The 121,896-nt window shown below is 40.9% G+C and overlaps 4 protein-coding genes and 12 non-coding genes across 19 annotated transcripts in view; 15 read left to right on the forward strand and 1 right to left on the reverse strand.

Annotated features, from left to right (window-relative positions):
- The window catches only part of LOC101482516 (protein tyrosine phosphatase non-receptor type 7), a 17,811-nt gene extending 15,707 nt beyond the window's left edge, over nt 1-2,104 (forward strand). For all 3 annotated transcript variants that reach the window (XM_004573250.3, XM_076878396.1, XM_004573249.5), the window contains 3 exons: nt 212-325; nt 411-495; nt 1,389-2,104. In XM_004573250.3, the coding sequence (XP_004573307.1) occupies nt 212-325; nt 411-495; nt 1,389-1,496 (307 nt within the window). In that variant the 3' untranslated portion in view covers nt 1,497-2,104. The remainder of the gene's footprint in view (nt 1-211; nt 326-410; nt 496-1,388) is intronic.
- Nucleotides 2,105-4,187: 2,083 nt separating this feature from the next.
- On the forward strand, nt 4,188-15,040 carry LOC101481818 (ADP-ribosylation factor-like protein 8A). Of its 2 annotated transcripts, none has more exons than XM_076878001.1 (7): nt 4,188-4,607; nt 5,947-6,027; nt 6,787-6,860; nt 7,738-7,831; nt 8,179-8,246; nt 8,572-8,642; nt 10,115-15,040. In XM_076878001.1, the coding sequence occupies exons 1-7, from the start codon at nt 4,485-4,487 to the stop codon at nt 10,204-10,206; spliced, it is 603 nt and encodes a 200-aa protein (XP_076734116.1). In that variant the 5' UTR covers nt 4,188-4,484; the 3' UTR covers nt 10,207-15,040. The 2 variants fall into 2 exon arrangements, with proteins under 2 accessions (XP_076734116.1, XP_004573304.1); XM_004573247.6 differs by having other exon boundaries at nt 4,189-4,607; nt 10,154-15,040.
- Nucleotides 15,041-23,221: 8,181 nt separating this feature from the next.
- On the reverse strand, nt 23,222-31,959 carry LOC101481538 (G-protein coupled receptor 37-like 1). Its single transcript, XM_004573244.4, has 4 exons — nt 30,619-31,959; nt 28,123-28,431; nt 27,223-27,591; nt 23,222-27,000 (listed from the first exon to the last, which is right to left on the reverse strand). Exons 1-4 carry the CDS (start codon nt 31,321-31,323, stop codon nt 26,827-26,829), a joined length of 1,557 nt encoding a protein of 518 aa, XP_004573301.2. The 5' UTR covers nt 31,324-31,959; the 3' UTR covers nt 23,222-26,826.
- Nucleotides 31,960-43,008: 11,049 nt separating this feature from the next.
- Nucleotides 43,009-121,631, forward strand: itpr3 (inositol 1,4,5-trisphosphate receptor, type 3). The gene is made up of 61 exons (XM_012925316.3): nt 43,009-43,145; nt 43,226-43,565; nt 64,198-64,268; nt 66,843-66,964; nt 67,244-67,330; nt 70,533-70,691; nt 70,859-70,957; nt 71,908-71,991; nt 72,516-72,662; nt 72,751-72,846; nt 73,110-73,154; nt 73,515-73,657; nt 74,329-74,428; nt 74,874-75,034; nt 75,120-75,261; nt 75,447-75,611; nt 75,881-76,053; nt 76,418-76,537; nt 76,826-76,907; nt 77,789-77,904; nt 78,033-78,284; nt 90,316-90,460; nt 90,552-90,696; nt 91,565-91,779; nt 92,036-92,156; nt 94,742-94,796; nt 94,883-95,048; nt 95,498-95,665; nt 97,829-97,903; nt 100,163-100,282; nt 100,694-100,816; nt 103,494-103,694; nt 103,789-103,904; nt 104,845-104,980; nt 105,066-105,191; nt 106,594-106,719; nt 106,802-106,922; nt 107,030-107,211; nt 107,306-107,454; nt 107,536-107,644; nt 108,109-108,202; nt 108,976-109,151; nt 109,580-109,736; nt 110,788-111,002; nt 111,261-111,461; nt 112,099-112,209; nt 112,572-112,667; nt 112,761-112,868; nt 112,965-113,048; nt 113,127-113,237; nt 113,750-113,942; nt 114,076-114,195; nt 114,341-114,510; nt 115,049-115,213; nt 115,301-115,490; nt 115,564-115,656; nt 117,315-117,433; nt 117,714-117,879; nt 117,971-118,131; nt 118,214-118,375; nt 119,003-121,631. The coding sequence occupies exons 2-61, from the start codon at nt 43,474-43,476 to the stop codon at nt 119,117-119,119; spliced, it is 8,064 nt and encodes a 2,687-aa protein (XP_012780770.1). The 5' UTR covers nt 43,009-43,145; nt 43,226-43,473; the 3' UTR covers nt 119,120-121,631.
- Nucleotides 79,807-79,879, forward strand: trnak-uuu (transfer RNA lysine (anticodon UUU)). Its single transcript has one exon. It is a non-coding gene; the product is annotated as a tRNA-Lys (tRNA).
- Nucleotides 80,563-80,635, forward strand: trnak-uuu (transfer RNA lysine (anticodon UUU)). The gene has a single exon. It is a non-coding gene; the product is annotated as a tRNA-Lys (tRNA).
- On the forward strand, nt 81,308-81,380 carry trnak-uuu (transfer RNA lysine (anticodon UUU)). The gene has a single exon. It is a non-coding gene; the product is annotated as a tRNA-Lys (tRNA).
- On the forward strand, nt 82,792-82,864 carry trnak-uuu (transfer RNA lysine (anticodon UUU)). The gene has a single exon. It is a non-coding gene; the product is annotated as a tRNA-Lys (tRNA).
- Nucleotides 83,507-83,579, forward strand: trnak-uuu (transfer RNA lysine (anticodon UUU)). Its single transcript has one exon. It is a non-coding gene; the product is annotated as a tRNA-Lys (tRNA).
- trnak-uuu (transfer RNA lysine (anticodon UUU)) lies at nt 84,234-84,307 on the forward strand. Its single transcript has one exon. It is a non-coding gene; the product is annotated as a tRNA-Lys (tRNA).
- Nucleotides 84,995-85,067, forward strand: trnak-uuu (transfer RNA lysine (anticodon UUU)). Its single transcript has one exon. It is a non-coding gene; the product is annotated as a tRNA-Lys (tRNA).
- trnak-uuu (transfer RNA lysine (anticodon UUU)) lies at nt 85,751-85,823 on the forward strand. The gene has a single exon. It is a non-coding gene; the product is annotated as a tRNA-Lys (tRNA).
- trnak-uuu (transfer RNA lysine (anticodon UUU)) lies at nt 86,510-86,582 on the forward strand. The gene has a single exon. It is a non-coding gene; the product is annotated as a tRNA-Lys (tRNA).
- Nucleotides 87,238-87,310, forward strand: trnak-uuu (transfer RNA lysine (anticodon UUU)). Its single transcript has one exon. It is a non-coding gene; the product is annotated as a tRNA-Lys (tRNA).
- On the forward strand, nt 88,722-88,794 carry trnak-uuu (transfer RNA lysine (anticodon UUU)). The gene has a single exon. It is a non-coding gene; the product is annotated as a tRNA-Lys (tRNA).
- Nucleotides 89,478-89,550, forward strand: trnak-uuu (transfer RNA lysine (anticodon UUU)). Its single transcript has one exon. It is a non-coding gene; the product is annotated as a tRNA-Lys (tRNA).
- Nucleotides 121,632-121,896: the final 265 nt, after the last annotated feature.

The following is a 121,896-nucleotide window of genomic DNA, read 5'->3' on the forward strand; positions in this document are numbered from 1 at the left end:
GACTGTCACAAGACAATCTTTGTAATTGTTCCTGTTCTCAAGTAAGAACTGCATCCAAAGGTGGAGCTCTAAAAACTTTGATTATTATTTGATTGATCAAGATTTTGTTCTTTGTGTTGATGAGACAGATGGATGAGTCGGATGAATACAATACTCATCCTAAATCTACACTGCTGTTCTCCTAACATCTCCCCTGTCCTCCCCTCTACAGTGCAGGTATCGGGCGGACAGGCTGTTTTATAGCCAGCACTATCGGCTGTCAGCAGCTCAGAGAAACCGGGCAAGCTGATGTCCTGGAGACAGTTTGTCAGCTTCGACTCGACAGGTGGGTGTTTTCCTCTCTCTTTCCTTTGCAGTCCGTCTTTAACATGCAGTTGCATGTTTAAAACCTGTGGTCTGCTCATTTGCAGGGGCGGTATGATCCAGACCTCAGAGCAGTACCAGTTCTTGTACTCCACACTGGCCCAGTACAGCTCCCAGCTGCAGCAGAAACAGGTACACAGCAGCACCCTGCCGAGACTGCTGCCTGTGGCCTTCAGCTCTGAGCCCAGTGGTTTATACAAATGTCTAAAAACAACAAACAGATCATTCAAAAAGTCTAGTTTTCTGATTTTCCTTCTTCAAATGTGTTTGTAGATTTATTGCACATTGAGTGGCAGCAACTATAAAAACAGTTTTTGGGGGTCCTGGTGTTGTTGTCGGGTATGTGCCCTATGCGACAATTCATAGACTGTATATAAAAGATGGAGTCAATCGTGGCGGTGTGACCCACTAGTTGGGGCACAGTTTTTTAAACTAGACCTGGGGAGTGTGCCTGAATCTAAGCATGATACTGAGGGACACTATAGGCTCACAGGCTTGTCCATCACAAGCCTGTGAGCATACCCTACTTTAGCCTGTTTTTTAAGTGTATTTGCTACCACAAATGACATGATAAGTTGTACTGAGCTGTATTGAGTAAGTGCAACGGGAGCCACAGTCTTGTAAACAACCAGAAATGCAGCTTTAAGGCACTTCCACACTGACTCTGTTCATACAGTCTGTGGGGACTGTTAGAGCCTCGAGTGGCCATTATTGGCGCTGCAGCCACAGATTGCTGCCTAGTGTTAATATATGCAGTCATTGCTGCACAGCGCTTTGCACCAAAATAGTTAGAACTTGGTGGGAACTGTTTTCATCAACAGTTGGTGCGGTGGTGCATGTCTGTGGTGGCAGGATGATGTGGTTGGAACTGAATCCAAATAAACAACAGTTTGTGTGTTAGCAATGAAACATGTAACATCAGCCGCACCTTAATCACCTGAACCACAGCAGCCATCAGAGGACAGCTGCGTCTGTAATTTTTGGTTTGAGGTTGTAAACAGTGTACCAATTCTGAATATTTACAGAACCAGCCTGGCACACTGCCTCAGAGCCAGCAGAACCCAGAGGACCAGGTCAGCATACAGCTGCAGAACCTCGAGCTACACAGCAAACAGAACAGGAAGATCTCATAGAACCTGGATAACCAGCAGTGTCTTCAGAGAAGTCCAGGAGAAGCGAGGAGAAAGACGCCAGCAGCAGCAGAACTGATGCACCAGCAGGGGGACGAGGAGGATCCTACAGGGGCCCCAAAGAACTGGTGTTTGGCTCCAATTTGACTGAACAAGCAGAGAATAGGAATAATTAGAAGATCAAAAGCATCATGTTCATGACAGACTAAGACTGAATCAGACTAATTAAATAAAATAAGGCAGGAATATTCATTGGCTTGGCTGTGGTGTTTTTCGAGCAGCTATTTACCACACACATTCATTTGTTTAACTCTAAATATGGCCTGCTAAGTATGAAGACATGTTTTAATAGTCAGAACATTTGAGGGTATCAAAACAAATCACATAGATCTCTTCATGAAATGCGACCAGGACAGTTTGTCACATCAGCAGTGGCATGTTTGACAATCACAAATCATTGGATCACCATGTTTCTCTCTTATTATTTGACCCATTCTGTTAATTTATGAAACAAAAACACCTCTTGAGCCTTGTTGAAATCTGCTGTTTTTTGATCTCCTTTAGAGACTAATGTGTATAAAACAATCAGATCAATAAATTATGAATATAAATACTTTTTCACTCAGCAATTTTTAAAGGACACATTCAGCCGACCAGCTCTGCATTAAATTTTTTTCAGAAAGTTTAAATATTTTAATTCTATGTTTTAAGCTTCCAATAAAGTCCTGTGAATAAGTAAGTACACCCTATGGAAATATCTGGACAGCAGGTAAACATGTAAGGACCCTTGTGTGCAGAGATGAGGGTGGTATGCTGAAGAAAAATGCTTCTTCAGCCCTTCGAGCAAAAATATTAAAAGATGTAACATTCTTCTGTTCAAACAGCGCACCTCCTGACATCAGAAATGATTTTTCGTTGGTGTTGCTGTGCATTCAAAATTCCTTCAGCTGCCAGCTGTTCAAAGTGAATCATCAGAAAGCAGATCAAACATTCAGGGCGCTGGTGCTTGTTTCTGGTCCTCTGTGTCATGGACATGAAACTGGGGCAGCTTTGCCTGGAAACAATGATCTGTGCCGTGACCGATGTTCAAAGTTTGTTATAGAAAAAATGGTCTTTTAACAAAATGTGATTCTGGTTTCAGATTCTGCCACGTGTACTATTTGTCCAATTATTTTAATTAAAAGCCTTAAGTCCTGCACTTGACATAATCAAGGCAAAACATGACCCATCCCATCTACTTTCAGTGCCTGTAAATGGGAAACACTTTATTAAAATTATGACTAATTCATTTTTACATTATGACTTGAATCACGGGTCCATTCCAGGTTCATGTTGAACTCTAAGATGAATGGCTTCATATTACTGGAATTATAACTAAGAGCCTACGATTTCACATGCAAGAAAGGAAACATACAATCATTTCAACAGTAAATGTGCAAAAGATGAATGTTTAAAGTGTTACTAATAATGCATTTATTGCACAATCAATTATCAATAGCGTGAATATTGCAAAGAAAATTGCTAATAATGCAGACATGCACAGTGAGTAAGTGCTTCATATTAGCTTTAATTATTCCAGAAACAAAAACATTTATTTCATAGTGGTGACTGTCCTCGCACATAATGTGCAATAACTTGTACATTGTGTGAAAGTTATTGCACAAAACACATTAAATCATATTTATATGATTTAACACAGAGCAATGAGAGAGCGAGATGGACGAGAGAAGCTGACAGAGAGGTAGGTCAGAAGAAGAGAGAGACACGGATCATCGATGTCTGCTGAGGCCCATCATTGTTATACATCTTAGATTTAAAAAAATTGTTGAAACCTGTTGTCCTTAATTAGATGGCCCCGTAGCAGCTGCCAGAGGGCAAGAGATGAAACAGGTTAAATCGAGGATGCGAGGGGTCCTTCTAAACATTTTTGGCCTTCGTGAGGCAGCAAAGGTGTACAAGCCCTGCTGGGAGGGCAGAGAGCAGCCGACAGTCTTCTTTGTAGAGGGGATGTAAAAGGTCAAAATACATATATCTGGTTTGCAGAACGTCATTTCTAGAGATGTGCCTTAAAATTTGATCTGAAATGACTCGTTATTCGTCATTGATAAGATATTACAATATTTACTTCCCTTTACTGCCAAATGTGTTTCACGAATGACGCACCTCACGGTGTCCCCTAGTGGTGGCCCTGGTGCCATTCCCGAGTCAGTCCTTTATGAATTCATTTAAAGAAAGTGCTCCAAGTTAAATAATTATATAGCAAAGCAAACTTTTTAAAAATGAGAATGTGTGTTTTTCTAACGTGATAAACTTCTATTATTATGAAGTTTAAACCAGAAAAAAGGAAAAAAAACTTTGTATTTTTTTTAGCGTGAAAAGCCGAAGGAGGGCAGTGTTTCACTCATACATACGTCTGACTCCTCTTTGCTTTGCTTTCTTCTTCATGTATCAGCCCCACCCAAACAGGAAGTAGCCCCTAAACCCCCCCCCCCCCTCCCCAACACGTTAACTAACAATTTAAACGTACCTAATGAAAATTAAAACTGTAGACTAAAACAGCTTTAATTTTATTTACTGTAGAGACCTTCTTGTATACATGTATACGTGCCCACGCTAAACGTTTGTTTAATATAAGGTTTGAACATACGTTTTTTGTGTACTGTTTTATTTTGAAGGGTGCCACACCGGATGTGATGAGCTGCGTTACTTTCGTATTTGACATAGCCGTGAGTAAAAGGCGTAGCTAGTAAACACCACAGCAGACGTCCGAGGCTGAAAACACCGATTGATTAAACCCGTGCCCCGGTACATGCTAAGCCTACCGGTGTGTTTGGTTCTCCCGGTGCCGTCCGCGGTTGTCATAGTGACTGTCAGCCTCCAAAACACCAGAACTGTCGGGGCGTTAGCCAGCCAGCTAACAAGCTAGCATAGCCATCAAGACGTAGCAGCATCAGTCGCAGCTAGCATTAGCATTAGGAGCAGAAGACAAAGATGATAGCCCTTATCAACAAGCTGCTGGACTGGTTCAAGGCGCTCTTCTGGAAGGAGGAGATGGAACTGACCCTAGTTGGGCTGCAGTACTCGGGGAAGACGACCTTCGTTAATGTGATAGCGGTAAGGCTCATTTTTAACTGCTAGCAGATATGCCAGCTGTCAGTTAGCATCTGGTTGCATCCATTGTTGTCCTGCAGCGGTGAGGTCAGCGTGTCTCCAACAGGAGTCGATAAGGTGGTTGTTAAATCAGTTTCTGCACAGAGCTGCAGCCCGACTTCATGCCCCCCCGGTGATAGAAGCTGCTAAGGCTTCGCATGAAGCCCATGATCGAGCGATAATTTATGACAACTGCTTTTACATTTGCACCGGTGGGCTTTGGACAGAAGTGAAGGCCACCCTTTGGGACTGGACTGTCATGCTTAGCCCTGTTATCAGGGCCGCTGTTGAGACTTTCATGTCTAGTGATGATGGGCGCGCCCCCCCCCCCCCCAACAGCCCAACCCGACCCTGCCCAGCTCATGTCACTGACCTACCCTATCACACACTAGTCACCCCCCTGTCATACCTCATTAGCCTCCTGTGCTGCCCAGTAACATAGTTAATGATTGAGTGACCCACTAACATATATTGTCCTTAACTCAGTGAGGTTTCCTTGGTTGTCTTTTATTGATTTTGACACCATTATTGATTATTCTTATGGCTCATATTCTTTTATTGATTCACCATCAGTTTTCTGTGTGACCGATATTAGATCTGCACATGTTTTCACTTCTATTATCTTTAAGTCTGAAGATGCTTTATAAAATATGCTTTTTTCCCATAAATGCTCGTCTTTCCCTTAAAAAAACTAGGAGAACAATGTTCTGTTAAGTTTATATTTACAATTTATAGATGTTCTATGTAGTTTCACTGTAGTTTTTGTTTAGGTTTAGTGTTAGCTAAGCTTGTTTGTTTGGGGGCGGGGGGTTCAACTTTTTGGAAGCCAACTTTTTGGCCTTCATGATTTCAGACTTTTCTGTGACCTGCTGATATTTTGCAGATTCAGATTTTCTTTCTACGAAACTATAACTGAAAACATATCAAAACAAAAATCAAGCTTCAATGGTGTTTTCATAACAATGAAAATGATTAAACTTTATAATGGCCATGCTGCTGTAGCTGGCTCTGAGCTGTGGATATCCTTATTTTTCATATATATAGGTTCAAAGTAAGTGTTAAAATACAAAAGTAACACTTAGGATACTTCCTGTATGTTTTATTTTAGTGAGAACTCAATATTGTTTTTGTCTTTTCCAAAAGTCTTATTTATATTGTGGTTATCTGAACGGTTGATTCACACAAAGTGAGTAGCTAAACTTTCCAAATGAACTTTACCAGCCAGTGGATGATGTCAGAGTTACTCTCTGCACCTTTTATGATATAGTCTTTGTATAACTGTACGTTTCTTTGTGTTTTTCAGTCTGGTCAGTTCAGTGAAGACATGATTCCCACAGTCGGATTCAACATGAGGAAGATCACTAAAGGCAACGTCACCATCAAGGTCGATAGCTCCGTTTGCTGCCTTTGTCATGTGTGCTTTGTGGATTCTTTTTTTTTTTTTTTTTTCAAATTAATTTGAAACAATAATCCATAAAACATGTATTTAGCATTATAAGGGATACAAAACAGCTGGGGGTTTTTGTTGTTTGTGTTGGGGGGGGGTAGGGGTGGGCGATAGAAACTATATACGATAGAAACAATACAAATTTGGCCAACGATAGAGATTTTGACTATATCGCTCTATTGCGATAGCACATGTTGATGATGTCATCAAGCTGCGCCTGTTTTGGTCGAAAGCATCGCAACGGCTACAACCATTATCATCTGCAAATTATGGTGGGCGACAGTCATAGCAAAGAGATGAAGCACTTTTGAAATATGGGGAAAGCCAAAAACTGCGCTTCCTCCACTTCCGTAGCATTGATTCATTAATGTTGAATTCTCTCGCAGCTGCTCTGTTCCCATATTGTTGCAGTATATTAATAACTAACCTGGATGAATGATCTCAGTTGTTCTCCTGACTGAAGTTTGGACTGAAGTCCTCAATTTATAAATCATAGCAATCATTCTGGTACTTAGCATTATACACTATATGTGTCTCAGCTATTTCAGTAACCCTTTAAAAACAGCAATTTTAACAAAAATAATGATATTGGTATTATTTTTACTTTTTTATCAATATTATTTCTTTTGCCTTTTAATTTGTAGTTTATATTAAATTTGTAGTTCTCACTTAGTTTCTTCTTCCTTGTGTTTGTAGCTGTGGGATATTGGCGGTCAGCCTCGGTTCAGGAGCATGTGGGAGCGTTACTGTCGAGGAGTCAGCGCTATCGTGTAAGTCCTGGTTTCATTAACTGAGATATTCCTGACTATAGAACCTAAATGTAAAAATAAAAAGTGCAAGCCCTGAGCTGTAAAACTGCTGTGGGTATGAGTGGTCAGATTAATGAACACATGTTAGAAAAACCCTTGAAACTGATCTTTAGAAATGCAGGATTCTCATATTAACCCAGTTGTGTTGTTGAGATGTGACAGGAGCGCTGCAGTGAATGTGGGTCAGATTTATGTAACAAGAAGCACCAACGTTGGTTTGCAAATGCAGCTGAGATGCAGTAACAGTGATACTGAAAGGCTCCCAAACATTTTCATCAACCTTGATATCTTAAAATGTGAAGTTAAGCAAATTTTATTTGTCAAGTTGATGACTTTTTACACAGGTTTTCCATATACTGTATATTAACCATGGACAGTCTTAGCAATTAGTCCTTTGTCATTTTGGAGTGTTTTAGTGACCGTGTTTAGATGAGACGATGGAGTTCTTAGTTAACAGCTAATGCAAGCAATACATAAACTGTCACATTTAACACAAAGATACCTGAGATGCCCGCTGTCCTGTATTATTAGCAGATCATTGAAATAATAGAATTACTGCTGAACAGATTTTTAGACTCTTAACTTCACATAAAGTCATGATATATGTCAAATAATTTCATTAAGGGCTGCTATAGGCACAAACAACAAAACATGGTCAAGAGGCTCATTTCAGACATTGGAATCAGTTGAAGCTCCTAATTATTCTTTCTGGACCTTGATTTTCCTCTAGTGGACCTTAGAGGAACAAGAATTTTTCTCCCACTATTGTGTTGACTATTTTTCAGCCCTCGACCTTCCCACTTAATTTTTTCTTGCTTTTTGTTTTTTCCTGTTGCAGTTACATGGTGGATGCAGCAGACCCAGAGAAGATTGAAGCCTCCAAGAATGAACTCCACAACCTGCTGGACAAACCGCAGCTGCAGGGGATTCCTGTAAGAACAACAACCCAACTGACCCAAGCAGAGCCGAGCTTTCCCACTGAGCCCGACTTACACAAACACAAAGCTGATAGCGACACATGACATTGATGCACAACATGAAATGGGAACCAGCTGAACCTAGCAGAAGCTAAACAGACAGAAGAGCAGTTATCAAGCCACTAGAGGAAATGAGGGGAGAGCACATTTAAGAAATAACCAGAGTTAACTGTTTGACTTAGATCAAGCTCAGGCCTTTTCCTTATTTACGCAGGTAGTCTGCTGTTTACAGCTGCCATTTAACAAGTAAAATTAAATATTGCAATATGTTCAGCTGATTTTTGTTTCACCTGCATCTCCAGGTTTTGGTTCTGGGGAATAAGAGAGACCTACCAGGAGCTTTGGATGAGAAGGAGCTCATAGAGAGGATGTAAGTCCACGCCAACACGCTGAGTCTCACTTCTGACTCAGACCTGATGTTCCCCTGTGGAGTCGTTTGGTGCATTGGCTGTAGTATCATCACACTCAGTGTCCAAAATTAACTTTTTCACTGAATGCCTAAAAAACATCCAGTGAGCAAACATTTTTTTCTCAAGGCAAAACAACCTTTTGACGTCACATATTTTTTTCTATTTCTGTACACTTCCATACATCAATATTTGATGAATTCTAGCTCGAAAAACGAAGTTAAATTCAAAATCCTTCTGAGTGGAATACATTTTTCTTTGACCTTGTGTGTGTTTGTTTCTTATCAGGAACCTGTCGGCAATCCAGGACAGAGAGATCTGCTGCTACTCCATCTCCTGCAAAGAGAAAGACAACATTGGTACAACACAAACACACACACATGCTCATAAATTTAAAAAAACGTATGTTCTTTGTGCATTAGCCCTAAAGTTATGTTCAGAACAGTTTTGTTATTTTGTGGAAACAAAGCAAACACATCATTACATTTCCATGCCAAATTGAAGTTTCTGGCAAAAACCTAAAGGTCAACCAGCAAAACACTCAGTGTCTGTTAAATTGCACAAACATGTGTACGTGTGTTTGGCTGATAACTTTTGTCTCTGGACGCAGTGAAATCCCTGAGAAACATTAATGAGACCACAGAGACAAGAGGTTTGTTCAGAACACAGTGCAGATAGCCGATCCTTAACTTTGGTTTCCATTAAGACACGTGCTATGCATGCGTAAACCACAGAAACAATAGGTTGTGATGGTAAGCTGTTAAAAAATGGTTTGATTTTGTCACTTTAAATGAACGAGTAAATTTCATTCATCATTTAACAAGAATTTATGTGGACATCAAAGGATGTTGCAGTTGCTTTCATAGTGCTGTCGGGCTATTGAAAAAAAGCACTATGAAAGAGTTTGTATAGACAATTATTACCAAAAAAGAATAGAAAAACTGTCAGTATTAATGAATATAATATATTAATTATAGATCTTCATATTTATTTTATCCATCCATCAATCCCTTCTCTCACGTTTATCCAGTTCAGGGTCGCGGGGCCACTGGAGCCCATCTCAACTGTGTGAATGTGAGAAAAAGAAAGCTTTGACTTCTTATGAAAGCACATTGGGGACCTTATTTCTCACAGTCCCATTAGCATCCCTGTAATATGTCTGACACAAGTTTTTACATCTCAGTTATTAACTACGAAACATCAAGTGCTGAGAAGTATCATGAAACCAATTATTTCTTACTCGTTTTGTAAATGATATAGTAGTTGATGATGAGTCTGTTTATCAGGCTAAGGTGGAGTCAGAACAACAAAAGAAAACACATGTAGGAAGAAAGCGACTGGTGACTTCAGGCTGTAGGCGTTCAAAGACTCCAATATATTATAATCAAATATAATATATATTTGCACATTACCATATTCAGTACAAAGTTTGCCCCCTTTAACTTCAGATTAAACACCATTATAATCAAAAGAAGGTTGATGGTCCCATCCACAGTCATTTATTTTTACCAGTATGGCTCATTTATGGGGCATCCACACCCTTTCTGGCAACGGCCTGAATGGAGGAACTGGGGATGTAAAGTGGCTTGCAGATGAGCAGCTGTGGGCCGGCTGGAGCAGCTTAACCAGCTCACTCTGTATATGAGATGTGTCAGCTTAGAAGAGCTGAGCCATCAACAGTCTGAGCTTACATCATGGCCAGCCTGAAGGGTACACGGTTTTCAATTAGTGTTTACACATATAAAACTTGTTAAAGAAACGAGCTTCAAGCCAAGAGCTAAAACTGAAAGTTGCTCTTTACTTTTCTTTTCTTCTCTGATTTCTGTTCAAGCGCCTCTATGCAATGCTGACATCACATCTCTCTCTGCAGACATCACTCTTCAGTGGTTGATCCAACACTCCAGGACTAAGAGGAGTTCCTGAGAAATGACACATTCCCAACAGTACAGGCCAAGCCCACCTACCCCAATACCCCCCAGCTATCCTCTCTGTCATCTACCCCTCTTAATACCGCCTAGCCCCAGTTACCTGATCCCTCTACACCTTTGGATGCACTGATACCTCTTTGTTTTTTGATGAAGTATCACAGCAGGTTGAACACATAAGAAACCAAAGCAAAGCCACGGCTACAGAATTTCCCCGTGTGCACTGATGCAGCCAAAATCAGCACAAGCCCAAAATGGCCCAAACAAACAACCATTTTGTTTCAATAAGCAAACTTTGGGCTGCTTGCCTGCATCTGCAGAAGGATCTAGATGGTCCATTTCTGGTTCTTCAAAGCATTATTCAAAGAAGCATTATGTAGAGAACCGACCTGTATTGTTCATGTATGAAGGCAGACACATTAAAACCTGTAAGTACTGTGCATGATTGCATGGTAAAAGACGACTGACAGCAGGAAAAGTGGTATCTGTGCATCTTTACAGATTCGCACAACAGCCGCCATCATTACCTGATTTTAAACGATCAAATGTTTTTCAGCCATTTTTAGTCTTAATGATCAGGAGAAGCTGTTATTTTCGATTAATGGCCACAAAGACACATGTTAAGCATTATTAGCTGGTTAATGAGCGGCTGTTTTGTGCATCTTTCCTAAAGATTTCCCATGAGCCTTTTCAGCCCCCTCCAAATGCCATCACCACAAATCATTTATTTCTTCTCGTCTTTCTCCCATTTTCCCGTTCTACCTCCATATCTTCCATCCTTCGTATAATCCTGAGAACCTCCTCTTCTTCCTCCTCCGTCTGTTGCAAACTGCTCCTCCACTGTATTCCCTCTCTGTTCCCTTTCTTTTCTTTTGGATGTTACCTTCGTTCTGTCCTTCCTTGTCACCAAGCCCCGCCCCTCGCCGTCTCCTCTCTCTCTCTTGCGGAGTGAGGAGTTAAATACCTTTTTATTGCACTGTTAATTTTGTTTTTTGTAAGATATTAATAATGAGAATAATGTTAATAATCTTATTGTGACATAACCTGATCTGTCCAGACTTAAGGAAATGGTACTTTAACTGAAGAAGTGTTTATGTTCATATCTCTGTAATAAGCTTTTTATTTTCTATTTGTTTTTTTGCTTCTTTCTTTTTTTTATTGTCGTTTTTTTTTTTTTTTTTTACTTCATAAGTCGAATATGGTTGTCTAACTAGACTAGTGTTTACTGCTCTGAAATGTCTGCTGATTGGACAGCGGGGGTCATGTGATTACATGCAGCTATCACATCATGTTGGCCAAAATGAAACCGTGTAGTTTGCTTGACTTGGAGAAACCCTCACGTATCAGATTTTTATTTTGAAGCTGATCAATTTACAAGTTTTTATACACATATTTATTCACCTTATTAATACCTCACATCAGATTTGACAACGTGTTATTTATAATCACCACAAGATGGCATCATAAGTATCGCCCATATTTGTTCATCTGACTGCAAATATGGATTAAAAATTATTTGTCATTTTGTGCACAGAAAGGTCTGAAAATGATCAAATTCCATCGAATGAACATAAACAGAATTGAACTGAAATTGGAAAGAACTAAAGTTTTCACCAGAAACTGGACATAATTGCCAGTTTTTATTATTTTAAAATCCAAACAATATTCCTGTTCACTTTTTTAATATCCTGTTCATAATTAGAATTAAGTCATTATACAAATGAACTAAAATCAGGACCTGGTTAAGAAAGTTAAAAATTCAGTTTACTCTTTATTTCCAAGATTGGATCACACGTTTTGGAAATGAGTCTTTCACATTTACTTGCATAGTTATATTTGTGTCTTTTTGGTCATAGTTTTGCATATTAAGTCTTGAAATGGATGCGTTTTCTACAAATCATGCACACATAAATGCACACATCGTTTCTTTTGACACTTGGGAGCCGTGAGCGTCTACATAAACTCTCTACAGCAAACGTTTGTGTATATATTGAAAACAACAAGAGGACTTTCTTTTGGGTGTTGCTGGTATCAAAATGATGCTACACAGATATCACTTTACTCTTATTTGTATAATTTATATTTATATGTTCAGTTGGTGCTCAGTTAGCTGGACTTGACCTGCAGGCTAATGTTGAACCTTTAGGTGTCGAGGAAGAGTTTTGACAAGTTATCATATAATTATGTCAGGTCACAGAAGGTGGTTGAAGGTCTCTCTCCCAAAATGGTTTCCATAACGTAGCACTGGAACACGCTTAACATTAACATTGTTTAGGCATGCCACGTCACCCGTTTGTCTCATTTGGATTTCATTTTGGTCAACTCCTGTTGGATCACATGACATCCTGGTCCTGACAGCAGCCAATCAGACAGGAAAAGGAAGAAGCATTACGTGTTTGTTCTGTAATTTGGTTGCTTTGCTTAAATGTGGTCAGACTGCTTTACACTGTCGCGACGAATAAGGTTAGTCTGCCTTAAGATTTTAGGTAAAGCCTGTGTTCCTGTGACACAAACATATAGATCGGTAAATATTGTTGAAATTGGGGGAAAAAAACAGGATTCAAACAGCCCACTTTGCTAACATTTTCTTGGAAATCCAGCCAAACCTTTTTTTTAGATACCCTGCTAACAACCAGCAACACAAACTAATCTCAACACCTCTTGTAGCAGTGCAGTCACAGGAGGTCAAGTGGTTCTCTTAAAAGTGCTTGATTCGTCGAAAACATCAGTTTTAATTCAAAATATTCAATTTACAGTCTTAAATATCACCTTAAATGGTGATTGTTAAGAATGCTGTTGGCCCAGCTGAAAATCTCTAGAATGGAAGTTCCAACAATAAAAGATTGTGCTTCCAAGGAACTCCACAGATCACGGATCATGTATGCTTCCGAGAGGTTTGCTTGGTAGACGTATGACACTGAACTCTTAAAAATGCCGACTCAGGAAATCGAGATTGAATGTCAGAGGGTGCAAGATGCATGCTCCCACGCCAAAAAACTACGACTGAACTCTAGTTTTTAGCAACTCTGTTCAAAAGCCCTGAGAAAATTAGCTAAGCGCTCCGCACTGGAGGCTTGAGACAGTGCAGCCCTTTGAAGTTGAAATCCGAGCAACTCCGTGCAAAACTTAGAAGAATGTGAGGTTAAAGTTATACAGATATTATTATCAGTGGTATCGCTAAATCTGCAGTTTGGCCTTCTTTATCCCGACAGTGAAAAGCTGCTTATTTCTTAACAACCGCCCAGAGCCAGCGATCTGAAGGAGCTGTGTTCGTGAGCTGGCAGCCCCAGTAGGTGCAGCATTTTCATAACCAACCAATAGTAAGCACAACCAGCGCTAGAAAAGAGAAAACTGAATCTCCCTCAGCCTCAGAAAGCTCTGTTTGCTCTCCAGCTGCTCCAGGTTTCAGGTTCTGGTGTTTTCTGAACCAGACAACAGTTTCTGACTTTGTCCACTCGAGATCTATCAAGCCAGCAAAGTCTTTTCTTCTTTTTTTTCGGTTTAGTTATTGGAGCCATCAGACAGACTTATCTGCAGAGGGGAATTTACAGTAGAGTCTCTCCGTCTTTTACTTTTTATTTGGGAAAATGGACAGTCTATACCTGAACAGTGGAGATTCATAGTTTCAGTTCCACCTCGGCTCGTAAACTCTGACATTCACCAGCCACTTTGACTAGTTTACCAGCCTGCCAAGAGTCCATTAAGACAGATCAGCACCATTCAACAACAGCTGTTGGTTCTTTTTTGTCCTTGTTATTCTGAATGTGTGAAACTTGAAATCCCCCTGCAGGTCTGCTCTGATTGGCTCTGGCCTCTTCTGTTTGCATGCTAAGGACAGGAATTATATATCTGTGGGACCTGATGATGTAAATGCATATTCTGGTGTAACTTTACCATAAAATGGCCTTAATCCAGTGTGTCAACTTGAGTATTACCGTCAGAAAAGTAATGCAAGTGCACAAGGGGAGATGAAGGTAAAACAGTGCAATAAAGTATTGACATGTGCTTAAATATTGTGTTTTTATGACTGAGGAGAATCACACAAAGCTTGCAGTGCTTTTCCTACAGGTGAATACACTGGAATATGGTCACTGGGATAGAAAGTTTGACCTGATTTTTGCTTTTTTGGGTTTTTTTTATATATGGCAGATAATCTAGTGAAGACCAGTGATCCTGCATGTGCAAAACAATTGTGCAGGATGTGTTGTAAAATGTTTCATGGTCATCCTGTGCGCTTGCGTTCAGAAAGCTGTCAAGATTTTTGCATAAATCAGCAGCAAAAACCTGAAAAATCCACACCCTAAAACATGTAAATAGTAACAGTGTTGCACTTTTCAAACCAAGCTTTTTGTTAATCTTTCAAAAATTACTGCAGATACGTGTGCACCCAGTACTGCAAATCCTCTTCATCAGGTTTATAATTTTACTTTTTTTTTGCAACTTATTGATTTATTATAAGTGAAACAGCTTTCACACCACTTCAACCACTTTAAGAGTTAACATTGCAACCTTCAAGAAAGAGAAACGTACCAAAACAAAGTAAACTAAAATTCAGCGATGCCCTAAGGTTTTGGTTTTTGGTTTTAAGTGAAGCCGACTCTAAAGAACAAAACGCGAAGCGTCTCTGCTCTGATGCTGACTGGATTCTTTGTGCTCATGCTGCTGATTCTGTTGTTTTGTGTGTCAGAGTTTGCACATGCAGGATGATCACAGTGAGACAGCCTGTCATTTTGAACCTGTTTGTACATTATTGGTTAATTAAGTTGATATAATGTGTTTTAATAGAAACATGCTTGTGTATGATACTAATTAAAAACTATGGCGAAAAGTGATACATTACTTTTTTTTTTTAACCACATTTTATTATATTTGTTTGTAGATAGATAGATCCAACTATAAATAAGTATCCATAGAGTAAGTAATCCTCTAGGTCTGCCTTGAGTTTGCTCACGGTACAATCAGACATTGTCTGAGCGAAGGTAATTAAATATCGAGCTTTAAGGGGAGCATTACTTTTTTCTTTATTTTGTAATTATTTATTAGCCTAAACAGGTACAAAATACGGCGTAACTGTAAAATTAAAAAACTTTTACTACACAGTTGACTGAGAGCTTCAGACTGTAAACAAACTGTCAAATTCAGAACTGACTGAGCCAATCAGGGAGCAGTATTGTCTGTGACATGTTGGAAGAAACCAGTATATCTGATGGAAAATCGATGTGAAATTGAGCTGCAGTATTACTGATGAGACAGCAGGGGGCAGTGTGTCATGTCAGTTAGTGTGTGTGTGTGTGTGTGTGTGTGTGTGTGTGTGTGTTAGGTCAGCTTTCGGGTCAAATTCAGACTAATTTGTCACTTGAGCAGCTGAGCTCAGCTGCTCTATGACAAGCATGATTGCAGTGAGACTGAAGGCTGTGAGCTGCTCTGACGCTGCAGACCACAGAGAAACAACCGAAAACAGCAGTCAGACAGCAGATGTTGGCACAACTGATGTGAAATGTATCTGCTGCTGTATTTGTACACTGAGACAGTTCCCACGATAAAATAAATGACTTGTGGTCAACACTCATTATAATTCCCAACACATTACAGGGCTGACATACTGGAGGTATCGGAGATTTATTGCAGTTAAGGTGATTAATGATTAAAAAGACATTAATGATTAATCCAGAGGAAAAATGTGAGATGGTGTAACTGCCAGAAGATGTTTTGTAGGTTTGCTGTAGTACCCTCTACTGCCACTAGGTGACGCCACTTACTGTTTAATAAGAGGGCAATAAAGGGAATTTTACTGGTAAATAGCTGCTGTCAATGGCAAACTAAGAAGTTAAACATCTTTATTTTTCTCTCTTTTTTACTTTAGTTTTGAATGATCGAAACTAACTGAAAGTCACTCACTTGACTTTCAGTGGACTAATGACAGCTAACGCTAGCTTTCCCATTAGAGCAGATACATTCCTAAATATCTTATGTAGAAAATTCCTGTGTTAAGAGCGCAGACAACATAAAACATCTGGGTTGGAAAAATGAAGCCAACGAGGAAGTGCCTTAAACTTGCTTTCTATCCTTAACCCTGCATTCTCTGTGATGGCCAGCAGAGGGCGACTCCCCTGGTTGCAGACAGTTTTATAGACGTCTATGCTCATTGTCCTAAATAAACACTTTCCTTGCGAGATTATGGGTTCCAGCTCTAGTTTGAACATGAAGTTCATTTTATAAATTATTGTATGATGGATGGACATTCAACAAAGCTCTTAGTTTGAAGCATGTCGAATCCCTCCAGCACGGCCTCCCGAGGAATGTATGGTTGCATCACGCCAGCAACTCTCTTTCCATTCAGGGTTTTATTTTGGTGGGTAAGTGACAGTTTAGAGGAGAGAAAAAGCAGTGTGGAGCTCCGTTTTCTCAGCGATTCAAAAGCAGACGGACAAAAAAAGCAGAAGAAAAGAAGCTGAAAGGGAAAAAAGGAAAACGCTGGTCATTTGGTCATTTGGTTGTGACGTGATCGCACTGATAAAAACTCCCAACTAAGTCTAACCTTATCCTCATTTCTCCTTCTCTGCATCCATCCATTCCTCTCTCCGCAGACCCTCCCTCCATTTTTTTCTCTGAGCTACTTGTCGACAAGTGGGCAAAACTTCTCTTTCATAGTGTGAAGTGTGTGTGTGTGTGTGTGTGTGTGTGTGTGTGTGTGCGCAACTACTTTTATACCAATCGACAAAGAAGCAGGCCTCACAGTTTCCTGTCTGCAGTACAAGGTGGTCCCACCAGTGTGTGTGTGTGCATGTATTTGTTTCCAGTGAGAGTCAACCCAGCTCTCCATCGGGGACCCCGTCCTTGTAGCCATGGCAACGGTATTCCCCTCCTCCTCTTAACTCCTTTCCTCATCAGTTTTCCCACAGAACAAAACCAACATTGTGCTCCTGGTTTTGTGTGTGTGTGTGTGTGTGTGTGTGTGTGCATGCATGAGACATTCAGGTCAGATTAGTTTGTGTTCATTGAGCTTGGACTCGAAGACACACAAATGAACGCACACATCCTCACACATACACACTTGTTGCTCTTCATTCACTCGGCCTCATCTTGGCGATAAGAGGGCCAAGATTCACACACACTTTTCCAGAGAAGTTCTCCATATCAGTGGATTTCACACGGGGAGCGCGAGGTTGCCTTTTCAGATGCAAAGTAATGAGGACGACAGAGAAACCTTTTTATGTTGCATGCACCAAACCGATCGAGCATTTTTTATGTTTGTTTCCAAAACTCTAAATTTATGAGTCAGCTCAATACCTGAGAGTGATTAGTGACCAATAATGAACTGCAGGACATTTGTCCTATCATGTGGAGCTTCTGAATTCTGCTGCAAACACTTATGTTTATGCTGTTTAAAAGGTCCACTGTGAGGGCTCAGAGCTTTATCATAAGCCGTATACACTGCTGGGCCAGAAAAAAAAGCATTGATATTTTATTGGCATGCATTCATGTTGGCATTGTTTAAATAAGCTCATGCAATGTCACAATATTTAATTCTGTCCAGTGTTTCTTTCATTTTTCACTGAGAGCTTGTATTGATAATAGCAGGGGTCAGATCACTGCTTCAAGCTTCTGCAGCGCGTCTGAAAGATTGTCAGCAGGGTTACGGTTACTCTGTCGACTGGTGGCCAGTCACTGTGTAAAAAAACTGATATATTACTAGCTGTGATAGATGCATCACTTCATCAGTGTTTCTTCTTCTTATCCAAGGATGCCCATCACTCTGGAAGAGAGTAAATCATCAGACCTGGTGACCCTTCTGAATTACTCCAGAGTTCAGTCTTTCTGACAAGTCGAAGCCATCTTTTTTTATCATTAGCCATTCTTTGTCACATTATGTGTGAAAATGCTTTTGTTTTCACTTTGAGACAGAGCTGTGAGTTCTACTGTTGATTTGTTATCGTCTGATTTTCCTCAAACGTTTACTGAAGATTCTGGCATGTGATGGTTCACTGCATCCTTCCAGGTTTTAAAAATGCTTTGGACCATTTTTAACCCTGCGTTACTAGTGTCAAACATCTGCTTAGGTTTTTACTTTGTAAATAATTTTATGCTCACGAAACACAGTAGCATCTTTTCTGACACCACAAGATTAGACGCCTTCAATGGACTGATGAATTTTGTTGTTTTGGTTTGGATTCATTTAAAGTAAATGTGGCCAAGCTAATGGGAGCCTTTGTTTTTGGATTAGAAGACTAAACATTAAGATATAAAGTACCAGGTGTGTGTGTGTGTGTGTGTGTGTGTGTGTGTGTGTGTGTGTGTGTGTGTGTGTGTGTGTGTGTGTGTGTGTGTGTGTGTGTGTGTGTGTGTGTGTGTGTGTGTGTGTGTGTGTGTGTGTGTGCAAAAGGCCCCAACAGTGCTAGCACAGTTGAGAGGTCCAGTTTGGTGGAGCTGAGCCCAGCAGACACTGATCTGCTAAAACTCTGCATCTCAACATCTGGCAACCAAAGAGAAGTAATTCCCAACGCTATCATCCAGATGAGTGCGATACAGGAAACCTCCCACAGCTGTTATAAAGAAGGAAACTAGCCATAGTTTTTTAACACTGTACAGTTGGGTGTGTTGACATGATTTGTGGGGTCAAGGTCTCCCGATGAGTTTTATCCTTAGGATCTGTGTTTAAAGCAGTTTGAATTTGAATTTATTTATTTTAAAGGGACAGTGCAGTTTAACATAGTCCAAGTACAAAACATGAAACTGATGTAACACACATACGTTTATAGCTATTGCTAATTTTCAACAATTGTCCTTTGTTGGGCTTACAATCAAAACAGATACATTTTATTTTATCCATTATTTTTAAAGATTGGTTATATAAGGACACCACAGGCTGAAGTGTAGATGGTGCTGCTTGGGTCCAAACTGTCATACAGTATGAAAAATGACAGAGAAACTTAATTCAATACAAGATGATTATGTTCCAGCCATTGTTAGACATCATTTAGATGTGCCGTTAAGGCAGGGGTAGGCAACTCCAGGCCTCGAGGGCCGGTGTCCTGCAGGTTTCAGATCGCACCCTGGGTTAACACACCTGAATCAAATGATTAGTTCATTACCAGGCCTCTGGAGAACTTCAAGAAATGCTGAGGAGCCATTTAGCCCTTTAAATCAGCTGTGATGGATCATGGACACATCTAAAACCTCCAGGACACCGGCACTCGAGGCCTGGAGTTGCCTACCCCTGCGTTAAGGTGTCTGCTGCCTCGCCAGGTGACTTAGCTGGTACGTGTATAACTGCATCATCTGCACAAATTTGGCAGTTAGCTTTTGGACAACTGGCAGGCAAATCATTTATAAACAAACTAAACAGCAATGGGACAAGAACAGATCCTTGGGGAAAACCCATTCTGTTTTCCAACATGGACGACTTTTCTTTATCAACCCTCACACACTGCTCTCTTTTGTGAAGATGAGACTCAAACCAATCAACTGCCTGCTTTGAAAAGTCAAATTTTATCAACTCGGAAAGAAGTATGTCATGGCTGACAGTGTCAAAAGCCTTTTTTAGGTCAAGGAACACTGCACCCACAACATTACCATTATCCAGATTACACTTAATATTTTCAACGAAATAGCAATTTGCCATTTCTGTGGAAAATTTTGGTCTAAAACCGAACTGCATTGGATGAATGAGCTGATTAGTCTCTAAGTAATCAATTAACTGTGCTGCCACAACCTTCTCAAGCACCTTGGAAATAATAAATGATCATAGTAATTGTTAGCATTACTATTATGACACATAATACAAACAGAAAATAAGCATTGGCAAAAAAGATAATAATTTATGATCAAAAACCAGATTACCTCATGAAGATGTGCAGAAATCGGTATTTGTCCCTGGTGGTCGGATGGGTGCTAATGTCATTAAATGTTTAAAAAAAACGTAAAAGTCTTAGATATTCTTTTCCACTCGTATTTATTTACTTATGTTTTGTGTTAATTCTTCCAAAACCCAAAGATGTATTATTTATAATGACATAATCTTTACATTTTACTGCTAATCTTAGTTTGTTTGTTTTTCTGTGCTTTCTTTGAAAAATACTAACAGTTATTAAACTGATGGCAGGCTAATCATAATACACATGTAAGAGTATTATTGTCTCGGCTTGTCCACCATTGTGCTGCTAAAACAATAGAAAAGTTTTTACATTACAACTAAAACTGTAAACATGAGGTTACAGTCATGAAATCCCAAACTTTAGTTTAATCATATAAAAGAAAAAGAGGCTATAAACTGCATTTAGAAATGTAGCAGTAAAGACGCACCAACCTCGACTACCGATGTGGGGCTCGAACCTGTGACCTTCCTGTTATGCAACTGCAGCCAGTAGTTGGTTCCCATCCAGTCTGTCCCAGTGACACTTTCGCATGACCAATGGAGGTCTAGTCGCCCCTGTGTGTGCGTTCATTAGTGAACAGAGGCGGTTTGTTCACCAGTTTGGATCACAGGGGCGAGCTCTCATCACTGCTAATGAGAACAACATCTCCAGCCTCCTGAAACACTCTGTTCCTCCAACTCTGACTCAGTCTCTCTCTCACTCTCCCTGTTTCTCCACCTCGTTCCACTCTTTCATCCACGATTCATAAGCAGATTTTAGAGGCGCTCAAATTACATAAACGTACCAAATTACATAAAGTTCAGCACCTCAAGTCTCCTTTTTATTGGATCAGATATTGGTCCAGTCCTGACTCAGAAAGCTGGATTGGGTGCTTACGATCCTAATCGACAGTTTTGTAATTTACACATACATGTGATGAACTCTTATTTTTTTAGAAGCATTCCCCCTTTACATATTAAATAGAGTTCACAGCCAATATTTAATCCAACTTTAAGAAGCCTTGAAAAAACAAAATATATTTTAAAAATTACAGCTTCTTTTGTAATGAAAATTATTAATTGGTGGTGATAATCCATCAGTTGGGTTGATTAGATCACTATGGATGATGTGTGTCCTTACATATAGCCTATTTTGGTGGGGTTTTATCCTCCGTCTTTGTGTCCGTTTGTCCGTCTACAGGACGTTTACATTTTTAAATAACCTTCATTGGTTGCTCGGAGTAACCAGGCAAAGACAGGGCAGGAAAGACGCTCACACAGATTACAAAAGTTTGAGTTTCGAGATTAACAGAACTGTGTGTGTGTGTGTGTGTGTGTGTGTGTGTGTGTGTGTGTGTGTGTGTGAGGGAGAATTTGGGCTTGTATCCCATGGAGACAGGACAGTAGTGAGGTCATTGACATGCAGAGCAGCAGCGGCTCTGCTGAAGGAAAATCCTCCTCACTATTAGACTCTTCTCAGAGAGAGGATCCCTGTACTCCATTTAAAACAGCATGTTGGACAAATGCTTTAAAAGCTTTAATGAGATCCTCAAACCAAGAACTCAGAGAGGAACCAAGAAGCTACAATTAGGACCTTTAAATTCTCCACAGAGTGAAATTCATACCTGTTTCATTCATTTATATTTACCAAAATACGAAGATTTTCTATGAAAACCAATCAAAGAATGCATAAATGATTTGACACATACATAAATGTATTACTAATTTGAGCTAAAGTGATGAGTCATTTCACTTTTTACTTGATTATTTGGCTGTTCCAGCGCATATATGGGATTTGTTGCTTTTATTTGCTTCACATTGTATAAATTTTAATGTTTAGTTAAAAGAAAATCCTAAACTTAGAAGGACTTGAGTTTTTTTCAGTGTTGAAATTTTAAAACAGCTGTTGAATCCCAACAAGAATGAAAAACAGGTTCACTGACTGAACGCTAAATTTAAGAATTCTACAGCCGTGATCTTCAACAGACCTGTGAATATTACATGTAAGTTGATGTTTCTGAAATTTAGCATCACAAAAAAACACCTCGACCAGTCAGGGTCTGTGGAACCAACAGCATGTTGCAACAAAAAGGACACGGTTAAAAAGGGAAGTGAGAAGGACCTCAAACAGGCTTTCTGACAACTGTGGAAACAACAAGATGGATTTTCAGCTGCTGGACGAGGCTCTGGAAACCACCTCTCTCTTTTTAATCTTCTCAGGACCTTATAGTTGTAGTTCTCAGGACCTTCTCAGGAAGGTCCTGCAACATACAGCAGGGGAAGAACAGTACATTTGTATTTTGTAAAGTCCTGTTTTAAAAGCTTTGTTGCCCTGTCAGCAGTAATGTTGTCTTTCCACTTGTTCCCAGATCTTACAGTTTCTCCAGTGTGTTCACACTTATTTAATTGCTCTATGCCTCATCTTATTGAGTTTACGGGACAGCAAACCTTGTATAATATAAAGCAGCGGTCTCCAACCTTTTTTGCGCCACGGACCGGTTTATGCCCGATAATATTTTCACGGACCGGCCTTTAAGGTGTCGCGGATAAATACAACAAAATAAAACTAGTACCGGTACCGAAAAAAAGAAAATTTATTCATAGCACACGTGAAAAGACCCAGGAAAACCGAGTTAACGATAAAAACGATAACAAAATAACGCTGGAAACAGATAAAAACCCTGAAAACTATACATTTCACACCTGAGCCTCAACTCTCGCGGCCCGGTACCAAACGACTCACGGACCGGTACCGGTCCGAGGCCCGGAGGTTGGGGACCGCTGATATAAAACACAATCTACAGCAGTTTAAAGTTTACGTTTTTGTGGTTTTGGTTAGATATATTATGTCAAATGAAGAGAAGTCAATATGGAAAATCACATTTATTTTTGCAACATGAAGAATGAGTCTATGAAAGAACAAGTGGTGGTGCTGTCACTCCAAAAAGAAACCTGCAGCACCCACCAGGTGGTGTTTTAGTCTGTTTCCTATAGTGTGACATATTTAAAAAGCACTGGCTAAATTACCAGACTTTGCTTTCCAGCTGCACGGATTCAAAAGTTCAAACAAACTGTGAGAGATAAACTCTTGTAGCATAACTGTTGTTCCACCTGCTGTTGGTAAAGTTGTATTTTACAGATTCATGAAACAGACTTGAGGAATTTTTCAATTCAGTTTTATTTATATAACACCAAATCACGACAACAGTCACCTCAAGGAGCTTTATATTGTAAGTTAAAGACCCTGCAATGATACAGAGAAATTTCCAGAAGAAATTCTAATTTACATGCAGGTGGCTGCAGGAAGCAAACCTGTGAGTTTCTATTGGTAAAGTTGCTTATTGTGAAAGGATTCCAGTCTCCATTTCATGGCATCACAAGAACAAACTAAGTGTAGATTTAGATTCTCTCTAACAAACATAAAGTACAACTCAAATAATTTCTTGCAACGACCACGGTAACGTTTAAACTCCTGGATGCAGCTGAATTTCATCATCCTCTCGTTGCTTAGCCAACCCTTGGTGAATCCAAAACTTTCTTTTTCATTTATCAAAACAACACGACTCCAACAACTGCTCATCAGTAGCACAACGACACGGAAAAGACCAAAAAGAAGTATAAATGGTATTTAATCTTTCACTTTATCTAACTTTATCATTTCAATTTTTGATGTGGTGCAACAGTTTCTACCTTTGTTTCTAATGTTCATCCACATTTCTCTTCTGTTCTAACAGATAACACAAAATTATGGCACCAAATATCAAATTCCAGAGCTTGGACCGAGGTATTGAAACAAGCTGTCAGCTTTTAGCAATTTAAATGTTGAGTTCGAAACTCTCTGTAACATAGTTTTGGTACCAATCCAATAGCAGTCATACTACTGAGGAGTCAAAACATTATCACCACCTGCCTAGCTGCACTCCACAGATGGAGTTATACTCTGTTACAGACATGGACACATGAGTCCATGAAATCACAGACAAAAAGTGGCATGTAGAGCTTCTCCCACTCTGTATCTGAAGACAACTTTACGTCATTTAGACCCAAGCAGAGTGTAGTATACTTCTTTATACTTCTTCCTACAAGGTTTCAATGACTCTCCAACTCATCTGTGCGGCCATGGTAATTTCTTCCATATCAAATGTGTAGTAACATCTTTTTACCACATATTAGACCTTGTTACCACAAAGTCAACTTGATTAACATCATCGGTGTCAACAATTGTGAGTTGTAGCAGAGCAGATCTTTTTTTCCCCCTCCAGGTTTAATTTGCAGATTTGAAATAGTGACTAAAAAGCACTTGTTTAAAGGCTGTTCTGCAAATCTTAAAATAAGGCAGTCAACATTTTGCAAAGTTAGTATGACTAGTTTTTACTGGCACTTAGAGCCCTTTTCCACTAGTATGGATCTGCTCGGTTCAGTTTCACTCGGTGTTTAGGGTTTCCCCTGGCGTGTGGTATTAACAGGTACCAGGTATTTTTTAGTATCTACTTGGCTGCCGTTCCAAGTCCAATCCAAAAAACGTGATGTCAACAGACTGTACCCCACCAATTGGCTAGTCAATGCCATCACTCAGTGAGTCACGAGAGTGAAACCCAGCCATTTTTGAAACCCAGCAACGAGGGAAACGGCTCCACAGAAAACAACACCGTGGTCCCGGAGTCTGACAACAACTTTTAAACTGAGCAGCAGGTATACCATCGCCCCAACACCCTGTTTGTTTCACATCCAAGTGTCATCACGGGACTGCATTGCTATACAGACCCTACGCACACTAGGGAGTACCCAATTGTAATGGAAAATAACCAAAAACCGAGTCGAGTCGACTGGGTATTAGTGGAAAAGGGCTTTTACAGTCAGGGCTCTGGGCAGGGAAACAATAAGGCACCATCTGCTGAGCCAATGGTCAGAAATTCATCATGGTGACATCAGATATTACAAATGCATTCTTGTGACATACAAAAAACTAATAACTCATTTCCTGCCATACAAATATGTAATTAGTTACACATCTAGCATTAAAAATAAGCTACATTCATGGTTCTCTTTCTTCTTTTGTTCTAGTTGTTTGAGATTGACGGTCTGAGTGAAAGCACTGTGTTAAATACAGATTACATCTCTTAAAACTACACAGCAGAACCTCCTGTACAAACAGAGCACCTCAGTATTGAGAGGGTGAGAGTCCTGTTCAAAAACTCTTCAGATATCCTCCTCGTTTCACCACTTTCTTCATCTTATTGCTTCAGGATGGGTTTGTGGCCTCACGAAGCACCACATCCTTTCCCAAAACAGAACCCATAGAAATAACTTTAAACACATCCTGATTTTCCTTCCACAAGTGCATATTATGCATATATGAGCTGCACAGTTCAATAAAATTCTTCCCTGGTTGTTGCTGAACAGATGCTGCAAACATTGCTGAAAGGCAGCACTGCACTAGAGGCAGAAATAATCTAACCTGAACCCTTTCTTTAAATTGTAGATGATGCAAAAATGTAGAAGCAAAAACTCTCAAGATAAATGGTAAATGTTTGTTGTCAACTTTTAGGAATTTCCATTGATTTCCATCAAAGTTCTTGGAATTTTCTGGTTTTCAAAGAAAAATAGTTTTAAGGTCTAAACTTATTTACTTTTGGTTGAAACGTTCAAACATTTCTAAAAGCATTTTTAAACACTTACTCTGTACACAAAGAGCAAAGTTATGTGAATATGAGCCGCTCATCATCCCACCCATAAACGAACTGTTCCAAAGTTTGTTTGGGACCAGGATAAAACCACCTGTAAAGGTCCTTGTTGTGTTTGTTCATCACTGTAGTCACACCCAGATAATTCATATTGAGAATCAGATTTAACTGCATTAAAAAGTGCAGGTGTGAGTGCACTCTAAATTAAATTTGGGAAGCTAAAGTTAACCCTCTGTACATTAGCATTATTTTTCCACTGGAGAAACTAACATGCAAACACAAACTAGTTCATAGCCAGAAACTGTTGTTAAAGAAAAAGTAAAATGCAGTGACCAGGATAACTTGTATCCCATTTTACAGGAAAGGATTTCACAGGATTATTTCTGCCTCAACAGCTACATTTGTTTAACTAATGTGAAGCTGTTTCAGGCTGGTCTGTGTCAATGAAATGTTTCAGTTCAATCAGTTCCAGAAGTTTTTCATTTTATATTTAAGCAGATCAAATGTTTATATTAAAATGTCATACTAATTTCAAATTTATGCTCAGCCCAGTTCACCTCTTATGACAGCAAGAAACTTCTATGCTTTGCACCAAACTAATGTTGCATATAAATGAGTTTAAATTAATGTTCCAAAAAAACACAACGAACTCGAGCCTCACAGCATCGATCTAAGGAGCGTAACCAAGGAAGACTTTCAAGACATTTCCATATATTGTGCAGCAGGAGGCCAGAGAGATGAGTTCTTTCAGAGTCCTGAAACAGGCTCCTGCATTTATAACAACTGGTTGTGCAAGTACACCATCTTCTTCTAATCTTGCTACAGATTAAACATTACTTCCTGCACTGACAGGAAGCTGAAGGGGGTAACTCTGAGTCCACATGGGAGTATCATACAAACGATATTCCGGTAGAAGAGAAGAGAACAGACAGAAAGTTGAAAAATATTTTCAAAATAGGGAAAAATGGAAAGAACGTGTAGAAGGAGACGATGGGTATACAGGTAATGTTGTAGAAAGGAGCAAAGGAGGAAAGACTAAGAGAAGAAGAGATGATCTACAATCAGAGACAGACTTGTTGCTCTAGCTAGAGATGGACAAAATGGCTGACGTGTCTTTAGCCTTATCAAAGAAGATGGACGTCTCATTGGCCCCCTTGAGTTTGACCTGGGGAGGTTCTGGAGAGCCTTGGGCTCCGGTTGGCTGACACTCCTGACAGCAGCAGCAGCAGCAGTCCATGAAGGCTTGGCCAAGAGCCTGAAATGCAGACGATGCACAGCTTTGGTAAGTGACAACTAAACGCACAAAATCAAACACAATACTCCAGAGGACCAATATGCAAGGAATTCAACCTTTTCAACCATCTGCCATTTCTCTAAATGGGTAGTGGACAGCAGGTGGTGAATTCTCTGCTTGGAAAAAGGCTTCAGTTGTACAGACGTCTTTGAGAAAACACCTTGTAGCTCGGTGGCAACCTACCTTACACAGGCACAGCAGCAGCACCGGCGTCACTGATGACTTGAAGAACAACAGGAAGTGATGTAACAGCACCAGCATGGTGGCAGTGTCTTCGGAGATGGTGATGTGCGTGTAGGCCAGCGTGATGTTGCAGACATGCTCGGGGAGAGCACACACGCCATACACAACAGCTAGAGCTAGTAGAGTGCAGTTCAGCTGTCGCTCCAAGGTTTGGTGTTGTTGACGCTTCTGGTTGGAGCGTTCGTCGAGGTTACGCTGCTTTTGGGTGGCGCTGGAGTCGCTGTTGACATTCCGGGTGGCCATTTGGCAAAGGATGGTGAAGAGGACAGGGAGGCAGAAGTAGCAGCCAAAACACCACCACATACGACCCTGAAGCACAGAGGTTAAAACAGTAAGAGCTGAAGGAGGAGAACTTTGGGAACATTCTGCTTTTGTCTGGGCAAAAAAAAGCCACAACAGCTTTTCTCCACAGCTAAATTGCCCTTTCAGGAACTCAGATCTTTCTGCTTTTACCTAAAATGTTCTGGACAGAAAACTAAATGTGGTTTCATTTATGACCTCTGAGCCAACCTGTGTGATGAAGCTGCTCCTCTGAGACAAACCCGTGATATCTCTGTCCTTACTAAATCCTTACTCATTAATTCAATAAACCAGAAAACAAACAGAAATGCTTCATTTTTTTTACTTTCATTTGAGCTCCTACTGGTGCTCTTTTGACGGTGTCCAACTGGTGTCCATTTCTTCAGTGCTAGTGTACACAACATGTGGACGGCCACCAGTTAAAGAGAGAAGCACCATTATATACGCTCTAGGTCCAGATTTACATGTTCCGTGTCACCTAATCAACACACGGATACTATGTGTTGGTCAGTTCAGTGCGTACGTCTGCTTTGGTCTCACCTGGTGATACCTGAGCAGCAGGGAGTGAAGGGAATCAGGCAGGTAGAGGGACAGAGGAGAGGAGGGCGTGATGGTGCAAGAGTCGACCAGCCGGCCGGTGGATGGAGACACGGCCTGGCTGAGCTGCCATAGGAAGATTTCAGGGCTGGACAGCAGCAGAGCTGAGAGCCACACCAGCACCATCTTCATCAGCACTGAGCGACAGCGCTCCACCCGCCGAGCCTTTGGCTGGGAGGACGAGGTGGCGGCGTGGAAACGATCGATACCCAGAGCACACAAAGTGAAGGAGGTGATGCCCAGAGACACAACCTGCAGGGAAGAGGAGGGTAACAACAGCAGTAAGTCAATGTGGCCATTCTCATCAGAGAAGGTAACTGTGCCAAAAAGTTAAACAGTTTACAGTAAAACTGCTAAATCCTCTTTTATTGAGTTCATGTTGCTATTTCTGAAATCAGTCTATTACCTTATCTCACGTAGCTCACCTGATGAAAAAGATTCAGTATGTCACATGTTCAAGTCCATATCATAAATATATATGATGAGAGGCATGGTTACTATGACATCACCAATAGGCTATGAAGCCTCAAGCTGAGCGTTTTGATTGTCTCCATCCTGGTGCTTTGCAAACAAGCTAACTGGGCCTAATGTTGAAACAGAGGACAATGCATGCTCAGTGGCTAATGACTTCTCGTGGAGCATAACCAACAGATCATCTCTTTTAAATCTAACACTGATCATAATGAACAGCATCAGTATTCTGTTTTATTTAGTCACCCTGGAATTGTCAATAGACCCCATTAAGTCATATGGAAAATGTTTACTGAGGTCAAAGTGTAAGACAGCTGAGGATTGTTTTCCCATATGCTTCTATACAAAATAGTCTTTTTGTTAATGTTATACTGTTAATATATCATAATGTATTAACAGTTCATATATCTGTGTGTAGTTTGCATGTTCTCCCCATGTTTGCGGTGGTTCTCTTCGGGTACTCTGGCTTCCTCCCACAGTCCAAAGACATGCAGTTATTGGGGTCAATTGGTGATGTTAAACTGCCCATAGATGTAAATGTGAGTGTCAGATGGAAACACAATGGCATCTCTGTGCCTCTGTGATGTGAGTAGCATAGATTTGAACAATGAGTATACCTACAACAGCAATCAGTACCTCCAAAGCTGCTTGATTCTATAGACGATGGACAGAGAGCCGGCAGTGTCGGCCATAGGAAGGCACTTAATCATACAAACACATTTTCATCTCCAAGTTTTTTTTTGTTTAACTGCAAGCTGTAGCAGGAAGTTGTAGAGCAAATCTTAACCACACTGTTTCCTATGACCATTCCAACCATTTTCTGTGTGATGGACCAAAAAACTGATACTCTAGTAGTGTAATATATGTAATATGCAGTTGTTTGGGTATTTCAAAGAGCCAGCGAGCACATTTCAGTGTGGCTGTCCTGCAGCACCATCTTTAATTAGTTTACTAATAAAGCTGCCAGTAAACTAATCTAGTAACAGACTTACATTTTGGACAATCAGTAACAAAATAACATAAAAACATGAATCACATACAAGGTCTTAAATAATCAGGCCCCATCTTATCTTAATGACCTTGTAGTACCATATCACCCTATTACAACACTTCGCTCTCGCTCTGCAGGCCTACTTGTTGTTCCTAGAGTATTTAAAAGTAGAATGGGAGGCAGAGCCTTCAGTTTTCAGGCCCCTCTTCTATGGAACCAGCTTCCAGTTTGGATTCGGGAGACAGACACTATCTCTACTTTCAAGATTAGGCTTCAAACTTTCCTTTTTGCTAAAGCATATAGTTAGGGCTGGACCAGGTGACCCTGAATCCTCCTTTAGTTATGCTGCAATAGGTGTAGGCTGCCGGGGATTCCCATGATGCATTGAGTGTTTTCTTGAGTCTGGTTCTGGTGGAGGTTTCTTCCTGTTTAAAGGGAGTTTTTCCTTCCCACTGTCGCCAAAGTGCTCATAGGGGCTCATATGATTGTTGTTTTTTTTTCTCTGTATGCATTATTGTAGGCTCTACCTTACAATATAAAGCACCTTGAGGTGACTGTTGTTGTGATTTGGCGCTATATCAATTAAATTGAATTGAATTAATCATCATTTCTTCTTTAATACTATCTACAGCTGTTAGTCTCATTAAGATTAGAAATGTAAAACAATAAAATTGAGGTCAGTTGCCGCTATTATATTGATTATTACAGAACTAGCACATGCCTGTAATTTTGGAAAGTTTTTTTTATATTTGTTGTCATTTTACACAAGTAGTTGTAAAGGAAATCTTAATCTTTGGATCTGCTGATGTTTTCTACATCAGCAGTTTGGGTAAAATTTCTGCTTCACATTTGTATTTGTACAGTCAGCTGTCCAACAGCAGATGTATACTCCTTTAAGACTTCATAGGACAAAAAAAAGAAAAACAAATTATGTTGTTACACTGACTTCCTGCTTTTTTAACATAAGCCACACCCACCTCCATATAAGGCACCATGCGACAGGTGATGTCACCCAGGATCCTCCTATGGGATAGCTGGTTGAGGACCACCACTGGAAGGCACAGAACCAGAACTAGGAAGTCCCAAAATGCCATGCTGGCCAGTAGGTAGTTCCAGGCTGACCTCATGTAATAGTTGTTCCAGACAATGCACATGACTGCCATGTTTCCTACTACGCCCACTGCCAGCACCAGGCCGGCCAGGAAGAGGATGGCGTAGGCTGCATATGAGCCCTCCATCAGGGGGTAAAAGGGGTTGAAAAGTCCTGGAGCATCATGGTCAGTGTTGGAGCTGTTTGTGTGGAGGTTATCATCTTCATGAACCTTTCCTGCCACTGTAGTCGTTTTATTGCTGAACTCAGTAACTTGAGGCGCTGTAACCCATTCATTTTCAAAGGAATCACCAAAGGTGGACTGTTGCTCCTCCTCATCCGCACCACGGGCTTGGCGGCGGTTACGGTCAAGGTCCAGGTCCAGCACCTCGGTTTGGGGGAGGCTCTTGTCAAGGACGTAAGATTCATCCTGGGTTTTGACCGGTTTGCCAATCCAAAGGGGCTTTGGTTCGACAGGGGAGGAAGGTTTATCATTATTGCTGTGCTGCCCGTCATGTTGCCCAACACTCTTTGCATCAGTAAGCAGCAGCAGCAGATACAGACACAGCCACAGACCGACTGACAGAGCCATGATGCAAAACTTAATATGACAGTTTCCTTTTAAACTCAAACCAGAAGAGTTCAGGACTACCTGTTGCTACGAAATCTGTAAATAATTCAGTAAAAATCCAGAAATGTTCCCAGAAATTTCCAATCCACTGAAAACAACAATTTGTATGTTGGCAAAGTTTCCAATAAATTTCAATTAGATTGAGCAAGTCCAGAAATCCATAAAATTGCGTGTGGGGGGACGGGGGTCAAAAATCAACTAAAAAGGAATGCTAAGATTACTTTGAAATTGTTTCATAAAACTCTGCCCAGTTTAAAAATATTTCCAGTTATAGAAAAAGCCTGTTTCTGAAGATAGCCAGTCAGTTTTTCTACAAGTTTGAGGTCCAGGATAGAGGGGTCCTCTGTTATCTCTTCTCTTCAAACTGCAAACACCCCCACTTTACTCACTTTAAAACTTCCCTCTGTTTTTCCCATCCATTAATAATCCAAACAGGTGTTGAGGCTCCAGGAGAAGCGGGATGGTGGGGGCAGCAGCAGGGTGTGTGTCCGTGTCTGGGCTGCTGTGTCTTGGCTGCAGGCAGCGCAGAGACTGGGCGTCCTGGAGCTCTGAGGATCTCTGGGAACGAGCAGCCCTCTGCAGCACGGCTGGATGGAGCCTTTGTCGGGACACACAAGCATACAAACAAGGCTGGCACACACACAAATACACACATTTGTCTGCACGATCATGCACGCATACTTTCTTTTGCTGTTTTTGTCTCTCACCTTCTCTCACACACGCATTTTTAACAAATTCTCAGTTCTGCTGCCCCCTGGTGGTGGTGGGTGTACTTGGGAAGCAGGTGAGTTGACTGAGAAAGAGTGTTGATGAAACTGCTTCTCTTTTTGAGTTTGTACTTGTCTAAACTTAGCAATATCATCAAAGACTGACTGTATGATTCTATAATGACACTTTCTATCCTGCTAAAGCGTTTTTTTCTTCTTCTCTCTTTTACCTGGTAGAGTTACAGTTACAGTTACACCAGTTAATACATCCATTATTTCATCTAGACTAGCAGCTATCATCTAGTAGCTATTTTAAAACATTTCAGGATATGTGTTTGTTCAGTCCTTCTGCAGCATTGTCTAAGTTGGTCATCTGATAGAAAACGTCTTTAAAAATTGACTTTTAAGTTTTCTAAACATTTTTTTCTACTGGAAGTTGTACTTCTACTGCTATCATTGATTTCAATGTAAAATTCTTTCTCTGCCATGTTTTTATGGAGGGCTATACTCTCGTGTCACCTGTGCACACCTATAAACAGTGACTTAGCTGTGAGTGATCTCCCCAATGACAGCCATTGTACGTACAACATACAAGTGCATCTGTCCATGCACATATTAACTTAACTGGATGAAAAAGGTATTCTCTAATAAGACTAAATATCTTATGATGCTTTATTTTATTTTCAGTTATTATATATTTATTAATTGTAAGCCCTGCATTTTCCCATTTGATTTGATCACTGAAAGAGTAAACTGTGTGTCCTGTAAGAAATGACAAAACCAAAACTAAAGTTACAACTTCAGCACTCAGTAGGTGTAGGTAGGCAAAACTATGTTCTTGTTTTCAGTTTAAAAAAACATTATCTAAAAAAAATCAATAGAAAGCATAAATGTATGCAAGCAGGACAGACATCCATCCATCCATTTTCTTCCACTTATTCGGGGCCGGGTCGTGGGGGCAGCAGCCCAAGCAGAGAAGCCCAGACCTCTCTCTCCCCAGCCCTCCTCCAGCTTATCCGGGGGAACACTAAGGCGTTCCAAGGCCAGCCAAGAGATATAATCTCTCCAGCATGTCCTGCGTCTGCCCCGGGGCCTCTTCCTAGTGGGACATGCCCAGGAAACCTCTCCCAGGAGGCATCCTTGTCAGATGCCCGAACCACCTCAGCTGGCTCCTTTTGATGTGGAGGAGCAGCTGCTCTACTCTGAGCCCCTCCCGGATGGCTGAATTTCTCACCCTATCTCTAAGGGAGAGGCCAGACACCCTTCAGAGGAAGCCCATTTCTGCCGCTTGTATTCGCAATCTCGTTCTTTCGGTCACTACGCACAGCTCGTGACGATAGGTGATGGTAGGGGCGTAGATCGACCGGTAAATTGAGAGCTTTGCTTTTACACTCTTCACCACAACAGACCGGTACCAATCCATCTGTCGATCTCCCGCTCCCTTCTCCCATCACTTATGAACAAGACCCTGAGATACTTAAACTCGAGAAACAGGTGTCCACTGTGGTAAAAAACAGCTTTTACCAGTTGCGTCAGATTTCCAAAGCAAAGCCGTTCCTTCCTTTAAAGGACCTTGAAAAGCTTATCCACGCATTTATTACATCCAGATTGGACTACTGTAACTCCCTCTACTCGGGCCTCCAACACTCCTCTCTTTGCCGGCTCCAGTTAATTCAAAATGCAGCTGCGCGTCTTTTAACAGGTACGAGAATTCATGAACACATAACTCCAATTTTAGCCAAATTACATTGGCTCCCTGTTAAATATTGTATAGATTTTAAAATGCTTTTGTTCACTTTTAATATTTTGAACAATTTAGCACCCAGTTATCTTTCTGATTTACTCCATTCATACAATCCCAACAGAGCACTTAGATCGTCCAACCACAGGCTCCTAGCACAACCTAGGACTCGAATGAAGTCGAGAGGCGACCGGGCCTTTGCATCCGTGGCACCCAGACTCTGGAACAACCTCCCTGTTTATATTCGCACTGCCGAGTCTATCCAGTCTTTTAAATCACGTCTTAAAACTTATTTTTTTACTTTGGCTTTTGATTCTGTCTAGTTGTCTGTTTTAGCTTGTTGCGTTGTTACCTATTGTTTGTTGTCCTCTTTTATTGTTTGTTTTAACTGTCTTGTGTTTTTATTGACTGTGAAGCACTATGGTCAACACTGTTGTTTTAATATGTGCTATATAAATAAATTTTGATTTGATTTGATTAAACTCCTCCACTTGGCGCAGGATCTCGTCCCTGACCCGGAGTGGGCACTCCACCCTTTTCCGGCTGGCCGGGCCTTAGTTCATGGGGCCCGGCTGGGCACAGCCCAAAAGAGGGATATGGGCCCATCTTCCTGCAGGCCCACCACCCACAGGAGGCACCGTAGGGGTCGGGTGCAATGTGAGTCAGGCAGCGGTCAGGAGTGGAGGTCCTGGCGGACCGATTCCTCCAGTTGGTTGGAAATCAGTTACTGGCTTTTGGGCTCATGTGGTATTGATCTGTGGTAATAACTGCTCAGCTGAGGTTTGATACATAGATTCTGTGCATTCATTTGAACAGATTTCTTTTTCATTGCGATGCAGAATCAGAATAGTCCACTGCATCAGATTCTAGGTATGGAAATCTTATTTGTGATCGTGAGATGTTTCATTGTTTATCCACAACCTGCAGTTCAGCTTTCTTCTATCAGAGGTCGATATTGCTCCGTCTTAGCTAAGTCAACTAACACACACCTCCTCCAGTTCTTGGAGTGCTGATCAACATTCAGTCTGCACCTATGATAGAGCCTCCTGCAGTTCTCACTGATTCCCTCTAATGAAGATAAATAACATTTACGACCGTTTAAACTCTGACTGTGAGTCAGTGCAGGTGTGAACAACCAGGGAAAGAATTTGGATTAATTAAGCAAGGATGGTTGAAAGACGACGCCTGAAAGAGTTTACTCCTGTGCTATTGGTTTTCTACCGATTCATTTCACTGAAAATCATCTTGGATTTTGTTTCACTGGTTTCACTGGGGATATGGGGCATTACATTGTTTAAACTTTTGATATGAACCGTGCCAGTAAATGTTTGAGCACCACTGCCCGCGAGTTTTAGGAGTACATGGGAATTTGATTAGATGCCAAATGATGATAAAGAAAAATGAAACTTGATTCTCCCACAGAAGCTTGTTTCTCTGAAGAAGTCTGTTCATAGGTCAAACCCAGCACTGCGAGTTATACACAAAGATTGGAAGGTCTTCGTTCTCATCCAGGAGGCCTTGTGGTCTTTATTTATTTAACCCCTTTAGATTAATGTGCGTATTAGGAGGAATTTGTCTTGCTTTATGATTTAGAATATAAAGTTTCTGATTAGTGGATTAAATAAACTCTTTGTGTGTGAGTGTGACTCACTCTGTCTCTATAAAATGGTAATCCATGGAAATAAATAGAATTAAGCCATATTGTCCTAGATTATGATTGTGCAGTGACATGTTCTCATTATGTTATTGATATACATATTTGATCTTCTGAGGCCTTCCGCACTAACCTAAATCTAACCACAACCCTGAAACCGAGTGTGAACCCTCAAACTGTGACGATGTGATTAAGGGCAATGCAGGAACATCTTCAGTGTGATGGATTGTGAAAAGACACACCTACCATCTCTGATTGCTTTTGAAAGGAGCGCGGCAGTAATAGTAATAATTAGTAATAATAAAGCATTTCATACTGACCATCTGGTTGCTCCAGTTCAACCAGCTACAGGCGGAGTCAGCACTGTGACAGGCTGTAGGTGCCGTAGGTCCTCACAGAGACAGCCATCAGGTGAGTCCAGGAGCTGCATGTGGACTCGCTGTCCTACTTTGTCCTCTCTGCTCCTGCAGCTCTATATAAGGCTGTCAGTCTCTCCAGTGGAAAGACATGGAGGGCAGCACGGGTCAGCGGACACACACACATGCAAACCTTATATGGGAGAGAAAGTCGGTGGAAAATGTTGGTGTGAAATAACGGAGCATGAAATTCCTCCTTTCCCTTAAATCCCATTTAAATCTCCCAGGCTGACAGTCATGTTTGGCTTGGAGTGAAGCATCCTGCAGCTGACCTCAAATATTAAAAAAACATACAATCTGTCCTAATTAATACACTGTCCCTGTCCACCAGCACCGCCAGCACCATATGTTCTGTCCATCCTCAGGGGGAGAGACCACATTCATCATGAAGATGCACGACGCCGGCTGATTGTCACGCACTGAAACATTCTGGAGAATCTTAAAGCCCAGATGTTTGTTCCCCAAGTCCTGATGGGAATGATACCGTATCCATCTGCCCAGTCCATGCTCCTCTGGCAGCCTCAGGATTCTGTGGAAGCCCAACTTTTTCCACCTGTGTTCAAAATCCCAATGTGCTTTTGGGATTTTAACTTAAATTTAAAGATTCATATTCAGTTACTGTTGTTTCTTTGTTCTTTGTTTCCATAAACTAAGTGCAGCTCATCATTGCTTCAGTGCATCATTCAGGTTTTGATTTCTGTGGTCTGTCAACTACAGCTCAATGTTTTGTACAGAAGACAAAGAGTGTACTGATATTGTGTCTGATTTACTTCATTCGCAATCTCTTTATTTGGAAATGAGCCATTGTTTCACACCTCTGCTGTTTGGTCCATCAGCTGTGCTAAGACCCTTTGGAGGAGGTGACTCGACACCCACGTGAACACTGCCAGTTAGAGCTAAATTCCTTCGGACTGCCAGGTATACTTTGTATTCTTTGATGCAACCGAGTACCACAGGAGGAGTACATTATTAACATCATGCACTGGTCCAAACACAGCACCTTCTTCCTGTCTGGCTCCTGCCCCGAACACACCTGACTTGTATGAGGACTGAATGTTCTCACATGGTTTGCAGTAACATCTTTTGGTTCACCTGGAGTTTGTTTGGAGCTTTATCTGTGAAAAGAAACCAAACGGGGGGAAAACTACAAGTTTACTAACTCATCAGCAGATTATAGCCACAGTAAATTAACTAGAGGTGTAGGAAACGCCCTAAATTACAGCTAGAGAACTCAGTTTGACCCCCGGCTCCTTCAGTCTGCATGCTCCAGTGTTCATGGTTGAAAAGTACTTAACAGCACAGAAGAAAGTGCTGCATGGACTCACTCTTACAACAGAGTAAAGTGGTTAGTGATGCAGAACTATAAAAATATCAGCTGTTCACCAGAATAACTACCCTTAATGTGCTTTATGAAACAAACCTCACACATGACACATCTGGCCACATTTCAACCAAAAAACTGAAACACAATTCAAAGTCATGCTTAATCATATCATCAACTACAATATTCGGAGTTTATTCGTCATGTAAACAGCTATTAATCTAATTGGCGCCGTTAAACCACTGCAAAGAGGTTTAATGGACACAAAGAAAGTTCTCCACCCAGCTCATGTTTTTCTTGACTCTTTTTCTCCCTGTTTGGGGTGAAGTCATGTGATTCCTGTCCACGTATTCTCGGTATCTAATCTTTTTCACTCAGTTTTTCTTTTAAGCCTTACCAGCATCCAAATGGATGAACTATTTTTAATTCACTCCCCATACAGTGAATATGAAGGGGGTAATTAGCTATAGAGACCAAAGGTTTCGCAGCTGAGTGTTTTAACATGTGAGTCTGTGGTGATTCGCTCATGTTTGGAGTGTCCATTAGAAGAATTGTGGGTTTTAGCGCTTCTGCACAGGCTTCATTTTTACGCCCTGGGGATTATCGCCTGTTTCACTTCATCCTTTCCTGTGATTGAAACTGTTTCTGACAGAAGTCTTTGTGTGCTGACGAGCTTGCCTTTTCAGTCTTATGAGAATAAAGATTAAACACCTTTTGCTATTTACTACTTTTTTCAAACTTTAACACATAATTGTTGTTTTGTCTTTTCTTTCCTTTGCTTTACCAAAAGTGGCTCAGACTCTGACCCCAAAACTGAGAATTTTGTGCACCGAAATACACTGGCTCTAAACTGCAACGAGGCTTTTCTGAACTTTTACTTCATCTTCTTCTGGAGTTTTTCAGTTCTCCTCCCTCCCTTTGCCCCAGATAAGCACCCACGTCTGGGTTCATAACCTCCAGAGAGGAGAGTGGCGTGTTTTCAGGTTCAGATGGAAAGTTTTTTTTCTCTATTTAAACAGATGCCATTTTCTAAATCTGTCCACCCTACATCACTTTAAATTGTCAACACAACTATGTCACACACACACACACACACACACACACACACACACACACACACACACACACACACACACACACACACACACACACACAGAGAGAGAAAGCTCATTTTGGGGGGCATCCACAAATCGGGAGGTTGTTGGCTTGGATGTTTGCTTCTCCCTAATGGCTGACATTTGAAAACAAAGGAGCTAAAAACAGGATTCAGTCATTGTAGACATTTGGACATAGTGGGGAGGACCTGCTCAAACGACCGAACACCACAGTTTGACTGAATTGTGTCTCTGTGAGGTGAGATTTTGTCTCTCTGAGAGAACCTTAGTTTTATTTAAGGACGACAGACGCTGCCAGGTGTCACAAACACACCCGGCATCTTTTGTTTTCTTTACTTCATTGATTTCCTTTCATCACAATGTGACCTTAAACCAAACTTTGAATCGAAACCAGGATTTTACCCTGAAACCAAAAGATTCTCGAGGACTTGCTGTTTGCCCCTAAACGTAGTCTAGATGTGTTCCAATGGGAGAAGAAAGAAAAGCATAGTTGGCCTTATTTTTTCAGTCACCACAGAGACCACGTGACCACGGAAACTCACATGTTGTTATAAATCTGTAAATGGAGAGGAAGAGGTGGCGTGAGTGGATTACTGATTACTATTATTGTGTTCAGCTGCGGTTTCCCTTGCATTTACGTACAGCACATGGAGGGATAACTGCCTCTGAAACTACAACTATTAATCAATCCAAAAAGCCTTTAAACAAAACACAAAAAGAACAAAACATGTTGAGTAAAGCAACAACACCTATGGAAGTGACAACCATCAATGCTGCATTTTCAGGGAAAGTCCTGCACATTTGAGCTGAACGATGCTAAACTGCATCTATTACAACATCATGGTTTCACAAAAGATGGGACCAGTTCCTCAGCTGGCCTGCCTCCATTCCAGACTTCTCACCAAACATTTGGTCCATCATGAAATGAAAAACACACCAAAGAAAACTCAGAACTGCTGATCAACTAAAATATTCTATCAGACCAGAATGTGACAACAAAACGCAGCAGCTGCTCTCCTCTGCTCCTGCACCTTTACAGTCTGCTGTTAAAGGAAGATTAGATGCTGCACAGCGGGGAACATGGCCCTGTCACAACTTTTTTGAGACATAAAGAAGCTAATATTTTTCTTAAAATGGAGATTTGTCTTCGTTTAAACATTTGATATATTTTCTGTTTTCAATTGTGAATAAAATATGAGTTATGAGGTTTCTCTCTTTTTATTTAAGCTGTCTCGACTTTTTTGGGACACACATGCGTCACCATCTTTTTTTTAATTTTTAATATAGCAAACTTTGCATGGGAGTGGAGCCTTTGCAGCTGCAGCAATTTGCAAATAATCACTTGTGAGTCTATGCTAGATTTTTGCCATTAAAGTGGACCAAAGCAGTCATACTGGAGGCCTAAAATGTGCCTAATTAACTGTTAGCAGTTGTTGTCGTGGATGTACAGGCAAAAGCTGAAAACATGACGCCTCAGTTGATCCACTGATCCTCTGAAATGAGCCATTCGGGCTCCTGTCTCTTTAAGGCCCCCTGGCTTAAAGTCCATTTTATTCTGACTGGCCGGCTTCCAGATGCCAGTAGAGGGGTGGGACACAGTGCTGCTCGTGCCTCCTTGTTTGTGTTGTGCCTATAACACGTGGCTGTATAAAAACAAATATAAAAAGTTTTTGGTAGCAGAGTCTAAAGCTTTTTGTTCACATGGATTAAATATATAAATCTGTTGAGCAATAATGCATGAAAACAGCTCTCTTTGACCTAGTGGTCATTTGTGGTATTGCATCCCAATGACCAACCTGTCGGGATGCGAGTCAGTGTGTGTGTGTGTGTGTGTGTGTGTGTGTGTGTGTGTGTGTGTGTGTGTGTGTGTGTGTGTGTGTGTGTTTAACACAAATACACAGGATTAAGTTGCAGATCATAAATCATCACCTGTGTGACGTTTATCCAGGTCCAGTGAAGATAAACTGGAGGCAAAAGGTAAAAACGACCCTAACAGTCCACATAAAAAAAAACACCAGTCAGTTCATTGCGATTAGATTTTCTTAAATTACAACCACAGACATGAGGCATGTATTTTAATCCTGGATGCATTTTAAGGGCTAATATTAAAGTTTGTTTTTTAAAGCATTGTTCATTAGAGTTCTTCACTCATGTTTTCATGTGTTATTTACGCTTCCAGGTATGACACTGTGCACTTCTATATTACTCAACAGAATCATTGAAATCCCTGAAACTCAGATGTGGGCACCAGTTCAATGGTTTGGAACCAATATTTGTGCCGCCTCAGTGTAGCGTGTCACACCTTCCAGCCAATCAGGAACAAGACTGTGTTTCGCCCTGCTTGTTTCCTCTTTTCTTTACAGTGCTAGACTGAGTCAAGCCTACAGACAGCTGTCATTTGATATCACTTTGGTCTGTTTTCTTTATGTAAATACTTGAGGTGTTCCACAGAGCTTCATGAACCGTCGGGCGAATAAGACGTCTGTGATGTTTACTGGAGCATAGCTGAAGTGCATCAGACAGCTTACCTGCTCATTTAACAGTTAAAAGAAGAACTCCGCTCAGCAGGACTCCACAGACACACTCAGCCTGCACATCTGTGGGGTAAAAACACGGCTTCTGGGTGTTTCTGTCTTGTGACGGAAAATTGTGGTTTACAATAGCAAACCACAAACTTCTGCATTTCACATCTTTGAGAGAAACAAGTTGTCATGGTTTAAATTTCAGTCGCATAACAATGATGGTGAAATCAAGTTCTGTTTGACAAAAGAAAAAACATTTTAGTAATTTCGCAGATGCTGGAAAACTTCAGGATGATTGAAAGAAGTGTTCCAGGGATGATTTGAAAGGAATTTAAAAAGATCCCTGTAAATATTTAGAAGTCTATAAAACAGCAGTGGGCTCCAGAGAAACATGGCTGGTTAGAATTAAGTGAGCAGGAAAATTTGGAGACTGAGGATTGAAAACTGCAATGTCTCTAATGTCCACTTGAGGAACTCTGAAACCCAGAAATAAGTTTGCACTTCATGCATGTTCTTGCTTGGATACCAGAAATTATACCTGCAGTTGACATTTTCGCATTTTCTTCTACAATATATGAAAAATCAGAAATTCATGGATTTCGTTGCTTTTACAAAGACTTTTTTCTAACAGGTGATTAAAATTGTCCAGAACATCGAGCATCATCATAACCCGACTTCTGGTTGCTGGTGATGACGTTTGTTTATTGCCAACATTTTTTTTTAAATATAGTAACTTCTTTTACACTTTAAAAAACATAAAACATAACTGAATTTGTAAAAATTATATTGTGGAACAAAATGTGAATCGTGCCATTTTTGTATCCTCAGATTCTTTCCTGTTGATGCTCAAGCCTGGGAAAAGCGGTTAATGCTAAACACATCTAAGACCCACCCCATGCTACTTTACATTATATGATTTATACAGCACCAAATCACAATAACAGTCCCCTAAAGGCGCTTTATAATGTAAGGTAAACCCTACGATAATACATACAGACAGTGGGAAGGAAAAACTCCCTTTTAACAGGAAGAAACCTCCGTCAGAACCAGGCTGTGTTAGAGACCCAGAGATGAATAATAACAAGTATGATTAAATGCAGAGAGATGTATAAGCACATAGTGAGTGAGAAAGGTGACTGAAGAAGAAACACCCAGTGCATCATGGGAATCCTCCAGCAGCCTATGCTTATTGCAGCATAACTAAGGGAGGATTCAGGGTCACCTGGTCCAGCCCTAACTATATGCTTTAGCAAAAAGGAAAGTTTGAAGCCTGATCTTGAAAGTAGAGATAGTGTCTGTCTCCAGTTTGAGATGATCTGAGCTTCGTGACACGGTGCTTTATCCTGCTGGAAGCAGCCATCAAGACCAACCTAGTCGTCAACAATGGTCATAGGCTGTGCTATTTAAATGAGGCTCATTTGTTGCTAAGAGACTAAAAGTGTAGGCCTTTTGTCAGTTCAGGCCCCTGTGAAGTGTAGCCTCAGTTTCCTGTTCTTAGCTGACAGGAGTGGCAGATGCTGTGGTCTTCTGTTGTAGCCCATCTGCGTGGAGATCTAATGCACTGTGCTCTTCTGCAAATTTTGTGTTCATAAAAGGCTGAACTGGTGTACCTAATGAAGTGGCGGGTGAATTCTAAATGTATTATAAAGCTTTACTTATTTGTTCAAATGTGAGCCTGTACTATACTAGATATGTTAGATAAGATTCTGAATTTTACTTGCATTTACAGTTTAAATAAAAAATTAACATCTGAACTCTGTGCAGCCTTTTTACATGCAGCGGCTGCACCGAGTTACACAAGAGGTCCAGTTTATCTGTGTCTTTTTTCCTCGCTGTATTTATGATCAAATATTCTGACCGATTTTTGATTTGAACCGTTTCTGGCTACATGTCACTAAACTCGGGAGCGCACGGACACGTCCTGCAGGCTGCCAGTGCACGCGTCACACCGGCCTCCGAGCTCGCGTTGCGTTCACTACACCCGTGTGTGTGTGTGTGTGTGTGTGTGTGTGTGTGTGTGTGTGTGTGTGTGTGTGTGTGTGTGTGTGTGTGCGTGCATTTTTTATTTCTTGAAGCCGTCTGTCAGTCTTATCAACGCCTTAACTCACTTCCTGGTTTTTAGTACCCGAGTCTTCGGCGTGAGCGCGCGAGCGTGCACACCCCCACCACCACACACACACACTGAGAGGGAGGGACGGAGCAGGTCGCGTTGCGTGTCTGCGCCTCTGTGTGAACACTTTAACCTGCGGCAAGATCTCCACACAGATGTTTCCTCCGGTGCTCCGCACGGCCTCTCAGCAGACTCAGGTACGGATCAGCGGTGGGCCCCCGTTGCGCTCCTGTTGTAAAAAGTTTGCGAGCTCCTTCAGAGTGTTTTTCTTCCACAGTTCGCTGTCATGCAGCAGCAGCCGCCGGTGAGTCCTTGAAGGCGGCAGGACTGAAGCGGGGTGAATGTAAAGAGGTTCTCCTGAACTCTCAGGACTCCAGCCGCTGCATGCGAGGAGGAAACTTTGACTTTCTTCGCTGCTTCTGAACTTCCACACACGGAGAGGAGAGGACAGGAGGGGGGAGAAAGTTCCTCTCTCTCGGCTCTACCTGCGGGTTCCTCTCGCTGTTGAAATAAATCAGCTGCAGAATGTCTGACTCTGCATCCAGCTTCCTCCACATCGGGGACATTGTATCCCTGTATGCCGAGGGCACGGTGAACGGCTTCATCAGCACGCTGGGGTGAGTGTACCGTCACTGTCATGTGCTCTGTGTGCACTTGTGCGCTGTGGAAATGACTGTGAACACCTCCGTTGTACTTCTGTGTGCACACATCCGTTAACAGCCTGAGCGAAGCCCCCAGCTTCATTAAAACCTGAAGATGAGGAGTTTAAACTGGGTTCTGTAGATCGACACGTGGCTTCAGGTGTCAGTGCTCAGCGCTGAGTCGACACAGTGTTGAATGATTAGTTGTTGACTATCCGTCCCTGTGAGGAAGAGACTGGGAAGCATTCTTCCATCAAACAACATCAGACTCCACTTTAATCTTGTTTTCTTAACTTTGTAAAATAAAACATAACAAACAAACACATGGAAGTAAAATAAAATTAAAGGGTTTATATTTACTGGCACAACAACCCAAAACAGGAAAAAGATAAATAACAATGGATTGCATTTATATGCGCTTTTTGAGACTCTTAAAGCGCTTTACAATTCCACTATTAATTCACACACTGGTGGAGGCAGCTACAGTTGTAGCCACAGCTGCCCTGGGGCAGGTTGACAGAAGCGAGGCTGCCATATCGCGCCATCGGGCAGTAGGTGAAGTGTCTTGCCCAAGGACACAACGACCGAGATTGTCCGAGCCGGGGCTCGAACCGGCAACCTTCCGATTACAAGACGAACACCCAACTCTTTGAGCCACGATCGAATATTGTTAAAATAATGAAGAAATATTCTTTCTTTCTTTTTCTTTTCTTTTGAGCGGATTTATGTGCACTAGTCTCATCTCAGTTCAGTCTGATAATATAACCGGAGCTGACAGCAGCAGTAGCCTCCTTACAAGCTTTAAACCAAACAGAGAGGGTTGTATTGTGAGTGGAGCATTTCAGTGCTCACTCGCCTGACCATAATTTGGCACTTATGTTTTTAAAAAAAAAAAGGATGCAATACCAGACATGAAATAAGTCCAAACTAACTCTCCTGATAGCAACAGGTGCACTGCTGCTGATGCATGTAAAAACACAGAGCACCATGCAACACAATTCAATGGAATTAAATAATATAACTTGTTGGCCACTTGTCACCATAACCATTACAGCTTTTTAAGAGAGGACTGGACTGATATCTGATACACTGTTTCTTAGTTGTGTGTACCTGGCTTTTAGGATGTGTAGTTCAACCTTGTCTAATATAGTAATAACAGTTTACTGTTTGCAGTAAGGGCTGTTATATAGAAACGCTGACCTGGAAGACTGAGCATGTATCAAGACAACACTATGATGTCATTGTGTAAATATGCAGTCATTGCTAGTACATGTATGTTTCACAAAGTATTGTGTTTTTGATATTTGCCCTGTTGAAGTGAATTAGTTGTGGATTATTAAATAGTGTGATTAAACTGTGAGTATGCTGTCAGCGCCGGTTTCCTCTTCAGATCCACATCAATGCTTCTGACTATCATGAATTTAACCTCTTGTTTGTCTCTTCGCTGTAGTGGAACTATTTGTCATATTATGGTTAAAATATGACTGATATATATGATATACTGCCCACCACTGATTGTGAATAATATCCATAAAGAGACATTAAAAAAGCCTGAAACAGAGGAGTTATTATAGGTCTACGTGCATCAGGAGCAGCTGCTTTAATGCAGAAAGCCTGCAGTTAAAGAAAAAAGAGCAAAGACAATATTTGCATTTGCAAAGTTTCACAGGTGATGGAAAAATAGTCCGTGCAATGAACTGCTTTATCCAGAACTCCAGAGACGATAGACTGACTCTGAGGTGAAGAAGTGTACAGGCTCGTCAGTGTTTTGAAAGAAGGAAGGTGACATATGCGCATTTTTTGTTTTTGTGGAGAAGCTTCTGTGTGTGTGCTTTTCCCTGCAAACAAAGTGTGTTTTTGTGAAAACATACCAGACTTTGTCCTGTGCTGAGAGAACTTGTTGAACATATTTTTTAAATGAAGGCTTTGAAGCTTTTGGTTTTAGATTGATTTGGGCAGTGTGAGAATGAGTGACACCCACTGAAAGCAGGTGGTGCAGGTCAACAGTGGTGCATTGTGCACCCACTGAGTGTATGTTATGGATGGACATTGCTTTCAGGTCTGAATAGTGAAGCCAGTTTAGAAGTTTTTAGAAACTTTCTAATGGCCAGCATCAGTGGCCTTAATGTCTGCTTTGATGGAGGTTAATATGAAAGCAGCCCTCCTGCTCTGGGACTTGTGTAGCGTTAGCATCACCACTACAGCAGTAACAGTACACTTTATTATAAAGTGCCATAATCACATCACTGAATCTAAATGTATCAAACTGGACCCTTTTTCACCTTATTTCAGGGGGAAGGAAATCCCCACGGTCACTCAGTGATACCTTACATCTGTAAGGCGACACATGAACAAAACAGTCTGGATGAGAGACCCCGTTAAGATCCCTATCACCAGGGCACCGTGAGATCCCACCTACTCAAAAGTCAGATGGTTAATAATGTTCTTACAAGAGTAAATTTGTTACTGATGTTGCCGAACCTGTTTTAAAACTTTAACTCACATACTTGATCAAATTTGATGCAACAGTAATGCTGGCTCATTTAAGTCCTAATGATGCTCTAGAAATGCGTAAAAATTCAGCAGCCACCATTGGACCTGTGGGACACTCCAGCAGGACCACCTTCAGTATCTCTGCCTGACCTGACAAGTCTGTCTTTCTGTTGCTTTAGCAAGCAAGTTGATGACTAGACATTTGCTAGAAGTCATTATTCAGCTGCAAGAGTTAGTTGTCCTGGTGTGAGGCCCCTTGAGGGGCGGCGGTTTTAGGCTTTTGGACAGACTGAAATAAATAAATACATGCTATTATGAAGAAGAGATGCAGCTATAGTATTTTGCAGAAGTCTTGAGCAACCTACTATTTAGTAAGTTCATAATTCCATCAGTTTTGAAAAAGATCTCCAACACCACTGGTTGACACGTAGCCCCAAACCATAGCAGAGCCTACATTGTTTTACAGATGGTTGCGGATGGTGGTTGTACTTTCCTGTTGACGTCCTCCATACATATCGATGACAATTTGAAAAAATTCAAATTTAGATTCACGAGTCCTTAAAAGGTGTTGTTACCGATGTTCAGTTTAGTTGTTGTCACAGTAACTGGCATACCTCAGCCTTGGTTTGCTTCCTTAAGAATGGCTTCCTGACAGCCAGCCTTCGCCCGAGACCACTTGAAGAGGCTTCGGCAAACAGTAGGTAGAACTGGATCAACTCTAGGGCCAGAAGCAAACACGCACCACTGTGTTTTTATTGTGTTGAGAACTACCCTAAGTATCAGGCTCGGTGACATCCCTACCCTCACCTCCTGTGTGATCAGCTATAGATAGATCTTCAGTCCTGCCACTTCTTTGGTCCTCCACTTGTCCACTTTCCAGCTAATAGCTCTGTGGGAATTTCCTCGTTGGTGCAAAAATACTATTTTAATCACTGTCAAACAGTTCTTCTCAGTTCTTGAATCTACAAAAACTTTTTTCACCGTACTGAAAATGAGTGAAATTAATCAGAAAAACAAATAAACCCCCAAATGACATTAACCATATATTTCAATAAGCGATTTCAACAATCAGTGCGTTCCTGTTATGAACCAAAATGTTTCTGCAGCATATCACAGAGTATTGACTGTGAAGTGTGTCAAGCATCTTGTCTTTGCCAAAAGGGTTTCAGAAATCAGCTAGAGTCCACTAAAGCCCTTTGTAGGTCGAAAGTCTTAATAAGTTACAGGGAGAATGGTCGTGCATGAAGGCTGCTTCAGAGTTAATGCACTCATTACACACCTTCCAGCTTTTCTGCTTGTATGTTACATTTGTTATCGACGAGATCAGAAGAGGAGTGCAACCGAGAAAACATTACTTTATGTTTTAGTGGTTTCTGATTTTTACTAACTTTCTCTTACATGTGTTATTTCAATAAAATTCAAAAATTACAGAAGATTGAAGTAAAGAAACTAGAACAAGTGCAACATATCATCTTTTTCCTAATATTGTCCAGAGTCTTCTGGAATTGCTGATGTTTCACTATCTCCAGCACAACCTTTAACACAAACATGCTGCATAGGGTAGCGGCAGTGCTGTCTGATTGCTTGGCAGGAAAAGGAAGTGATACTCGGCATGTCCAAGAGAGATTTCCATTGCCAGTTTGTGCATTTGTCCCTGCTGTTGTTAATGTTCGCTTTATGAGGACTTTGTGTCTGGTCAAAACTTTCTTTAGGTTCAGATTTGTTTTTCAGGTTAAGATTAGAATCAGTATTCAGTAACAATAGGGAGGCTTTCACTGTTGCGTTATGGTCTTGAGAATGTGTTATGTCACAGAGTCCTCACAAAGATATATGTACCAGCGTTTGTGTGTGTTTCCTGTACCATGGTCTTACACGCACTCCTTTGAATGTGACTCAGTCTTGACCTTTACAGCTTTATTCATTGACTGCCACACTGATCTGAACAAATACAATAAAAACTATAGGTCAACCTTTAATAATTATGGTGACGTCACAGGCAAGAGTCATGTTTTGCCCACCGATTCGCAAGGGGAGCTAGACAAAATTAGGCAGGTAGTTTGAACATTGTAAGGGGTCTACCTCTAATCTTCAGGGCTGAAAGGAAGCCAAGTAGGAAGTGCAACAGAAAAAACTTCACTTTCTTCAATGGTAGTTGAGGCAGGGTGTAAAAAAGAAAATCCCCATATAGTCCCAGATGAAAACGTCCAGCTTTACAGTGTTAAAAAGAACGTTTATAACCTGGTACAACATACTGTTTTGGTGTTATCTGTATCTATATCCCTCAACTGTACAGGATTTTTTTTAACTGACAGGTTTTTCAGCACAGGCAGTTGTAACTGCTTATTATCTGATGGCTTTACCTTTCCAGGAGAGAGTCAGATAACATATTTGTGTTGCTGGTGCCTTTTGAAGCATTTGAAGCATTCAGGTAAAGTTCTCTGGAAATAAACATGGCCTGCTGTGAAGTACAGTTTGTCTACAAATTCAGTTTAGGTGAGCAAAATTCTTAAATTTTATTAGTACTCTACAGTTTCAGTGTTAACATTATGGGCTGGCAGCAGTCTATTCTCTCATTCAAATATGGTCATTTCTGGCTTGAAATAGTCAACACAACAGCAGTCAACACTGAGACTTCAGAATGGGACTTCACCAACCAACACATATGGTCCATATAGTCTAAGCATGAACCCGGGGACTCTAGTAAACTCTGCACCTTTCCTTTCATACAGGTCCAAATTCACATTCTATCATTTAATAGCTAGCAGGGGGTGGCTGTAGCTCAGGGGGGTAGAGTATAGGGGTGCAACGATACACAACATTCACGGTTCGGTTCGATACTTTGGTGTCACAGTTCGATATTTTTTCGATACAAAAAAAACGTTCATGCCTTTTTAATTTGTCATTTATTAAAATTATAAATATATATTATAACTCAAAAGTACAGTTTATAAATTTAATGTTGCTGAAACAACAATATAATAAAAATAAACAAATCTATCTGATCGAGAAATCACTCATGTTTGGAAAAGAGAGTTTATTACAGAGAAATGTCTCTTTCTAAAATAAAAGCTCTACTATACGCTTCTTCTGGGCTATATTCTCAGCAGCATATTAAACATATCAGGTCCCCATAAGGAGAATCCTGTGCTAACGGCTGTCTAAATGACTCGGTTAAAGTTTGTAGCATGCGTGCTTGTTGTTTTTGTCTGCTTCCACTTGTCTTTGCACTAGGATGCTGTCGGAGTAAATGTGCAGTCATATTCATTGTGTTCCCACTAGTGCTGTCAGCGTTAATCTCGTTAAAATGACTCTAATGCCATAACGCGGCAAATGCGGAGTAGTCGAGCGCAGATCCACTGAGCGCTCAACACAGACAGCATCGTCAGAAGAAAAGTTGATAAAATAAATTGAAAATGTTGTATTGTTCGATACATATGCGTACCGAACCAAAAGCACTGTATCGAACGGTTCAATACTGATACATGTATTGTTGCACCCCTAGAAGAGGAGGTCATCTACTGATCAAAAGGTTAGTGGTTTGATCCCTGGCTCCTCCAGTCTGCATGCCAAGTATCCTTGGACAAGATGCAAACCCTAAGTTGCTCTCCGATTCATCCAGTATGAATGTTAGCTAGGAAGCTAAAAGCTTAGAGGGAAGTGTTGGTGTGACTGGGTGAATGTGGCATGTTGTGTAGAGTGCTTTGCGTACTTCGGGAGAGTAGAAAGGCGCTATATAAGAATCAGTCCATTTACCAGAAGGCTTCATTAACTCGGATTTTAAAATGTCCACATCAGGAATTCCAGACATTTCATGCAAGTCACCATATTCAGACTTATACACAATGGAAAACATTTATGAAAAAATGCCTTCAACTATCTGTATTCAAGACCCCCAACATATTTAGTTTATTGCATTATAAAACAACCAAAGTCAACAAATGTTCAGATTTGTGCAGGTGGAAGATGAGAGTGTTGGGACTTTATTTTATCACCAATGAAGGTGACTCTAGTATAAATTCAAAAAGTTTGAATTTTACTGACACTCTAATTTTCCACAATAATGTGAAATTCCCTTTATTGCCCCTTATCCTAGTGTCCACTTATAGTACTGTAACAAAGAAATCTCCTGGGCCCAAATAAAACATTTTTAGTATAGTCCCACACTATAAAATATACATCTGTAAAAATGTAACCACAACAATTATCCATATTTTCATTCTATGTAACCTTCATATCAAAACAGTATCAATGATGTCAAGTCCCCAAACGTCTGTGGTTTGGATAAGCATTACACACTAATGTCGACATGCTAACTGCTCAGTAGTTTGCCCATGCTAGCATCTGCACTTCCTCCACCCTTTAATCAAACAAAAGGAACCTGACCTACCTCAAAGTCTTGCAGTGAAAGAGAACAAAAACACGGTCAGAGTTGAACATTTATCCGTTTGATGGAGGGTTTAACACACAGTTGTTTTCACATTTTATTGAACTATCACTTAAACAAGAACTCCTTTAAGATTAAAATCTCTCTCCGGGGAGACGTGGCCTGGAAAGCACAGAAGGAAAATGATAGAAATTGACCAGAACAAAACCAGACATGGGACAATAAAACAAAACAAAAAATACAAAAAATACAAAAAATAACCAAATAGAGAAATATGAGCATGTAATACAAAATCCCTTATTACAATAACAGTTGCACTTTACAGAACCAGTTTCTGAGCAATTTGTGGCAGCAGTTTTTTCTCTACACTCCATTTGTTTCTGTATTTCTGATATCAACTTTATGTCACCAATCTGTTTTGTTCCAGTGTGTGGAACAACTTGAGTGGGCTTCAGTGAGCACCAACTTTATACCCATCTTTATGATAAAATAAAGGGCCACCTGGTTCCCATCCACTAAGGTGAATGTAGTCACCATGGTGCCAACCATTCATTACTGAGGTCCCATTATGAAGCTGTTGTCATATACATATACTAAGGGAATCAATCAAAAGCAGGATTATTTTCCCCATGAACTGAGATGGGGATGGTGCTGTTTTGTTTTCTGCAAGTATTTGCATGAAAATGACAACACACTCTTGAAGAGCACAAAGGCCTAATCTAATCTCCTTTCATGCCACTCATAAGCCAAATGTGGCACAGTTGTTGATTTCTTTGTTTTATATACCTTAAGGGCCACATTTTGATGTTTTGGCATGTGTGTGGCTTCTGTTCACTCTTTACTTTGAGACATTTGAATAGGGAGTTCCTGCCAGGTGAGACAGTGAGTGAAGTATGAGTGGATGAACCTACTGGTTTCCCTACAGTCAAATTCAGCTGGATCAACACAAACAGGATTCAAACAGAAGCACTGAGCTGCTGAGGTAGTAAAGTACAACTACTAACAACACACTGCAGACACATGCCATCTTCGCTTTCTCAGAGAGATTAGTTAGTTGTCTCCTTCCCAGAAAAAAGATCTACTAAATAAACATTGTGAGAGCAACGTGTCAGCCTGCGATCATGTGATGGTCACAGGGGAACGCTACGTAAATGTTGAAACATCTCCGGCTCTCCTCCCTGCACACTAATTCAAAGCAGGTGGTGAGTAATGAGAACAATGAGCTGAAACATCATGAAAAAACTAGAATTTTTCTGGTATGCAAAACAACAATGGAAATTACAGGGACACTCCCTACTACAAGAATAGTTGAAGGACATATGCAGAGATGCTTCAGGCTGTTTTTGAGTGTTTTAGACCATTTTTTGGTAAAATACCCGTTCTTACCTTTTACAGAAGCAAAAACTGCAGTTTCATCGTAGTTACATTTTAATTTCAGTTATGGGTTCCAGCAAAAATAAAAAAATGGAATAAAAGATGATTTTGAATTGAATCCCATTTTATTTACATATCGCCAAATCACAGTAACAGTCACCTTAAGGCCCTTTATATTGGAAGTTAAAGACCCTTCGAAAATAGAGAGAAAACCCAACAATCAGACAGCCTCTTTTGAGCAAGCATGTGCGGACAGTGGGAAGGAAAAACTTTCAGCATGACGCAGCCTGCAACTGTTGTGACCGTCCTGTTCAGTACCATTTAGTCCTCCTGTGAACTTCCATTGACTTTTTCACCACTGTTTTTGAATTTATCAGTGAGAGAATAACAATCATCTTCTCAATATAAGAAAAATAATCATGAGGACAAATCATCAAAATCCTGGAAGGAGAATGGATCAAGGCCTATTTAACACCACATACAGTTTACAAGAGACAATTTTATTTATATATGAATGTTTTGTATTTTAACTGTCATAAACAGGGTGTGAGAAGTGATACTAATAACAACTGTACTGCATTAAAACATTCACAACAGGTGGGATTTCCAATCTTTAAGTGATGACCTGATGAAACCTGCTTCCGGGTCCAAACTACTCTGAATTTATTAAGGCTGTTATGTTTTTAACGTGTTTTAATGCTTTGTATTCTGTTCTATTTAATCTGAACAAGCCCCTAAAAAGTCAGTGATCGCTGTCGGCCTCTCTCGATTTTTATCATCATTATTCATTTTAAATCTTAGTTTTTAAAACCTTACAATGTAACTACAGCCCAGCCCATGCAGCAGTATATTAATGACTAACCTCGTATTGCAGTTGTTCTTCTCACTGAAGTTTGGTCTGTTAACAGCATCCTGCCATGCAGTTACATTTGTTCCTAACCATCGGGAACCCTCATCAAGTGGAAAAAAGTTAGCGTTCATCCTCCAGCTTCACTGTGTTTATATTATCCTAACCATAGCTGTGTAGCTAGCCACCAAGCAGCACATCATTATATACCAGCTAGCCCAACTTCAGTAACCCTACAAACGCCTCTGCTGTTTAGTTTCCGGTCTTCATTTATGTGGTAAGTGATAGGAAATACGCTGCTCTCAAGGCGCTGCTACTGCGGCCCTGCTACCTTTCCGATGCAGAGCGGCCCAAGAAACTCGTCTCTCTAGGGGCTGGCTGATGGTGCCGCTCTCGAGCTCACAGAGTGCACGCTGACCTTGCTAGGAACGGATAACGGCGGATTCCTCTTCACTCACGTCTTCCTTCGACAGTTGCCGGTGCGAGCTGGCCTCACCAACTCCCCGCTGCCACGACCACTGGCGATAAGGAAAGGCTGCTCTTCATAGAGGATTCACGCTTGGGGAGACTTTTCTGTTTGGCTCCCAGAAGAGCCTCGGGAACTCTTGCGTCGTCTTTGCATACCTCCACAATGGTATATTATTTAATCTTAAAAAAAAAAAAAATTGGAGATTTCCCGCGTACCACCAGAGAGAGCCCAAGTATCACTAGTGGTACGCCTACCACACTTTGAGAAAGGCTGCCATAGACCACTTAGCATTCATCCACATGTTGACTGTTATATTGCTCTAATAAGTCCCATGATGGCTAGGTGACTTTCAGGGTGCTAATGACACCACAAATGATGCCACTTGAGATTCAGCACTTTGGACTACTCAGCAGTTTCACCTCCTGGTTGCCAGAGTAGAGCCGCTGCTCCTCCGCATTGAAAGGAGCCAGTTGAGCTGTTTCGGGCATTTGACAAGGATGCCTCCTGGGCGCCTCCTGGATGAGGTGTTCTGAGCATGTCCCATTGAGAAGAGGTCCCGGGCCAGAGTGATTATATCTCTCGACTGGCTTGGGAACGCCTTGGTGGAAATGTGAACATATGGAAAATAAACAGTTCACATAAACAAATTGAAAACCATGGGTCAGTGACCCATGAACCCTGACAATTACTGTGTTTTGTGTTCACTTGCTGCACTTTACTCTTCTGTCTGCAGCTGAGTTTACTAAAGTCACTTTGGAAAAGGATCTGGTCTCCAAGGAGATTTGAGTTGTCACTCAGCATCTTTGAAATCTGTGGCCTGCCAGTTCATTTGCTGTTTTCTGGGAGGGAAACATGGAAAACATCTGTGTTTATTCAAACACCTGGATCCATATTTAAATGTCTCTCCTCCTGCAGCAGAAGAAGGAGGGACAGAAAAACGAAACAAAAAACAACTATTGCCTTGGCATAAATACTGTTAAAACTACTGCAATTAAAATTTTCTCCATGTCAAAGAAGCAAAGTTAAAAAGGACTTTTCTCTATCAATCAAACCATCTCCACGCCTGACTGGGTGCAGTCAAAGCAGAACCACCCAGAGCTCCATCCGGCCGCTGCCTCCAGTTGTGCTGGTGTTCCAAAGCCAGTCAAGGGGAAATCTCTGGGATGGAAGGAAGCCTGAAATGAATTCAGTTTTATGAAGTATTATGATAGTGAGCTGTATTTAGGTCAGTGAATAGTTTTCGTGGAGTCTTTGTTTTCTTTGTTTTCTTTGTTTTTTTGTTTTTTTTTCATGTTTCATATTTTGATGGAGTTTGACATATGGGCTGGTGAAAACAGGCATATGGATGCTGTTTTTTTCTTTTATTTTGGTTAAAAAAAAGAGCTGAGCTTGAAAATAAAGCCCCCAATTTCTGTTCCTACTCTGACCTATGGCTGTGAGTGTGACTGATGAAATAAGATTGACACAAACAGGAGAAATGCAGTACTCAGCATTAGATTGGCAGAGGGCCTTGGTCATTAATAAGAGCTCAGAATAGAGATGCAGTTGTGGTGGTTCAAGCACCAGGATGTGTGCTGGGTGCCCTCTAGATGAGGTGTTTCAGACATATCCAACTGGGAAAAGGCCTCATGGCTCTTGCGAGATGGGGTCTAGGCCTCTCCGCTTAGACTGCTGCTCCTTTAAATAAATAGCTCTTATTTCAGTTTCAGATCAATGCACTTCATTAATCAACATCTCTGATCTACTGCTGTTGGGCGCACCTGCAGATTTCTGACTTTCTACCATCATTATATACAATTTATACCCATTTTATCCTATTTACACTGTAAGCAAATTAAAAGTGAATCTCTTAATAGCAGCAAGCTAACGAAATTGGAGGTTCAGGGATTGGATTTATTTAGATAGACTGTGTGAAGGCCTTTGTATGTCAGTCCTGAAATCGTTGTTTCTTAAAATGTGGTCACTTGTAGGGGTGCAGAGCATTTCAGTGGCTAAGTCAACACACCTGAGTTTGTGTGAATGGAGCAATCAAGAGCACAAACGTCCTGAAAGACATGCACACACCTGACAGGCAGACAAAGGGACTCACCGTTCCTCTTCCCTGCTGCTTTTCTTTCCCTCCCTCTTTTTCACCATTTCCCTTCCCCCAGTCATGTCTGTCCCGTATGTAACAACTGAAAATAAAATAAAATAAACAATAAAAACAAAGGTCAATCAAATGGACCAGTAAGGCAAGGCCGGGATGGTGCACTTGGTAAAGTACATCCGCTGGGCATCTTTCTCGGCCTTTAGACAACAATTATGATGACAAAACAACCAAACAGGACAGGCGGGCAAAAAAAAAAAGACAAAGGGACTGATTGGCTGTTTTTGTAGCTACGCTGGTATCACTGGGGGGGAAGAAAATCCCACCTCAAGAGTAGAAAGAAACATAAAGAGGATGTCTGGAAATCACAGCAAGTAGATGCGGCAGAAGGAAAAAAGGGAGAAAAGAAAACAAAAAGGGAGGCAAGGGAGGACTTTTTCAAAACTAGGGACAGTTTTTTTTAAAGAAAGACAAGAAGAGAGGATTGGAAAATGCCAGCAGAAAGAGAGGTGGAAAGAAAAGACAAAGGAAAGGAAGGAAAAATGCAAAATGCAAAGGAAGAGGACAATGATAAAACAGAGGAAGGAAAGACAGAAGCAGGAAAACCGAATTTACTAAGAAAAACTAAGAAAAGTTTTTGTTTCTTTCTGCTTCACCTCTGGCTTTGTCAGGTAAGGGTGAATAAACTTTTGCTAGAGTGAACTAAACCTGATTTGTGTACCTACCCACTGGCATTCAGCCGAGTAAACAAATGAATGAACGAACATGACAGTAGCCTCTGCACACCATCCATCCTTCCTCAGTTTGATTGTTTGTTTGAAGTGAGCTTATAAAAGCAGCTTTGTGACTGATGAGCCACAAATACGTGGACGTTGGAGCTTTTCACAGCCATTTTGCGGACACCTGATTTGTCTACAGGTTGTGGTTTAGTTTGCACCACAATGCAAAATATTATTCAGATAATGATGGTCGCTATGAGAGAGCTTCAAAACAAGCTTCTTTTATACACTCAGTATAATAATGCACAACAATGATGAGTGTGTCATTTTATACAGTCATGATAAAGGTGAGATCACCTTTTCAAGATTTTCCTTCAGATCAAAGACAAGCAGATGGAGAATCAGTGAGTCAGTGTGTTACACGTGTAGACATGTTTCCATCACTGCAGGGGACATTTCCTGGAGACTTAACTTAAAATGAACCTTAAACCAGGTATTCATTCTTAAATGGAATGATTACATTAACGGGAATTGCTTTTAATCTCCACAAAGGAGTCAAGCCCCTACAATAGGATGTGTGACACACTGGTATCCTGCTGAAAGTAGTTAAAGTGCAAAAGTAATCCCGCTGTGCGCAGCCTCAGTGCATGAATGTGTGTGTGTGTCTGTGTGTGTGTTTTGTAGTCACATAAATCTGTTTACACAGATTAAATGAAGCAATTTTCATAAAGTAAATTCAAAGATTTCATTGTTAAGAATTTATAATTGAAGGTGAAGATAATTATATTTTATAAGCTGAAATGAAGTTTTGGAAATACAAGTGTGTATTTGCATGTGCATGTGTGTGTGTCAGACTGCCAGAGGTCTTTGTACGTCTGTCTCCTGGTGTTTCCTAAGCAGCAATAATAACAGGGATTTACTCTAATGAGCACACGCAGAGTCATGCTCTGCATAGTCAGCTGTCAGCGGCAGATCCTTAAATAGTCATATTTAACACAAAAATCACCAAAAACAGAGAAGGCAGACCCAACGGATGAAGCTGTATTTGGTTATGGAAAGTTAGAGCTCCATCACCTTACTTAGTGAGGTTTTGTAATCTGCTGAAACTTCAAGGAAGGTTGAAATATGTTGCAGAGGGTTTTTTGTTTTGGTACGTATGCAAGATGGATGTCACGACACCATGACATCCATCTTGGATTTGGTTGTGAGTACTGCTCTTACTGAAATTCACTGCCAGAGTAAATGAGTCAAAGTAATTTCATGTATTATAAAACTTAACGGTGGAGATATATTAGGGAGTAAGTCAATATTTTGTAACTGGGTCAGAGCAGCTACACACCTGCAGCCCTTGTGGGGTGTTCCCAGTCTGCAGTGGGAAGAAATAGTGTTGAATCAGTGACACGGTCACGGATGACCAAGGCTCACTGATGCACATGGGGAGCAAAGACAGGCCCGTGTGGGCCTATAGTAGCTCAAATACTCAAGAAGTTAATGTTGGTTCTGATAGAACGGTGTCTGAATACACAGTGCAGCACACTCTGTTGTGCAGGGGGCTGTATAGCTACAGACCAGTCAGGGTGCCCGTGCTGACTAGGGCTGCCACAAACGATTATTTTGATAGTCGACTAGTCACCGATTATTTTTGCGATTAGTCGACTAATCAGATCATGCATCCATTGGACGTACAGCGTACAGCTTATTGCACCAGCAGCATCTGCTCTTATATAACTATCATTAGCTTACAGCTTTAAGTGTTTAAGGTACGTGCTAACTAAAGACAAGATGATAGTTTATTAAATTTTAATGAAGTTTGCAGATTGTTTCAGTGGAGTTTAATAAACTCAGCCGTCTGCTCCTTGCTATCTAAAATATAACAGCACACCGGAGTAAATTCTCGCGCATCTCACACTTTTAACATTTATTCAGCTGTGTAAAAACTGTAACTTTAATCTCAGCCAAACCGATTCACTCACTTTTCAAGGCACCCAAAGCCCTTTACAATTCCACTGTTCATTCACTCTCACTCACTGGTGGAGGCAGCTACAGTTGTAGCCACAGCTGCCCTGGGGCAGACTGACAGAAGCGAGGCTGCCATATCGCACCCTCTGGCCAACACCAGTAGGCGACAGGTGAAGTGTCTTGCCCAAGGACACAACAACCGAGACTGTCGGAGCCGGGGCTCGAACCGGCAACCTTCCGGTTACAAGACGAACTGCCAACTCTTTGAGCCACGATCGCCCTGATCGCCCAGTGGAAGAAAGTGGCCTGGTCTGATGAATCATGTTTTATTTTTCATCACGTGGATGGTCAAGTGTGTGCATTACCACGTGTTGGGTGCTGGGAAACTTTGGGTCCTGCCATTCATGTGGATGTCACTTTGACACACAGCTTCTACCAATGTATTGTAGACCACGCACATCCTTTTGCCTTCCCTGGTGGGTGTGGCGTTTTTCAGTGGGACAATGCGTACTGCAACAAAACAAACATGGTTCCAGAATGCTTTGAGGAAGAAAAATCTGCATTTCAGGTGTTGACTTGTCCTCCATATTCTACAGATTTCAGTCCAAATAAGCGTCTGTGGAATGCGCTGGACAAACAAGTCCAGTCCATGGATGCCCCACCTCCCAACTTACAGGATTCAAAGGATCTGTTGCTAACATGTTGGTGACAGGTAACACAGCACACCTTAGGGATCTAGTGGAGTTGATGCCTCGATAAGTCAGGCCTGTTTTGGCAGCAAATACACACAGACACAGTGTTAAATGTCGCTAGACTAATGGGCAGCACGCGCTGACATTGTTGCCCTGCACTTTGGTCTTCGCATGTTAACATTGTGGTGCGTTTATGCTCATTATCTTGTTGCAATTTGAATCCCTCACCACAAAGATGCAAACCAGAGGGTGGAGCATGTCTCTGAAGAAATCAGTGCTGCCTTTTAATGGATAGGGTGAACTCCATTCACTGCAAGTTTCCAGCTCCATAGCTACAACTCCCAAGGCTTAAATACCCACCCCCCACCCCACTTCTCTTTCTGTTCTGCATGTCTTAGCCTATCCAAGTATTTCATCTTGTATTCTTTCTTTAGTCATCTAGTTCTTTTTTGTCTCTCAGTGAGGAAACCTCTTGGTCCATTTTGAGGACCAACTGATCCACTTTTTCTTTGTGGGTTTGTGGACTTACTTCCTTAGGAACCTGTAATCTAATCATGGCTGTGACTCTGTGGAAGCCCCTTACTGGGACTAATTTTCTTTTAGTTCTTCCACTATCACAATGCTACTAATCATAGTGTTTAAAAAGTGCCTTAAACATCCTTTATCTTTAATGGCCACCAGTAGCTTTTATGGTTGCAGACGTAGTCCATAGACTGTGTTGCATTATATGGGAAAACGGCTCCTTTCACCCCAGAAAACATTTGAACATGAAGTTTATTTAGTAAATTATGCTAATGCTTGGGTTCAAAAGGAGAACTAGCTAACTTGGCATAAGTTAATCACAAGATGTTAGCCACTGTGTGTGCCGTGTCCTCGCTTTCACTCAGATCAGCTGGTGAAAACTGGTATAATAACACCTCTTAATGTGCCTGCACAGACCAGTGAGTGTGTCACAGCGGTTAACTAAAGGAAGGCGCCGAACACTCCTAAATAAGAAAACAAAGATGAAATATATATCGTTGCTACATAAATAGTTGCTTCACAAGTCCATCTACACCTCACTGATAATAACCTTTACGAACAGTTCCAGTCTGGTTTCCGTCCTCTGCATAGCACCGAAACTGCTCTTATAAAAATAACAAACGATCTTCTTATGGCAGCTGATTCTGGTCTCCTCTCCATCCTTTTCTCCTTGATCTGAGTGCAGCCTTTGACACCGTCTCTCACCCCATTCTTCTTAGCAGATTAGCTTCTATTGGCCTCTCTCATACTCCCTTAGCCTGGTCTAAATCATACCTGTCTGACCGCACTCAGTTTATTCAATTAAAATCCTTCACTTCTCAGCCTTCTCCTCTGTCTACTGGGGTGCCCCAGGGATCTGTCCTCGGGCCCCTGCTTTTCATCATTTACCTTCTTCCGCTCGGACACATTTTTCGTAAATATAACATTCAGTTCCACTGCTATGCCGATGACACCCAGCTTTACCTCTCTACCAAACCCGATTCTACTCTTCCTCCACTCTTCTGCTTGGCTGAACTCAATTCCTGGTTCTCCTCCAACTTCCTTAAACTCAACAGCAATAAATCAGAACTTGTCCTGGTTGGCACTAAACTATCACTATCCAGAATTAATGATTTTTTCTCTCACTATCAGTAATTCGTCTGTTCCTATCTCTCCCTCTGTGAAAAGCTTTGGGTGTCATTCTCAACAGTATCAATAATGTCACACGTGCAGCATACTTTCAACTCCGTAACATCAATCGCCTCCGCCTCTTCCTCACTCCTCATGCCACTGCCATTCTCGTCCATAATCTTGTTATCTCTCGAATTGATTACTGTAATTCACTATTATTTTGCCTTACACAAAAATCCATTAACAAGCTCCAACATGTCCAGAACTCTGCTGCCCGTATTATTACTAGGACTTCCTCTACCCACCACATCTCCCCAATCCTGAAGCAGCTTCACTGGCTCCCGGTTAAAGTTCTCATTCATTTTAAAATAATCCTTTATACATTAAGGCTATTCATTCTCTCTTTCCACCATATCTCTCTGATTTAGTACAGATGAACTTCCCATCCCGGTGCCTCACATCTTCATCTTCTCTTTCTCTCTGTTCCTTCCGCTCGTCTGATTACAGTGGGGGGCGGGGCTTTTAGTTGCTCTGCCTTGACTTTGGAATATCTTACCCCCTGACCTCAGAAACATTACTTCATTCCCTCTTTTTAAGTCCACCCTCAAAACTCACCTGTTTAAAATTGCTTATGTTTAAACCTCTGCATGCTCTTAACTTTTATCTGTTACTCTTATTATTGTGGATATATTTTTATTTTTTTTATTTGTTGTACAACGTCCTTGGGGGTGCTCTGAAAGGCGCTATTTTTAAATAAAATGTATTATTATTATTATTATTATATTCCAAAACTTAAATCGCTTCCACTGTGTGTTAGAAAGATTTTAAAAGCGAAGTGAATAAAATAGATAAAGGGACATCATTTCTACCATAACAAAACGTGGTAGAAGTTAATTTTTCTGGTGCACAAATAAATACCAGCTAGTTCAGATTGATAGTTGTTTCACACATACAAAAGGAATATTGATGATATGGCCTGTTTCTCTGGAACAAATGAATCCTCTAATACTTGTATAGAAATGTTCTCACACTGCACAAAAAACAGTGTGCAGGTAAAATTACCGTTGGAGCACCATTCTATGTTGTTCTTACCACTGTGCATACGCTAATCTAAACCAACATGCTTGCCCATTCTGCATCAGCATACTGTTTAAACATACAGAAAGTGCAACTGAAGAAACTGAAACAACAGCGTCAGAGAGGAGGAGAAAGCAGACTCCTTTTCATTTAGTATTTTTTTCTTTACCTGCAAGTTAATCTTTTGTTTTTATTTTTTGTATTTTAATTCTTACCGCTTTTTAGAAAATTGCAGTTAAGAATTAAAAATCACTCCTGTGTATTCCTACATATTCTAAATGTGAGGCATCTGTCCAAACGCTAAATCTTGGCACAAAGTGAGTGATGAAGCAGAATAATGATCTCAAGCACAGCAGCTGAAAATAAAAAGAATGAAGGTGTTGCAGTGGCCCAGTCAGATGTCCAGACCTCAACCTTAAGAGAGCTGTGTTTAACACTGGGATTGCCAGGCTTCTACCGTTCTACCTTTAAAAGCCGGAGAGCAGTCAAATGCTGGAAGTGGAAGCTAAATTGGCTAGTCATTCATATGTATATTAGGTTGTTACCTAGGAATTCTGGAGGGAGGGGAGTGGGGGTGAGTGATTGAGGGGGTTTGGGAGTGGAGTGTTTCAGTTTGCCATCTTAGGGAGAAATCAACACATGTCCTTTGTATGTCCTTTGTTGCTGACATTTATTGATGAAAACAGTACAAAAAACCAACCATTTGTACACATATTTACAAATAATGATAAAAAGTGAGTGAGTACATTTCAACATTTTCAGCAATCACTCACAATCCTGGCACTGCCACGGTATCTGTCGTCTGCATTTACCACATGTGTACCTGTAGCAGTGAACACATCGCACAGTGGCCTGATTTTTTTTGCATCTGTGTTTGACCTGACTCGTGGCCCTTTTTCCGCGGGGGTCTAAGGTAGAAAACCAAAATGACTGCTCTCCGGGGGTCTAAGTTTAAACAACTGCCCACAAACATCAAGAGATCTTTGTAAAGGAGAGCGGATTAAAGTTCTTCCACAACACTACGAGAGACTGTCAAACAGAAAAAGAGAACTTCTTGCTAAAGGTGCTGAGCGCTGAATCATCGTTCTTATTCACAAAACTGCACTGCTGAACTCCTATGAAACCTTTCTGTTTCACACCACTGTAGACACATATAAGAAGTGTGACTGTTAGCGTGGTCAGTCCCAGTATTGTTATTCTTCTGTTTGGTTCTAAATCATCTAAGCTGCCTATTATTTCTAGGTTAATGTCAGGAACAGAAAACAATGCAGGGCTATAAAGTGCTCTCAGATGTTTTGAGCTGAACATGCTGTCGATCAGTTTAATCTGTACCGATGGGGGCAGAGTCACCGCTCACAGCTTGTGTCTTGGCAGCACTGGTTGAAAACCTCCAACCCGTTTAATGAGAAAAGTTGTCTAAAAATAGATGCAGAGTTACCACAAACGTCTTCACGAGACTGCAGAGTGTTGCTTCCTGTCACCTCTTAAAATGACTGTGCTTCTGCTGCTATCAACAAGACATTTCTCACCCTACTTACAACTTTCCAAATTAGACCATCTGTGGGAGAAGAAGCTTTAATCAGTGACCTGTCACCAAACGCTACCGGCTGTTTTGTCAGATTTCACTGGAAATCAGTTTATCGGCATTGATCTCTGCGTAGCTTCACTGACAAGTGTTATATTTATTTCATTTATTTAGTTCCATTGTATTTCTAAGGTTTCGTTAACAGGATTGTATTGGAGTGTTTTTTTTTAACATTTTTAAGATACAAAGTAAATGCCACGTATAGTTAGTCAATTATTATAATTAATTTTAATTATTTTTTCCAAGTTTGTTTGTAATTAATTATTTAAATAAGATATAACTTAGAAAAGCATTACAACAAAAGTACTATTCTTCAACCCGACTGTCATTTCAGCTTGTTAGGTCATGTGTCTCTCTACAGTATCTACAATGTTGTCTCTACAACCTTCAAACTACAGAGCTGCATATTTCTGAAACCAAAAAAACCTACAGCCTCAGTCACACAGGTCAGCGACGCCCTCAGAAACCTCTGGTCACCAGGAAAGAAAAGGATGTGTATTCATTAACTGGAAAAAGTGCCAGAAACTGAAAGCAGGCGAGTGTTTGGGAGTGGGCACCTCCCATGGCAGGGGGGTACAGGTGATTGTGGCAAACTTCTAGTGACCAATCACAAGAAGGTTTTTGGTGCAGGACTGCATGCCTCTTTATGGCCAGCAACCTTCTGCCACCCCCAGTTAACCAGTTAGAGAATACAGTTTTTTCCCTACTGACTTGGGCAATTCACAGCAACAGACATCAAACTCACTTTCTTGGGGATTTTTTCCATAACAAGCAGCGGTCACCTGGCTGCTGCTGACTGGTCTCTAAGCCTGTCTAAGACCCTGACTTTTTGCCTTGTCATCAGGTTCCTGACATGAATTTTAAAGGGTGATTTTTCATCAGCAGAGCACCTGAGCGCCTAAAACATGAGATTTTAGTTCATGTTTTTTTCTTTTTGAGTCCCACTTAATGTCATGTCTTAATACGTGGTGATTTTTTTTATGTGGGATCTGGTGAAAACTCAGGTATTTAGTCTTACCTGGATGGTAAGAAAGGTTAATGTGCTTGTTTCAGACAAAGGATGAACTGAAGGGCCTCATCGAAGCCTGGTGTAAGATAAAGGATTTTTCTGAACTGTGAATCACACAAAACTACTTTAATTGCTTTACATGTATATAATTGCTGTATAACATAGAGCTAGAAATAAGCATAAGAAAAGTATGTAATGTTTACTTGTTGTGATGTTGTTGGGCTCTCCCTCTGGGTGACGCCACTGTTGACGGCATGTTTCCTGTTCTTTGTCTGTCTGCAGGTTGGTAGATGACCGATGTGTGGTTGAGCCAGCTGCTGGAGATTTGGACAACCCCCCAAAGAAATTCAGGGGTAAGAATGACTGTTGCTGTGTTGCTGTGTTTTGGATCAGTAATAGTATTCTGGTATTTATTTAATTTGGTATAAATGTCTGCTGCTCTATTTAAGTGATAAACAGATTCATGACGATGAATGAAACCTCCAGTGTGTTGTATGAAATATAAATGGAGTGTGTGTGATGTTAGTCCAGCTATGATCATCAGAGACCATTGGAGGAGAAGTTTTCCACCAGCTTCTCTCTGATGATTTCTCTCTCTTATAAACTTACTTCACCATCTGCTCTCACTGAGCAGCTGAACCAGTTTATAAGTGGACCACAAACAGTGACTGACAGCAAAAGGTTAAAAAAGTAAAAATCCAGAACAGACAGCAGCTCCAGTGTCTGATGATCAAACTTATGAAATTGTTAAATTGCATTTAAACATCTCACACATTTCCTCAGCATTACTGGTGGCTGATAAGAGTCCACATGGAAAAACAAAACCATCTGATAGCAAAACAAAGAAGCCATAAGAGCAGTGTATAGACTTAACAGGTAGACTGATGGACTGAAGTTCACTGTGCTGACTGTTTAAACTAATTTTACAAATAAATAATCTCTCTCTTTATCATAAGTCTTTGCCCTCGTGAACTATGTTCCTTTTTTATTTAAAATTTGAAATCTTGGCATTAAGTAGGTCACACTGTTAGCAGCTCTGACACATAAAAACTATGTCAAAAATGTATGAGAAAGTTCATAAAAGCCAATACGGCACAAAGGAGTGTGGACGCACTGTTAAAGGTGCAGGAACACAACAATGGTGGGTAAATGCATTAATTTATTAAGAAATACATGCATTATTTGAAGTAAGAACACAGTAATGATAATATATAATAATGAATATAATTTGAATTATTAGATCAAATAAATAAAGCCATGTTCTGAAATATAAAGGTTGAAGCTGTTTCTCCAAATGTTTTTAACGCAATTTTTATATCAACTAAAAAAATCAACGGCCGTCCAAAAGTCATCATTGTTCCTTCAATTACACCCTAATTAAATACTATATGATTTCTCTATGGTTGTTTCAAAGCTTAGTACTCTATGTTAAGCTGATTTTTACAACATTCATATCTTAGTAATGTTACACAGAGCAATTACACACAGGCAAATTCTGTTTGCTGTACAAACACACAGTTGGAACAGCGTGAAAACATACAGGATCTGCTGGAGGAGAGTCAATATTTGCCCGTCTTTTGTGCTCTTGCATCACTTCGCTCCAACTGTATTAGTTTTACTGAATGCTGCTCTCTCCAGCATTCTTTTAATTGCTTATTTATCTTGTCTAATTAAACAAAGTCTGTCTGTCTTCTGTGCACTCATTCATCGTGCCCACATGATGAATCCTAACAGTCATGGCGATGCCTCACATTTTCATTGTGCACAAATGTCTGCTGCTTCCGCTTCCATAGCACACAAACAAGTGGCTTGAAGTCACTTATCACTCAATTCTTTTTGGCTTGTGTTTAAATAGCAGCATAATTGGTCGATTTCTGGAAGCCTACCAAAAGGAAACACTCAGTGCAAAATAATATTTTTGTTACTGATTAACCTTTTCAATATTTTTATTAACCCTTACATATCATAAAACAAGACAAATGTCCATCAGATTTTATCTCAGTATGTTATTAAATCCTTTGGGATTTAATAATGATGATCTTCCAGGGTTTTATAATATACTGGGGCGATCGTGGCTCAAGAGTTGGGAGTTCGCCTTGTAATCGGAAGGTTGCCGGTTCGAGCCCCGGCTCCAACAGTCTCGGTCGTTGTGTCCTTGGGCAAGACACTTCACCCGTTGCCTACTGGTGGTGGTCAGAGCGGCCGGTGGCGCCAGTGTCCGGCAGCCTCGCCTCTGTCAGTGCGCCTCAGGGTGGCTGTGGCTACAATGTAGCTGCCATCACCAGTGTGTGGATGACTGGATGTGTAAGGGTCCTTAGGGGCTAGTAAAGTGCTATACAAATACAGGCCATTTGCCATTTTACATCAAAGGAAGTCACTTATTACTCTGCTTAAATATGACCTAAAAAATAATAACAAAATGTTTCAAAAAAAAGTCATCAGCATAACACAGATTGAGACCAGCATCTTGGTGAAACTGGTAAATAGTAGTGACATATAGACAGTAAGAAGTGAAGCTCTCCCCTGGTGGGCAGGCAGTGCATGTGCAGGGGGCTGAGTTTGAGTTGACCCCAAACCCTTTCATTCTGAGCATATCTTGTATATATTAAAGACTCAAAGTCAATCTTCCTAAAAAAACATTTTGGGTCCTAAAATTAATCATTGGGAAATACCACATGTTGTTTTAGCTTTGTGGCCATTTTAAGCCCATAAACAGGCAGCACCCAGCATAAGGATTAGTTTACATTATTTTCAGTACTGATTCACAATCCATCAGATATTCCTGCTTAAATATGACATTACGTTTTTTTGTTATGTGTGTTGACTATACGGTGCATCTCTATATATAATTCCATCCCATTCTGCAGGCGGTCTTGTGATGTAATAACAAAGAAAGTGCCTTCTTCTTGTTCTTCTTCATCTTGCAGACTGCCTGTTTAAGGTTTGTCCTATGAGTCGGTACTCGGCTCAGAAGCAGTTCTGGAAAGCAAAACAAGCCAAACATGAGAAGGACAAGATTGGTGATGTGGTTCTGCTACAAAAACTACAGGTAACACACACATTTCAGCAGAAGCATGAGCGCATGGATGAAGCTAGGCTAGCTAACCTACGAGGACATCATTACTAAATCCCTCAGTTTTTGTGCGAAGCGAAACATATCTTAGATATTCTTGGGCACCATTGCACATCAGCAGAGAAATATGACTACAGACTTGCTGTTGGTGGTTTGTTATTTGTCAAATTATACATCAGCCTGAGAGAGGGCTCATTGGCAGACGTTTAATTAGATTGAGCTGTGTTTAATTGGATTGAGCTGTGTCTGTTGCAGCATGCATCAAATCTGGAGCAGAAGCAGAACGAGACAGAAAACAAGAAAGTCCATGGAGACGTGGTCAAATATGGAACTGTCATACAGGTAAACGAATTATTTCTCATTCAAATGAAGTGGAGCACAAAGATTTGTAGACTATTTATGTGATTATAGACCAAACACAGACAATTATGAACATTTAGTATGATTGATCGGTCACAGTCTTTCATGAATAAGCAGATATTCTCCAATACACTGCTTGTTCTCATTTTCATTGATTAATGGAGTCATCCAGTTCATTTATATGTATTTTGACTAAATGACTCCAGGAGGAAACCCTCCACAGAGAAATGCAAAACCACAAAACAAAGGTGGCAAAAAAAGGCCAGAAACATGTGCCCAAACACCAAAATGATTTAAAAAAGACAAGAGAGAAAACTGCCACATACAAATATGTAATCAATAAAGAAGGAAATGGCACAGGGAAAGACTGTAGCAGGCCTTTCAAGGAAGGATGCAAGGAGCCCAGAATCATGTTGCCTCATGATTCGCTCATGACTGAAGGTAAACAACGTTTGCACTTGTTTCCTTTACCTGCGTCTGACTCATCGATTTCTTTTCACTGTTAATGTTTTTTCATTGCAACCAACCCAAAGACGAAACATATCAGACTGTCAGTCAACATCATGCGCCCTCTGGATGTATTTACTTTGCCCAGTAAGCTTCCTTCTATGAGCACATGCTGTGTCAGTGAAGTTCACACATTTCCTTTTTCACTTTTTGCATAAACTATTCAGCTACAATTTGAGACAGGAATGTTCAATGACGAGGACTACCATAAAGATGTCGTTGTCTGACACGACCTGACAGCAGCTTGACTGATATGGGCACAAAAATGTAGAAACAACTGCAAGCTTTCTTTTTTGCACGTCAATCCTCTCATTTTATGCTCTTGTATTTAGATATGACTCAAAAAGCAGTCTTGATGTGTCAACTTGCCTCAGCTTTATGGAACTTTAGGTTGAAGTGCAGTGGAAATAACAAAAGCTGGAAAATGTTTTAGTTATTGTACGAGTTCTTGTAACTTGAAAGAAGCCCTAATGGCTCAATCAAAGAGAGCGAATCTTAGGTTTCCCTTCATTAGGTAGGCCCAACCATGATTTTAAAAAAATGGATTCACCAATGCTGAAAATTCCCTTTGCAACATGCATGATATAAATCCCTTGATCCAGAAGAATATCTGAACTTTTTATTTTTCTTATTTTGAGTGAGCACATGACAGAATGTCAGATAGATTTGCCCTTTTTGTCATAAAGACCGGTAACCAACCAGCCACATAAACTCTTTGTTGAAAGTAATAATGCTGCCATAAGGGCCCGTGCCCACTCGCAGTATTGTTAACAGGAAGCGTGCATGACCTCGTTTTCATGGCGCTCCTAAGAGCCCCCTGTTAGTAGGTCATACTGTTGTTTTCTTCAATTTCAGATGGTTGGTGAGAGAGAAGTGACATTTAACTGACACTGGAAAAATGGAAAAGTGAGATTTTAGCCAATGACTGAACACCATCAAAAGATTGTTATAGCAAAAACTTTCAGTGGTAGCTTCTAAGTTAGCCAACAGTTTGCTTCCCTCCCAGAACATCTCTGATGGCCCAGTCATGAATTTAAATTTTATTTAACACATTGCTAAAAACTCTTTTGCTACTTTGTCTATCAGTTGGTCTGATTGAGTTAATGTGTTATGCTATTTTTTTTCCCGTTCGGTGTTTTTATCCCTTTTCAGTTTAGCTAAACGCACCACATCGGCTGAATATTGATACTAATAAAATAAAAGACATTTGCCAGTATCCATGCTTGAAATTCATTTTCACGCATATTTTGTAATAAAGGTTTTTTCATCCCTTGTAGGGAAAGAATTACAATAAAAATAAGCACATAACAAACAATTTAACAGATGGTGTGTCTGTAATGTAATGTTAATGTCCTTTGTGTGCAGCAGCTGCAGTTTAAAGAAATCTTAACACATTATCTATAACAATTTTTTTCCCACCACCCAGCAGAGGCCAAAATCCAACTTACTGCACATTTAAAAGTTCAAAAGAATCAAAGTTCCAGGTCAATGCAGATGTGTTTTTAAATCTCACTGTGGTGACGTTAGACAGCACTCACAGGCTACACATCTGAACACGTCTGCATATAAGAACACGCCTGCAGAGTTGCATTGTCTATCAGGACTTCCTGCTCTGAAGCCAACCAGTGTCTGCACTGTGACCGCTACTCTTTGCTAGCAGGGCGACATCAGTTGCCATGATAACCAGGTGATTCACACGCCTCCGCTCCCCTTTTTATAGCTGTAATCGACCCTGCTGGTGTTTGTATGATCATTTACACACAGACACACACACACACACACACACACACACACACACACACACACACACACACACACACACAGCAGCACTGCTTTAGTGAGTATGTACATGCTGTTATCTGTTAGTGTCAATATTAACTTCCTTTCAAGGTTGAAGACCTCTTGTCATTACTCTCTCCCTCGCTCTCTCTCTCTCTCACACACACACACACACACACACACACACACACACACACACACACACACACACACACACATTTCCCACAGAACAATCTGAATAAGATTCAGTCAGACGATACCACACCCAATGTGTGTGTGTGTGTTTGTTTTTAAGGTGTAGAACGTATGACTGTGTCACTAACCTGAAGAGCAAAAGATTAGTGAAGATACTTTTTCACAGGTTTAAAAACATTCAGCCATGAAATGAAAAATTAAAAGTGTGTCTATTAAGTTTATTAACTAAACAACACAGAAGCAAAAATTCACTCCAATCATTTCTGTTGTTTATTTGTCTTCAGATCTGCAGTCTGTGACACCACGAGTGCAGTGAGTTTCTAGGTTGATGACTAACTCGGTGTTAGTGAACTACAAACAAACAAAACAAAAAATGTACAAAACTCTTTCTTAAACATAAAAGTAATTTTAGTTACACTGATCTAATCCTAATGAAGAAGTGAAGAAGTCAGTGTTTTCCTTCAAGTGTAATCAAATGTACAGTAGTGTCTCTTTTAAATACCAGAGCAGCAAAAAATCTGTGAGGTTTTTTTGATTTGTGTTCACTTTTTCACAGTATGTTAAAAAAAAAAAAAGACAAAGTAAAGATCTTGTTTCCAGAACAGTTGCTATTTTAGTGGCATTTGGTTATATAATGCCCTAGTGACATATTTTAAATGCTGTCTACGTGACATACGGTGCAATGATGTACATGTGTCTGCAGCTGCTCCACATGAAGAGTAATAAATACCTGACGGTGAACAAACGGCTGCCGGCTCTGCTGGAGAAGAACGCCATGCGAGTCACTCTGGACGGGACGGGAAACGAAGGCTCCTGGCACTTCATCCAGCCGTTTTGGAAGCTGCGTGCCAACGGAGACAATGTAAATGCACATTACGCCACACATCTGTGAAACACTGTTGCACATTACAGGAAAATCTGCGCTCATGGCAACAGCCTGACCTTTCGTTTTTAGTGCCACCATCAGAGCATCAAAATATATACAATAGATCCATAGTTGCAGATTATTCAGTCTGCTCTCTGCTGCAGGTGGTGGTGGGAGATAAAGTGATCCTGAACCCGGTGAACGCTGGTCAGCCGCTGCACGCTTCAAACTACGAACTGACCGACCATCCGGGATGCAAAGAGGTGAGAGAAAGTGATGATCAGAAAACTGAGAGAAATATTCAGCATTTCTCATTTCCCTGAAATTGGCGCCCTCTTGTTTTAGAGATGACATGCAGGTTATTCTCTCACATTCCGGATATTCACTATGTGTCATTTCCCATGATGACGGGAAAATACATGACTTGCACTTTACTCATTTTACGCACCACACACAAATAGTAAATGGACTGATTCTTATACAGCACTTTTCTAACTGAGACCTCAAAGCTCAGTTATCTTTAATTATTGCTCATTAAACATGGCGTCGCTGCTGGATGCTGTGATATAATTGTTACTGTGAGCAGAGTCTGCAGTTATTTATTTAAATGATAAGACTGAGGCTTCTGGAAAATTATTAACACGTTAAAGTTAATGATTTCTTAAAACAAACAGTTTAAAATCAATAAAAAGAAAGAAAAGCAGCGTGTTCTTTGGATATATAGAAATATTTTTCACGTGGGGAAACTGCTGACTGTTTAGTACCTCAAGTGGCCCGTGGGTTTCTGTTAGTCTAATGAATTTCACAGTAAAGTGACTCACAAATGACTACAAAGAAACAAAATGATAAGATCTGTTTTATCCTAAAATCTGGAAATTCCATAGTTACAGTTTGTAAAAATAATCACAATAAACCTGTAATGTAGCACAAATAGGTAGAATTTCATATAGCTAAATAAATATAATGCAACATGACAAAATAGATATTTTAATAATGTGAAAACAAATCTGAAAAGAGAATAAATGTGATTATATGAGGCAAGAAATAACACAAGTATTAGCCTAGAAAGAGATTCAAAGCACAAAACGTTAAAATAAACATAAAGAAACACAAATGTTTTGATTTGATCGTGTTTATACGAGATTATACAAATGCACACTGCCTCTACTGCGCTCCCCACACCCTAACGAGAGCATGTTTGCGCCCTCTGCAGGTGAACTCTGTGAACTGCAACACCAGCTGGAAGATCAACCTGTTCATGATGTTCAACGATCACAGAGAGGAAGTCCTCAAAGGAGTGAGTGAAGCAGCACTGCACACAGTATAAGTGCGCTAGAAATACAGGCATTAGTTAGTGTTTTAAAAGGAAGTCGTGTTTAGTGCCACAGATAGATTTAAAATTTTCACATGCATATATTCAAATTAGACATTAAAACAACATCTGAACAATAACTTCAGTAATTTAAAGTCTTTTCCCTGTTTTTTACCGTTCCTTTGTGGAGGTCTTCACCTTCGCCTTTTCCTACTTTTAGTTTCATTGTTACTTTTTATTTATTTGTTGGAATATTTGCAGCTCCAGGCCATCTCCTGGGATCTTTTTAAACTCTTTGCATAGTAAAGTTCTGTGACTGCATGTTTTATGCTGAAATTCACCCCAAGAGTCACAGTTACTGTCAGTAAGTCAAAGAGCCAGCAGGAGCGCTGTTTGTCACCAACATTGTTTCAGAGATAAACGATAAATGCCCGGAGAGGCTCAGGAGACTCGCAGACGAACCCAAATTGTCCTTCAGTCCTCCTTTAAGATCTTCCTGTCTCTGTCAGGGCGACGTGGTGCGCTTGTTTCACGCTGAGCAGGAAAAGTTTCTGACCTGCGATGAATACAAGAGCAAACTCCACGTTTTCCTCCGAACCACGCTGAGGCAGTCAGCAACATCAGCGACCAGCTCCAACGCCCTGTGGGAGGTTGAGGTACACAAACAAACACACACAAGTACACAAATTCTCTAAACTTCCACTTGTGTTAAACTTTCTCTTTATGTGCTGATTGGTTTGACAGGTTGTCCATCATGATCCATGCCGCGGAGGGGCGGGACATTGGAACAGTCTCTACCGTTTCAAACACCTGGCCACTGGAAACTACCTGGCTGCTGAGGTAACTATGAGATCAAGCTGGTGGACTAAAGAAGCAGTCCATGAATGAAGTTTGACCGTTAAAGCAAATACCAAACACCACGCTATGGCTGTGGTTTTGCTACAACAGATGCAGTTTCATAGATGTAGATGCTAACTGATAATTATTTATCTATAAATAATATATAAGTAATGAATTGTTGGAAGGAAAGGAAAGAGCTGCTATCCAATAAATTCATTGTTGAAGACCTCTTATTTGTGTTGTTGTTGTTGTCGTTGTTGTAGGAGAACCCGGGTTATAAAGGAGAGAATGTGGAGCTGTCTTCCTCGGTGAGTCTCTTCCATGACACATAAGATATAAGGCATCGGTAAGTCACAGCGGGTGTCCAGGTTTTATTTTGAAAGGGCTATAACTACACTCTGCAGGAGACGGGACACTTTGTGTCTGACTTTTCTCTGATGACATTTACGTTCAGGTATTTAAGGCAAAGACATTTTCATTTCAAAATTTTCAGGAAAAATGATATATTGTTTCCAGGAAGTGCCTCAACACTTTTGCCTCATTTTGATGTGTTTTTCAAGTCCATCAAAGATCGATGCAGCCAGAAACAGCCTCTTCTGAATGAAGTCCACGCTGATCAGTAATCTAACCCCTTTACATCCTATACATGACCTCTGACCTTTCTGTAGATGGACGGTAGCCGTAGCAACAAGCGGTCCCACGGAGAGAGGATCAAGTACAAGCTGGTCGCGGTGCCTCATGGGAGCGACATCGCCTCGCTGTTCGAGCTCGACCCGACTACGCTGCAGAAAACCGACTCCTTCGTACCACGGTAGGAACACACGAGTCCTTTAACTTCCTGCAGATGTTTCACAGTAAAAGACTTTAGAGGACAGGGACATTATGGGAGCGAGGTCCACTTTTCCTTCAGATGGTAAGAAATTGAAATAGTTTGAAATAGTTTGAAATCGTAATTGACTGAATGTCATTTTAATGAATCTGTTTTGCACTTCAACTAAATACACAATGACTGTTTGTCTGAAAAAGAGAATGATTTCACTGTACCTCACAGAAAAAAGGGAAAATTAAAAACAAGATTTAAGATTTATGTCCTCGTCTTTTCAAAGTTTAAAAAACAAAACAAATCTTTTAAATCATCTGATAAAGTGTTTTTGTCGTTATATTGCTGTTATATGCTGCTGTTTCTTTATATCTTATTGTGTTCTCATTAACTTTTCCCTAAAAATATCCAATAACTGTTATATTTTTATGGGGAACTCTCATTTCAGGTTATTTGTTTTTACAGGGAAACTATTAAAAATGAATTTTAAAAACATTTGTGAAACTGACCTACATATATTGAATAAATAATATATAAGACAATAGTTGACAATGATTCTTAAGCTGCATTTGTATGACAGACATTAGTTTTCTTTAACGAGGAGCCCACAGACTTCAGAACGAAGTTGAAGGGATTAAAACCGAGGGCTGTGTATGTTTTAGAAACTCATACGTGCGCCTGAGGCATCTTTGCACGAACACCTGGATCCAGAGCACCAACGTCCCCATCGATATCGATGAGGAGCGCCCTATCAGGCTCATGGTGAGGTCTTAGTTTTGATCAGGTTTCCTGCTAAAAGGTGCTTAGCTGATTTAGTCTTCCATTTAATTTAATTTAAGGAACTACAATTACAAAAACATTTGTATGATGTAGTAACTCCAAATACTTGATTGTTTGGTGTTCTCAAATCTGACAAAGGAATATTTGGGACTTTTAAGATGGTGGCCAAACAAAACAAAATAAGTTTGTTCAACCAGTTGGAACAGACATTTTCTCTTGTTTCCTGGTTAATAGTCTACATGATCAATTATTTTTAATCATTATTAAGCTAATAGCCATTGCCTCAAAACCAACAGTCAAGAATAATTAACCATTCATCCAAACCATCAATTTAAAAATGCACAAAAACATGATTTTTTTTTACCAGAAATAAGATGAAGTTACTCTTTGAAGTGTCTGTTTAATATTAATTTAAGTTCTTTTGCAGTTGGGGACATGTCCCACAAAAGAGGACAAAGAAGCGTTCGCTATTGTTTCCGTTCCTGTGATGGAAATCAGAGATCTGGACTTTGCCAATGATGCCAGCGCCATGCTGAGCACTGTGGTGGACCAGTTCAGCCAGGGCTTCATCAGTCAGAACGACCGCAAGTAATGAGCCACGTTGAAAAGAAAGTTTACTTTCTTTGTTGGCACTCAGGAGGAGTTAATGCTTTCTGGTGTTTCTGTTGGTCAGGTATGCCATCAAGCTGCTGGAAGATGTGGTTTTCTTTGTGGCTGATGTCATTAACAGCGGGCAGCCTGTCCTGGATGTAATGATGACCAAACCTAACCGAGAGAGACAAAAGCTCATGAGAGAACAGAACATCCTCAAACAGGTCTGATCCTAAAAATACTCACACACCTTTTCCAGTAAAATAGTACAAGGGCTGGTTTGGAACCTGTGCCAACTCTTGAACCAGTGTCCTCTGACTCCTTCTGAGTGCAACATCAGATAATACAAACACCATGTCCTAAAGGACTTCCAGCTGTCTGAAAGTGTGTGCTTGTGTGTTTTGATCAGATCTTCGGCATCCTGAAGGCCCCCTTTAAGGACCGGCCAGGAGGGGAAGGTCCTCTGCTGTGCCTGGAGGAGCTGGCCGACCAGAAGAATGCTCCCTACCAGTACATGCTCAGACTCAGCTACAGAGTCCTCCGGCACTCTCAGGATGACTACCGCAAGAACCAGGTGAGGGGACGATGACATTCATACTAGTTTTTATTGTTTCAAATCTTTATAAGCTTTATAAAGTTGAGACTTTTACGAGTTTGGAGCTGTCCCGGTGTTTTCTTTGTTAAGCCAAAAGCTCTTATTTTCAATCATTTTGTGAAAGCAGAATGACAAACCAGCTACTAAATGCTAAAAATGACACAACTTTGATGCCTGATAAAGCTCTTAATGGTAGAACAGCTGAAGATAACAGTGATCACAGAGACTCAAAATTCACCCCTCTCCAGGAGTATATAGCGAAGCAGTTCGGTGTGATGCAGAGTCAGATTGGGTACGACATCCTGGCTGAGGACACCATCACTGCCCTGCTGCACAATAACCGCAAACTGCTGGAGAAACACATCACCAAGACCGAGGTGGAGACTTTTGTCAGTCTGGTCCGCAAGAACCGAGAACCCAGGTACGCACGGAGACAGTAACAATCCCGAGTACATGCCAAGTGCAGATTAGACTCCAGGATTTTGAATCTTCAATCCAAAGACACAAGCTGCGTGAAGCGATTAAAATTGCTAACACCAAGGCAGCAGTGGTTTCTGACTTTCTAATAAGGACGGTGGCAACATTTTCTATTGCTTATCTCCTGCAGAAGTCAAAATCCTCAAATTCCTGCAGTCTGCCTTTGATAAGGATGTTTGCATTTTTTGGGCAAATCCAAGCAGTGATATAGTCCAAAGTTATAGCTTTTACTTTTGAAAGTGGTAATAAAGTGCTATTCTGTTATATTCTGTTTTACTACTTGACTTGGTGTTTCCTGGACTTTGCAGGTTTTTGGACTACCTGTCAGACCTGTGTGTGTCCAACAACGTGGCCATCCCCGTCACACAGGAGCTCATCTGTAAATGTGTCCTGGACCCCAAAAACCAGGACATCCTCATTAAGACAGAGTGAGGCGGGAGGGAATAAAGATCGCTTTACCCATCTCACTTTACCTTACCCTGTGGGCACTGCAGTAAAACTTAGTTTACTTTGGGAGAATGAGCTTTTTCAGTTTGCACCCCACCAACAAACAAAGAGTAAAATTAAAGAGTGTGTGTAATTGGTCTTTACATATCTATCTATCTACATGTCTATATATACACACATATATCTATATCTAGAGAGAGAGAGAGAGAGAGAGAACTATAACTTTTAGTCTAATTGTTTACCGTGATCTACTTTACTACGTGTTCCAGGCGTCGTGTTCCAAAGGAGGCGCCCTCTGGTGGTGTTCAAGGAGACTACATGGCAATGGATGACTTTGGAGATGAGGATGAGGTATGTTTGTCTGTATATTTGTAAATCGTTACCATAGATATAAAAGACGGATGTAGTCTTGTTTGCGCCACCCATTTGTTAGTGAAGTCACAAGCTGAGTGTTTTCACTGCAACCATTTTGGTGTTTATATAGGACACACTCATTATGTGGTAAAGCTGCTTTATCATCCTTTATTAAATTAAAGGGGACCGTCATTTTCAAAGTCAATTTCATTTAGTAATTCAGTAAGAGCAGAAACTAGTGACAAATATAAAATCCAAAAGAAGAGAATAACACTAATTACTAAGGTCGTAGACCAAGTGAACATTTTTTCTTTAGACTTATGTATAGTGGGACGTGTTTTTGCAACTAGAACCATAGTCACTGCCTACTGGTTATGAGAAATAATGCAGGGCACTTCTGGAATGGCTTTATGTATCAGAAATGGAAACTTTGTCCATCTTTTGTGGTCATTACCACAATACATTGAACCAATTCAAAATCCTGTTTCCCAAGACACAGAAAACTTTGATTTTCAAAACTTCAGTAGGCTGTTGTGTATATCTAGAATACTGATTGGTTAAAAAAGTCCACACCAAAAGTTACAACAATTACAAAATTTATTTATTTTTTCCACATTGTGGACTGAATACAATATACTTACTGTCTGATAGCAAAACCACATGTGACTAGGTAGTAGTATTTCTAGAAAATAGTGTAATGGGCAAACATCTCATATCTAAACAAATCACTCACTTTCATGTCTCGGTGAAAGGTTCATTACATTTGAAGAAGACTAAACAATTAATGATGACCAAATTATTTTGGTCTTTGCTGCAGTCATGTTCTTACTTTTTAGATGGATGGTATTACGAAAATGTCTGTTCTACTCTTCCTGCAGGTGTGGCTGATGTGGACAGACAAAGCTAATGAGAAACAGGAGAAAAGCATCAGACAGCTGGCTCAGGAGGCAAGACAAGGAAATGCTCATGATGAGAACGTCCTCACTTACTATAGGTACAGCCAAACAAAAACAGCAATTCACTTCAAATCTCATAAAAATCCAACAGACTTTTGTAAAGTGATCCAAGAATACGATAAAAAGAAGCAAAGCTGATAGAGCCTGCCTCTGTGGACTTCCTTAGGTATCAGCTGAAGCTGTTTGCCCGTATGTGTTTGGACCGTCAGTATCTTGCAATAGATGAGATCTCCAAACAGCTGGATGTGGAGCTGATCTTCCTGTGCATGATGGATGAGACTCTTCCCTTTGACCTCCGGGCATCCTTCTGCCGCCTCATGCTCCATGCTCACGTAGACCGAGACCCTCAGGAACTGGTGACTCCTGTCAAATTCGCCCGGCTCTGGACTGAGATTCCAACCTCCATCACCATCAAAGAGTAAGACGATTTTAGTAAAGCAGTAATATGTTTCTGGAGAAGTTGTGATAGGGCTGTCTTGTGGCAGCTTTGTGCTTTGATTCACTCTGACTCAAAAAGAGGAAGGGAACAAAAATACAAAATGCTGTTAAGGAAATTATAGTTTTTATAACATGCGGTTTAAACATAAAGCAGCACCCCCCCACCCCCACCCGCACAAACATGTCCTCCAACCACACACACCCATATTTTGTTTTCAAACTCCATTGCGGTTTATTCACACCTCAAACAATTAAACGAATAAAAGTGAACTGCAACAAATTACTGGTAAATTACTAAAATAAACTACTAACTCTTTTACGCTACGTCCACACCTACACAGGTATTTTTAAAAACACAGCTGTTTCTATGCATTTGGGGCTTTTGTTCACACGTAAACGGCGTTTCAAATCACCGAAAACAGAGATTTTTTAAAACTCAGTTTTTGCGTTTACGTGTGGACGAGGAATACAGAGTTCGTCACGCAACGTCAAAGGTATGTGCCTTTTTTCACGTCACGCTGTGGCCACGTTATTGTTTACATGAGATGAATTTTTACAATGACAAAATACTGTTAATCTTACTATCCTCAGTTTTTACACTTACGCTTGCATACACACACGTAGTTACTGTCTCTCCATTTGGAAAGGCAGAGGCGTCAAGATGTACTTATTTTATGTGTAGTTAGAATTGAATAGAATTAGAATAGAATTCAACTTTATTGCCATTGCACATGCACAGGTACAGGGCAACGCAATGCAGTTTGCATCCATCCAGAAGTGCTTTAGTGATATAGATATATTACAATATATATTAGCAATAATATAGATATGTGAGTATATTACAGAAATGGGTCTATTATGTTATAATGTACACGGTATGAAGTATGTTGTTGTTTTTCCTGTTTAATAATATTCAACATTGCTATTACATTTTTCAAAAATGCCTCTCTATGCAAAATGGGTTTAAAAGCATTAACAACTGTGGCATACTGTTTGTCTGTGATTTGAACCAGGGGAACAAGTTACGTAGGGTCAGCCTGATACTATTTGTATTCCGCTGTAACTTTACTGTATGAATAGCTAACATCTCCAAAATGTCAGGAGTAGTTAGTTATTACAAGAAGTGTTTTAAAAATTAAAAATGTGGGATACTGTTTCTCCGTGATTTGGAGAGCCCAGAGCGTACTCCCTGCATAAGGAAAACTGATTCTATTGCAGAGACCTACCTTGGCACTTGTTCAGGTGAAGCCAAAGGAAACATACGTTTCACCATATTTTCTAGTCTTTGGCTTGGAAGGAGGTTTGTTTGGATACGTATTTGGCGATGCTTCATCTCCTACTTTGAAACCTTTGTGACCCTTTGTTTTCAGAAAGGTTGATAATGATTATGCTACTTCACTTTTGAAAGGTGTTGAATAGAGTAGTTGTGACGCCATTTGAAACGGACCTTTTTGAAGCCCTTGTGCTCAGGCTTTAGCGTCACCGTTGAAGAAACTGGCAGAGCCTGGATAGCTCAGTCGGTAGAGCATCAGACTTTTAATCTGAGGGTCCAGGGTTCAAGTCCCTGTTCAGGTGTTGTGTCTGTTTGCACCCCCAAGGAAGCACGCCTCTTAACATTTGGTTGAGACTTTGTGTAAACCATGGTCTTGGTCATCAGTTCCAGAGTTCCTACCTGACAAATTGTAGTGTATCCAAAAGCCAGCTTTCATTCCATTGTTGAGGTGACACACCACACAAGAGTAGGCTCCTTCACATTGCAGCGTATTGACATGCTAATGTCACAAATTCCTTGCTTTCAGAAAAGGTGAAAACGATCCTCTTATTTATTATCTGAATGGCGTTTCGACAGTGTTCCAACACTGGCATGTAGTTTACACATAAATATGGTTTTTGGCCTGTAGACTGGGCCTAGACATGGCCGAGATAACTCAGTTGGGGGAGCTTCAGACATTTCATCGTGCATCTTCGTTTTGTAACTTGGAGAGCACAGCGTGGCCAGTGAGCTAGGTTGAAGACACAAGTCAGCTTTACTACGTGGCACAAATGGTCAAATAGATTATGGAAATGATCCATGCTGACAGTAAGTAAGAGACAGTGACCCCAGGGTTGTGACCCTTTGTTTTCAGAAAGGTTGATAATGATTATGCTACTTCACTTTTGAAAGGTGTTGAGTAGAGTAGTTGTGACGCCATTTGAAACGGACCTTTTTGAAGCCCTTGTGCTCAGGCTTTAGCGTCACCGTTGAGGAAACTGGCAGAGCCTGGATAGCTCAGTCGGTAGAGCATCAGACTTTTAATCTGATGGTCCAGGGTTCAAGTCCCTGTTCAGGCGTTGTGTCTGCTTGCACACTTCTTAACATTTGGTGGAGACTTTGTGTAAACCATGGTCTTGGTCATCAGTTCCAGAGTTCCTACCTGACAATTTGTAGTGTATCCAAAAGCCAGCTTTCATTCCATTGCTGAGGTGACACACCACACAAGAGTAGGCCCCTTCACATTGCAGCGTATTGACATGCTAATGTCACAAATTCCTTGCTTTCAGAAAAGGTGAAAACGATCCTCTTATTTATTATCTGAATGGCGTTTCGACAGTGTTCCAACACTGGCATGTAGTTTACACATAAATATGGTTTTTGGCCTGTAGACTGGGCCTAGACATGGCCGAGATAACTCAGTTGGAGGAGCTTCAGACATTTCATCGTGCATCTTCGTTTTGTAACTTGGAGAGCACAGCGTGGCCAGTGAGCTAGGTTGAAGACACAAGTCAGCTGGTTTACTACGTGGCACAAATGGTCAAATAGATTATGGAAATGATTCATGCTGACAGTGAGTGAGAGACAGTGACCCCAGGGTTGTGACCCTTTGTTTTCAGAAAGGTTGATAATGATTATGCTACTTCACTTTTGAAAGGTGTTGAATAGAGTAGTTGTGACGCCATTTGAAACGGACCTTTTTGAAGCCCTTGTGCTCAGGCTTTAGCGTCACCGTTGAAGAAACTGACAGAGCCTGGATAGCTCAGTCGGTAGCGCATCAGACTTTTAATCTGAGGGTCCAGGGTTCAAGTCCCTGTTCAGGTGTTGTGTCTGTTTGCACCCCCAAGGAAGCACACCTCTTAACATTTGGTTGAGACTTTGTGTAAACCATGGTCTTGGTCATCAGTTCCAGAGTTCCTACCTGACAAATTGTAGTGTATCCAAAAGCCAGCTTTCATTCCATTGTTGAGGTGACACACCACACAAGAGTAGGCTCCTTCACATTGCAGCGTATTGACATGCTAATGTCACAAATTCCTTGCTTTCAGAAAAGGTGAAAACGATCCTCTTATTTGTTATCTGAAGAAACAAGTCAGTCTTTACCACCAATTCAATGAAATACACCTAGGAGGGGACACTCTTTATAAGCGTCTTCTAAATGGTCTAGTGGGTTCATTGAAGAACTCCAAAAGTCTTGACAGTCATCTTTATCCCAGTACAGGTAATGTGTCCAGTAGTAATAGCTGGTTTACTACGTGGCACAAATGGTCAAATAGATTATGGAAATGATTCATGCTGACAGTGAGTGAGAGACAGTGACCCCAGGGTTGTGACCCTTTGTTTTCAGAAAGGTTGATAATGATTATGCTACTTCACTTTTGAAAGGTGTTGAATAGAGTAGTTGTGACGCCATTTGAAACGGACCTTTTTGAAGCCCTTGTGCTCAGGCTTTAGCGTCACCGTTGAAGAAACTGGCAGAGCCTGGATAGCTCAGTCGGTAGAGCATCAGACTTTTAATCTGCAGGTCCAGGGTTCAAGTCCCTTTTCAGGCGTTGTGTCTGTTTGCACCCCCAAGGAAGCACGCCTCTTAACATTTGGTTGAGACTTTGCGTAAACCATGGTCTTGGTCATCAGTTCCAGAGTTCCTACCTGACAATTTGTAGTGTATCCAAAAGCCAGCTTTCATTCCATTGTTGAGGTGACACACCACACAAGAGTAGGCTCCTTCACATTGCAGCGTATTGACATGCTAATGTCACAAATTCATTGCTTTCAGAAAAGGTGAAAACGATCCTCTTATTTATTATCTGAATGGCGTTTCGACAGTGTTCCAACACTGGCATGTAGTTTACACATAAATATGGTTTTTGGCCTGTAGACTGGGCCTAGACATGGCCGAGATAACTCAGTTGGGGGAGCTTCAGACATTTCATCGTGCATCTTCGTTTTGTAACTTGGAGAGCACAGCGTGGCCAGTGAGCTAGGTTGAAGACACAAGTCAGCTTTACTACGTGGCACAAATGGTCAAATAGATTATGGAAATGATCCATGCTGACAGTAAGTAAGAGACAGTGACCCCAGGGTTGTGACCCTTTGTTTTCAGAAAGGTTGATAATGATTATGCTACTTCACTTTTGAAAGGTGTTGAGTAGAGTAGTTGTGACGCCATTTGAAACGGACCTTTTTGAAGCCCTTGTGCTCAGGCTTTAGCGTCACCGTTGAGGAAACTGGCAGAGCCTGGATAGCTCAGTCGGTAGAGCATCAGACTTTTAATCTGAGGGTCCAGGGTTCAAGTCCCTGTTCAGGCGTTGTGTCTGTTTGCACACTTCTTAACATTTGGTGGAGACTTTGTGTAAACCATGGTCTTGGTCATCAGTTCCAGAGTTCCTACCTGACAAACTGTAGTGTATCCAAAATCCAGCTTTCATTCCATTGCTGAGGTTGACACACCACACAAGAGTAGGCTCCTTCACATTGCAGCGTATTGACATGCTAATGTCACAAATTCCTTGCTTTCAGAAAAGGTGAAAACGATCCTCTTATTTGTTATCTGAAGAAACAAGTCAGTCTTTACCACCAATTCAATGAAATACACCTAGGAGGGGACACTCTTTATAAGCGTCTTCTAAATGGTCTAGTGGGTTCATTGAAGAACTCCAAAAGTCTTGACAGTCATCTTTATCCCAGTACAGGTAATGTGTCCAGTAGTAATAGCTGGTTTACTACGTGGCACAAATGGTCAAATAGATTATGGAAATGATCCATGCTGACAGTGAGTGAGAGACAGTGACCCCAGAGTTGTGACCCTTTGTTTTCAGAAAGGTTGATAATGATTATGCTACTTCACTTTTGAAAGGTGTTGAATAGAGTAGTTGTGACGCCATTTGAAACGGACCTTTTTGAAGCCCTTGTGCTCAGGCTTTAGCGTCACCGTTGAGGAAACTGGCAGAGCCTGGATAGCTCAGTCGGTAGAGCATCAGACTTTTAATCTGAGGGTCCAGGGTTCAAGTCCCTGTTCAGGCGTTGTGTCTGTTTGCACCCCCAAGGAAGCACGCCTCTTAACATTTGGTTGAGACTTTGCGTAAACCATGGTCTTGGTCATCAGTTCCAGAGTTCCTATCTGGCAAATTGTAGTGTATCCAAAAGCCAGCTTTCATTCCATTGTTGAGGTGACACACCACACAAGAGTAGGCTCCTTCACATTGCAGCGTATTGACATGCTAATGTCACAAATTCCTTGCTTTCAGAAAAGGTGAAAACGATCCTCTTATTTGTTATCTGAAGAAACAAGTCAGTCTTTACCACCAATTCAATGAAATACACCTAGGAGGGGACACTCTTTATAAGCGTCTTCTAAATGGTCTAGTGGGTTCATTGAAGAACTCCAAAAGTCTTGACAGTATTCTTTATCCCAGTACAGGTAATGTGTCCAGTAGTAATAGCTGGTTTACTACGTGGCACAAATGGTCAAATAGATTATGGAAATGATCCATGCTGACAGTGAGTAAGAGACAGTGACCCCAGGGTTGTGACCCTTTGTTTTCAGAAAGGTTGATAATGATTATGCTACTTCACTTTTGAAAGGTGTTGAATAGAGTAGTTGTGACGCCATTTGAAACGGACCTTTTTGAAGCCCTTGTGCTCAGGCTTTAGCGTCACCGTTGAAGAAACTGGCAGGCCCTGGATAGCTCAGTCGGTAGAGCATCAGACTTTTAATCTGAGGGTCCAGGGTTCAAGTCCCTGTTCAGGCGTTGTGTCTGTTTGCACCCCCAAGGTAAGCACACTTCTTAACATTTGGTTGAGACTTTGTGTAAACCATGGTCTTGGTCATCAGTTCCAGAGTTCCTACCTGACAAACTGTAGTGTATCCAAAAGCCAGCTTTCATTCCATTGCTGAGGTGACACACCACACAAGAGTAGGCTCCTTCACATTGCAGCGTATTGACATGCTAATGTCACAAATTCATTGCTTTCAGAAAAGGTGAAAACGATCCTCTTATTTATTATCTGAATGGCGTTTCGACAGTGTTCCAACACTGGCATGTAGTTTACACATAAATATGGTTTTTGGCCTGTAGACTGGGCCTAGACATGGCCGAGATAACTCAGTTGGAGGAGCTTCAGACATTTCATCGTGCATCTTCGTTTTGTAACTTGGAGAGCACAGCGTGGCCAGTGAGCTAGGTTGAAGACACAAGTCAGCTGGTTTACTACGTGGCACAAATGGTCAAATAGATTATGGAAATGATTCATGCTGACAGTGAGTGAGAGACAGTGACCCCAGGGTTGTGACCCTTTGTTTTCAGAAAGGTTGATAATGATTATGCTACTTCACTTTTGAAAGGTGTTGAATAGAGTAGTTGTGACGCCATTTGAAACGGACCTTTTTGAAGCCCTTGTGCTCAGGCTTTAGCGTCACCGTTGAAGAAACTGACAGATCCTGGATAGCTCAGTCGGTAGAGCATCAGACTTTTAATCTGAGGGTCCAGGGTTCAAGTCCCTGTTCAGGCGTTGTGTCTGTTTGCACCCCAAGGTAAGCACACTTCTTAACATTTGGTTGAGACTTTGTGTAAACCATGGTCTTGGTCATCAGTTCCAGAGTTCCTACCTGACAATTTGTAGTGTCTCCAAAAGCCAGCTTTCATTCCATTGTTGAGGTGACACACCACACAAGAGTAGGCTCCTTCACATTGCAGCGTATTGACATGCTAATGTCACAAATTCCTTGCTTTCAGAAAAGGTGAAAACGATCCTCTTATTTATTATCTGAATGGCGTTTCGACAGTGTTCCAACACTGGCATGTAGTTTACACATAAATATGGTTTTTGGCCTGTAGACTGGGCCTAGACATGGCCGAGATAACTCAGTTGGGGGAGCTTCAGACATTTCATCGTGCATCTTCGTTTTGTAACTTGGAGAGCACAGCGTGGCCAGTGAGCTAGGTTGAAGACACAAGTCAGCTTTACTACGTGGCACAAATGGTCAAATAGATTATGGAAATGATCCATGCTGACAGTAAGTAAGAGACAGTGACCCCAGGGTTGTGACCCTTTGTTTTCAGAAAGGTTGATAATGATTATGCTACTTCACTTTTGAAAGGTGTTGAGTAGAGTAGTTGTGACGCCATTTGAAACGGACCTTTTTGAAGCCCTTGTGCTCAGGCTTTAGCGTCACCGTTGAGGAAACTGGCAGAGCCTGGATAGCTCAGTCGGTAGAGCATCAGACTTTTAATCTGAGGGTCCAGGGTTCAAGTCCCTGTTCAGGCGTTGTGTCTGTTTGCACCCCAAGGTAAGCACACTTCTTAACATTTGGTGGAGACTTTGTGTAAACCATGGTCTTGGTCATCAGTTCCAGAGTTCCTACCTGACAAACTGTAGTGTATCCAAAAGCCAGCTTTCATTCCATTGCTGAGGTGACACACCACACAAGAGTAGGCTCCTTCACATTGCAGCGTATTGACATGCTAATGTCACAAATTCCTTGCTTTCAGAAAAGGTGAAAACGATCCTCTTATTTATTATCTGAATGGCGTTTCGACAGTGTTCCAACACTGGCATGTAGTTTACACATAAATATGGTTTTTGGCCTGTAGACTGGGCCTAGACATGGCCGAGATAACTCAGTTGGAGGAGCTTCAGACATTTCATCGTGCATCTTCGTTTTGTAACTTGGAGAGCACAGCGTGGCCAGTGAGCTAGGTTGAAGACACAAGTCAGCTGGTTTACTACGTGGCACAAATGGTCAAATAGATTATGGAAATGATTCATGCTGACAGTGAGTGAGAGACAGTGACCCCAGGGTTGTGACCCTTTGTTTTCAGAAAGGTTGATAATGATTATGCTACTTCACTTTTGAAAGGTGTTGAGTAGAGTAGTTGTGACGCCATTTGAAACGGACCTTTTTGAAGCCCTTGTGCTCAGGCTTTAGCGTCACCGTTGAAGAAACTGGCAGAGCCTGGATAGCTCAGTCGGTAGAGCATCAGACTTTTAATCTGAGGGTCCAGGGTTCAAGTCCCTGTTCAGGTGTTGTGTCTGTTTGTACCCCCAAGGAAGCACACCTCTTAACATTTGGTTGAGACTTTGCGTAAACCATGGTCTTGGTCATCAGTTCCAGAGTTCCTACCTGACAAATTGTAGTGTATCCAAAAGCCAGCTTTCATTCCATTGTTGAGGTGACACACCACACAAGAGTAGGCTCCTTCACATTGCAGCGTATTGACATGCTAATGTCACAAATTCCTTGCTTTCAGAAAAGGTGAAAACGATCCTCTTATTTGTTATCTGAAGAAACAAGTCAGTCTTTACCACCAATTCAATGAAATACACCTAGGAGGGGACACTCTTTATAAGCGTCTTCTAAATGGTCTAGTGGGTTCATTGAAGAACTCCAAAAGTCTTGACAGTCATCTTTATCCCAGTACAGGTAATGTGTCCAGTAGTAATAGCTGGTTTACTACGTGGCACAAATGGTCAAATAGATTATGGAAATGATCCATGCTGACAGTGAGTGAGAGACAGTGACCCCAGGGTTGTGACCCTTTGTTTTCAGAAAGGTTGATAATGATTATGCTACTTCACTTTTGAAAGGTGTTGAATAGAGTAGTTGTGACGCCATTTGAAACGGACCTTTTTGAAGCCCTTGTGCTCAGGCTTTAGCGTCACCGTTGAAGAAACTGGCAGAGCCTGGATAGCTCAGTCGGTAGAGCATCAGACTTTTAATCTGCAGGTCCAGGGTTCAAGTCCCTTTTCAGGCGTTGTGTCTGTTTGCACCCCCAAGGAAGCACGCCTCTTAACATTTGGTTGAGACTTTGCGTAAACCATGGTCTTGGTCATCAGTTCCAGAGTTCCTACCTGACAATTTGTAGTGTATCCAAAAGCCAGCTTTCATTCCATTGTTGAGGTGACACACCACACAAGAGTAGGCTCCTTCACATTGCAGCGTATTGACATGCTAATGTCACAAATTCATTGCTTTCAGAAAAGGTGAAAACGATCCTCTTATTTATTATCTGAATGGCGTTTCGACAGTGTTCCAACACTGGCATGTAGTTTACACATAAATATGGTTTTTGGCCTGTAGACTGGGCCTAGACATGGCCGAGATAACTCAGTTGGGGGAGCTTCAGACATTTCATCGTGCATCTTCGTTTTGTAACTTGGAGAGCACAGCGTGGCCAGTGAGCTAGGTTGAAGACACAAGTCAGCTTTACTACGTGGCACAAATGGTCAAATAGATTATGGAAATGATTCATGCTGACAGTGAGTGAGAGACAGTGACCCCAGGGTTGTGACCCTTTGTTTTCAGAAAGGTTGATAATGATTATGCTACTTCACTTTTGAAAGGTGTTGAATAGAGTAGTTGTGACGCCATTTGAAACGGACCTTTTTGAAGCCCTTGTGCTCAGGCTTTAGCGTCACCGTTGAAGAAACTGACAGATCCTGGATAGCTCAGTCGGTAGAGCATCAGACTTTTAATCTGAGGGTCCAGGGTTCAAGTCCCTTTTCAGGCGTTGTGTCTGTTTGCACCCCAAGGTAAGCACACTTCTTAACATTTGGTTGAGACTTTGTGTAAACCATGGTCTTGGTCATCAGTTCCAGAGTTCCTACCTGACAATTTGTAGTGTCTCCAAAAGCCAGCTTTCATTCCATTGTTGAGGTGACACACCACACAAGAGTAGGCTCCTTCACATTGCAGCGTATTGACATGCTAATGTCACAAATTCCTTGCTTTCAGAAAAGGTGAAAACGATCCTCTTATTTGTTATCTGAAGAAACAAGTCAGTCTTTACCACCAATTCAATGAAATACACCTAGGAGGGGACACTCTTTATAAGCGTCTTCTAAATGGTCTAGTGGGTTCATTGAAGAACTCCAAAAGTCTTGACAGTCATCTTTATCCCAGTACAGGTAATGTGTCCAGTAGTAATAGCTGGTTTACTACGTGGCACAAATGGTCAAATAGATTATGGAAATGATCCATGCTGACAGTGAGTGAGAGACAGTGACCCCAGGGTTGTGACCCTTTGTTTTCAGAAAGGTTGATAATGATTATGCTACTTCACTTTTGAAAGGTGTTGAATAGAGTAGTTGTGACGCCATTTGAAACGGACCTTTTTGAAGCCCTTGTGCTCAGGCTTTAGCGTCACCGTTGAAGAAACTGGCAGAGCCTGGATAGCTCAGTCGGTAGAGCATCAGACTTTTAATCTGCAGGTCCAGGGTTCAAGTCCCTTTTCAGGCGTTGTGTCTGTTTGCACCCCCAAGGAAGCACGCCTCTTAACATTTGGTTGAGACTTTGCGTAAACCATGGTCTTGGTCATCAGTTCCAGAGTTCCTACCTGACAATTTGTAGTGTATCCAAAAGCCAGCTTTCATTCCATTGTTGAGGTGACACACCACACAAGAGTAGGCTCCTTCACATTGCAGCGTATTGACATGCTAATGTCACAAATTCATTGCTTTCAGAAAAGGTGAAAACGATCCTCTTATTTATTATCTGAATGGCGTTTCGACAGTGTTCCAACACTGGCATGTAGTTTACACATAAATATGGTTTTTGGCCTGTAGACTGGGCCTAGACATGGCCGAGATAACTCAGTTGGGGGAGCTTCAGACATTTCATCGTGCATCTTCGTTTTGTAACTTGGAGAGCACAGCGTGGCCAGTGAGCTAGGTTGAAGACACAAGTCAGCTTTACTACGTGGCACAAATGGTCAAATAGATTATGGAAATGATCCATGCTGACAGTGAGTGAGAGACAGTGACCCCAGGGTTGTGACCCTTTGTTTTCAGAAAGGTTGATAATGATTATGCTACTTCACTTTTGAAAGGTGTTGAGTAGAGTAGTTGTGACGCCATTTGAAACGGACCTTTTTGAAGCCCTTGTGCTCAGGCTTTAGCGTCACCGTTGAGGAAACTGGCAGAGCCTGGATAGCTCAGTCGGTAGAGCATCAGACTTTTAATCTGAGGGTCCAGGGTTCAAGTCCCTGTTCAGGCGTTGTGTCTGTTTGCACACTTCTTAACATTTGGTGGAGACTTTGTGTAAACCATGGTCTTGGTCATCAGTTCCAGAGTTCCTACCTGACAAACTGTAGTGTATCCAAAAGCCAGCTTTCATTCCATTGCTGAGGTTGACACACCACACAAGAGTAGGCTCCTTCACATTGCAGCGTATTGACATGCTAATGTCACAAATTCCTTGCTTTCAGAAAAGGTGAAAACGATCCTCTTATTTGTTATCTGAAGAAACAAGTCAGTCTTTACCACCAATTCAATGAAATACACCTAGGAGGGGACACTCTTTATAAGCGTCTTCTAAATGGTCTAGTGGGTTCATTGAAGAACTCCAAAAGTCTTGACAGTCATCTTTATCCCAGTACAGGTAATGTGTCCAGTAGTAATAGCTGGTTTACTACGTGGCACAAATTGTCAAAAAGATTGTGGAACGTCCTGACAGTAAGTGAGAGGGAATCCGCAGGTGCAACACAAAGAGGGATACCACATATGTGCCTCTTTCTTGGCTACACATATTTTAGACAGGATCATGAACCACTTATTTAAAGTTGAGTATTGTCATAAAGACTTTCCTGACACTTTTCCAACACTGTCATGAGATTGAATCTGCATAGGTCCTTCAATTCAATGTAATACTTTTCATCTTACGTTCCGGTAAGTATTCTTGGGCCTTGCTTTTTTCACAACAGATCTTTTTCCTCAAAACATTATTACAAAGATTGTGGTGTTTCTCTTTTTTCATCATTAGTTATGACTCTAACATGGACGACAGCAGGGACAACAAGAAGAACCGGTTTTCCAGTTCTATGGCCTTCATGGAAGAGTATCTTAACAACGTCCTTAATGATGACATGCCATTCCATGACGAGGAGAAAAACAAGCTCACATATGAGGTCTGGTTCTACTCCCTAGTCTTACAACTTCACTAAAAAGTTCTACTACTACTGTCTGTTATTACTTCTTCCATTTCCCTTCTTCCTTCAGGTGGTGAGTTTGGCCAGACATTTGATCTACTTTGGCTTCTACAGTTTTTTTGAGTTGCTCAGACTCACAAGGACCCTGCTGGGCATCATTGACTGCAGACTCAATCCAGGACACGCTGGCCTCGTATTCAATGATGATGCATCAGGTGACTTAAAATACCATAACAAGCTAAGACATTCAATTGTTTAACAACAACTTGTTTAACAACATCAGGTTTCCTGCCAAGTTTAACTTTAGTTTTTATCTTCAATTACTTACTTATTTTTATCAGTTCTATTTAAAAGAACTAGGAGAATGTAATGGGCCCTGTTTCTTTGTATGCCTGTTTGAGCAGTTTAGATTCCACAATTTTAAGATATCATCTTCAGATTTTGTGTGATAGTAGATACTAACAAGAGCCCAAACTCTAATTGTTGTGAAAATCAGTTCAAGGTCAAGTTCGCACCGATCTCTGAATGCGCTTGTTCTATTTAGTCCAATGAAAGTCCATTAAAAGTCAAATGGAACAAACAAAAACAAACATTTATCTTTGATACCTTGATAACTTATTCATCTATTATAATGTTAAAGCTCGCTAAAGCTCAATTGTTCCTTCCCTTATGAAGAAAATGTCTTTTCTTTTTATTTATGAATTTATGGGAATTGCAGTAAATCTTTTTTGCTCTCTCTCTCTCTCTCATCTGCATTTGTATATTCTGGTCATTTGATCTGTATTTCCAGTTTTTTTTAACCAAACATGGCTGATTTGTTTATCAAGTTCAGCTCATTCTCTGTTTCAAGCATTTTTTCATTTGTCTTTATTGTTTATTGATTCTTTTCAGTTATTTTCACCTTTCATTTTGTGCTGTTTTCTACTTGTTTATGTCTGGTTATATTGCTGGACCGTCCAGCAACAACATTCTTGGACTCGTTCCAAGAGGTCTTTTTGTGCCCATGTATAACTGTTATTGACTTTATTTCGAATATTGTCGGGTTAATTACACTGACATGCTTTTTTTCTTCTCTCTGTTAAGGCAAGAACGTGAAGCGCTCTATACACGGGATGGGTCAGATGATGTCGACCATGGTCCTCAACAGGAAACAGTCCATATTCGGAGGTGCAGTTTCCAGAGGGGCAGGAATGGGGCCAGCGCTTGTGCTTGAAGGACAAAGAGCCAGTAAAGATAGTCTCGACAACATGGACCTGACAGTGATGGATACTAAGCTGAAGATACTGGAGATATTACAGGTAATATACAATAATTTTAACACATTTTACACTCAGTGGCCACTTTTTTGTTTTTAGGTACAGCCATCCAATGCGGTACAATATTTAAAAGGAAATTTATTAGATATCGATTAGACAACATTGCCCAACCAGTGTTTAGCAAAAGGGCCTGCTCACAAAATGCCTTTAGTTTGTAAGAAAAGTTATAAGAATGACATTCAAACCCTATATGTAAAATTATGTTATTGTAATTGAATTCCACTTTTCTTTTCATCAGTTCATCCTGAATGTCCGTCTGGACTATCGCCTCTCCTTCCTCCTGTCTGTATTTAAGAAGGAGTTTGTGGACGTTTATCCCATGGCTGACGCTGACGCTACCACTAATATGGAGCATGCAGGTAGAAACACAGCTGGTGGAAATAAACTCATTCAATTCATTTTAACTCTAACATACATAAACTATATATAAAAAGTTGTCTTCTGCTTCTATATGCATGCATGTGCATACATGTGGGAAAAGACAAGAAAGGGGGTAAAGTGCACAGTTCTGCAGCACTATATACATTTGAACAGTATTAAAAAATATACAATGTACAAATATGCAAGTCAGGAATACAAATAGTGAAATATATTTACAGTGTAGTTTATTGCACGTAAATTAGGTATTGCACAGTGATGATGTGTGTTCTGTTTATGGAGGGAAGTGCTTGGATTGGTGGGTGGACCTGTGTTTTCAGTGCATGTGTGAGTTCAGCGTGGTTATGGTTTTTGGGAATAAATTATTCTTGAGTTTGTCAGTCTTTGTGCTGATGGACCTGTAACACTTCCCTGAGGGAAGAATTAGTTTCCAATATATATCTAAATACCTAAAAACACAATTCAAATAATCTGGGACCTGTTATGCTTTTCCTTATTTTCTGAAATCCATATACTGTTATAATGGTGGATTTTTTCATGGACAACTCTTCAAGTAATGAGGTCATTACTTGCACTACTGTTCACTGTGAGTCATAAGCTGCAGTTTTTCCTTTTTTCCTTCCTCAAAATATTTGTTTGCTTAATAGTAGTACAGCCAGGGCTGCACCAAGGCCAACTATAAGATAAATATAGATTTTTATTAGTTTTAAACTGTCATGAACTGTGTGTGGCAGGCAGGATTGGACCCAGACGCAGACTCGTAGACAGGACTTTAACACAAAATCCAGCTTTTTTGCTGAAACAAGTCAATAGAGAAAACTAAATTAGGATCAGAACACACAGCTTGGTACGAGGGAGACGCTGATATACACAGAAAGATAACGAGGAAAGTGAGAACACTCAGGGAACGCAGCTGACACAAATTAACATGACGCCACAGGGGAAGCAAAACAGGACACACCGAACATGGAAACACGAGACCTTCACAGTAAAACAGTAAATGGAGAAACACAAGACTGAGACGTGTTTGACAGAGGAGTCAAGGAAAGGCAGACGAGCGGGGGGGACAGAGAGGAGACACGAGGGGCTGGAGAAACACAGAGTGGAACACAAGGAAGGAAACAAGACGCGAGGGCTCACAACATATATACACACAGACGCACCGCGAGAGACACAGAGGGCAAAGACACAAGAGGGAATCTAATAATCGAGAATCTAAACACGGAATAAAAGAAACTCACAACTAAGACTATAAATGAACCTGAACATAAAACATAATCCAAAATATTACTAGAACACAAGAAACTCAAAATGCTGGGTCCAGGTAATGACATAAACTGTGAGGTTGTTCTGCTAGGATCCAGAAATAAAAATGTGTATATGAAAGAGGTATGACAGGTCCCATTAAAATATGATAAATCTAATAATTGAATATTTAACAAAACTTTAATGAGATGGGATAAATTTACACGGATTTTAGAAAAACTTTTGCGTGTTGTCTACCTGAATATCCACCTTGCAGTTTTTCTTAAGGTGCTTGTGTTACTTGTCTCCCTATGCCTCAGATGTGCCGGTTAACATGGACATGACAGGTAGTGCATAGATAAGCTCATATTAGAGGCAAAGAAGAACCTACAGAGAGCACATGCCACATTTCTTCACCAGTTGACATGTCATTTTATTATTATAACACAAATTACTGCGCAAAAGTCTTTAACCCTATTTCTTAATAGTTGGTGCACGACTTAGATTGGAATGTCTTGATGCATGCTCATCCAGGTAAGTAAATCCCAAAAGGTTTGTGTTCATCTGGACGTAGCGTTTTCAGTGGGTGAAACGTTTCGTTACTCATCCAGGTGATTTCCTTTAGTCTCAGCTGACTGCAGGTTTCCAACCTTATAAACAGTACATTTGCACATGACTGAAACTAGCACCACTGAAAGGACACTTTTCACGTAAATGGGAAAGCATCTCTGAATCGAGGAGGGGACTAAAGGGGACATCTTTCACCATCTTACAATGCTGTGATTGCAGCCATTCCCCAACTCTCTGGTACTCATGACCATCAATCAGTGGTCTTTGATCAATGGTCAAGACAATTTGCATATTAATGACTCACAGCCCATTGTTCATTCAGCGTCCAGATAAACAGAACTTAGATTGAAAGATTTCCACAATGTGAAGCAGTGTGGGATCATGAAAGAGAACAGAACAAGCTAACCAATCCAAAGAGGAGGTTTGGACTGTTCAAGAAAACTGGAAATTATTGCTAAAGAATAATTAAAGGAATTTGTGAGTTCAGGTTGTGTTGAAGAATAAATCTAGTCATATTAAATATTGACTTTCAAGCTTATTAGAATGATCCATACTGTTTGTATTTCTATCTATGCTTGCACATGTTGTCCATCTTCCTAGCAGAGCATCAAGAAATGAGGGTTGGCTCAAGACTTTTGCACAGTAATGGGTAACATTTAGAGTGAACCGTATGAGCAACTTGGTGTGAAACCATGAATAATTAATTTCAGTTCTGTTGTTTATTAACATCTGCCTTTTTGTCCCTACTCAGCCACCATCAACCTGCAGTTCATTGGAGAGCAGGCAGAGGCCATGTTTGGAGTTGGGTATGTATCGCTGGACATGCATTCATGCACAGGTTTTATTAAAACAACATACACACATCTTAAGTACTTTGTGTGTTTGTGCGCAGAAAAGGGAACAGTATCCTGGAGGTGGACGATGAAGGTGGTCGCATGTTCCTGCGGGTGTTGATCCACCTCACAATGCATGACTACGCTCCTCTGGTGTCTGCAGCCCTGCAGCTGCTTTTCAGACACTTCAGCCAGCGACAGGAAATGTTACATACTTTTAAACAGGTGCACACAGACATGCAAAATCTACATAAATAAGCACACAACAAATCCAGTATCTCTTAAACAAAATGCTGACCCCTTAAAATGCTTTACTGTCATTCAGAAGGGAATGTAATAAAAAGCAGAAGTACAGTCATGAGAATCAGTGTACACAACACTAGATAAGACCAGCAATTCTTCATTAAACTCCTCATAATTACCTTCAAATGGTCTATTTTTTTGTATTCACTGAATTTTTCAAATCTTCCTGGAGATCTGTGGCCCTGAGGGGTGTAGTGCGAAGTAAGTTCAGTATATCCAGGCTTTCTTTGCGTTAGCTAGTTTAATAAAACCTCAAACATAACGGTGCTTTCTTTGCTAACCCAGGCTTTCTGCTACAGTCCTCTGTGGGAACTCAGAACATGAAAAATATTGCAGAATATTCATGTTAATCCTCCAAGTTGTGACTGCAGGTCCAGTTGCTGATCTCCGCTCAGGATGTGGAGAACTACAAGCTGATTAAGGCAGATCTGGATCGCCTCAGGACATTGGTGGAGAAATCTGAACTGTGGGTGGAGAAGAAAAGCTCGGGAGGAGGAGACGGGAAGAAGGACAAGAAAGACAAGAAGGAAAAAACAGAGGTAAGGACTAATGAGATAAGAATAAGATAAGGGCATCCTTGCAAAAGAGATTTTCTAATCTCTGTGGATTTTTCCCCCTGTTTAAATAAAACATTTTTAAATTGTATTGTGATACTACTGAGTGTGTGAAAGCTAAAGCTTTGAGAATGCAGGAGCCCACGATGAGAAATTATGAAGAAACTTTTCAAATCAAAGGTTTTAAATGTACGTAAGTTAGGTCTTATACAGACGTGTAATACAAAGCCTGCAGAGCTCAGCTGGTGAGAGTATTAGTCTTTGATTGTAGTATGCTGTGGACACAAACACAGACAGCTGCAGACTTGATGACCAAGCAGTCATTCATTGTTAACCAGCATCCTCAAGAGCAAAGCGACGTAGGACTTTCAAACTGAAAAATCTCAGATGAGTTCGAACATCAGGGTCAGAGGTCAAGTCTTCTGAAAATCTTGTGAATGTGATAAGCTGAGAACAAGGTGATGTAGGATAGTGCTGCCAGTATTTTTTAATTCAGTGGTCATAATTTTTAATTGACTATATGACCAATAAACCAATTATAATCAAATTCATGAAATAAGAAATTATGAGGTTTTATTTTAACAGAGTTAGTTTTAAAATACCAAGAGGTCGGTTTTTGTCTAAGTATTCATGCCGAGGAGCTAAGGCCATTTTTCTTCATAAATATTATCTTGTTATTGTGTCTTTGTCTTTAACGTCTATAATACTGGCTCAAACCTTCCCATATCTAAATAATAACAGTACATATGTACTGAGCTGGCTGAGAGGGGAATCCCAGAGTAAGTCTGGGTTTAGAGGCTGTTTTAAAGGGGTTTTAAAGGCTAGCTGAAGTCAGTGTTACTTTGTTTTGTATGTTCTCGAAACTGCTTTTAAGATTTCAATTTTTTTCAGAACCAACAGGATCTTTGTGTCTAGGTGGCTGATTGACATCATAAGCTTTTGTCAATATAACAACTAACCAATTTATTAACCACTGACTAACTAACCAACTACCCCATTCAGTCACTATTTAATACAACACATTAACAACATGTTATTAAAAATCTAAATACTACTAATAAAACTAAAGTACTAAACAAAAACAAATAAAAATATCTTTTGAACTTTTGCATCTTGGTTTTTAAACTCACTTCCTGTTGGTGTTGGGCTTCCTGGTGTATCATGTGGATATAAGGTAGTGGGTTTATATGTGGCATGGCACTTTCACTGCATGGCATCTCTCCTTATTCTTTCTTTCTTGTTGTTTATACTTTGAAATGCAGAAACATTATTTCTCAAATGTTTTTCTAGAACTAGTTTCTTGTTGTCATACATCTTATACACCCACACTGCATGTTTAAAAAAAACCCAACCAGCTAGTCGTGCTTTGTTCAAATGTTAGCTTGATAATGAAAACAACCAATCGCATTAACATGAGAAGTTGTTTTTGTAATAAAAAATTTAATGTAAAGAAAGAGCTTCATCCAGCGAGGGAACTTCTAAACCTGCCAATTTGGGTGCTGTTCAAAAGTTCTAGGAGTTTAAAAATAGTTTAAAAACCAGTAACCTTACAGAAGAGATGGCAACGTTTTAAGAAATATTGGAATAAACAATAACCAGTTTGCAGTACGCAAACTGTTTGTTTTTGGCATCCGATACTGGTGCAAGCCTCCAGTACGCTACTTCCTAGAGAAACTAGATGTGCTGGTGTGTTTGCAGACATTACATCCGCCCACACACTTATTCTACCCTGCTACCCATGTCTGTTTAGTGATATATTTGCTCCTTAACCTCTGGTAACCCATCTAGGATTAGGATTAGGATTGGGGTTAGGTTAACATCCACGCCTTTCTTTTAATGCGATTTGTGGCTATTTGGAGCACCCAAATCAAAACGATTATAAGGGAAACGGCTGCAATATGAGACTTTATTTGGAATATAATATCTTCTAGTTTCTTGAAGTTTGCCTTTTTAGCATGTGGCTAAAACAAAACCTAACACTAACCAAGCTGGTTTGCTAGTGAGCTGGTAAATGTTGAGGTTAACAAGTGAATCTGAATATTGACTAGGATCAGAAATGTAGTGTAAAGTCCTCAGCGAGGACACAATGAGTGTGGTGCCATACTCGGAGAGAACTGCATATGCTGTCTGACCCTCTGCATCCTGCAGGGGGCATCACAAGAGGCAACACCCAAGAAGGAGAAAGTGAAGGAGGGTAACGAGAACTACCAGAAAGTCAAAGAGGTGAGAGCGCCCGTTCGATAATGTTTCTTCAACACGTGATCAGTTTTTCTTTTTGATTTGTCTCTGTCTGTTGGGTTTTCTGGAACGTTCTTCCAAAAAATCATCTATTAACTAATCAACAAGGGCACAGCTGTGATGTATCTCTGTTGAAAACGTCCTGCACGTGGTGATCTTATCTCTTATCTCTCCAGCAATGGTGGTTTTTCTCTGCTCAGGATAATTCCATCATTATTCTCTCCTACTAGTTTCTCTGGTGAACAACACCTGCAGAATGTCACAAATGGAAACGAAGATGAAAATTAAAGGATAGATTTAAGTCCTTATTTGGTATAAAATTATATTCCAAATTCAACCAATCAAAACCTTCCTTCTGCTCTGGTAAATTTTAGCTTCCAAATGTTCGGTTGTTGCCACTATGACTTCAAATTATCTTGTATTTCTTCAGTGTTTTGAAAGAAATTAGGTTTGGTACAATTTCTTATCACGACCTTTATCAATGAATCACACTCTTTCCACATTGGAACGTCATTAATAATCAATATTTATGTGATTCATTATTTGTTTTATGTCTACAAAATCACAAAATGCTAATCTGATGATTCACTTAATATTTTATTAATTAAATGAACTAAAGTAAACTGAAATAACATCAGTTGGCTTTTTTGTGAGTAAGACTCATTTGTAGATGTGCTTAGTTTCTACAAGTCAAAGTTTTTAAAAATTCACAAGGTTATAGATTTTAATATAGCTTAAACATGATCTACGCACCTGCGCCACCTGAAAGTAAAACACACACATTTTTGAAAACACAGTATATTTAAAGAAATAGTAATGGGCCCATAATTGAGTCTTGGGGAAAACTGGCAGTATTATCCAAGTATGTCTTTAAATTAAACGCTCGGGAAACAATGAATGAATAAACATGCGTTTTATTCACAAATAAGATTCATTTTAGCATTTTCAGAAATGAAAAAATGTCTTATCACTTAGAATATGTGTGAAAAAGCCCTGAGCCCAACACGGCACCTACTCTAGTTGTTCTAAAGATAATTCTACAGACATTGTTTAAAAGTAATGAATGTGTTACATTGTGTGTGTTACGTAATGTATTTTATGTTAACATTTTTAGTGTGTAAAGAAAACTTTTTTTCCTAAATGTGGAATGGCTTTATGAAAGACTTTTTTACACAGTGCATACTTTCTTTGGGGGGAAAACTTTAATTGCTAAAAATGCAAATTAAACTCATTTCTTAGCATATACAGCCCATCAGAGATACTATCGTTAATTAAAACTAAGCTAAAATACACAGTGGGATACTTAGAGCTTAGAAAAAATGTACAAAAATATAATTGCAGGCTCTACAGTACCGTGCAACAGTCTTCAGCCAAACCTCATTATATTTTATTTTCATGGAGCCAGACTTGGAATTTTTTCAGTGCTTATTGTTTCAAAGGAGCTTGCAAAGAAAAGCGTCTGGACTTCTTTAAGTTGCTTGAAGACGTTTCACCTCTCATCCGAGAAGCTTCTTCAGTTCTAAGGTCAAATGGTGGAGAGTCCCAGATATAAACCCAGTGCTTATTGTTTAAGCTCAATGCTAACCTAAGAATCATTCAAGGATAAAAAAGACACCTAACTCAAGAGATAAACCTGTGTTGTGTCTCCACATAGCAGACAGCTTAGCAAAGAATCAATTGTAAAGTATAAACACAGTGCCAGTGCAGTAAAAGCATACCTGGATAGAAAAACACAATGGATTGACACCCCCACCCCCCTGGAGCCTGGACCTCAACATTATTGAAGCCGTGTGGGACGAAGAACGGAACAAAAAAAGCAGCCAACATCCGAAGAAGAGCTTCAGATGTCCTTCCAACAAGCCTAAGAATTATTCCTGAAGACTACTTTGTTGTTGTTGAAATGTTGAGAAAAATATTCAGGCTGTGTTGAAGAATGAAGGTGGTGATACCAAATACTGACTTTCAAGCTTGTTGTATACTGTATTTTCACATATATTTGCACATATTTCAATAAAACAGTGCACCTATTTCCCCTTTTACTAACAAAATATAAAAAATGAAGGGTGTCCTTGCACTCTGATATCTGTTTCACCCATGAAAATAACACTCATAAAAACAAACTGACATTGACACTAGAAAACTAAAATGAAATGAAGTATTTTAACCAATCAAAGTTAAACTGACCATCATCTGTCTAACTGCACATGACTCCACTGTTTGCCATCTTGCTCCTCCCCCCTGCAGATCCTGGAGAGGTTGAATAAGATGTGCAGCAGCGGAGTTTGGAAAAAGCAGCAGAGGCTGCTAAAAAACATGGGTGCTCATAAAGTGATGCTGGACCTGCTGCAGGTCTCCTACGACAAGGTAAGACAGGACACCCCAAATTAAAAGCACCTTGGCAGGCTTAATTAAGCAGGTCAATTCAAATAGTGCTGCACTTGAAGCCATGCAGCCTTATTTTAAATGACATTGAAATCTCACAGTGGAGTTTTTCATCAATAACTTATTACAGACGTTCTTTCTTTTTCCAGTCTTCTTTTCATTTTGAACTGTGGAGTAGTTATAATAATGTAATACTTATCAAACAGGCTGAGATTTGTTATTTAGCAGCCATTCATATTTATTGTAGTTAACTTTTGCCCCTGGTGTTCGTGGATTTCTTTCGTTCGATTAAAATATATGTATATATTCAAATAGTCTGGCTGTAGCCAGATTTGAGAGGAGAGTTCAGCTCAACCAAGACTAACCATTGTGTTTGTCTCTGTGTGTGTGCAGAATGATGTGAAGATGCAGGAGATCATCAAGTATACTCACCTGTTCCTGCAGAAGTTCTGTATGGGGAACCAAGAGAATCAGGCTCTGTTACACAAAAACCTAAACTTGTTTCTCAACCCGGGGGTAAGCTGCTTTACAAATGTGCAAAAGTTATACAAAATGCTTATTTAGTTCATAAATCTGAGTGGACGTTCAGTACGCTTTAAGGGTGGTTTTTTTTATGTGTGGTTACATGTTCAGACATCTTTGTGAGGACAGAAATTGTCATGCTACTACACCTGTGGGGACCAAGAGTCACTTATGGGGACAAAATGCCCGTCGCCAACGAGTTTGGAGGCATGTTTGAGACTCAAAATGTGGTTTTAGTGTGAGGGTTACAGCTAGGTTATGGTTAGGCTTAGGGTATCCGTTAGGCATTATGTCAATGACATGTCCTCACTAAGATATGAAAACGAGTGTGTGTGTGTGTGTGTTTCTTTTTCTTTAGGAATATGTCAAGTGAGAAAACAGTCTTACAGTTTTTTCTGATTGCTTAAGCACATTTTTTGTAACTATTGGCTAATTTTGCAAAACTCTTCACACAAATAAGAAAACCTGTCACCCAATAATCAAAACATTGTAGTTCTCTTGCAAAAGCAAACACAGCTGGATTAACTCTCCACACCTTCGTAAAAATGGTGTTTCCGTATCAAACAGTACACACAAGCCATCATCTACTAAGCACACAATGCGCCAACTGCACACTGATGGTATGAATACAAAACACATCTGGCTTTTGCTTTCTCTGTGCACAAGGTAGGCTATGTCAGTTTGAGCTCATACTTCTGTCATAGATCCATAAGCATAGAGGGATCCAAACTTCAAGTACTGGTGTTTATTCAAACACATCAAAACAAACACAAGTGTTTATTTCCAAGTATAGGATTATTTGCAGTCGCCATAATGACTATATGGGTTACTTGGTCTGCAGTGAACATGCTTCCTCTGCCCCAGCATCTGGTCATCTAGCAATTCTGTAAAGTAACAATTTCAGTATTTTTACATCAATGGTATTGGTGTGTTTCTCATTGGCATACGGCAGTGCTACAAATCTTTGTGCGAAGTGACTGTGCTAACCGATTCTCATTTCAAGATGTCCTTATGGTGCTTGCTACAGTGTAGCGGCTCGAGTTAGGCTGGACCCGTTGGCCAGCTACCCTCAGGGTCATTCCACGGTTGATTACATGGTCCACTATTGTAGATCTGATGTCATCAGCAATTCTATTTCTTACTCTTCCTGCCCTTCCTCTCCCCCCTCCTCATCTTCCTCTCCCCCCTCCTCGTCTTCCTCTTGCTCCTCCTTGTCCTTGTCGTCCTCTTCATCCTACTTCTTCCCCTCCACGTCCTCTTCCTCGGCCTCCTCTACTTCTCACTCTTTCTGCTCCCTCCATTGTACTCCGCACACACAGCTTACCTGGATTATAGTGCTTAGGCTGATTGCAAAGTGAACTAATTATCTAAAAAAGTTTTCACATGTGAAAGTGTGCCAGACAGTTGGCAAATTAGTGTTAATGATAGCCATACATGTGTATACTTTTGCTAGGAGTGTGTTGGAAATTTGATAATTGAGTGTTGTGCAGTGAATTGTGCCTACAGTTTTGCAAAGTGTGTGTTACAAAATTGCAAACTGAGTGCAAAGCAGTTTTTGTGCTTTTAGTTTTGCAAACTCAGTGAGTGGTTTTGCTATAAGTCTGAATAGTTTTAGAGATTGTGCTACAGGAATCACAGTTAGGGTTTAAGCATTCAGAAAAAACTGTAATATCTTATCTCCTGTCCCACACTCATAAGTTGAAATTTCTGACACTCGAGTCCAATTAGCCAATTACTTCCCTGTTTATATACCCAGCCTACATTTAGAGACACTCGTTGCCAGATTCTCTTTAAATGCAGTGTAGTCAAACCTTTCAGTTTTAGTTTTCTATCACTTTTAATTATCTTTACCTTTAATTTCTGTCAGCTCTGTGAAGCTAAATAAGCCAAAATCAGAACTCTTTTGTATAGTTGGATTTTCTTCTACATAAAACACCTGATCAAGTTACTTCTGTTTAAACGGCTTTCATTTATTTTACTTTAGCTAATCAACTTTTACTCGTTTAAAGAAAATGTCGGTTGTCTCTGGGTTTTTTAAAGTGATTTGAGTGGCTGGTAGAGAGAAACCTCTCTGACAACTCTAATGCTCGGTGTACTGAAGAGGACTTGAATGAAAATTAATCAGCTAGAGAAAGAATATCAGCCTCTTCCACGTCATGCATTTTTAATGTCGCTTTGCTATTTGGGCTGACTGGGACCTGATGAATGTAAAAACAAAGAATTACCAGATTTTGTTTTTTTTTACCTGATTTTTGTTTCTCAGAAAAATGAGAGCCACATACGAGGACACTCGTTTTAAATTTTGATAGTACAGTGGCAGTATGATGTCCTCATAAGTGGATATCAGGCCCTTGTAGAGCAAAATTTTATATTTTGGTCTAAATAACCCAAAATGTGATGTCCACATATGTGACGCCAGGTCCCAGGAGGTTTGTGATTAGAAACCATATTATAAACTATAAGCTGTTTTGTGGTTGGATGATGTCACAGGGACATAGTGACATAGTGAAAACAAATTCCCAACATTTTCCAACATTCAGGAGGCAGTTGGGGGGTTTTGTAATGAAAAAAAAGGTCAAAACTATTCTTATCTAAATAAATATCAGTGTTGATGTGACTGACCTGAAGTGAAACCTTTTTGATTTCCAAACTTTTCCTTGTTCATGTCCAGCTCCTGGAGGCGGAGACAGTGCAGCACATCTTCAGTAATAACTACCAACTGTGCAGCGAGATCTCTGAGAGCGTGCTGCATCACTTCATCCACTGCCTGGCAACGCACGGCCGCCATGTCCAGTACCTCAACTTCCTCCACACCATCATCAAGGCCGAGGGCAAGTACGTCAAGAAGTGTCAGGACATGATCATGACCGAGGTGAGGATGAGACGCACCGCTTCGCTTCTACTAAAACATCCACCCGTGTTTTCATGCTGATGTATTCAACTTTTCCTTTCATCTCTTCTTGTAGTTAACAAACGCCGGTGAGGACGTGGTCGTCTTTTACAACGACAAGAACTCGTTTAAAGTCATGCTGGAGCTGATGGCAGAGAGCAGGGAGGGCGTCAGTGAGACCAGCCCACTCAGGTAACCAAGGCAACGATGATGATGATGATGTTGAAATAATGAAAAAAAGCAGTTTTATTAATCCATCCATCGTCGTAAAACCTGATACTAACCATAACGCGGTCATTTAAAAAATGACAGGATTGTATTTTATTTGTTAAATGACTGAAAGCTTCGAGCTGGAGACAATAACAGGATAAAATGATCCTATAACAGGATATAAAAGGATCCAAACAGCATGTCGCTCTGCATGTTTAAGATTTTTTATGTCCTTCCTGATTCAATCAAAAAGGAATTTGTGTCTCCTCTGATCTTGAACCAGCTACTCAACATTGTATTAAATTTCTAAACATGTTTTCTTGAGAAGTTCTTGCAGTGATTGTGAACTTATAGTTATACAATTGTTCTAATGCACTATCTGACGTGATGGTGGCAGTGCTGTGTCACTGTTCTAATACCAAAACCCAGACACAATGATGCAGTGTGTCAGTATCGCTCTGGACGCGTGGCTGTATATTAAGCTACAGATGACGTCGAGGAGTTCATTTGTTTCATCAGTCAAATCGTTTAAAAGAAGAAGCAGAGCAGAAGTTTGTACCACCTTAACTCTGCTGCTATAAACACACAAGTCGTGGCTCTTCTGATGAGCCTTCAGCTGATGTGGCCACAGCTGCAAAACAGGAGACACGAGTCATGACTTGTTAAAATGGACTGAATGTTTATCAATCTTTAGTTTTTCCAGAATTGACAGATTTGGTTCTGGCAGATTTTGCCCTATAAGAAGTCACATCTGTTTTCAAGTATATATACGTGTGGGTGCATATATATTTTACTTGAGTCTAAATACTGTGTGGACAACAAAGTTTTTCAAGTTACCATCAGGTGCTTTTATTTCCCATCCCAAACATGCTGTCGTGTTTCCGTCTGAGACCTGAATGTGAAATAATTTCCCCCCCTGCAGGTATCACATCTCTCTGGTGGAGCTTCTGGCTGCTTGTGCAGAGGGGAAGAACGTGTACACGGAGATTAAATGCACCTCCCTGCTGCCCCTGGAGGATGTGGTCAGGGTGGTGACCCATGAGGACTGCATTACTGAGGTTCTCACCGCGTTTGTGTGGTTTAAGGTTTTTAAACTGCTTTGATTAAACCAGAAAGCTAACTCGACTTCCTGTGTGTCTCCAGGTGAAAATTGCCTATGTGAACTTTGTGAATCACTGCTATGTGGACACAGAGGTGGAGATGAAGGAAATCTACACATCCAACCACATCTGGAATCTGTTTGAGGACTTCACTGTGGACATGGCTCGGGTAGGAACAGCACCATAGTTTATCATCATAACTGGTAAACTATTGTAAATCTTTACCTCATTATTTAAAACTACACCCAGGTTTAACACAAGCCTCCAGCTTTGTAACATTATAGTTACAATAATGTGCAGAGTCTTTCTTTATATTTTGCTTCCACTGAGTTGGATTTGGGGGGGAAGTGGTCTTGAGCACTTGAGGCTTTTTTTGGACATTGGCAGATTTCTTTTCCTTTTTTTTGTTAAACCTCACCTAAAAGCCTCCTAATTCAACAGATGAACCAGTGCTGCCTTCACATAACAGACAATTTAATAAAGAACCAATTTGAAATTTAGTCTCTTTCGTCCAGTTCCTTTAGTTCAGGGGTGGGCATCTCCAGGCCTCGAGGGTTTAGATGTGTCCTTGATCCAACACAGCTGATTTAAATGGCTAAATGACCCCCTCAACATGTGCTGAAGTTCTCCAGAGGCCTGGTAATGAACTAATCATTTGATTCAGGTGTGTTGGCCCAGGGTGAGATCTAAAACCTGCAGGACACCAGCCCTTGAGGCCTGGAGTTTGCCACCCCTGGTTTAGTTGGATAACAGAGTTTGGCATAAAACATTTTTACACCAACAAGGTGTTACGTTCCCCTAAAAAGGTCCAGGGGTGAGGGAAAGTAACAAAAGGTGTCCAGGTTGAAAAAGGAGACAGGGAGGCAAAATAGTTAAATTAACAGGTTTATTAATGCTTCCATTAATAACTTACCTACAAGAGACGGACAAGCTGCTGTCACCTTTTAAAGAAAGAAAACAATAAACTGAAAGTATGCCAAAAACGGTTAGTACCAAAACACACTCCTCTCCACACAGCAGGGGCAATCCACCTCCAAACACACACACACACACACGGCAGGACAACATACATTGTATGGAAAACCATACATTTCACACCTGAGCCTCAACTCTCGCGGCCCGGTACTGGTCCGAGGCCCGGGGGTTGGGGACCGCTGGGTTATATGATTGTTGGGTTTTTCTCTGTATGTGTTACTGTAGGGTCTACCTTAAAATATAAAGCACCTTGAAGCGACAGTTGTTGTGATTTGGCGCTGTGTAAATAAAATTGAATTGACACACCCACACAAGGTCAATTTCAGGAGGAGGCCCTGCTAGGATGTAAGACAAGGTGATTCCCAAAGGGCTATTAGCTTAAAACTTGGCCTATACCAGCATTGTGTGGGGAGTATCCTTAAAAAATATCTGAGGAATTTGAAGAATAGGAGGTCAAAAAAGTGACAAGCCTAAAAAAACTATCTACAGCAGAACAACAGGTAAACAGTTTCTGAGAGTCATATCCATAAGAAAGTAGACAAAAAACAACCTGACGTGACATGGTGCTGATGTTCCGGGTTTTTCCCTCTCTGCAGGTCTGTAATAAACGAGAAAAGCGTCTTTCTGATCCCGTTCTGGAGAAATACATCATCGGCGTGGTTTTTGACACCATCAACGCCTTCTTCAGCTCCCCTTTCTCTGAAAACAGCACTTCTCTGCAGGTGAAGGAAATGCTTCACCTTGGTGATATAAAACTGTTTAGGTGTGGTTCCAGTTAGTTGATTGCTTCTCTGTCCCTGTCAGACTCATCACACCATCGTGACTCAGCTGCTTCAGTCGTCTGTCAGGCTGCTGGACTGTCCCTGGTTGCAGCAGCAGCACAGAGGGCAGGTGGAGGCATGCATCAAGACGCTGGCTGTGACAGGTAACAAACCTGGCACCGCATTACGTCTCAGCCATGAATGATTCCCATGGTTTTCTCTCACATTCCCACTTAAAAAAGGGTGACTAAGTCTTGTGAATTTTGTCCAGCTAAGAGTCGCTCCATCTCTGTGCCTTTGGAACTGGAGGCTCAGATCAACACCATGCTGTCCACGTCAGCTTTGAACTCTTTGTCGCGCTCCAATCCAAACTACAAATCCTCCTCCCGCCTCACCCGCCCTAGCGCTCCTACCAACCCCTGGGACTACAAGAACATCATCGAGAAGCTGCAGGTGCACAAGGGCACACCGAAAAAAAGACTTTTCTTTATTTACATTAACTTGCAGTAAACTGTATTTAACCTTGTTCCCTCTGTATCTTCCTCAGGACATCATAAACACTCTGGAGGAGCGTCTGAAGCCACTGGTGAACGCTGAGCTTTCGGTGTTGGTGGATGTCCTCCATCAGCCGGAGCTGCTGTTCCCTGAAGGAACCGACATCCGACAGCGCTGTGAGTCCGGAGGATTCATTTCCAAGTAGGTCATCTGAGTGTAAAGCATGCTTGAGCACTGACACTAGAGGGATGAGGGGAATTATGATGTCCGTGTGCTGACCAGGTTGATCCAGCACACCAAGGCGCTGATGTCTTCAGAGGAGAAGCTGTGCATCAAAGTCCTAAAGACTCTGCAGGAGATGCTCATCAGGACTCTGGACTTTGATGAAAAGGTGAGTTAATAGTAGCTGGACTACCACAATCAGCCTGTTTAACTTAAATCAAAACCATTATAATCACGGTCGAACAACAAAGGCAGGTCCTTGAGAAATACAGTATATTTAAAGAAAACCACAGTGTTGTTGTGGTCATTCTTCTTTGGTGGTTTTGTAGCTTCCAGTGGTCCTTTTGCAGTTTTTCCATATTTATGCTTATTTCATTTGAGACAGTTTGTCTGGAATGGGACCACAACCCAAACACTCCCCTTTCGCTGAATCATCTTCACCTGTTCGTGTTTGCGTTCCCCACCCTCTCTCGTCTTTTCCCCATTCTTCAGCCTCTCTGCCAGGCCTTGTTGCTGCCACTGATCATGAATGAAGCCTTCCCCAAACTGAAATCTCTGGCTTATTTCTTGGTTTTGTTTCAGTTAAATGTAACAGGATGGAGACTGAATGGACTTTCTGTTGATTTGTTTCAGGGACTAGTGCTGCGGAAAGTTTTACTGCAAAACTACTTGTTTCCAAACAAGAAGACCAACCAGAAGAATGACTTAGCTGAACTTGGAGTTCCAGGTAAACTGCTTCATACAAACACTGTTCAGAGGAAATAATAAACACTGCTCAAATAAAATGCAGGAGACATTTGATCATAACAGTATAACATAGTCAGATAAGTTCAGGAATGTCATTGTGTTCAGTGAAGCACAAAACATCCGAAATCCGTTTCACCTGCTTTGTTAAATTCAATTGTAGACTGGACACGAACCCAAAAAGAGGATGACTTTGCAGGTGGTGGCTTCATTTCTCTGTCTTTATCCTTCCTTACTGATCTTTCTCTAGTGCTGCTTTTTGCTGGTGTCTTTGCTGCACAGGTAGTCCAGCTCCTTTGTGATGACGCATCCATATTTGACATTGATAGGTTTGTTGTCTCATGTATATCCTTGGAGGGTGGCAATAACCTCCATGTGCGGGCCAGCAGTATTCTGACTGCTGTTGGATACCAGGACGAAATCCTCAGACCCACCCATCATGTTTATGTTGCTGTAGCGGACCCTGGGTTAAAGGCTTTTGGTGTGTTTATATAGTTACTAAGAAGGAATTGAATTCCCCAGACTTGGATTTAATTTGTAACCTGTTGGAAGTTATGTGTCGGTGCGTTCAGTGTTGCTAATTAGAACCACTGAGCTCACTGATCCAAGTCTGGGGGGAGATTCCCCAGGACACCATTTATTTAACATGATTTACGTAACACAATAATAGCAATCTAATGTGTTTATGATGCTATAATCTATATTGTCTGTGCACAAGCTGCTATATTATGCTGTATTTTTCTTTCTGTGAGTTAGGCGGTGAACAGGAGCGGGACTGGGCGGCAGTGGCAGCAATCCAGTGTCGTCTGGATCGTGAAGGAGGAACGAAGCTGTTCACAGATCTGGTGATGAGCACCAAGAATGATAAGATCTTCCAGGAGAGCATCCAACTGGCCATCTGTCTGCTGGAGGGAGGAAACACTGAGATACAGGTAGCAGACAGGAGAAGTTTCTTTGCTCATTTAAGTCACTGTTATGAAATTACAGAGCCAAGTCCGTTCTAAAAGCACAGGAAAAACCAAATAATACATCAAACGTGTAAAAACAATAGATCTGAGACAAGAATGGTCACTTTTTTTTGAATAGTGTAGATTAGTTTTCTCCAACATAGCTGATCCAGAGATCGCAGGATGTGGTACTGGCAATGGGACCGTTTTAATGAAAGAAGTTGGTTCTTGGTTAGACGTGGTTGTACGCTGGGTTTAGTTTTGACCATCTTTTATATATTGTTTTAAAACAAAGACTGCTTCAGAGCTGGTTTTGATTCATTTTAGGCATGGTTTTAGGCTGGGATGGTTTTCAAGCTTGTTTTTGGTCCCGTGTTAAACTGGTGTGTTGACTCTGTCCACTTCTGATGCAGAACTCCTTCTACAAACTGATGATGGGGGACAACAAGTCAGAGAAGTTCTTTAAAGTGTTTAATGACAGAATGAAAGAAGCTCAGGCCGACATTAAAGCAACGGTTTCTGTTAATGTTGGAGAGATGACGCACAAGGCCAACGAGAAGCTGGAGAACGGTGAGAGTCATCTGAAAATAGTTTAGGAGGACACATCTGTGCAATCCGATTATTCTATAGTTTCAATGTACGTCCATATTTAGGGTTCCTTAGATTTATTTGAGGATGATATGATCAAACCCCATTTTGTAACCAATAGTTTGGCATCACTCACTGGAACTTTGATCAGGTTTAGACATTTGATATAATGTTTTAAATGGTTAATTAACAAACAATTATGTATTATGTCTGTGAAGGTTCTCAGTCATCCAGGTCATCGTAGTCTAAGGAGCTTGGGAAGAAAAGCGTCTGGACTTCTTTAAGTTGCTTGAAAACGTTTCACCTCTCATCCGAGAAGCTTCTTCACTTCTAGTGTCAAATGGTGGAGAGTCCCAGATTTAAGCCTAGTGGGAGTGACCCACCAAGAGGGTCAAAGGACCCCCTGATGATCCTCTACCTAATCACATGAGCCAAGGTGTGAAAGCGGGTGTGGGTCACAATCAGCCAGAGTTTTGGGTGAGCTCATTGTGTAACCTGGCCCCACCTTATCATGTGATTTCCTGAGGTCAGATGGCCCAGGATGTGAGTGGGCGTTAAGGCGTCTGGGAAGGATCTCAAAACTGGATTATAGATGGCAGAGAGTTGGTGTCATAAGCCCCGCCTCTGTTCAAAGATGGTCGCTCACAGTGGACATAGATGGCTTCTTTCACTCCTCTTTCAAACCATCTGTCCTCTCTGTCCAAAATGTGAACATTGGCATCCTCAAAAGAGTGTCCTTTATCCTTAAGATGCAGATGGACTGCTGAGTCTTGTCCCGTGGAGGTGTCTCTTCTATATTGTGCCATGCGCTTGTGAAGTGGCTGTTTGGTCTCTCCATCGTTTGACCCTAAAACTGAAGAAGCTTCTCGGATGAGAGGTGCAACATCTTCAAGAAACTTAAAGAAGTCCAGACGCTTTTCTTTCCAAGCTCCTTAGACAGTTATGTATTATGCACCTTTGTGAAGGGAAAAATAAGACTCTGAAAAGGTTTGAGTTCCGAAAGATGTTTGTAATAATATTTTATGGTTTAAAGGTGGCTCCACCACAATGGGTGTACTTCCGGGTACAGGGGGTCATCCACTGTTGGTACCAGGGGCGCCCATTGCCCCAGGCACCTCCACCCTGCCAGCTCAACCTATTGAAGAACAGAAGGAGGTGGAGACAGAGATGGGACCAGCTGTTACCATCATGAAGCCGATCTTGAGGTTCCTACAGCTGCTTTGTGAGAACCACAACAACGACCTACAGGTCAGTTCCTGCTAACTACTGAACAGTGTTGAGCCTTTTTTACAGATTGTATAGCATTAAACATGTGACAAAAAGTTAATATCTACTACCTATATTTTAGAGACAAGTTGGATGTTTTTCTCTCCACTTTAGGCGGGTCTTTTAGCACCGTCTGTTAGAGGCCAGTACAGGAAGTAAAGCTGTTTGTCCCAGCATCTTCTTCATGTGAGCACACATACAGAAAATGTAAGGCTCAAGTTTGTGACTTTATGTTTCCAGAACTTCCTGCGTTGTCAGAATAACAAAGCCAACTACAACCTTGTGTGTGAGACACTTCAGTTCCTGGACATCATGTGTGGTAGTACGACGGGTGGCCTGGGCCTGCTGGGCTTGTACATCAATGAATCAAATGTCCACCTCATCATTCAGTCCCTGGAAACACTTACAGAGTACTGCCAAGGACCCTGCCAAGAGAACCAGGTACATGAGAACAACAGGGTGGAAACAATGGTTTCTACTTTTCTTTGACCGTACAGGTTCCAAGGTGGTGCAGCGGTTAACGCTGCAGCATCACTGTAAGAAGGCTGTAGGTTCAAACCTGCAGCTGGAAGTTGAGTGTTCTCACTCTGCTTGTGTGGATTTCCTTCCTCCAACAGTCCACAGACATGCTTGTTAGGTTAACTGTCCCTCGTCAGTAGTGATGCATTTGCGGTAAAGCAGATGATTACATTATTAACATTCATGGGGTAACTGCTCACTAAGGAGTGGCCAGTGGTCTCCATTTCCTAGTCTGGGCAGATTGATATAGCTGCATGTGACACAAAGCCAGTGGTTGGTAATGCAAGACGATACTTACTACTAGAAATATGAGAAAGTCGCTTTGTTCAGTGCTATTGGTAATGTCTGCTACCAGACAAGAAAGGTACATCCATTGAAAAAGAAACTGGCACCAGCACCCTGAAAACGTGGGCTCAAAAGGCACCAAAGAACCACGAGTGCCAGCACAACAGATGAAGAGACCTGATGTTATCCTCTAGTTTTTAATTTTCCAGACGTTCTCAAGGTGTCCTTTGTTTACTGCACTGTCTTACACAGACATTTGTTTTCTGTGTTTCAGACATGTATCGTGACCCACGAGTCCAACGGCATCGACATCATAACGGCTCTGATCCTGAATGACATCAGTCCTCTATGTCGCTATCGGATGGAGATGGTGCTGCAGCTGAAGGTAAAATGGAGTCGCCTCTTTCATTTAGACAGAGTTCAGTGTAGCGACACCATAGTGGCAAAAGTGCAGAAATCTTTCTTATTTTCATATTTCTGTGCATTAAAAGAATCACAGGAAATCTAACACTGCTTGAAATGTAATTATGTTTAAACATGTCATCTGGGGCGCAGTGTCGGAGGTGATCAAATGTAACCAAACACCATCATTTATCTCTCACTCTTTTAGGTTAATGTGTGGGTTTGTTTCCAGGTTTTTAAGTCAGCATTTCCACAAATATCATTCCTGTCTGTGTAAAGATAGAAGTCATTGTCTCTAGTACTTGACAAACGGTTCAGTCCATTTGTTTGACTGCTGCTCGACAGGACAATGCCTCCAAGCTGCTGTTGGCTCTTATGGAGAGTCGTCACGACAGCGAGAACGCAGAGAGGATTCTGCTGAACCTGCGGCCACGAGAGCTGGTCAGACCCTGAACCACATGTCCATAAAGCAGCTGTTAAAGATCTTATTGAAAAGCAAGAAAAATCTAAGTGTGTACATGTCCACTCTGCCAGGTGGAGGTGATAAAGAAGGCCTACAACCAGGAGAGCGAATGTGAAGATGTGGAGGTGGAAGTTTCTCCTCGGGAGGTGGGGCACAACATCTACATCCTGGCTCAGCAGGTGACTAAACTCAATTTCCTATTGGCTATCTGGAAGAGCTCATGATATTTTGTGGTTGGTTAGGGTCAAAATAAAGTTCTTGATGTGTTTTTGCAGCTGGCGAGACACAACAAAGTCCTTCACAACCTCCTAAAACCTCAAAAGAACAATAAAGAGGGAGAGGAGGGCATTTCCTCAATGGTAAACATCCATCCATCCATCCATGTCAAGTTGTAATCATCTAAAACTGACACCATGCTGCTGTTTGTGTGTCTGCAGCTGAACCTGAACAACCGACCTCTGTCCCAGATGTTGAAGTCCTCAGCTCCAGCTCCTGTGGTGGAGCAGGACCCGCTGGAGTACTACGAGCAGCTCACTTCACAGATAGAGGTATTACTACTATTAAAATAAAGATCTTTATCCTGAGCCATTGATCCTATAATACTTTGTGGTTTGGTTATCAAATAGCACAAAATGGCATTTGATCGTTTGGGTAAAACGTAACTTTTTCAAATTGTTTATTTAACAAGCATCTCTGTTCCTCGGTTACACAACTCAGTCCTGGTCTGAGTCACAACAATCTAAGCAGAGATGCTCCCCCCTCGTTCCAGCCACCACCAGGAAGTAGAATTCATAGTTCAGTCACTGACCATATGCTTTATGGCAAGACAGCAGTAGGCCCGGGTTCGAGTCCGACCTGTGGCCCTTTGCTACATGTCTTCCTCTCTCTTTCCTGTCTGTCTACACCATCCATAACCCAAAAAGGGCAAAAGAAACCCCGTAAATTCTGAAAATGTGCTTTCTTTGAGTTTGTCAACTTCATCTCTACATTTTAGAGAGGATCGAGCTTTTATCATCTGTGTAGAAGACGTTGTCTAAACTACGTATCTGTCTGTGCCCAGATTGTTCGCGATGACCGCAGCATGGAGCAGATTGTGTTTCCCGTTCATCCCATCTGTGAGTTTCTGACAGAGGAGTCAAAGATCAGGGTGTTCAACACCACTGAGCTGGACGAGCAGGGATCCAAAGTCACACATTTCTTCGAGCAAACATCCTTCCTGCATGGAGAAATGGAGTGGCAGAAGAAGCTGAGGAGTGAGTACACACACTCAGTGTGATCTGTAAAGGCTTCATTCGTGTGAGCCAGGTGCTCACATCAATTCTACTTTTGCTCAACATATAAAAACCCAACAGCGTGTTCAGGCTCAACATGTATGTGTTTGTGCAGGTATGCCAGTGTTGTACTGGTTCTCCAGAAGGATGACTCTGTGGGGAACAATCTCCTTTAAACTTGCCCTCTTCATCAACCTCATCATCGCTTTCTTCTACCCCTACGACTCCGGACAAGGTACTACTGCAAGTACTGATAGATCTGAAAATACGACTAAACACACGAACACTGTCATTTTATTTTTGTCATCATCTGTAGAAAGTGTGGAGGACTGGTCGAGGTGAGGATGTGGCACTTAAAACGATGCTCTTCTCCTCTGTAGGTGCAATCGACGACTCTCTGTTGTTGATGCTGTTCTGGGTCCTGACCGGTCTCTCCGTCCTGGGTTTGTTCTCTCAGCGTTCTCTCACGCCGTTCACCGTCGCTCTGATTCTCAGGTCCATCTACCACCTAGGCATTGGCAACACGCTAATAGTGCTGGGAACACTTAATGTGAGAAAACACCACATTACACATCTGCACCCTGGGTGTGATTAGCTTAGCATGGCTTGGTACCCGTTTTAAATATTTAAACTCTTGATTCACAGTTTACATTTCTAGGTTTTATTCAGAGTTGATGAAGATTTTTTCTTTTTTAAAATCAAAATGACGATTTCATGTTTTTTTAGTTAAGTTTGGTGATCAGTGAACTGGTCAGTTAAAAAATATAAACTGTGAAGACACTGAATACACTTATCAGATGTGACTGTGACTAAAAGGAAAATATTCTCCTGTTCTTTTTGAGCTCTAGATTTGAATTGTGGTTTTAGAGTAGAACATTCTAGATCAGAGGTGTCAAATATGTGGCCTGAGGGCCGGAATCAGGCCTTGTTTTACTATTAAAGGCCAGTCTGGGCAATGAGCTAGCAGAACTTTTCTGCTTTTCTTACAATTATTTCTTACAATTGGCCAGCGTCCTTTTACATCTCTTTGGTAACAACACCTCCAGCCTGATTATCCACTGTGCTGTCCATGTTTTGTCCATTTCCAGCTCATCAATAAAGTGGTGTTTGTGGTGAGTTTTGTGGGAAACAACGGCACATTTATTATGGGGTACAAAGCCATGGTGATGGATGTGGAGTTCCTCTATCACCTGGCATACGTCCTGACGTCCACACTGGGACTCTTCGTTCACGAGCTCTTCTACAGCATCCTGGTAAACAGCACACACAGTGACCTGTCAGGTGTTTGTGCTGTTTGTGGTAGGAAGGGAAATCTAAGTGTCTGTGTTCATTTCGGGCAGCTTTTTGACCTGATCTACAGGGAGGAGACCCTGTTAAATGTGATAAACAGCGTGACGCGTAACGGGCGCTCCATCCTGCTCACGGCACTGCTCGCTCTCATCCTTGTGTACCTCTTCTCCATTGTGGGCTTCCTCTTCCTGAAGGAGGACTTCATTATGGAGGTCGACCCGCTGGCACAGATTGCTGCAGGTAAATTCACAGCTGTTAAAATTAACCCTCATACCAAAACCTTAATCGGTACTAGTTACTGTCTCCTGTTCAGCTTCTCAAAATAGTGAAGCCTCTCAGGATTTCCTCAAGTCGTGCTCTGCAGACGGAGTCAGCTGCACTGCAGAGACCAACACTGAAGAGGAAGGTAAGAGACAGACACATCACTAGATGGTTACTGACAGTAGTCAGTTTTTGCAACATGTATTAGAAAACAACTCGTTCAGCTAACTAAAATAGATACAATTATCCAATTTCCACCACTTACTGGAGTCCAAGTATAGACAGGGAGCTAAATAACTATATAACAGTTTAAAATGGTGTTTATCCACAGATACAAATACAAAAATATGTTTTGGAGCTGTTAAACGGTAAATGGGCTGGTTCTTATATGGCGCTTATTTTACTCTACTGGAGCACTCAAAGTTTCGTAAAGCTGGTGAGGATGCAATACCAGCGTTAAGATGCATTAAGTCATCGTGTGGTTTGGATTTGAGGAGGATGTAGAACAAAATGGGGTAAATTGCAAAACATGCTGAAAAGTCATCCATGCAAAATTAAGACTGTTTTAAACTCTGCATGTGAACATCTCCCCTCGCCAAAGCTATCGGCGAGACAAACGGAGGAAAATGGTTAAGGTTACTTTAATTATAGCCTTAGGTAAATTTGCTTTACAGAAAAATGATAGCATGGGGTTAGTGGCACGTGCAAGTCTGATTCCATGTTAATGCTTATCGAATGTGAAGCATATTTGTAGCTGGTTCAGTGAAATTTGGTCGAAGTGTGATGAAACTTGCAGTTCTGGAATCTGTGAGATCTCAGCTTTTAGACACCGTGCCGTTTGTTTGGTTACATGAAGTCAAGTGAGTTCATGGCTTTGTCATTTGTGTTATTCATATTTCACGTTACTTTACTGCTCGTTTAATTGTTTGTTGTTTTGGCTGTTTGGTGGTTGTAGAAATGGTGTTTATGAGCTTTTAGATCAGATTCTGAGGTTTTCGTGGTGATATTTATATAAAAACCTTGACTTCAGGGAGGGTATCACGATATCCCAAAAAATATTGCAATATTAGATTTTCCTCATGTCGCCCAGCCCTAGTGGAAGCCACCATGAAACTGACAACAACCTGGCTAAACATCAATATCAGCTGCATATAAGCTAACATTGTGCTAGCTAATTTTAGCTGAGTGTTCAAAACTAAAAAAATGAAATGAAATAAAATAAAAATCACACTTTCCCACTCAAAACTCTTAGAAGATTATATTTTCACATCATACAAAAAGTTACTCAGAAAGTGTCAGAGACCAACAATGTTAGATCCACTTCAAGAGCAGCCAGCTAACAACAGCTAACAGGGGCAGATAGCGCTTAAATCTTCAACATATCCTCAATAACTCACGTAGTATCGCTGTCATTGGTCAGAAGTGAGCTTCACTCACTTACAGACTCGTATCACAAAGTTTTTAAAGGCTGGAGTAAATGTGGATGCTTCTTATGCGGTATTGACAGCTGAGGTAAACAGAGCACTGACAGCCTCTAAAAAGGAATCTCTGGGCTGGATACAGATCCACTCCAAACAGTAGTAGAAATATGCCAGGAAGGCAGTTATGGTTTAAATACTAAGTTTAATATTTTTGTTTGTGCTATAACAGCCACCATAGCTGGGATTATACACTTTGATTCGGAGCGGTAGAAAAACAGAACTAGTGGTGAAAGGTTTTACACACCATAACTTTACATTTATACCGACTTTGTATTTGATCATTGTTAAATGTCCTTGATGAGTCTTTGTGTGTGTGTTTCAGAGGTGCCGGACTCTGAGCGAGCATGCGACACTCTGTTGATGTGTATCGTTACTGTGCTGAACCACGGACTGAGGAATGGAGGGGGAGTGGGAGACGTCCTCCGCAAACCATCTAAGAATGTACGAGACAGTTTTTACCTGAATGCTGCTCTCCGATAACAAAATGCACAGCCTACATCTTTGGCTTTTATCTGACGTTTTCTTTATCATGTGGAAATATTCTGCCACAGAAGGGTGCAGTTTGGTTTTTAAATTTGCTGTTACTAAAAAAATGATCTTAAACTGCAGGACTATAAATGCTAGCTGCTCTGAAGATGAAGTTTTAAAATAGATAAAAGATCATCAGGTAAGAAGTTAGTGCAGAGTGAAGGCTAAATTCCTTTCCCGGGTCTGTGTTCAGGAGCCACTGTTTCCCGCTCGAGTTGTGTATGACCTGCTGTTCTACTTCATCGTCATCATCATCGTCCTCAACTTGATCTTCGGTGTCATCATCGACACGTTCGCAGACTTGAGGAGTGAGAAGCAGAAGAAGGAAGAAATTCTGAAAACAACATGTTTCATTTGCGGTTTGTAGACGTTCTTCACACTGTGACTAACAAACCAATCAGCTAACAGTAGATTTGTTGAAGGAGCTTGGTCTTCTTTGTTCTGCTGCAGGCCTCGAGAGAGACAAGTTTGACAATAAGACGGTGTCTTTCGAAGAGCACATCAAACTGGAGCACAATATCTGGAACTACCTCTACTTTATCGTTTTGGTGCGCGAGAAAAACAAGACGGACTACACAGGACCGGAGAGCTACGTGGCTCACATGATCAAGGTGGGAAACGTTAAAGAAAGAAAAGTGACATGGCTGCGATTTCAGGTTCACAAATAAACTGCTTCTTCTTCTGCTGCTTCAGAACAACAACCTGGACTGGTTTCCACGGATGCAGGCCATGTCACTGGTGGTAACAGACAGCGATGGCGAGCAAAACGAGATGAGGCAGTTACAGGACAAACTGGTATCAACCATGAAGGTGGTCACAACCCTGACCGCCCAGCTGACGGAGCTCAAAGAGCAGGTATTTGCACACAAAGGGACAGATGCACTGACAATAACAAAGTTGACTTTGATTTGACAAATTTCAGCTCGCTTTAACTTTTTTAAGCTAATGAATCTGTTTATAATTACTTTCATCAGCCAAGGCTAACTGGTTACCAGTCGGGTCAGCTACACGAGTTTGGATGAAATAGTCAATCATATGCAATCATTACCAAACATGGGGTATGTTTTCCATCTTAAGTTATGTTACAGCTACCTCAGACAATCAAAAAGTCCCCGATAGGTCAAAATATTAGGGTTAACATGTGAAAAATATTCTGCCCCACGACATGCTGGAAGATCCTAACACTGCAGCCCAAATCAAGTAAATGCTGACTATACTTTTGTTCATTCATTAAAAGCAGAAATTCATCCAGAATCAGCAGCTGATCTTTCAACTGCTTTCACAGTTAGCAGGACAACATTTTTAATGCACCACATTGGTGGCACCATAACTGAGGAGCAAAGCTCTAATCACAGCAGCACACATAAACACACTGAATCACAGCTTGGGTGGCGTTTAGTGACTCTGTGTGTGTGTGTGTGTGTGTGTGTGTGTGTGTGTGTGTGTGTGTGTGTGTGTGTGTGTGTGCGCGCGCGCGCGCAGATGACGGAGCAGAGGAAGAGGAGGCAGAGGATGGGCTTTGTCGACGTCCAGGGCGGAGCGAGCGGTGCGGTGCCTCCCAGCGCCGCAGGAGGAAACCATCAGATCTACAAAACATAAAGACACTCGACACATTGGCACACAGACGGATTTGATGTTCACTACATGGTCATCTCTAGATCTGTAAGCCATCCAGCTGGACTGATGGACACAAAGACAGAAACACTAGAACAGCTGAAGCACCTGAAGCTTTCACACAGTTTCATAGCGGCAAATATCCAACAGATTAACGTTCTGATTGTCAGCAGATTGCTGGTTGACAATAATAATCGGAATAGCTGATCTGACTCTCTTAAACCTACAGCTTCTTCCCTGCTCAGGTCACAGGACAAATTTAGCCCTAAATTTTCCCATTCCAGGTGTTCTTCACGGCCCAGGTTAAAATAAAGCAGCTGTGGTTTTCTTTGTGCAGCAGAAGTTTGTGGATTCTTTCCACCTGGTCAATTTTAAATTAAGTGTATTTTATTAAGCTTACTTCTTGTGGAAACAGCACGTATTAAAGGTTTATGGCTTCAGGTGAAAAATACATGTGTAAAAGAAATTAGCCAGCACATGGCTATTTTATTTATGCAGTGCATTGCACAGCATGTCCAAAAATAATTCCTAAAGTAATTCCTTGTTTGCTAAACTAACACGAAGCTGTCTGAAAACAGCCCACAAGTAAGTTCAGACAGAAAAACACAGCTAAACTGTTTTAAATCAGATCTGGAACCTTTCACAACCAGGGTGAGAAGAAAAGCCCTAACGTGAGTGTAAGACCCGGCAAAAACCCCATAATAGTATTATTATTATTAATCATATTCATCTCAATGAAAACATTAGGGATGGTTATCATTTTTCAACACATTAATTAAAAAAATGTAATAATAAAAATGTATGTTTGGCGCGCTGATACTACCAGAGGTAGCTGTAATGCACTAAAATCATTGCCAGCAACAACCAAACAACAAAAGTAGAAGAAAAAGTGAGTGGCTAACCAATGTTTGACCAATAAAATGAAGCGAGATTAAAATGAGCCTCTGCTGCACAAACAGGGAAACACAAAGCCAAAGATGGACGCAGCTGTCAAAAGTCTTGTTCAGCTCTTATTCAAAGAAATATTGATATAATAACTGGCTAGCACGTGAGTCTAAGGAGCTTGGAGAGAAAAGTGTCTGGACTTCTTTATTTGTCTTGAAGACGTTTCACCTCTCATCCAAGAAGCGTCTTCAGTTCTGAGGTCAAATGGTGGAGAGTCCCAGATTTTTAAGCTCTTAGCTTTTGAGGTGAAACATGTAACTTCAAGTAACTTAAAGAAGTCCAGACGCTTTTCCCTCCAAGCTCCTTAGACTACGATGACCTGGATGACTGAGAACCTTCACAGATATAGCTAGCACAAGTCTGCCACAGTTATACAAGTCATTTCAGATCAGTGTGGGCTGGGTGACTGTCTTAAAAATAAAATATGAAACACAAGGCGATTACGCTCTGACACAAACATCTGGAGACAGAATAGTTCATTCCTGTTAGGCTTCAAGTCTTCCTGAAGGTCGCGGGTAACTTGTAAATTCTCAAGCCTCTGTAGATGACGACAAAAAAAGAAAAAAACATGTAGGCACGTGGACATCTGTGAACCTCTCGCTCGCCCGCTCATGAAAAACTTCCATTGATCAGACCCAAGTGTACCCACAGATGCACAAACTATAACACACAAATGTCCACATCACGTACCTGGTTTGAAGAAATGTTTGACTTTCCAGACGACTGTACTTAGAAATGTCTAATTTATCATCTAGCTGTTTAGTTTTTAATATTTCAGAAATCTGCTCATTAATGAGCACACAAGAAATAAGCTGTAGATGCCGGCATCCACACAGTAGGGGGCGCTGTAGGAAGCAGTTTGTGCATTTTGTGTCACATCTTTGGGTTTTTAAGATGCAGTCAGACAAAAATGGGAGCGTCATGGTGCAGCTGGAAAACCTCAGTTTCTTTTCTTTTTTTTTTTTGCTTCTTTTTATCTAAACAGAAAATGAGTTCAATTTAAATTATTACTTAGACAGAATGTTTGATGGCTTTAGTGATAAAGAGAAAGAGCAAAAAGACCAAACTTCCTGTTTTGGGGTGAGCTCAAGCTTCTACCAAGTTTAATAAAAACTGCTAATGTGTGCAAATGTGTGTTTGTAAAACTAACCTTCAACTCACTTTAATAACTTTAAGAAAATGTAAATAGAAAGAAACATGCAGCTTGTGTTTGCCAATTTCATTTGTGCTTCTGTTTGTAAAGCGAGCTGAACACAGATGTGTGTTTTTGTTTCTTTAAATTGTACATCTGGGAAACTTGTAGGATTTAAGGTTTGTGTGAGATCAGACAGAAGCTATGGTTTGTTTTTCTTTAACGCTGTAACAGATGCTGGATGATGGATTTATGAGTAAAAATGTCATTTAGCTTTTTCATTGAGAAACAGACGAGTGAGAAGTATGAAGACGAAAATCCACGTTTTCTCACGTTTACATTGAATAAACTGTATTTAATGCAAACGATTCAGTTTTAGATTTAAAATGCAAATATTAAAGTTAAATGGTTTCACTTTAAGTTTGGGTCTCTGGGTCATAATTCTTATTACTCCAGCTGCTATTTTGAAAACTGTTTGGAGAACAAGAAGACAAATCTGAAAGGACTCACAGATAATCCTGAAGGGAAACGAAAACTCCGTCAGTTCTTTTCAACAGTCAGTTGAAAATGCACAAAACTAAAAAGATCTGACAATGTCAACGATAAAGAAAAAGAAAAAACATATTTCGACCCATCAGATGCAAAAGAATGACACCATCAGCATTCTGAAAAATATAATTTCATT

Source organism: Maylandia zebra, linkage group LG20 (genome assembly GCF_041146795.1).
Source record: "Maylandia zebra isolate NMK-2024a linkage group LG20, Mzebra_GT3a, whole genome shotgun sequence".
Lineage (NCBI taxonomy): Eukaryota > Metazoa > Chordata > Actinopteri > Cichliformes > Cichlidae > Maylandia > Maylandia zebra.

Excerpts from the sequence above, each read along its gene's own strand:
- LOC101481818 (XM_076878001.1), top strand. The coding sequence starts at position 4,485 with ATGATAGCCCTTATCAACAAGCTGCTGGACTGGTTCAAGGCGCTCTTC. Across the intron at positions 6,861-7,737 it reads CGAGGAGTCAGCGCTATCGT|TTACATGGTGGATGCAGCAG; the intron begins GTAAGTCCTGGT and ends TTCCTGTTGCAG. Across the intron at positions 8,643-10,114 it reads CAAAGAGAAAGACAACATTG|CGCCTCTATGCAATGCTGAC; the intron begins GTACAACACAAA and ends TTTCTGTTCAAG.
- LOC101481538 (XM_004573244.4), bottom strand. The coding sequence starts at position 31,323 with ATGGCTCTGTCAGTCGGTCTGTGGCTGTGTCTGTATCTGCTGCTGCTG. Across the intron at positions 28,432-30,618 it reads GCATGGTGCCTTATATGGAG|GTTGTGTCTCTGGGCATCAC; the intron begins GTGGGTGTGGCT and ends TCTTCCCTGCAG. Across the intron at positions 27,001-27,222 it reads TGCTGCTGTGCCTGTGTAAG|GCTCTTGGCCAAGCCTTCAT; the intron begins GTAGGTTGCCAC and ends TCTGCATTTCAG.
- itpr3 (XM_012925316.3), top strand. The coding sequence starts at position 43,474 with ATGTCTGACTCTGCATCCAGCTTCCTCCACATCGGGGACATTGTATCC. Across the intron at positions 76,908-77,788 it reads ACTTTGGAGATGAGGATGAG|GTGTGGCTGATGTGGACAGA; the intron begins GTATGTTTGTCT and ends CTCTTCCTGCAG. Across the intron at positions 91,780-92,035 it reads AGATACTGGAGATATTACAG|TTCATCCTGAATGTCCGTCT; the intron begins GTAATATACAAT and ends TCTTTTCATCAG.